Here is a 144,179-nt window from a genome sequence, read left to right as displayed (position 1 = left end):
ACCCGAAGTGTATGGGGAACGTTTGGCACATTGGTAGCCATAATTGTCCTATTGCCTCTTTAGGCTGGATTTCAGAGCGCCCCCCCAAAAGCAGCATGTGGCTGAAGTCCAGGGACGATGCCACAAGGCCAAGGGGATGGCCCTACTACCCAGTAGCCACCCCCCCAATAGCAGCAGGAGCCCAAACCCCGAAGGGAAAGGACCCCAGGCCGAAGGAGCAGGTCTCCAGGCAGCAAATCTTTTAACCAAGACCAAGCACAGAAAACTGCACTTGATCCCAGCCAAAGGCCCGAGAAGCGACCTCAGACGTATGTTTCGGCCTATTGTGGGCCTCGTCAGTGAGGTGCAGCCATATCCCTCTAGGCACACTGAGCAACGGATCCATGTCTGGATTCCCGCATCACACTTAGGGAGACTTCCCTAAGTGTCATAATTTGCATAAATAAAAAGAGAGAAACGATCAACCTTTTTTGCATAACCAACACAGTTATATTAATATTTGTTTTACCTCTGTGATTACCTTGTATCTAAGCCTCTGCAGACTGCCTCCTTATGTCAGTGCTTTTGACAGACATGCAGTTTAGCCAATCAGTTCAGACTCATAAATAACTCCACATGAGTGAGCACAATTTTATCTATATGACACACATGAACTTGCACTGTCTAACTGTGAAAACTTTCAAAATGCTCTGAGCTAAGAGGCGGTTTTCAATGGTTTAGAAATCAGTTTGAGCCTACCTAGGTTTAGCCTTTCAAAAATACCAAGAAGGGAACAAAGCAAATTTGATGATAAAAATAAATTGGAAAATGTCATGCCCTGATCGGAACAGCCAATAGAATGCGAGCTCAATCTGATTGGCTGATCGGATCAGCCAATCGGATTGAACTTGATTCTGATTGGCTGATTCCACCAGCCAATCAGAATTTTCCTACCTTAATTCCGATTGGCTGATAGAATCCTATCAGCCAATCGGAATTTGAGGGACGCCATCTTGGATGACGTCATTTAAAGGAACCGTCATTCAGCTAGTAGGCGTCACTTGAAGAGGTTGGATCCGCATCGGCTGGGAAGAAGATGGCTCCGCTCCGCTCCGGAACAAAGAAGATTGAAGATGCGGCTTGATAGAAGACTTCATCCCAATGATGGACTTCCGACTTCAGCCCGATGATGGATTTCTTCAGCCGCCGCTTGGATCCAGACTTCAGCCCGAGGATGGACGTCACTCTTCAGCCCCCCGCTTGGGCTTGGATCAAGACTTCGGACCCTCTTCTGGACAGATCGGGACCCGGTGAGGTGAAGACAAGGTAGGGAGATCTTCAGGGGCTTAGTGTTAGGTTTATTTAAGGGGGGTTTGGGTTAGATTAGGGGTATGTGGGTGGTGGGTTGAAATGTTGGGGGGGGGGTATTGTATGGTTTTTTTACAGGCAAAAGAGCTGAATTCTTTAGGTCATGCCCCACAAATGGCCCTTTTCAGGGCTGGTAAGGTAAAAGAGCTTTGAACTTTTTTAATTTAGAATAGGGTAGGGCATTTTTTTATTTTGGGGGGCTTTGTTATTTTATTAGGGGGCTTAGAGTAGGTGTAATTAGTTTAAAATTGTTGTAATATTTTTCTAAAGTTTGTAAATATTTTTTTATTTTTTGTAAGTTAGTTCTTTTTTATTTTTTGTACTTTAGTTAGTTTATTTAATTGTATTTATTTGTAGGTATTTTATTTAATTAATTTATTGATAGTGTAGTGTTAGGTTTAATTGTAGATAATTGTAGGGATTTTATTTAATTAATTTATTGATAGTGAAGTGTTAGGTTTAATTGTAGATAATCGTAGGTATTGTATTTAATTAATTTATTGATAGCGTAGTGTTAGGTTTAATTGTAATTTAGGTTAGGATTTATTTTACAGGTAATTTTGTAATTATTTTAACTATTTTAGCTATTAAATAGTTCTTAACTATTTAATAGCTATTGTACCTGGTTAAAATAAATACAAAGTTGCCTGTAAAATAAATATTAATCCTAAAATAGCTATAATATAATTATAATTTATATTGTGGCTAAATTAGGGTTTATTTTACAGATAAGTATTTAGCTTTAAATAGGAATAATTTATTTAATAAGATTTATTTTATTTTGTTAGATTTAAATTATATTTAATTTAGGGGGGGTGTTAGGGTTAGGGTTAGACTTAGCTTTAGGGGTTAAAGTCGTGCATGAGCATGTCAAGTCAGGACTTTTTGTAACTGGTAATGGTAGCTCTATGGAAAGTGCGGTAGTGCAAAATTGTTAGCGTTATTTATGCATCGGGTTTAGCGCACAACTTGTAATCTAGGTCAATGTGTTCTACTGTGTATTTACTGTAAATGTTTTACACACTATATTTTTCACATAGTAGAAAATATTCTTGGTATATTTAAATATATATTTCTATATATAGCTGTATATATATGTATCTGTAAATATCAATATAGATATATAGGTATAGATATATATATAAAAAATAATTGAATATATATAGAGATTTATATTTAAAGGGACAGTCAAGTCCAAAAAAACTTTCATGATTCAAATAGGTCATGTCATTTTAATCAACTTTTCAATTTACTTTTATCACCAACTTTGCTTTGTTCTCTTAGGGGTTTGCTTGACAGAGAACCCCTAAGGTTTGAATCCAAGTCCAGTAGTGATGATTATCTAAAACAGTCAAGCGCACAAAAGCACTTCTCATAGTGCAATACATTTTAATACAATTAAAAGTTCACAAAAGATAAATATCCCATACAAATGGGTACTCACAAAGAGCCCTCAATCAAATGAGGTAAGATGCAGGCACAGGTGTATAAGTTAAAGATGCAACTCCTTCTGGCTTGTTATAATCCAAAACTCCTGTCCCTCAGGCTTGCAACAAATATTGTTGTCACTACTGAATAGCTAAACCTAGGAGGTTCATATGCTAATTTCTTAGACCTTGAAGACCGCCTCTAATCTAAATGCATTTTAACAGTTTTTCAACACTAGAGGGCTTAGTTCATGTGTTTCATATAGATAACATTGAGCTCATGCACGTGAATCTACCAAGGAGTGAGCACTGATTGGCTAAAATGCAAGTCTGTCAAAAGAACTGAAATAAGGGGGCAGTCTGCAGAGGTAAAATGTGTATTAGTATAACTGTGTTGGTTATGCAAAACTAGGGAATGGGTAATTAAGGGATTATCTATCTTTTAAAACAACAAAAATTCTGGTGTTGACTGTCCCTTTAAAAATAAAATTTATTTCTATGTGAAGAACATTGGAATGTAACATATTCATAACTACATTCTGGTTTAGCACTGAAGTTCTGGGTTAGCAAGCAAGCAATACGTTTTAGTTTTTTTTAATGTTGCACTCCATTAAAGTCTATGGAGAGAAGGAGTTAGCGAGGTCACAATTTACGAAGTCCTGATGTTAGGGCACATCGGGTTTCACATGCGCACAAACATTTCACTTTCAACTTGTAATAGTCGCGCCAACCCGTCTGCATTAAAAGTTTACTTCCAGGGCTGTTTGAGCGCAAACAAAAGCGCTAAATAGCATGCACCTGTAATCTCACCCAACTGGGAGACGATATTGGAAAGATTGTGATACATAAATATTACATACTGGTTTATTAATTTTTACCACAAATGAAAGTAATTGTAGAGTTCATTTTAACGACAGGAGCATGACAAATATGATGGTGAGGCATTTTCTTTGTTCTCTTGGTATCTTTATTTGAAAAAAGCAGGCTTGTTAAAGTGATGGTAAATTTCAGACTATAAAAATGTTGCAATAAAACATATATTAGTTTGCAAGTAACACCACATCATTTTTTTAAAAAAATTGTATATATATTTTATAATAAACGGTTTATAATCCTAATTGGTATTGTCTGTTCCTCTGCCCCCTTCATTTCCTCTTTTGGCTGGGCTGTGAAGTATAGAGCAGTCACATCCACTCTCTACATAGGCTTTTTATAGGCTTTAAAGGGGCAGGACTTCAAGATTGTCAACTGACACTCATGTTGATTGGACATTCACTGGAATTGTCATAAAAAAAAAAAAGAGTTCATCCATGTGGGCCGGCATAACATTGCAATAGAAGCATTACTATATGCACTAATTTAACCCTTTCACAGATGGATTTAAAAAAAAAAGGTGCACATATACTTTTTTAATGGCAAAGATTACATTTCTGGACTTTGATTATTTAAAGTTTACCATCACTTTAATATCATAGGGATTTATAAGAAACTAAGTTGTTTTTTAAATCTTTGTGATCATTTGTGCATTTTTAGTGCAGACCTTATATATCATATATTAGTTGAGGTTACTTCAGGAGTTAATAAGTCTCAGCTCCATTTTTGTTTTCCTGAAAGGTTGTGGATGGCTGTGCTAACACCAAGCAGTGTAGCTCATAGACAATGGATTGAAGAGTATTGAACGGTGTGCAATACACAGATGTATATTATAACTACTACAAAGTGTTTAAAGTCCCTTTAAAGGGTTTAATATAGCTGTGCACTTCTCTTGAGAGTGACAATTAAATGAGATTAAACGAACAAGGATAACCACCCAGCAGATGTTTTAGAAATCATAATGGCAATCAAGATTATATAGGAAAATACACAAACATTGTGGGACATTCAAATATTATGTCACACCATATGCTTAAAGTCATTCTGTGTCAATACAAAGATAAATCTTTGTTTTAAGACATAAAAAACATGACCATATGATTCTCAGCTAGACAGTGTTTCCTTAATTCTAGAAAATAAAAATAAATCTCCCTCTACTAATCTAGATAAAACTTGTTTAGATTTTATTGCTTAACAAAGCTGTGCTTAATTGATTAATTGTCACAAGATAGATTTGGATGGATTCCTGCAAACTCACATACTTTATTCACTTATATGAAATGAAGTAAAGATTGAATAAGCATATTACTTAATACACGCTGATTCACCAAAACACATCTCAATCAATTCCTTCTACCTCTCACCTGCGCAGACACAGGTTTTCCATTACTGAGGTTGTGCTCTTTCAGCAGCTGCCAGCAAAAAATATTGACTTGTAGCTTTTCCTGCCAAACTGTTTCTACAATACAAACTCCTGCACGCATATACATATACATCAGAGCAGTTTATAGAGAATCTTGCTCCCAGGGCAAAAATCCAAAATGTACCCCCCTCCCAAGTTCGAAAGTGCAACCTTTACCATCCTGGGCCGTCGCAAAGGGAGGAGGTTGAAAAATTGAATGTTTAAAGTTGCAATTAAAGGGACATTAAACACTTTGAGATGGTAATATAAAATGAAAAATTGTATATATAAAACAACTCTGCAATATACTTTCATTATTTATTTTGTCCTCTTTGCCTGTAAATTGTGAGCTTTTCAGTTCCTGTTAGAAATGGACAGAACACTGTTAAATCCAGCACAACTATTGGCTGCACACTCTAATGACCTATGTATAACTGTCCCTAATTGGCCACAGCAGAGAAGGTAACACAAGTTACAACATGGCAGCTCCCAGTGTTTTATAGACACTAAAACTTTACACTTATTGTGTCACTTTTTAAACAACTAATGAAACTTTAAAAAAATACATCTACATGTTACTCATGGGCTAATCTTTTCTTTGAATGCATCATTCTATCTAGCATTTATTTAGTGTTTAATGTCCCTTTAACTCATTTTAAAATGATTAAAACTAATTGCAAACAGTTTTTGGCTTGTAGCTGCACATCATGCACAAGGGACTCTATAAGTAGTGAGGTCCAACACCAATAATCAGCAGGGAGTATTATTCCATGGGTTCCCATGAAGCCTCTGGTTCCCTCAAAAGTGCCCCACTGTTAACACACATAATTATAGTATATCCACATGTACACATAGTCACTCTCACATACATAGATAAACAGTCCAATGTGATCCAGCACCAGGGTATCATCTGTAAGCTGTGCAAGCTATCAGGGACCAGCACCACAGTTCCAAAGTCTAATAGTATCAAAAAGCAAATAGCTTTTTAAGGATATGAATCCGAAATGTTGTCTTTCTGTGTTGGCTCAATAAATTCTTTGCTTTTTTTACTGGTGGTGCTGCTATCTGCTTTTTGACACATACATAGATAAACAGTCACACATAGATACACAGGCACTCACACATAGACAAACTTGCACACACACACACACACACACACATATATATATATATATATATATATATATATATCCTGTATATCTATATGTTGTGGGTAAAGTCAAATATTGGGTAATCCTAGGATTACCTGGGTAAAACGGACATTTACCCAAGCAGCTGTGGGTAAGCCCGATGTATGATCATAAATCCCCTCAGAGTGCGAAGTCATCACATCAAACATATATATGATGCACTGTAATTCCCCCCGTCTTCATTATCTTTTTTGTCTCCGCCTGGAAGGTTCAAGGAGGCAAAAGAAATAATGTAGATGGGGGAATTACAGTACATCAGGCTTTACCCAACGCCACTTAATTAATGTCCGTTTTACCTGGGTAATCCTAAAATTACCGGATTTCTTACTTTACCTGTAACATATATCTATGTAATATGTATTTGTGTATAGACAGACAGACCAAACATGTTTGTATCGAAATATGAAATTCTATAAGGAAGGAAGCTAACATGAATAGATATTTAGTGCAGGATAGTGCAGAAGGGGTAGATCACAATCTATCGGCTATTAGCTACCAAAATTAGTTTAGCTTTATAGCCAAATTGGGAGCCAGGTTTTTCTCGAGTGATCACAAGGGTATACTGTAAATTATGTTAAAAACACGCTGCCGTGAACACATATGAACAGAAAAGTTCCCCAACAGGACTTTTTATGTATTAAGTACCTATTTTTAAAATAGAAACTGGGTCGTCTCCCTAAATTGGCACATGCAATTGCCCATTCACACCTCTAAAGTTTACAGGATAGTTGTTTTCATGTAACCCCGCTGTTTCCTCTACAAGTAAAATAATCATTTGCATGTATGACGTTAACCTATTGTCATCGCAATAAATCCTCAAAACTTGTTATCTATATCAATACGTATCTTGGCAGGATGGACAGACTTCTATAGTCACTAAAGGACAATAACATCTACAAACGGCGAGGTATCATATTTCATTTTTAATAATTGTTTGTAAATCACACTCGTTCTGTCGTGTTTGTTACTCACAGTACTGGCGTTTTGGAAGGAAATTGCTTAGTCACAACTTTCATATTTTACTATTACTATCTGTTTACATCCACACCACTGCTTACCCATCTAAATGCATCTTTTATTTTGTTAGGATAGACAGACTGTTTTCTAACTCTAGATTGCGTAAAACAAGATTTATTTATATTCGGCTAGATTATGAGTTGTGCGTTAGGGTAAAAAAGCAGCGTTAAGGGGTCCTAACGCTGCTTTTTTACGTCCGCTGGTATTACGAGTCTTGAAGGTTTAGGGTCACCACACACTTCTTTGGCCTTACCGAAAAACGACTTACATAAAATTCGTAAAGTCTTTTTTCTATGGGACTTCCATAGCGCTGATATTACGAGTCTGTCCTGGGAGGCCAGAAAGTGAGCGGTACACCCTACAACGTCAAGAGTCCTAACACATTTAAAAGTCAGTAGTTAAGAGTTTTATGGTACAACGCCGAAACATAAAACTCATAACTAAAGTGCTAAAAAGTACACTAACACCCATAAACTACCTATTAACCCCTAAACCGAGGCCCTCCCGCATCGCAAATACTAACATCGCCGCCACTATAATAAACATATTAACCCCTAAACCGCCACACTCCCGCCTCGCAAACATTAGTTAAATAGAATTAACCCCTAATCTGCTGCCACCTACCTACATTTATTAACCCCTAAATCTGCCTCCCCCAACGTCGCTGCCACTATATTAAAGTTATTAACCCCTAAACCTAAGTCTAACCCTAAACCTAACACCCCCTAACTTAAATATAATTTAAATAAATCTAAATAAATATTCCTATAATTAACCCCTTAAGGACCAAGGCCATTTTTCATTTTCTTTTCCTTTAGAAACAGGGCTATTTTTACATTTCTGCAGTGTTTGTGTTTAGCTGTAATTTTCCTCTTACTCATTTACTGAAACCACACATATTATATACAGTTTTCTCGCCACTAAATGGACTTTCTAAAGATACCATTATTTTCATCATATATTATAATTTATTATTAAAAATATTATAAAATATGAGGAAAAAATGGAAAAAAACACACTTTTTCTAACTTTGACCCCCAAAATTTGTTACACATCTACAACCACCAAAAAAAACCCATGCTAAATAGTTTCTAAATTTTGTCCTGAGTTTAGAAATATCCAATGTTAACATGTTCTTTGCTTTTTTTTGCAAGTTATAGGGAAATAAATACAAGAAGCACTTTGCTATTTCAAAACCACTTTTTTTTCAAAATGAGCGCTAGTTACATTGGAACCCTGATATCTGTCAGGAATACCTGAATATCCCTTGACATGTATATTTTTTTTTAGAAGATATCCCAAAGTATTGATCTAGGCCCATTTTGGTATATTTCATGCCACCATTTCACCGCCAAATGTGATCAAATAAAAAAAATTGTTCACTTTTTCACAAACTTTAGGTTTCTCACGGAAATTATTTACAAACAACTTATGCAATTATGGCATAAATGGTTGTAAATGCTTCTCTGGGATCCCCTTTGTTCAGAATAACAGACTTATTTGGCTTTGGCGTTGCTTTTTGGTAATTAGAAGGCTGCTAAATGCTGCTGCGCATCACACGTGTATTATGGCTAGCAGTGAAGGGGTTAATTAGGTAGTTTGTAGGGAGCTTGCAGGGTTAATTTTAGCTTTAGCCTCCCACCTGACACATCAGACCCCCTGATCCCTCCCAAACAGCTCCCTTCCCTCCACCATCCCCAAAATTGTCCCCGCCATCTTAAGTACTGGCAGATCTTTTTTTTTTTTTTTAATTTTTATTCCTTTTTTTTTTTTTTAATTTGTACACCAACTTTTTCTGTAGTGTAGCGGTTCCCACCCACTCCCTCCCCGTGCACGTGCCTGCCCCCCGTGCACACGCGTGCGTTCGTGCGTGCCCCCGGACATCCCCGCCCACGATCCCGCCCCCCTCCACATCACCGATCTTCATCGATTGCCGCCACCCGCCTCCCACACAGGCTCCCACCCACCAACGATACCGGCCATCGATGTCCAGTGCAGAGAGGGCCACAGAGTGGCTCTCTCTGCATCGGATGGCCAAGGGGTGTTATTGCAGGATGCCTCGATATCGAGGCATCACTGCAATAACCGGAAAGCGGCTGGAAGCGAGCAGGATCGCTTCCAGCCGCTTTAAACCCCTAATGTCGTACAGGGTACGTCGCTGGTCTTTTAAGACCAGGTTGTGTGCGACGTACCCTGTACGACATGCGTCGTTAAGGGGTTAACTAAATTATTCCTATTTAAAGCTAAATACTTACCTGTAAAATAAACCCTAAGGCCTAGATTTGGAGTTTGGCGTTAGCCGTGAAAACCAGCGTTAGAGGCTCCTAACGCTGGTTTTAGGCTAACTCCGGTATTTGGAGTCACTCAAAAAAGGGTCTAACGCTCACTTTTCAGTCGCGACTTTTCCATACCGCAGATCCCCTTACGTCATTTGCGTATCCTATCTTTTCAATGGGATCTTTCTAACTCCGGGGTATTTAGAGTCGTGTCTGAAGTGAGCGTTAGAAATCTAACGACAAAACTCCAGCCGCAGAAAAAAGTCAGTAGTTAAGAGCTTTCTGGGCTAACGCCGGTTCATAAAGCTCTTAACTACTGTACTCTAAAGTACACTAACACCCATAAACTACCTATGTACCCCTAAACCGAGGTCCCCCCACATCGCTGCCACTCGATTAATTTTTTTTAACCCCTAATCTGCCGACCGCCACCTACGTTATACTTATGTACCCCTAATCTGCTGCCCCTAACACCACCGACCCCTGTATTATATTTATTAACCCCTAATCTGCCCCCCACAACGTCGCCACCAACTACCTACAATAATTAACCCCTAATCTGCCGACCGCAAAGCGCCGCCACCTACATTATAGCTATGTACCCCTAATCTGCTGCCCCTAACACCGCCAACCCCTATATTATATTTATTAACCCCTAATCTGCCCCCCACAACGTCGCCTCCACCTGCCTACACTTATTAACCCCAAATCTGCCGACCGGACCGCACCGCTACTATAATAAAGTTATTAACCCCTAATCCGCATCACTAACCCTATAATAAATAGTATTAACCCCTAATCTGCCCTCCCTAACATCGCCGACACCTAACTTCAAACATTAACCCCTAATCTGCCGACCGGAGCACACCGCTATTCTAATAAATGTATTAACCCCTAAAGCTAAGTCTAACCCTAACACTAACACCCCCCTAAATTAAATATAATTTTAATCTAACGAAATTAATTAACTCTTATTAAATAAATTATTCCTATTTAAAACTAAATACTTACCTGTAAAATAAATCCTAATATAGCTACAATATAAATTATAATTACATTGTAGCTATTTTAGGATTAATATTTATTTTACAGGCAACTTTGTAATTATTTTAACCATGTACAATAGCTATTAAATAGATAAGAACTATTTAATAGTTACCTAGTTAAAATAATTACAAAATTACCTGTAAAATAAATCCTAACCTAAGTTACAATTAAATCTAACACTATACTATCATTAAATTAATTAAATAAAATACCTACAATTACCTACAATTAAACCTAACACTACACTATCAATAAATTAATTAAATACAATATGTACAAATAACTACAATGAAATAAACTAACTAAAGTACAAAAAATAAAAAAGAACTAAGTTACAAAAAATAAAAAAATATTTACAAACATATGAAAAATATTACAAAAATGTTAAACTAATTACACCTACTTTAAGCCCCCTAATAAAATAACAAAGACCCCCAAAATAAAAAATGCCCTACCCTATTCTAAATTACTAAAGTTCAAAGCTCTTTTACCTTACCAGCCCTGAACAGGGCACTTTGCGGGGCATGCCCCAAGAAGTTCAGCTCTTTTTCCTGTAAAAAAACCATACAATACCCCCCCCCAACATTACAACCCACCACCCACATACCCCTAATCTAACCCAACCCCCCCTTAAATAAACCTAACACTAAGCCCCTGAAGATCATCCTACCTTGTCTTCACCTCACCAGGTATCACCGATCCGTCCTGGCTCCAAAATCTTCATCCAACCCAAGCGGGGGCTGGCGATCCATCATCCGGTGGCTGAAGAGGTCCAGAAGAGGCTCCAAAGTCTTCATCCTATCCAGGAAGAAGAGTAGATCCGGACCGGCAACCATCATCTTCCAAGCGGCATCTTCTATCTTCATCCGATGAGGACCGGCTCCATCCTGAAGACCTCCGACGCGGACCCATCTTCATCCGGCGACGTCCAACTGAAGAATGACGGTTCCTTTAAGGGACGTCATCCAAGATGGCGTCCCTCGAATTCCGAAACGCTGATAGGATCTTATCAGCCAATCGGAATTAAGGTAGGAAAATTCTGAATGGCTGATGGAATCAGCCAATCAGAATCAAGTTCAATCCGATTGGCTGATCCGATCAGCCAATCAGATTGAGCTCGCATTCTATTGGCTGTTCCGATCAGCCAATAGAATGCGAGCTCAATCTGATTGGCTGATCGGATCAGCCAGTCGGATTGAATTTGATTCTGCTTGGCTGATTCCATCAGCATATCAGAATTTTCCTACCTTAATTCCGATTGGCTGATAGAATCCTATCAGCCAATCGGAATTTGAGGGACGCCATCTTGGATGACGTCCCTTAAAGGAACCTTCATTCAGCTAGTAGTCGTCGGGAGAAGAGGATGTTCCGCATCGGATGGAAGATGATGGCTCCCGAAGAAAGAAGATTGAAGATGCCGTTGATAGAAGACTTCATCCGGATCATGGACCTCTTCAGCTCCCGCTTGGATGAAGACTTCATCTGGATCATGGACCTCTTCAGCTCCCGCTTGGATGAAGACTTCAGCCGGATCATGTACCTCTTCAGCCCCCCGCTTGGGCTTGGATCAGGACATCAGAGGAGCTCTTCAGGACGGATCGGTGAACCTGGTATGGTGAAGATAAGGTAGGAAGATCTTCAGGGGCTTAGTGTTAGGTTTATTTAAGGGGGGTTTGGGTTAGATTAGGGGGTGGTGGGTTGTAATGTTGGGGGGGTATTGTATGTTTTTTTTACAGGCAAAAGAGCTGAACTTCTTGGGGCATGCCCCGCAAAGGGCCCTGTTCAGGGCTGGTAAGGTAAAAGAGCTTTGAACTTTAGTAATTTAGAATAGGGTAGGGCATTTTGTTATTTTGGGGGTCTTTGTTATTTTATTAGGGGGCTTAGAGTAGGTGTAATTAGTTTAAAATTGTTGTAATATTTTTCTTATGTTTGTAGATATTTTTGTATTTTTTGTAACTTAGTTCTTTTTTATTTTTTGTACTTTAGTTTATTTCATTGTAGTTATTTGTAGATATTGTATTTAATTAATTTATTGATAGTGTAGTGTTAGGTTTAATTGTAGGTAATTGTAGGTATTTTATTTAATTAATTTAATGATAGTATAGTGTTAGGTTTAATTGTAACTTAGGTTAGGATTTATTTTACAGGTAATATTGTAATTATTTTAACTAGGTAACTATTAAATAGTTCTTAACTATTTAATAGCTATTGTACCTGGTTAAAATAAATACAAAGTTACCTGTAAAATAAATATTAATCCTAAAATAGCTATAATATAATTATAATTTATCTTGTAGCTATATTAGGATTTATTTTACAGGTAAGTATTTAGCTTTAAATAGGAATAATTTATTTAATAAGAGTTAATTAATTTTGTTAGATTAAAATTATATTTAATTTAGGGGGGTGTTAGTGTTAGGGTTAGACTTAGCTTTAGGGGTTAATACATTTATTAGAATAGCGGTGAGCTCCGGTCGGCAGATTAGGGGTTAATAATTGAAGTTAGGTGTCGGCGATGTTAGGGAGGGCAGATTAGGGGTTAATACTATTTATTATAGGGTTAGTGAGGCGGATTAGGGGTTAATAACTTTATTATAGTAGCGCTCAGGTCCGGTCGGCAGATTAGGGGTTAATAAGTGTAGGCAGGTGGAGGCGACGTTGTGGGGAGCAGATTAGGGGTTAATAAATATAATATAGGGGTCGGCGGTGTTAGGCGCAGCAGATTAGGGGTACATAGGGATAATGTAAGTAGCGGCGGTTTACGGAGCGGCAGATTAGGGGTTAAAAAATATGCAGGGGTCAGCGATAGCGAGGGCGGCAGAATAGGGGTTAATAAGTGTAAGGTTAGGGGTGTTTAGACTCGGGGTACATGTTAGGGTGTTAGGTGCAGACGTAGGAAGTGTTTACGCATAGCAAACAATGGGGCTGCGTTAAGAGCTGAACGCGGCTTTTTTGCAGGTGTTAGGTTTTTTTTAAGCTCAAACAGCCCCATTGTTTCCTATGGGGGAATCGTGCACGAGCACGTTTTTGAGGCTGGCCGCGTCCGTAAGCAACTCTGGTATCGAGAGTTGAAGTTGCGTTAAAAATGCTCTACACTCCTTTTTTGGAGCCTAACGCAGCCTTTATGTGGACTCTCAATACCAGAGTTATTTTTATGGTGCGGGCCAGAAAAAAGCCGGCGTTAGCTACGCGGGTCTTTACCGACAAAACTCTAAATCTAGCCGTAAGATAGCTACAATATAACTAATAGTTACATTGTAGCTAGCTTAGGATTTATTTTTATTTTACAGGCAAATTTGTATTTATTTTAACTAGGTAGAATAGTTATTAAATAGTTATTAACTGGTGGGTTTTACTGTTGGGGGGGTTGTTTGTATTTTCTTTTACAGGTAAAAGAGCTGATTACTTTGGGCAATGCCCTGCAAAAGGCCCTTTTAAGGGCTATTGGTAGTTTAGTTTAGGCTAGGGTTTTTTTTTTTAATTTTGGGGGGGGGTTATTTTAATAGGGCTATTAGATTAGGTGTAATTAGTTTAAATTTCTGTAATTTGTTTATTATTTTCTGTAATTTAGTGTTTCTTTTTTTTGTACTTTAGCTAATTTAATTTAATTTAGGTAATTGTATTTAATTTAGTTAATTTATTTAATTATAGTGTAGTGTTAGGTGTTAGTTTAACTTAGGTTAGGTTTTATTTTACAGGTAAATTTGTATTTATTTTAGCTAGGAAGTTATTAAATAGTTAATAACTATTTAACAACTATTCTACCTAGTTAAAATAAATACAAACTTGCCTGTAAAATAAAAATAAATCCTAAGCTAGCTACAATGTAACTATTAGTTATATTGTAGTTATTTTAGGGTGTATTTAGTATTAAATAGGAATAATTTAGTTAATGATAGGAATATTTATTTAAATTATATTTAAGTTAGGGGGTGTTAGGTTTAGGGTTAGACTTAGGTTTAGGGGTTAATAACTTTAATATAGTGGCAGCGACGTTGGGGGAGGCAGATTTAGGGGTTAATAAATGTAGGTAGGTGGCGGCGATGTTAGAGACGGCAGATTAGGGGTTAATACTATTTAGGGGTTAATATGTTTATTATAGTGGTGGCAACGTTGGGGGCGGCAGATTAGGGGTTAATAAGTGTAGGTAGGTGGTGGCGACATTGGGGGTGGCAGATTAGGGGTTAGTAGGTGGCGGCGATGTTGGGGGCAGCAGATTAGGGGTTCATAAGTATAATGTAGGTGGCGGCGGTGTCCGGAGCGGCAGATTAGGGGTTAATAATATAATGTAGGTGTCGGCGATGTCGGGGGTGGCAGATTAGGGGTTAATAAGTGTAAGATTAGGGGTGTTTAGACTCATGGCTCAGGGTTCATGTTAGGATGTTAGGTGTAGACATAACTTTTATTTCCCCATAGGAATCAATGGGGCTGCATTAGGGAGTTTTACGCTGCTTTTTTGCAGGTGTTAGACTTTTTTTCAGCGGCTCTCCCCGTTGATTCCTATGGGTTAATCGCGCACGAGCACGTTACACCAGCTCACTGCTGACTTAAGCAGCGCTGGTATTGGAGAGCAGTAAGGAGCAACATTTTGCTCAACGCTCACTTCTTGTATTTTAACAACGAGTTTCTGAAAAATATAATAAGCACTGTAGGTAAGTGAGCGGTGAGAGAAAACTGCTCGTTAGCACCGCATAGCCTCTAACGCAAAATTCGTAATCTAGCCGATTGTTTGTTAAAGGCCCGTTTCCATGAAATATAAACAAAATGGCAACTACAAGTTAATGAGTTTGGACTTGCATGGAGGAGCGTCCCCTCTAGAAAGATGTTTACAAATGTGCAATCTCATTTAAATTGTCTTTTAAGAAGATACAAAGGGGTAGATTTATTATGGTGCGAGTGGACATGATACGATGTAGCGTATCATGTCCACTTCACATCGATAAATGCCGACAGCATACGCTGTGTATGCTGTCGGCATTTATCAATGCACCAGCAGTTCTTGTGAACTGCTGGTGCAATGCCGCCCCCTGCACATTCGCGGCAAATTGTCCGTAAGCAGGGGATGTCAATCAGCCTGATCATATTCCATCGGGTTGATTTCTGTCTGTGGCCTCAGAGCAGGCGGACAAGTTATGGAGCAGCGGTCTTAATTCCGCTGCTTCATAACTACTGTTTCCAGTGAGCCTGAAAGCTCGCGCAGAAACAGGGGCATCAAGCTTCATACGGAGCTTGATAAATTGGCCCCAAAGGGGCAAGTTAAAATATTGTAAAATATATTTTAAGTGTTTTGCATAGAAACTCGTATGCACCATTTTATTTACAGATCACACCAAAATGGAAGCATTGTTTGTAACACTCCTCATGAAATTTGTGAAGTGGCCATAAAGCGATAGAAAAAGAGTGGACAGTCTGCCATCTTAACAATCTAACAAATGGAATGTTACAAGTTGTGGTCTGGAATCTTTATAAACTCCTCTTTGGAGTATCTCTAGGGCTCTCGTGCCCAAAAATATATCTGTGCAAAGCCTAATTAGAAACATTTCCTTGCTGGAAGAGGTCATTTTTCCTCTACAATCAATAACAGAGCTTTCTTTGTAGGATGACCTGCAGGATCATCACTACGCTGTGAATCTATTACAGGGTTTTGAGAGAAAAAAAGTATCCCTTTCTCTTTAAAGGGAGATTCCAGCCAAAATTGGAATCCACATGGATGCATTTCAGTTTTTTAACAGAAGCATTTTTGTAATATACATGTTTTAGAAAAATGCTTCTAATAAAAAGTATAGTTGTTTCAAAAGTGTATTTAAGTATTCAGCGTGCACCAGCATTTTAAACACAGTACTTGCTTAGAGAGCCTAAGTTGATTGTGTCATCTGGTAATAACTCAAATTGTTAATTGCTGACATAATACAAACCCCACTAGTGTGCTGAGCAGCTGCAGTATTTAAAATGCTGAGGCAGTGACAATATCTAGCTATGCTTCATATGCACGTGCAGAGAAAAATACTAACGCTAAAACAGTGAATACTTTTACTAGAAGCATTTTTGCCAATACATGTATTTTGTAAATATGTTTCTAATCAAATATGTAATTTATCTATGTGCATGGTTTTCTGACACAATTCAACGTTTCCTTGTTTTCTACATCATGTGAAAGCCATCAGCCAGTCACATGCTCAGATAAATGTTTACTATCCTGCAAACTCTTGTGCATGCTTAGTAGGAACTGGGCCTCAAAAAGTGCGAGCATAAGAAGAATATGATAATGGATGTAGATTTAGAGCATGCAATTTTATACAAATTTCTAATATACTTCCATTATATCTTTTTCTTCTTTCTCTTGGTATCTTTTGTTGAAAAGTAGATATGCTTGCTTTGGAGCCGGCCCATTTCTGGAGCACTATATGGCAGCATTTTTGCAAGAATGTTATCCTTTTGCAAGAGCACTTCCTGCCATTTAGTTCTCCAGATGCCTACCTAGGTATCTCTTAAACAGAGGGGCCCATTTATCAAGCTCCGGATGAAGCTTGAGGGCCCGTGTTTCTGGCGAGCATGCAGGCTCGCCAGAAACACCAATTATGAAGCAGCGGTCTAAAGACCGTTGCTCCATAACCTGTCCGCCTGCTCTGAGGAGGCGGACAGACATTGCCGCAATTCAACCCGATCGAGTACAATCGGGTTGATTGACATCCCGCTGCTAACGGCCAATTGGCTGCAAATCTGCAGGCGGCAGCGTTGCACCAGCAGTTCACAAGAGAGAGGGGATGTGGACAGGGCCGGGCATGGCGTGGGTGGGGCCGGATGTGCCGTGAGAGATAGAGCGCTCTAAAGAGGGGGGATAGAGAGAGCAGAAGAAGGGGGATAAAGAGAGGGGAGAGACAGCAAAAGAGAGGGGGAGAGACAGCAAAAGAGAGGGGGGAGAGACAGCAAAAGAGGGGCATAGAGAGAGCAAAAGAGAGAGAGCAAAAGAGAGGTTGGAGACAGAGCAAAAAGAGGGGGAACAAGAGAGAGTAAAAGAGAGGAAGAGAGACAGCAAAAGAGAGAGGGGAGAGAGAGCAGAAGAGGGGGAGAGAGAGAACACAAAAGAGGGAGAGAGAGAGCACAAAAGAGGGGGAGAGAGAGCTCAAAAGAGAGGGGGGAGAGAGAGCATCAAAGAGGGGGGGAGAGAGAGCTCAAAAGAAAGGGGGGAGAGAGAGCTCAAAAGAGAGGGGGGAGAGAGAGCACAAAAGAGAAGGGGGAGAGAGAGAGTGCAAAAGAGAAGGGGGAGAGAGCGCAAAAGAGAAGGGTGAGGGAGCACAAAAGAGAGGGGGAGAGAGCGCTAAAGAAGGGGGTAGAGAGAGCAAAAGGGAGGTTGGAGAGCGCAAAAGAAGGGGGAGAGAGTGCAAAAGAGGGTGGAGAGAGAGCAAAAGAGGGGGATTGAGAGCAAAAGAGAGGGGGAGAGAGCGCAAAAGAGGGGGGAGAGAGCGCAAAAGAGAGGGGAAAGAGCGCAAAAGAGAAGGGGGAGAGAGCACAAAAGAGAGGGGGAGAGAGCACAAAAGAGAGGGGGAGAGAGCGCAAAAGAGAGGGGAGAGAGAGCAAAAGAGGGGGGAGAGAGCAAAAGAGGGGAGAGAGAGCAAAAGAGGGGGAGAGAGAGCAAAAGAGGGGGAGAGAGAGAGATCAAAAGAGGGGGGAGAGAGCAGAAGAGGGGCGGGGAAGAGAGAGAGCAAAAGAGAAGGGGGAGAGAGCACAAAAGAGAGGGGGAGAGAGAGAGCAAAAGAGAGGGGGAGAGAGCACAAAAGAGGGGGAGAGAGTGCAAAAGAGGGGGGAGAGAGTGCAAAAGAGGGGGGAGACTAGTCTGATATATATTTAAATATTTCTTTAAGAATAAATACAACATATTCAGCTATGTGCAGAACACTGGATTATGAAATATATAATATTATCTTCTTATGTTACGCTTTTAAATAACCACAATCATATTTGCACAACTTGTGGGTGTTTTTTGGTCAACTAACTTTTTCAGCTCCATTGAATATGGGGAACACGATTTTACGTTTGCGACTTCTCAAAGTCTATTTGTTACCGCAACTTTGCAAATGCAAGCGCAAACTACTGCTCCACTTGTAATTTAGTCCTAAATTCGAATTGTGTATAGTTTTCAAATTGAACAAAGAATTAAACAAAGTCCAAAAGTATGCAAAGTAACAACTAGTTTGTATTTATCTACTCATTTTCAATTGCTAATTTTTACTTAAAAGCATATAATAATAATATGTTTTTGTATTTTTAATGTTTAGGAAGGTGAATTAATTGTAAATGTAGAACCAAAGTTCAAAAAATAATTGCTCATTCACAAGGTGTGGGATAAAAAATAACTTTTGTCTTGTCTTGTTGATAGTTGATCACTTCAGCAAAACAAAGATAAAAAACTGGATTAGCATAGACTAGAGAAATAGCCTAGTGCTGAAATTGTTAATTATATATACAGTATCTCACAAAAGTGAGTACACCCCTCACATTTTTGTAAATATTTTATTATATCTTTTCATGTGACAACACTGAAAAAATGACACTTTGCTACAATGTAAACTAGTGAGTGTACAGCCTGTATAACAGTGTAAATTTGCTGTGCCCTCAACATAACTCAACACACAGCCATTAATGTCTAAAATGTTGGCAACAAAAGTGAGTACACCCCTAAGTAAAAATGTCAAAATTGGTCCCAATTAGCCATTTTCCCTCTGGGGTGTCATGTGACTCGTTAGTGTTTCAAGGTCTCAGGTGTGAATGGGGAGCTGGTGTGTTAAATTTGGTGTTATCACTCTCACACTCTCTCATACTGGTCACTGGAAGTTCAACATGGCACCTCATGGCAAAGAACTCTCTGAGGATCTTAAAAAAAAGAACTGTTGCTCTACATAAAGATGGCCTAGGCTATAAGAAGATTGCCAAGACCCTGAAACTAAGCTGCAGGACGGTGGGCAAGACCATAAAGCGGTTTCACAGGACAGGTTCCACTCAGAACAGGCCTCTGGGAAATAGAAATATGAGTGCTGCCAGCATTGCTGCAGAGGTTGAAGAGGTGGGGGTCAGCCTGTCAGTGCTCAGACCATACCATCAAATTGGTCTGCATGGCTGTCATCCCAGAAGGAAGCCTCTTCTAAAGATTATGCACAAGAAAGCCTGAATACAGTTTGCTGAAGACAAGCATACTAAGGACATGAATTAGTGGAACCATGTCTTGTGGTCCGATGAGACCAAGATAAACTTATTTGGTTCAGATGGTGTCAAGCCTGTGTGGCAGCAACCAGGTGAGGAGTACAAAGACAAGTTTGCCTTGCCTACAGTCAAGCATGGGGGTGGGAATGTCATGGTCTGGGCCTGCATGAGTGCTGCCGGCTCTGGGGAGATACAGTTCATTGAGGGAACCATGAATGCCAACATGTACTGTGACATACTGAAGCAGAGCATGATCCCCTCGCTTCGGAGACTGGGCCGCAGGGCAGTATTCCAACATGATAACGACCCCAAACACACCTCCAAGATGACCACAGCCTTGCTAAAGAAGCTGAGAGTAAAGGTGATAGATTGATCAAGCATGTCTCCAGACCTAAACCCTATCAAGTATCTGTGGGGCATCCTCAAACGGAAGGTGGCGGAGCGCAAGGTCTGCTCTGTGAATGTCATCATGGAGGAGTGGAAGAGGCTCAAGTGGCAACCTGTGAAGCTCTGGTGAGGGTTAAGGCAGTGCTGGAAAATAATGGTGGCCACACAAAATATTGACACTTTGGGCCTAACTTGGACATTTCCACTTAAGGGTGTACTCACTTTTGTTACCAACGGTTTAGACATTAATGGCTGTGTGTTGAGTTATTTTGAGGGGACAGCAAATTTACACTGTTATACATGCTGTACACTCACTACTTTACATTGTAGCAAAGTGTCATTTCTTCAGTGTTGTCACATGAAAAGATATAATAAAATATTTACAAAAATGTGAGGGGTGTACTCACTTTTGTGAGATACTGTATATAGGTGTGTGTCTATGTATTGAGCATAAATGTATTTTATCTTCTGCACATTGGTTTTAAGGTCTGCAGCAGCAGATTTCTGATGGCAACAGTGAACAATTAATGTAGATACAATGCAAATGTCACTGCCACAAAACGTCATTTGTGGCTCATATATGAAGTAACAGCTGTCACTATTAAAGGGACAGTCAACTCAAAAAATGTTATTGTTTAAAAAGATAGATAATCCCTTTATTATACATTCCCCAGTTTTGCACAATCAACACAGTTATATTAATATACGTTTAACCTCTGTGATTACCTTGTATCTAAGCCTCTTTTGACAGCACCCTGATCACATGACTTTTTATTATCTATTGACTTGCATTTAAGCTGTGTTGTGCAGAACACACGTGTGTGAGCACAATGTTATTAATATGGCCCACATGAACTAGCAGTCTCTTGTTGTGAAAAGCAAATAAAAAAACATGTGATTAAGAGGCTGTCTATAGTGGCTTAGAAACAGGCAGAAATTTAGAGGTGTGAAGGTTATAAATTAATATAACAATGTTGGTTGTGCAAAGCTGTGGAATGGGTAGTAAAGGCGTTATCTAACTTTTTAAACAATAACAATTTTAGCGGTATATTTATCAATGTGCGAGCAGACATAATACGATGTAGGGTATCATGTCCGCTGCACATCGATAAATGCCGACAGCATACGTTGTCGGAATTTATCATTGTACAAGCAGTTCTTGTGTACTGCTGGTGCAATGCTGGCCCCTGTAGATTTGCGGCCAATCGGCTGCTAGCAGGGGGTGTCAATCAACCCGATCGTATTTAATAAGGTTGATTTCTGTTCGCTGCCTCAGAGCAGGCGGGCAAGTTATGGAGCAGTGGTCTTTAGAAACAAAGGGCATCAAGCTTAATATGGAGATTGATAAATATACCCCTTAGTGTTGACTGTCCCTTTAAAGTGAATGTCAACTTTCATGAATTAATGTCCGTTTTTTTTTAAAAAATATTAAAAACAGGGGTACTTTTCTTCATGAAAGTTTACATTGCACCGGATTTTACAAATACCTTCTTCCCCTGAAACACTGGATCGCCGATCCCACGCCTGCAGCCCCTCTGTACTTCGTCAGCAATGATGAAATTGTCTCTCTCCAATCACGGCTTCCACCCCAGGAGCGTTCATCTGGTGAGGCTACGCCATGATTGGAGGAAGCCGGTTTCGTCATTGTTGTGTTAGTACAGCAGGAAGAAGCAGGTGGGGCGATTCGGCATTTCAGGAGAAGAAGGTAAGTATTTGTAAAATCCGGTGCAATGTAAGCTTTCATGAATGAAAGTGCTCCTGTTTTTAATAGTTTTTTTAAAAACCAGGCACTGTTTCATGAAAGTTGACATTCACTTTAACTGTACGTTATCAGCCATTTACAAAGGTAATATAATTATTTACAAGTCCCTGCCACAGACTGTAATCTAACCCTGTATCAGCAAAAAAGGGCAACAATTAGATTAGGCAATAAAGAGATTATATAATTTTATCAAATAAACAACTGCTGATTTAGGAAATATCCTCTACTATATATAAAATAAAGTCACGTTCGCATTGCACCTCACTTGTAATACCAGAGCACATTTGCATGCACTCGTATTACTAATTTGAGCACAAATATCTCTTTTGCAGAAGCGATATTTTGCGTTCAATTTTTAATCTGGCCCATAATAGCCACCTATTGCACATACATATAATGTCCATTGCCCAAGGTTCATAACACACCCCACAATTCTCCTTAAGAACCAACCATCTGGAGAAAACATTCAAAGTGTCATACATCTAACTGAAAGTGGAGTCCACACTCAGCTAGTGCCAGCTCTAGTGTAGGTACTTATGTTAAGCAGCTAACACGGTATGAGAACTAGCTCAGCAAAGCGGGTAAGTCACGCAGTGATGGGCAGCAGATTTTAAATATATATGTATATGACTATATATATATATATATATATATATATATATAAATATATATATATATAAAAAATATATATATATATATATATAATATATATATATATATATATATATATATATATATATATATACTGTACAGGTAGCCCACAGTTTACGCCGGGGTTAAGTTCCAGAAGGAATGGTTGTAAATCGAAACCATTGTAAATTAAAACCCAGTTTATAATATAAGTCAATGGGAAGTGAGGGAGTTATGTCAATTTTGAGAGGGGCCTGGAACCTTAGTAACCTATAATACATTATTTTTAAAGCTTTGAAATGAAGACTATAAATGCTAAACAACATTATAAACAGTATCAAATATTCACACAACACAGAATATACTTGCATTTTTCTGCAAACAAAGCAGTAAGGTCTCTGCATTGAAACAGTAGCATACACTCAGCTAGATTATGAGTTTTGCGTTATGGTGAAAAAGCAGCGTTATGGCTCTTTTTCACTATCGCTGGTATTACAGGTGTTGTAGGTATAGCTGTACCGCAAACACCTTTTCGGCCGTAACGCAACATAACTACCGCACCTTTCAAAAAGTCCTTTTTCAATGGGACTTCCGCAGCGCCGGGAATTACGAGTTTGCCTGTCCGCCCAAAAAGTGAGCGGTACAGCCCATAACTACAAGATCTGTACCGACACCTGAAAGTCAGTAGTTATGGGTTTCACGTTACAAAGCTGTACCATAAAACTCATAACTAAAGTGTTACAAAGTACACTAACACCCATAAACTACCTATTAACCCCTAAACCGAGGCCCTCCCACATCGCAAACACTAAAATAAAATGATTAACCCCTAATCTGCCACTCTGGATATCGCTGCCACTATAATAAACATATTAACCCCTAAACCGCCATACTCCCACATCGCAAACACTAGTTAAATATTATTAACCCCTAATCTGCTGTACCCAATGTCGTTGCCACCTACATACACTTATTAACCCCTAATCTGCTGTCCCTAACATCGCCGCAACCTACATTACTGTTATTAACCCCTAATCTGTTGCCCCCAAAATCGCCGCCAGCTAACTACTGTCATGTTAATTGTCCTAATTGTGATTTAGTACTGTTGCTTTAAGGCCTCACAGCTCAACCCTTTATAAGCTTACACTTCTTCTTAGCACATTGCTTGTTATTGATCCATTCACTACGGACTGCCTGTGAATCCTCCTACTATCAAGCCTTCCCACCTGATACTGAAGCGTCAGCACTCTTACGTGTCTCACTCACTTGTCAGCCACCCGGGTTCAGGAACGCCCACACATCTGATCTCGGAGTCGCGGTCAAACACGCTGGAGCGTGTAACAATCAGGTCAGACTACCGCTGCTGGATAAAACATAGTAAGTACTTACAGCGTTTACTTGTAGTTAAGATCTTTCCTTGCCTAGTCATATGTACATGCTGGCTACTGCAAACTTATATCGAATAACCAAATGTTCAGTCAGCTTTTGTCTGCTTGTGCACTTAGTCTCTGAAACGATAGCTGAAAGTAATTGCCTACAGATTGCTATACTTGAGATTTCATGACTGATGTGTTAAAACACTTTCCACTCTGCATAAGTGTTCTCCTATCAATTCTACCTTACTTTATCTGTATGTCAGATTTCTTATTTAAGCTGTGCTTGAATATTATTCTAACCTTGCCTGAAGTCAGAACTTACATATTGTTCTACTATTTCCTCATATCATATATATATATATACGTATATCTAGTGATCACTGATCCACAGCCTGCAGTTGTAGCAGTTCTAAGAACAACTGCTCAACAAGTCAGTGGTATATAAATTGTTACATTGTCACACCTTGCAGAAAGTATTTTGCAAAGTTGAAACTTTGTCATACAACCAATTACCTTGCAGAAAGTATTTTGCAAAGTTGAAACTTTGTCATACAACCAATTACCTTGCAGAAAGTATTTTGCAAAGTTGAAACTTTGTCATACAACCAATTACCTAGCAGAAAGTATTTTGCTAAGTTGATACTTTGTCATACAACCTTACATTACACTCATAGATAACCTGCACCATTGATCCTTTTGTTCATTTGACAGATTTTCATTACAACTACACTTATTATTTCTTTTAATAAATTTTTATTGAGGTTTACACAATAATAAAGGAAAAGAGAAGAAGATCAAGGTCAAAATACAGATAAAAAAATCACATCGCTTAGACATTGCAAAGGTTTATACAATATTAAAGGGACAGTAAACCTTAAAAATAATGTTATATAATTCTGCACATAGTGCAGAATTATATAACATTATTTAAGTGCTATAGGAGCGAGCTGCACTTAGTGCTATGGCGCGGTCGGGCCGGGCTGTGACTATACAGCTGGCCCGATGCGCTGACTAAATATTACAGACCCGCTCAGCAGAGAGCAGAGAGCGGGTCTGTAAAAGCGCCATAATTTTTACATATTTAAAGGTAAAAAAGGCTATTAGAACTATAGCACTTAAATAATGTTATATAATTCTGCACTATGTGCAGAATTATATAACATTATTTTTAAGGTTTACTGTCCCTTTAAGTTCAAGATAAAAACAGCAATGTCCTATTTAACCTCTTAAGGACATATGACGGATTTTTTCCGTCATAAAACAATTGAGCAAACTGAAAGCTGTGTCCTTAAAGGGTTAAATATATAAATATTTATGACCTTTATTTTATGAGATTGAAACCTTCGTTTAATGGAACATATTTATAAGTTTTTCCTTAAATAATCTAGCTTGACCTAAACTTAAAAAATTGGTATATATACCCACAATACCCTTCTAAATCGAACAGTAAAAGAAAAAAAAAAAAGAAAAGAAGAAGAGAAAAGAAAGGGAAAAAGGCATGGGGGAGTGAAGGGAAAGAGAGACGAACAAGAGCAAAAGCGTCTGTTCTCATTATATTATACTGCTGCTCTTCTATCATCTAGGAAAAAAGATACTAACTCTTAGAAAATGCTGTAGAGAGCTAAGTAACTAAGTCAATATTGCATTTTCAATAGGGGACAATAATTGTTTTTGGGTTTCAGTTTCATATATATCCACGAACGATGCCCATTTTATATAGTATCTCTCAATACCTTTTTCTGTAGAGGTATAGGGGCCTATTTATTAAAGGTCTTGTGGACCTGATCCGGCAGTGCGGATCAGGTCCGCAAGACCTCGCTGAATGCAGAGAGCAATACGCTCTCCGTATTCAGCATTGCACCAGCAGCTCACAAGAGCTGCTGGTGCAACACTGCCCCCTGTTGACTCGCGGCCAATGGCCGCCAGCAGGGCGGTGTCATTCAACCCGATCGTACTCGATAGGGTTGATTTCCGGCTATTCCTGTCCGCCTCATCAGAGCAGGCAGAAAAGAAATGTATAATAAGCGCAGGGTGAGGCCACCTAACTCCTGAGAAACATAGGAGTCCCTATCATAGGTATATAGGAGAAAATAATGAAAATAAGCAGGAGCGCTAAAGCTGAAGGTGGATAGATACAAATAGTGATTTACTAAGTGATAGGATCCTAATAATGTAGAAACCTAATATGTGTATACCAAAGTATAAAGTGAACATACAATAGGACTATAATATATATAGGTCACATAAATTGACGTGACTGAAAAAATATAAATAGTTCCAAAACACTAAATAGTGAATATACCATGTATCTGTCATATAAAAAATGTTAACGTGTAAAAATGAATCAATACTAAATAATCAGTTATAAGGCTCTGCCTAAATTTAATCAGCAAATAAAAACAAACTTTCAAAAGATCAAAACAATCTTGAAAAACTTTCAAAAGATCACAAAAAACAGTACCATTTACACAAAAGCGAACAAACAGCTTTACGTATGCTAGCCAACAATAAAAATCTGATAATCAAGGATGCAGATAAGGGCGGTGGTATTGTCCTACAAGATCTAGGAGATTATCTCAAAGAGGCCAATAGAATTTTAACAGACACTGAATATTATAGGGAAATCTCTTTCAATCCAACAAGTATTTTCCTAAAAGGGTACAGTACACTAATACAAAAGGGCATATCCACAGGTATTCTAAATAAAGAAGAGAAAGAATTTCTCAGTCACAAATCCTAGTGTGGCACACTATTACCACCTGCCCAAAATCCACAAAGATCACATACAATTTATCTTTTTATTTAGATCAATTTTTACAAAAATATGTTGTTACTTTACCCTCCTATATCAGAGATAGCACACATTTACTATATCAACTTAAAAACATTTCTACTAACGATGATCTAATTTGGATCACTTGTGATGTTGGCTCCCTTTATTCTAACATTTGCCATAACATGGGTATTAATGCAGTTTCCATCTTTTTGGAAAAGGACCTATATATGCCAGACATCCAAAAAGAATTTATATTGGAAGGAATAGAATACATCCTCAAGCACAATTATTTTATTTTTCAAGATAGATTTTTTCTACAGGTCAAGGGGACGGCCATGGGTACCAGGTTCGCCCCGAGCTTTGCAAATTTGTTTATGGGAATCTTTGAAGACCGATATATTTATTCCTCAAGCTTTTGGGCGAACCTGGTATACTATGGCCGCTATATAGATGACCTGATTTTTATTTTAAGAGGGAGCCACGAGCTAGCTAATACACTAATAGAACATTTAAATCAGAATCAGATGGGTTTAACCTTCACAGCTAATATACAAAAATCTTCAATAGAATTCTTGGATCTATTACTAAGTTGGGATAATCAAGGTAACATCATTTCTCAAACTTTTTTCAAAAAAGTCGATAGCAACAGCTATCTAGACTTCTCTAGTAACCACCATATAGGGTGGAAAAGAAACATCCCATACAGCCAATTTAAGAGAATACGCAGGAATTGCTCCAATTTAGAATCTTTTGACATTCAAAGCAAGGTTCTTTACCAACGCTTTGTAGACAAAGGTTATCCTATAGATCTACTAAATCAATGTCTTAAAAAAGCACGCAATCTAGATAGAGAATTAATCTTTGAAAAAGTCCAAAATAGCACCAACAATCAAACCAAAAAGAAATCCACAAACAACGTTGTTTGTGAACCACTTTTCATTACACAATACAATAACAACCACTACAAAATTCGAAACATACTACATAAACATTGGAACATTATCCAAAAGGATCCTTTCCTTAAAGATATAGTCGGTGAAAAACCCAAAATTGTATATAGACGAGCTCCCACTTTAAGGAATCAATTAGCCCCCAGTAAAAGAGTAAAACATTGCCAATTTCGGTCCAATAAACAAACCAAAACTTTAAACTTTTTAGCTTCCCATGGATCATTTAAATGTGGCAAAAGAGGTTGCAACATGTGCAAATTTACAATTTCACAAAAATCTTTTAAATCCAATATTACTGGTTTAACTTATCAAATCACACATCGTCTCAATTGCGAATCTAAATATATAGTGTATCTCCTTAATTGTATTTGTGGCGTCCAGTATGTAGGGCGCACTATTAGAAATCTCCGTACCCGTTGGGGTGAACATCATCGAAATTGTAAAAATTGTAAAAAAACTAAAACCAACCATAGTGTCCCCAACCATTGTGAAACGATACACGACGGGAGTTCAGATATCTATAAAATTATCCCTATTGATCATGTACCACCTTCCACAGATTATGATCGTCTGATTAAACTCAGGCAATTAGAAACATATTGGATACACAAACTCAAAACTTTGTATCCATTAGGCTTAAACGCCAATGTAGATTTGGCAGCCTTCACATAAATTATCACTTTTATACAGGTTACATTTATATCTAATATGAGATTTAGCTTTTAGGGTCTAGTACATCATATTTTCTTATATTTTTTGATATACATTAACAAACACTACCATATGTTGATACCACTACATTATATCTCTCTTATTTCTTTTTCTCTTCTTTGTCAGTCTTCAATAATATATTGCATTAATGCAATTTAGACACATATAGAATATGTTATGTTTCCATACACTTATATTTATGTGTATATGCCCATGATGAGCATGTCCACATAGTTGTGTATATGTATGCACTTGTCTATCCGGTTCTAAACCTAATAGTCCAAGCACCCATATAGTTTCATATTATATTATATTTTACATACCTGATTTATATTATTTTCTACGATACACTATTTTGCACATTTCATCTTTTTGAATGTTTGATTATTCATCAATACATACACCTACAATTGTTTATATACATTCTGGATACACTTTTTAGTCTATTTGGTTGTTGTATATGATTGGAAACAATTAATAACATAATTCCCAAATATATTTCCGCCCCAATATATAACATAAATTTTCAAGATAGCTTTACCAATTTCTTGTTCGCCTAACATACAAAAGGTCCCAAGTTCGAGTCCAGTGGAGTCCCAAATATATATATACATATTATTAATCACATAATTCCTAACATATTTCTGCTCCAATATAAAACATAAAAATAGCCCTTCAAGATAGCCTTATCAATTTCATGCTCGCTTAACATACAGAAGGTCCCAAGTTCAAGTCCAGTGGAGCCATAAAATAAAATATATATATACATATATATTTTTTACAATTTTTATATGTCACTTATTTATAGTAAGCATTTGTCACGAACATTTCTTTTTTAGTTTTATATTTATAAGAAAATTCCTTTTAGTTTGGTTTTAAAAATTAGAGTCATTTATTAAAAAGACCAAATAAGATGATCTTCTAGACATTGTGAGACATGTAGATCAATTTATATATTTTGTATCAATACTAATCCTTTTTGCAAGAAATTCAAACAAGACATAAAGGTAGCCTTTTGATTTTTCCATTGCCTAGCACACATTAGGTCCTGGGTTCGAATCCAACCAGGAGATGAGATATACATATACACACATGTTAATATATGTCCAGTTTACTATGAGATATTTTATTTTTTTCCAGATATATTTGGTAATTGCGAATAGGGTTTTTTATATACTTTTTATTTAAGTGTTATCTGTGTGGTCACAATTGTTCAAACCAATTTATACAATGTATCAAAAGTTAAATGTTTTTGCAATTGCAACATTGTTAATAGAGTTGACCTTTTGTTTCAATTCCGGGTCACTGTGGGTTTAAATAGATCTCTATTGTTAACTATGATTATGCCTGATGAAACGGTCTGGAATAGACTGAGAAACGCGTTGCAAAATAAATACTGTTTGTTTTATACCACGACCCGGTATTTTTGCTTCTTTCCACGATCCACCTGTTTTTGAAACAGGACTTTTACCACGGAACCTTTCATACACTGACACTGTCGTTTTTGGAGAAAAGTCTCGGTGGCGTGAGTGCAGCAGGAGAACACCTATCAGCTTGCAGCTCACCTGGTCCGGCCATTGGCCCTAAAAAACGTGGGTGCTACTTTCTAGACGCCTATCTGGATTCCACAGGTCCTCTGGGTGAGACCTCCAGCGTACTGACTGCTGGAATTTGAATGTCAGCCTGCTTTATCGCACCTTATTCATTTAAGGTGCCACTTTCCTTGTGAGTAGTTTTTTGCACATCACTTTTATATTTGTTGTTTGAACGATTCACACTATGTTGGCGCCCCTTGTTTATCTTCCATTCTAGACACCCTGACCCATCGCACCGCGGGACACAAGAGGAGCACGCCAAACACCTGAACACATCACCGTTCACATATTAGGATTGGACACTTATTTTTTACATCACAGCAATTTTTGGGACATTGATAAGTACTTTTTTTATATATTTTACTAATCGCCACAAATATCATTGTTTATCTGTGATATCTGATTATTTCAATGTATCACTAATATTATACACAAATTGTCCTGAGCACTTGTTTTACACACAATTTATTTTCGTCATTATTATAAAAAAATTTTACACATACCAAACACTGTGCTGTTTATAAAATTTTTTTTTTTTTTTTTTTTTTTTTTTTTTTTTTTTTTATTTATGCATACGGGTACAAACCCAATCATAAAGTGGTAGGTCCCACTTTGATAACCTGTGTTCCAAGCGCATCCTCTTAAGTTTTTTCCTCCTCAGGAATTTCTTTTTATAATATCAATACATGTATATGTTAAAAACGGACGTCTCCGTATATAAAAGGTTGCCACCACAAAGAAGGGAAAATAGTCACTGAATGTCTTTTCTTAAATTGGAGTAGCTAAAAAATCCGGATAAATAGTCTTTCTGGGAGCAAAGAGCTCAAGCTTACCCCAAACACTTTGGCACTCGATTCCGTTGAGTGAAATTACCGCCGTGCGGAATGACATCACCTATATGGGTGCTGTCCTCAGTGCACAATTTGATTGGTCCTTGTGCGGTCAACTTGAAATGATAGCTACCGTATTCTCCAACACAGAGTATCCGCTCTTTAGTGTCCAAAGGCACGCAGGGTACTCTATAGCAAGAAGGTGTTGGAAATGTAGATAGTGAAGCTAGTGAATGATCCTTGGTCTCGCTTCAGATCAAAATAGGCAGTATATAGTGCACCAATAAGCACAAATATATGGTAGGTTCGTCCTGGATCGTCGGATTGTACTGGTTAATCAGGTGATTGGTCCCAAAGTTTGTGGTGTTGACCAGGAACCCACAACGGCACCACAGTGACAATCGTAAAACACAAGTTGTAGCTTCAACTATGGATAGAGTATGTAATGTCCATACATAGCAACTGACATCAACGCGTTTCTCCCTATACAGGGCTTTTTCAAGATCTTGAACTCCAAAACATATGGACCAGGTCAGCTTCCGAAAAGTGACATCTAGGACAATAGTTTTGGGTATTAGGGTACCAACGATTGAGTTTAGCTGGTGTAATATAAACCTGATTAATAAATTTTACATGGCATTCCCGCCATGCTGCAAAGAGTGTAGCTTTATCCACTTTTTGTATACTGTATTTCACCAAATACTCACCAGATGTATCTAGCATTTGTTGCCAACTTCTATCCAAATTCTGTAAATAAGCTTCACCTAAATTAGAAAGTATTAACTTATACCAAAAATTAATCGAATGAATACCATTTTGGAATAGTGATAATCCCATTTGCAACCCGTTGTATCCAACTGAAATTAAAATTCTTGTTGGACTCATAAAACCAATGACAGATTTGCAAATAGGCATAGAAGTCTGTATTGGGGAGATCATATCTGTTTTTTAGGTCTTCAAAGGTACATATTCGAGAGGTACCCGATTCATTAAGTTGAAATACATGTGTAAGTCCCAAACTACTCCATCTATTAAATAGTTTACTATTAACGCCAGGTAGAAATCGAGGGTTACCCGTTATGGGTAAAAGATTTGACATATGGGAATCCATATTTAATAATGATCTTAGGCGTTGCCATGCGCTAATAATATAGTATATAATGTGCATCCTTTTTATTCTAACCGGTATATGTCGAATAGGACAGTGTAATAAAGCAGTTAAAGAAAATGGAGAGACCAGCTTTTTTCCACCTCTAAGTAAGCAATATAGTTACCATCTGTAAGCCAATCCATTGCGATTTTCGCTAGACATACACTGTTATATATAGATAAAGAAGGGAAGGATAGCCCCCCAAACTGTCTTAGATGTGTTAGTTTTTCCAATGCCATTCGACTTTTACCTGTACCCCACAGAAATCTTCTACAAATTTTATTCATATAGTAATATCTTTTTTTATTTAGTGGAATGGGTACATTTTGTATTAGGTATACGCATTTTGGCAATATAATCATTTTGATTAAATTGATTTTAGCTGTAAGCGAAAGTGGAATATGGGAGCAATTAGTTAAGTTTTGTTTAATTTTCTCAAATAAAATACAGAAGTTCCTTGAATACCAATATTTCGGGCAGTTGACTATTGATCCCTAAGTATGTAAGCTGGTCTTTTACAATTTTAAAAGGTACAAAAGATTTATCAAGTGGGGATTATTGAGCCATAGTATTTCTGATTTGGTAGCATTCACTTGGTAACTAGAGAACGAACCAAACTCCTGAATACATTTTAAGATATATGGAATCTCTAATTGTGTATTATTAAGAAATAATAACAGATCATCTGCATAAAGTAGGAGTTTAAGCTTCTTATCCCCAAGGGAGATACCTTGAAGTTTCATTCTAAATAATATAGCAAGGGGCTCGATTGCTAAGTTGAAAAGTAAAGGAGAGATTGGACACCCCTGCCGTGTGCCTTTTGCCATAGAAAAACTATTAGTTAAGGACCCGTTTAGCAGTATTGAAGAAGAAGCTTCAGAATATATTAATTTAATACAGTTTGAGAATAAACCTTTAAATCTAAATTGACTCATTGAATGGAAGAGATGGTCCCATGCAATTGAGTCAAACGCCTTCTGGGCATCAATTGATAAAATAGCTTGATCGTGTAAGATTTTAGATTATTTTTGTTTATCGAGATTCCACTAGTCACCCAAAAGTTAAAAAAAAATCTGAATATTAGCAGATGGATTTCTATGTGCCATAAAGCCGACCTGGTCCACATGTATTAAAGAGTCTAGGGGCCCTTTCAGTCTATGTGCCATTATACCCATGAACAATTTGTAGTCACTATTCAACAATGAAATTGGACGATATGAGTCTAACGAAGTTGGGTCTTTACCTTACTTCTGAATAAGTGTAATCGTGGTAGCTGAGAAATATGGGGAGGGTTTTATTCCATTTACAAAATAGTAATTTTACTTATTTTAATAGAGTAGGTGTAATTTCTTCTTTTAGCATTTTGTAGAATTCATCTGGTAAAAGATCAGGGCCAGCAGCTTTATTCATTTTCAATTTATCGTTTGCATGTTGTATTTCAGTTTCCGTTATAGGTGAATTCAGTACTTCTAAATGCTCAGGAGACGGACAGGAACTGTTATATTCTGCCAAAATGTAGTTTTATTAGAGGAATTTATCTCTGTTGGGGAATACAGTTCTTTAAAAAAAAAAAATTGTAGAACACCTGGCTAATATCCTCAGATTTATTAAATTTGACATCATCCTTTTTAATAACTTTAATATAATTCTGTTTTTTTTGGTTCTTGACACATCTAGCTAAGTATTTACCAATTTTATACCCGTATCTATATAGCTAACTACACTTATTAACCCCTAATCTGCTGCCCCCAATGTCACTGCCACTATACTAAAGTTATTTACCCCTAAACCTAACCCTAAGTCTAACCCTAACGTAACCCTAACCCTAACACCCACTAACTTTAACATAATTAAAATAATTCTAAATAAAAATTACAATTAATACCTAAATTATTCCTATTTAAAAATAAATAAATACTTACCTGTAAAATAAACCTAAGCTAGCTACAATATAACTAATAGTTACATTGTAGCTATCTTAGGTTTTATTTTTATTTCACAGGTAAGATTGTATTTATTTTAACTAGGTTGATTAGTTAGTAAATAGTTATTAACAATAGGCTAGATTACGAGTTTTGCGGTATGAGGGGTGCGGTATTAACATGCACGTTATTGTCACCGCTCACTTTCCTACAGCACTGGTATTACAGGTGAACAAAAACCCGGCGTTATCAGGCAAGAAGTGAGCGTAAAGAAAAATTGTGCTCCATACCCCACTCCAATACCAGCGCTGCTGAAAGCAACGGTGAGCTGGTTTTACGTTCTCATGCACAATTTCCCCATAGACATCAATTGGGAGAGCCGGCTGAAAAAAAGCCTAAAACCTGCAAAAAAGCAGCATAAAGCCCCGTAACGCAGCCCCATTGATTCCTATGGGGAAACAAATTTTCTGTTTACACCTAACACCCTAACATGAACCCTGAGTCTAAACACCCCTAATCTTACACTTATTAACCCCTAATCTGCCGACCCTGACATCGCCGACACCTACATTATACTTATTAACCCCTAATCTGCCACTCCGAACATCGCCGCCACTATAATAAACATATTAACCCCGAAAACCGCTGCACTCCCGCCTCACAAACACTAGTTAAATATTATTAACCTACCTACATTTATTAACCCCTAATCTGCCACCTTCAACGTCGCCGCCACTATACTACATTTATTAACCCCTAAACCTAAGTCTAACCCTAACACCCCCTAACTTAAATATAATTAAAATAAATCTAAATAAAAATTCCTATCATTACCTAAATAATTCCTATTTAAAACTAAATACTTACCTGTAAAATAAACCCTAAGCTAGCTACAATATAACTAATAGTTACATTGTAGCTAGCTTAGGGTTTATTTTTATTTTACAGACAAGTTTGTATTTATTTTAGCTAGGTAGAATAGTTACTAAATAGTTATTAACTATTTACTAACTACCTAGCTAAAATAAATACAAATTTACCTGTAAAATAAAACCTAACCTGAGTTACACTAACACCTAACACTACAATTAAATAAATTACCTAAATTAAATACAATTACCTAAATTAAATTACAAAAAAAAAACCCACTAAATTGCACAAAATAAAAAAAGAAATGATCAGATATTTAATTAATTACACCTAATCTAATAGCCCTATGAAAATAAAAAAAGACCCCCAAAATAAAAAAAAATCCTAGCCTACAATAAACTACCAATAGCCCTTAAAAGGGCCTTTTGCGGGGCATTGTCCCAAAGAAATCAGCTCTTTTACCTGTAAAAAAAATACAAACACCCCCCCCAACAGTAAAACCCACCACCCACACAACCAACCCCCCAACAGCCAATAGAATGCGAGCTCAATCCTATTGGCTGATTGAATCAGCCAATAGGATTGAAGCTCAATCCTATTGGCTGATTGCATCAGCCAATAGGATTTTTTAGCCTTTAATTCTGATTGGCTAACAGAATTCTATCAGCCAATTGGAATTCAAGGGACACCATCTTGGATGACGTCACTTAAAGGAACATTCATACGGGAAGAAGACTTCGTTTGAAGAGGATGTTCCGCGCTGGATGGATGAAGATAGAAGATGCCGTCTGGATGAAGACTTCTGCTCGTCTGGAGGACCACTTCTGCCGGCTTAGATGAAGACTTCTCCCGGCTTCCTTGAGGACTTCTTGCCGCTTTGCTGAGGACTTCTCCTGGCTTCGTTGAGGATGGATGTCTGGTTTTCAAAACTGTAAGTGGATCTTCGGGGGTTAGTGTTAGGTTTTTTTAAGGGTTTATTGGGTGGGTTTTGTTTTTAGCTTAGGGTTTGGGCAGAAAAAGAGCTAAATGCCCTTTTGAGGGCAATGCCCATACAAATGCCCTTTTCAGGGCAATGGGGAGCTTAGGTTTTTTAGTTAGGATTTTATTTGGGGGGTTGGTTGTGTGGGTAGTGGGTTTTACTGTTGGGGGGGTGTTTGTATTTTTTTTACAGGTAAAAGAGCTGATTTCTTTGGGGCAATGCCCAGCAAAAGGCCCTTTTAAGGGCTATTGGTAGTTTATTGTAGGCTAGGGTTTTTTTATGTTGGGGGGCTTTTTTATTTTGATAGGGCTATTAGATTAGGTGTAATTAGTTTAAATATCTGATCATTTCTTTTTTTATTTTGTGTAATTTAGTGGGGGGGTTGTAATTTAGGTAATTGTATTTAATTTAGGTAATTTATTTAATTGTAGTGTTAGGTGTTAGTGTAACTCAGGTTAGGTTTTATTTTACAGGTAAATTTGTATAACTAGGTAGTTAGTAAATAGTTAACTATATAGTAACTATTCTACCTAGTTAAAATAAATACAAACTTGCCTGTAAAATAAAATTAAACCCTAAGCTAGCTACAATGTAACTATTAGTTATATTGTAGCTAGCTTAGGGTTTATTTTACAGGTAAGTATTTAGTTTTAAATAAGAATAATTTAGGTAATGATAGTAATTTTAATTTAGATTTATTTTAATTATATTTAAGTTAGGGGGTGTTAGGGTTAGACTTAGGTTTAGGGGTTAATAACTTTAGTAGCGGCGACGTTGGGGGCGGCAGATTAGGGGTTAATAACTGTAATGTAGGTTGCTGCAGTGTTAGGAACAGCAGATTAGGGGTTAATAATATTTAACTAGTGTTTGCGAGGCGGGAGTGCGGCGGTTTAGGGGTTAATATGTTTATTATAGTGGTGGCAATGTCGGGAGCAGCAGATTAGGGGTTAATAATTTTATTTTAGTGTTTGCGATGCGGGAGGTCCTCGGTTTAGGGGTTAATAGGTAGTTTATGGTTGTTAGTGTACTTTTTAGCACTTTAGTTATGAGTTTTATGTTACAGCTTTGTAGCGTAAAACTCACAACTACTGACTTTAGAATGCGTTACGAATCTTGCGAGATAGGCTGTACCGCTCACTTTTTGGCCTCCCAGAAAAAGCTTGTAATATTGGCGCTATGGAAGTCTCATTGAAAAAAGACTTTATGGGGGCGGAGCTAGCTATCACTGGGATAAGACGCACATTTCTGGAGCTCCTGACTCATACTATAATTTTAAAGGATTTGGTGCCTACTTTTCCTATTTTTTAATCTGATCTGGAAGTGCACATGGTGTACTATCTTGTCACTGCTTTTGGGAAACATTGCAGTGTTCCAGGCTCTAATTTTGGCAACTTATGATCTCCACCTTTCACTGGCCTACTGTGAACGTGCTATGATATGGCCACAATAATTCTCAGTCAGCTACAAGATCTGCTAGATCACTTTGCCGAAGCTTTCTTGGATGTAGTGGTCGGGGCTTTCAAGTCTCCAGACTTTCACATTACCTCTTCAGCTACCCTACCTGTTTGTTGAAAGAAGTGCGATGGTGCAGAGGATGTGGCAGAGGCCGTGCGGCCACCATCTTTATTATCAAGGCAGACACACACTTTATTGCAATGCAACATAGAGGAGGTTGGGCAGACCAATGTGCAGGAAGCTGGAAAGGATCTTGAGGCCGATGCTGAACCGCATGGCTTACAGTTGGATACGTTTTGTGGGGGCCTGAAAGAGGAGATAAGGATGCACGCGTTGCTGGGTACTAAAGAGTGGTTATGGGCGCGAGGACCGCGCATGACTTCTGACTATCAGATAATATATCGGAGCTCCCTGGAGAGGTATGAACTACCTGGCGGTGATAATATGAAGCTGTATGGACGTGGAACTTGTGAGTTAAAACTGTGCTGGGCCCCTCAGATTTGGGGCATTGTCGCAAGTTGGTGGTCTCTGCTGGGACTTAGGCAATGTGAGCAATATGCTTCCTGTGGCTTCAGAAGAGGCATCGGTTAATTTAGAGACAGCCTTTATACCCACGAAGGGTGAAGCAAATGCGGACACTGAGACTTTTCTATAAATCACTTTAATATTATGCCTTCCTTGTTATTTTTTAATGGAAAGTTTGAATCGTATACCCACTCCTGGTATAATAGACCCACTCTCCTACCTACTAACAGTGATGAGAAGTATAATGTTTTTATTCCTTTTGGAGTTTAGGTGTTTTTTGTTTTCTATAAGATAAAGCTACCAGCCATACAGAGCCCATTGTTTTCTTATAGTCCCTATTTTATCCTGCACAAATTGTCATGTTTGACCCATATGTTCTTGTGCCATGTTTGTAGCTCCCAATTCACGTTATTTGAAGGTATATTATATTATATATACATATCCTAGAGGTCTACTTTATGTTAGCTTGGTTTGGTGGTACTTTGCATAATTGACTTTTGCACAGAGCTTTTATTAGTTAAGGCAGATGAGAGATAACCATTTTGTTATAACAGTTCTTTTGGATCATGCTGCAATTATTATATACTATATAATTGAATTATTCAGTCTCATGTTTAAAGTTGCAGTTCACTGTTTTCATATTTTTTTTATTTTTATTTTTTTTTTAGATTAAGGTAACCCTGCCATTTGCTACATCTCTCTCCCTACTATGTTTGTATTTGTTATGTATGCACCATGTGTTTTAACTGTTTGATATGTGTTCCCTGGGGTATTAATTGAATTTACACAAAATTACATCTTAACTGCTAGATTAGTAGGAATATTTCCAGGAGGATTTTAGGCTTGACACTCCTTAGTAGATTTAAATTTTTGACCTAACTCAGCAAGTGATAGTTAGTCCTGGACTTGGTGACCTATACCCCATTAAGCTATTGTTTATTATTGTATTTAGCCGACTGGGTGCACTATATTGCAGATACATAGCTTTGGCTATTAGGGGGTGGATGAAGTTTATACTGATGTGTAGCCTGCATATTCCTAAAACCATATGGAGCAGTCTAGTTTTATCACATTATACCTATATTTTGGTATTATGTACAGAGGGTGGGGGGCTGTCTGTGGCCGAGATGGCCTACCCATGTTTACCTGTATACTTCAACCCTGTAGTATTAGTATTTTTCTTAATACCTGCGGTAGCTGCACATAGTCCTATGTTTTTGAACTATATATCAATCCTCTCTCCTAATTTGAACAAGGTATCTCTTGGTTTTAAACTATCCTAGGATATCTGGGTGCTAGATTCACTATACTATCTCATTGCCGCATTGTGTATGCTGTTGGGCTCTCATGTCACCCTGGCGCATTTGAAAAGAGCGCGCCAGGTTCGCATATAAGTTTTCAAATTCCCCACCGTGATAGAGTTTCTAGGTCACAGATTTTCCCTATCATGTTGTGCTCCGTTCCCCCCATTATATTGCTTACTTCTTAAGCTTAGGGACACAGATCCCATATGCAACTCCCTATATTATGCTTCAATGTGCTTACCCAAAGAGGAAATTGATATACCCCTTCCTACTACTTTAAATGAGGTATTTTTTGTATAGGATCTTTCTCCTGATTTAAGGCAACTATTTGAGCAAAGTAAACATATTTTTTGGGGGGATATTACAATATATTATAGGTTGTTTGGAAATGGCTTTTGATGTTTTTATCCTACTGACTGTACTAAATATGTGTTGGATTTTTTTTTTTAATTTTTATTATTCTGATATTTATAGTTGTCTCATAGATGCCAAAATTCCTGTATAAGACTACTTGATGTGAAAGACCATATGTTACCTGTAATTTGTTTGCACTAACCTCAATAAAAATCTTTAAAAAAAAAAAAAAAAAAAAAGACTTTATGCAAATTGCGTCAGTTCATTTGCGTTAAGGCCAAAAAAGTGTGCGGTGCCCCTAAACCTGCAAGACTCGTAATAGCAGTGGTAGTGAAAAAGCAGCGTTATGAGCCCTAACGCTTCTTTTTCACTCATAATGCAAAACTCGTAATCTAGCCATATTTACAAAAGGACATTTAGCTCTTTTACGGTGCCCAAAGCCCCTAATCTAAAAATAAAACCCACCCAATAAACCCTTAAAAAAAAACCTAACACTATCCCCCGAAGATCCACTTACAGTTTTTGAAGACCGGACATCCATCCTCATCCAGCCGGGAGAAGTCTTCATCCAAGCGGCAAGAAGTCCTCAACGAAGCCGGGAGAAGTCTTCATCCAAGCGGCAAGAAGTCGTCCTCCAGGAGGGCAGAAGTCTTCATCCAGACGGTATCTTCTATCTTCATCCTTCCGACGCGGAGCAGCTCCATCTTCAAGACATCCGGCGAGGAGCATCCTCTTCATATGGTCTTAGCCGTACACTGAAGGTTCCCTTGAATTCTGATTGGCTGATAGAATTCTATCAGCCAATCAGAATTAAAGGGTAAAAAATCCTATTGGCTGATGCAATCAGCCAATAGGATTGAGCTTCAATCCTATTGGCTGATCCAATCAGCCAATAGGATTGAGCTCGCATTCTATTGGCTGTTCCAATAAGCCAATAGGATTGAGCTCGCATTCTATTGGCTGTTCCAATCAGCCAATAGAATGCAAGCTCAATCCTATTGGCTGATTGGATCAGCCAATAGGATTAAAGCTCAATCCTATTGGCTGATTGCATCAGCCAATAGGATTTTTTACCCTTTAATTCCGATTGGCTGATAGAATTCTATCAGCCAATCGGAATTGAAGGGATGCCATCTTGGATGACGTCCATTTAAGGGAACCTTCAGTTTACGGCTGGGACCATATGAAGAGGATGCTCCGCACCAGATGTCTTGAAGATGGAGACACTCCGCGTCGGAAGGATGAACACAGAAGATGCCGTCTGGATGAAGACTTCTGCCCGCCTGGAGGACGACTTCTTGCCGCTTGGATGAAGACTTCTCCCGGCTTTATTGAGGACTTCTTTCCGCTTGGATGAAGACGTCTCCCGGCTGGATGAGGATGGATGTCCGGTCTTCAAAAACTGTAAGTGGATCTTTGGGGGTTAGTATTAGGTTTTTTAATGGTTTATTGGGTGGGTTTTATTTTTAGATTAGGGACTTTGGGCACCGTAAAGGAGCTAAATGCCTTTTTAAGGGCAATGCCCATCCAAATGCCCTTTTCAGGGCAATGGGGATCTTAGGTTTTTTAGGTAGGTTTTTATTTGGGGGGGTTGGTTGTGTGGGTGGTGGGTTTTACTGTTGGGGGTTGTTTGTATTTTTTTTTTACAGGTAAAAGAGCTGATTTCTTTGGGGCAATGCCCCGCAAAAGGCCCTTTAAAGGGCTATTGGCAGTTTAGTGTAGGCTAGGGGTTTTATTATTGGGGGGGGGGATATTTTTATAGGGCTATTAGATTAGAGTAATTCGTTGTTGTTTTTTATATATTTTTTTGTGTAATTTAGTGTTTATTATTTTTTGTAATTTAGATAAATGCATTTTTTTAATTTAATTAATTTAATTTAGTGTAATGTTAGGTTTAACTGTGAAACAGGTTAGGTTTTATTTTACAGGTAAATTTGTATTTATTTCTACTAGGTAGTTAGTAAATAGTTAATAACTATTTACTAACTAATCAACCTTGTTAAAACAAATACAAACTTACCTGTGAAATAAAAATAAAACCAAAGATAGCTACAATGTAACTATTAGTTATATTGTAGCTAGCTTAGGGTTTATTTTACAGGTAAGTATTTAGTCTTAAATAGGCATTATTTAGGTAATAATTGTAAGTTTTATTTAGATTTATTTTAATTATTATTATTATTATTATTATTATTATTATTAAAGTTAGGGGTGTTATGGTTAGGGTTAGACTTAGGGTTAGGTTTAGGGCTTAATATATTTATTTAGTGCTAGTGATGTGGTAGGCCAGCAGTTTAGGGGTTAATAACTTTAGTATAGTGGCGGCGGCGACGTTGGGGTCGGCAGATTAGGATTCCCCATAGACATCAATAGGGGTGCGTTATGGAGCTTTACGCTCCGTCATTGCAGGTGTTAGGCTTTTTTTTAGCCGGCTCTCCCCATTGATGTCTATGGTGAATCACGCACAAGCACGTCAAAGCAGCTTAAAGCAGCGCTGGTATTTGTGTGCGGTATGGAGCTCAATACTGGCTTTTTGCAAACCTGTAATAGCAGTGCTATTAAAGGTGAGCAGTGGAAATAACTTGCAAGTTAGTAGCGAGCCACTCATAACGCAAAACTCGTAATCTGGCCTACTGTTAGCTAATATCCGGTCTGCAGATATTCTATGCATTCCAAGCTGGACTGATTTTTTAGGCACCCTGACCTTCAAGCAGCTGGGCAGGACGATGTAAAGTTCCCCTCATGGCTGCTAGATCTTATTCCTTTGGAAGCTGCTCCTTTATCCATAGCTCAGGTCTGTGGTCTGTGTACACTGATTCATTTCAGACCTGTTAAGCTTGCATATCTTTGCTGTATGACAAGCGGACAGCTCCACCTACTGGCCTGTCCTTATTTTAATCAATGCACTCTGCTTCTCAGTGCTTTTCAATAGCAGTCACATGACTGAAAAAAGGGAGTTATTCTGAAATGGCGCAAATTGAACCGGCGCAAACCGAGTGCCACCTGTATATATATTTGTTAATACATATATATTTATAGGGAACACATAGTTCCCATAGACGACAATGTAAATGCACTTTTCAGTGCCGTTTGTTTTTCTAACACCCCACACCAGCACACATCACACAGTTTTTTTGGGCCAATTGGGGCACATTTATAAAATTGCTACCACAAGCTCACAGTAGCAATAACCAGCCACTTGTAATTGCTGGTTAGTTATTGTTGGCTCATTTGCGGGTGCGCAATAAATAAGTGCTCCCCTTGTAATCTAGCCTTTAGTGTATTGCTTAGGTATTGTAATCATTTATGTTATTAAACATGTTTTAGCATTAGAAAGGATTCTCCAGATAGAGGGAAAGTAACATTTGATGTATTCGTTTAAAACCTATTTATTTATACATATTTTTTAGTTTCTCTACATTGTGTTTGAAAGGTTAGAAGGTTCTTACGTAAACATTGTGTACAGAAAAATATTTAAAGCAGTGTCAATTATTAATGTCATGTTAAGCTCATGTTCTCAGGCTATTTAGAGATTAATAATACAGTACTATTTCTTATTAAAGATGTCTTTGTAAACTGCAAGAATGTAATCATGTGATAATTTCAATCTAGACAAAAAAAAAAAGGATTTTTTTTCATCTGATACATTCTGTACATAAAAAGTCAGCAGATTTATGGAGAAAAATGGTCCAAAATCTAAACTTGAAATTAGTGCTCCCTCTTGAGGAACAAAAATGTATTGCAAAGCTCATTCATACATTAGATTAGAACACTCTATGCAAGATACATGAACAACACATAAACAAAAGAACATGCCATTGTCCTAATTTACTCGTTCTGAAATAAGACTCACCCCTTATAAAAAAAAAATGATCACTTATTGGGGTTTAGCATTTCACACAAGGCAACAATAGATTTTTTTGAAGTAGTTAAACAAACATATATACAGTTATGTGAACACATTTCAAATGAGCAATTTTTTTAGCAGTATAGCTACTAAAATTTACCCATACCAGACCTGATATATTAGGTCATATGACATAACATTTCATCCATCTAGTGACAGCTATTACTTTCTATATCTACATATATGGACCTAATTAGGACCTCCACCATATCAAATAATCACAACTGTTTTATTCCAATAAAAAGCTTAACCACATCTCCCACCCCCACAGCATTATCACTTGACATTTTAAGAAGCTTTTAAAAAATGTATTTTGTATGCAGATATTTGGCAATATGGTAATTCATTCCTGATCTTGGGTGACCATATTACCGCTTTAAAAAGGGACACATATGAAAAATACATATCTCAGGGTTGTTTTCAGGGCTGTTTAAATAAATGGTTTGAATATATTATTATTAAATTAAATTTATTATTATTAAAGCGTAATATGGTCACCCTATCCTGATCTATATAAAATGTTTTATACCCCTATATCCCTAAATGTGGTTTTTCGCTGAAGCTATTAACTGACTATCCAGATTGCTGGAGACCCTCTTAAACCTGATCATGTAGGAGGGTAATAACAATAGAAAAAATTATGGCTGCAGAGGAGGTTACAATTAAATTTAATTGCGATGGGGTTGGGAGTCAAGACACAGAGAACTCTTGCCTGTACTGAGTAAGTCTACACAGGGAATCAAATATAGAGCAAATCTCTTAGTTAGTGGTATAGTCCAAAACGCTGTACAAAGTAGAGATCCAAAGGCAATCCAAATCAGGCAAGGGGTCAGGGGAGGAGGCAAATGTTCAGAGTCAAATAACAAGACCAAGGGTCAGGAACCAGAAATACAACAAACAAGGAGAAGTATAATGCCAGCTATCACAACAGACACAGCTCTGCAATAACCAGGCACAGTTTCACTGGTCCTGTTTGAATTTATAGTGTTTCATATCCTGGTGGCATTATTTCTGGAGGAAGGGCTTACATTCAATGATCCATCAGTATGGTTTGTTGGAAGCATCATATATGCACGCACTGTACCCTTAAGAGAAGAGCATTTGTGTGCTCCCACTAAACCAGCACAGGAAGCAGGGAGCTGACAGAGTGCAGAAGCACCCCACTGAGGGCGTCAATGGAGACCCATACAAATCTGCCTTCAGGGACCAGCGTGCACAGGTCGACAAGCCACTTCACCACAACACCGGCAAGATACAGGAGCTGTGAAAGGTAAGTTCTGACAGATAGGATCATGGCAGCCATAATAATTAATGAGTGTGTAGGATGTTGTGTTTTAAATGCAGTGGGGAGGGTTTTGGGCCATCCATTACAGATAGTATCACAGTTGGCATTAAATGCAACAAGGAGCAATTGTGACATTATTGTTAATAAATAAATGGAAAGGTCGCAGTTAGGGTTAATTTAGGCTTACAAAACTATTCCAGCACAATAAAACCACTTGTATCTAAAATCTCCACCTTCACCGACTCTATATTCATCAACACTGCACCCACTACAGCACGTCACGTAAGCCACGCCAAAAAACAAACAGGGGGCATAGCTAACCGTCAAGCTAGCAAGACGTGTACTGAGGGAGCTTCTCACCTAACTCCTTAAAATCACCCTAATTTAGCACATAATTAGAGTCAAATTTATTCCTATCTTGTCATACCTCGCCTAGAGCACAGCAGTGTTACTGAAAGAGGAGGTTGCAGAACTGAACAGGATCGCCCTGCGGCGTGGATGCCCCTGGAGAGCTCACGAGCAAGAACCTAAATCTCCAACTTTAACATCCCAGGACACGCTGCACCCATACAGTAGCTCTCCAGAGGGTCAGGGCTCCGCTCCGGAGCAGCAGTATACTACTCTGTGTTAATGGAGACATAACGGAGGTCCCAAGCCCTGCACGAAACTTACCTCTCATCTGACTGTCTCAACCGAATTCCTACCTAAGAAGCTAAGTGGTGATAGACACTTTCGGTCCCCTGTTCCACAGGGCTAGTGTATTCCGGGGAGGTGAAGAGAGAGCCTTGAAGCCAAGTGCGCCACAGAGTTTTTGGCGCAAACATACCCGCCATCTTGGGCAAAGGCCTCCCTGCACGGAACGGACTCCAGACGCCTAGACCCTGAGACATTCCAACAGGCCCCTGGCAGTGGGTAAGAACTTTCATTTAACCCTTACCTCCCTATTGTAAGAGGTCATCTTTGCTGTACCCCCCGGTGTGCATCTGTAGTTAGCCCACGTGGCCGCAGAGGCCTTTACGGCCTAAAAGAAACAATACCCAAATAATAGAAACGGAGGATTCATTATTTATTCAAAAGAGAAAATAGACGGAGCCACTGGGGGAGTAGAGGAGTAAGAGACAGTGTAATCCAGATTACCCCATAACGGCAAATATTCTAGGGGTAGGGAAAAGGCCCTTAGAATAAGTGTGGAAAGGAAAAGTGTCTGTAGTTGCAAACAAGTCTGCAGTTGCGAACAGGTGGCCCTTGTGATACTCTGCATTATTATCTTCTCTTTTCAAGTGTTTAACTGTTGTGGACCCCTGCAGCAGTTGCCTTACCCCAACCCTCAAGCTCACAATAAGAAGCCTCTCCCCTTCCATTTCCCTCTCGGTGGGTCATATCCATGCTCCATTTACCCACATCGTCATTAGATGACACTTCCCCAGGGGAATAGGCTATTCTTTCCTCTGGAAAATAAGACTTTCTTCATGCTCAAGGATGTGCTAAAGATGGCCTAGGGGGGTGAATGGGCTCACGGGGGGAGTGAGGCCCACAATCTTACGTATTTATATGTGATGTGAGGTATATTATCCTAACAAAGCGAAGACGAACTCAGGTTTGACTGTATCTACCCTGATATGTCCCAATCTAATAGGAAAAAGTCTAGGCCTGCAGGACCTCCCAGAAGGACTGTGGCTGATGACTTTAAACTTCCCTCCAGCGACGACTACGACTCCTCCCCTGAAGGGGCTCTGTCTATAGAGGATCCAGAGGCTGACAATATTCCTAGACTTAGCACTTAAGATCATCCCTCATTAGACAATATGGCGGCCAGTATAGTGGATACTCATTCCCAACCAATGTCCAACCTCCAAGATTCTCTCAATAAAGCTATTAAGGGATCTGCAGCAGAAATATGCAGAGATATAGCGGCGATTGGTGAAAGAACAGAGGCTCTAGAAAGGAAACAGGAAGATCTTGCTGTTGATCAGGAGCACTTACTATCATACTCGCAAAATTTAGCCGCCCAGATCTCGGACTTGGAATTGAAACAAACTTTCTGACCTGGAGGACAGATCCAGAAGAAACAACCTAAGTTTCAGAGGAGTTTCTGAAGAGATCCATACGACAGAACTAGACAAGTTCATAAGTGACTTTTGTACGCAATTCCTCACAGACTTAGATTCACCAAGTTTCCTTTTAGACAGGGTCCATCGCACCCCAAGACCTTGGAACATATCAGCAGACAAACCCAGAGATGTCCTAGTCAGGATCCATTTCTTCACGCATAAGGAAAAAATCCTAAGAGAACTAGCTAATAAACCAACTTTGCCTGAAAAATTCCAATTCATCTCAGTGTTCCCAGACCTGTCTCAGTTTACTCTGCAGAGGAGAAGATCCTTCACTCCTTTTACACAGGTCCTACAACAACATAATGTGAAGTATCATTGGGGATACCCTACCAAGCTCATTGTCAATAGAAATGGGATGCTACCTACCATCTCTAACGTTAATGATGGCATGGACCTTCTCAAAAAATGGGACCTGAGGAGGTTTCCAACCACTCAGACTGAAACAACCCGGTCAACTCAAAGTTTCGGCTCCTGAATGGGCTCTCCTTCCGCAAAGATCATCAGTAGGGCAGGTCACTTAATCTTTGAAGTGGACATAAGTAATCCCTAGAATATAAACAAAGAAGAGATCCAGTTGGAGTCCCAAAATTGGAGTTTAAAAGGCAAGGCTTTATTTGGTAAAGTAAAAGTTCATAACTGGAAAAATAAGACCGGTTGACTGGTCTTACGCGTTTCGGCATAGTGCCGTATTCATAGACCTACATTGCAGTGAGTCAACCAACTTTAAAAAGGGGCTGCTAGGCAGCCATTGGATAGACAATTAGTGGTGTGTTAATTTTCTTAAAGTGTCAACACCCTATTAAAAGATCAAAACCCAATGAAAGATGACATCCTTAGAAAACATTTTAAATAAAGGAGACAGGGCACATTAATATTTTAAACAAACAGTTCCTTAGCAATACATTTTAACACGCATTAAAATTTGACACCATTAAAAATTATTATTGCATTTTGATCTTGAAGGTATGGGGTACTATTCCCCCTAATTGGAATGTGCAGTTATTTTCATATAGTCACTAAATAGACATTAAATAACAATGCTGGAGTAAGTATATTGAATGTGTCAGAGTTGGCAGCTATGCCTTTAAGGATAGGTTACTTAAGTCTGCTCCTCCCCCTTCCACCTGCCGATTAATGTTTAGTATACTGAGTTCTCAACTAGAGAAGACACCAAACTAAACCTCCAGGCTACAATCTAACTAAACTATAGTTACCAAAACTGAAAGCACATCTTACTGCAGGAGCTATTATAGAAATCAACTTTTTCGCAACTACCTGCTGAGCCAACCAAGGCTAACTAACATCCTCCGGTTCCCAACTGGCATCTATTACAGCCAGGCCTTCATTTTTGCAAACAGCAACAGGACTTACTTTGTGCAGCCTTTCCTCTCAGTACTCCGGAGCTTCTGCGGTTGTCCGCATTTGTTACAAACACAGCCGAAGTCTCTCCAGCATTCACACGCTGCCTGTCAGGTATTCCAGCTCGCTGATTGGCGCTTCGCACCACACCCTCTCTCTGTGTCTACAGACGCTGCAGCGGCACCATCTCTCCCCTCTCAAATCAATCACACGCTGGCTCCGGATTAATCAACTCACACTTATTCACTGTGAGCTCATAGGCTGCAACGTTAATCTCTCCTGACTCAGCACAACTACACGCTGTATCTGTTTTTCTCAATACCCTATCCTTGTTAATGGGCAACTATTACTACTAAGGACTGTGTCTATTACAATATAGTTCCTATACTGAACTACATCACACCTACAGCCTTTAAAAATACAAGGACAGTATTCATAACGAACTTTATACTATAGGCTTCCTTGCCTGCCTCCTGTAACAAGGATTACAAGAGCACCTCATAGGTTGTTACTACTGGGTAACGGATAACAACCCCAATCTGCAGTTGTGATCTACTAATATTACATTGGGTAACCTTGTACACCCTAACATATTAATCGGCCTTATACATGGATCCAGCGGATTTGCCCACTGTAGTCTACAACCTCACCCAAACGGTTGAACAACTGTCACAAGGTATGAGAGAATTACAAGTTCAAAATGACAACCTCAGAGCAGCTGTAAGGGACAGCATACCGGAACCTCATGTGTGCTTACCTGAGAGATTCACTGGGGACAGGAAACTTTTCAGGCAATTCAGGAATGCCTGCTACTTATTGTTTCAAATGAAACCTAGAACTTACCATACTGAGAGGCTCAAGGTGATGACTGTCATATCCTTCCTCACTGGGGAGCCTAGAATTTGGGCAGACACCTTCCTAGAGAACGATGACCCAATACTGGGGTCACTTACAGATTTCTTCACTGAGATGAGTGCCTTGTATGAAGATACGCAAAAACAACTTATGGCTGAAGCAAAGATGCGCTCCCTCAGACAGGGCAGACGCCCTGTGGAAGAATACCTCTCAGAGTTCAAGCTCTACACCAAAGATTCGGAGTGGAGTCAGGTAGCCCTACGCAATCAATACCGCCTAGGTCTATCTGATGCTCTCAAAGACGAACTTGCCCGTATTGAGATACCAGCAACACTAGAGAGCTTGATGGCCCTTACAATCCAGATAGACAGGAGACTCCGAGAGAGGAAATCCGAGCGCCAACATTCTGAGGGTGCTCAAAAGTATTACACTATATCTCCACCTTCCAAGGAGACTGCCACCCCCATGGAAATTGGTTTCACCAAGGGACCATTAACCTTAGAGGAAAGACACCGCAGACAGCAGAAGGATTTATGCATGTACTGCGCATCCCCAGCACACAAAGTGAAGGAATGCCCACTACTACAACGCCAAAAGAGAAGTAAGCTAAGAAATATTAACCATTGCTTAACTAATAAGATTGTGAACGCAGCTTACTGTACTATGTCTCTCTTTTTACAGTGGGATCATCGAGCTCTACAAACTGAAGCCATCATAGATTCGGGAGCTTACTCCAATTTCCTTGATCTATCACTTGCAAAAAGAAATAAAATACCACTAGTTGTGAAAGCAAATCCAGTCTCTATCCGTGTCATTGATGGTACTCTAGTCAATTCCGGTCCAGTAACACATCACACTATTCCACTCAAGGTAACATTAGGTAAGGGCCATACTGAATACATCACGTTCGATATACTTCCATCTCCTCTTTTCTCAGTCGTATTAGGTCTCTCATGGCTCCAGAAACATCAACCCAATATCTCCTGGCACACTCTTAAAGTTGAATTGGATTCCCCATACTGTATGGAAACCTGTTATCCTCATCAACAACAGGTACTCCTTTCTCAAGATACTATACCATCGGAATATCATGATTATCTAGATGTATTCAGTAAGAAACAAGCAGAACACCTACCGCCACATCGTATATATGACTGCCCGATAGAGCTCCTACCTGGTTCTACCATACCCTATGGACATATTTATCCACTTTCACAACCCGAATTGGAGCACCTCAAGGATTACCTTGACGAAAACCTTAAAAAAGGTTTCATCAGACCTTCCACTTCCCCTGCAGGAGCAGGGATGTTCTTTGTAAGAAATAAGGACAAGTCCTTACGACCCATCATAGATTACAGGGAGCTGAACAAGAGGACAAGGAAGAACAGATACCCTCTCCCTCTTATTCCAGAGTTAGTGGAAAGACTAAGCAAGGCAACCATCTACACAAAGCTCGATCTCAGGGGTGCCTACAACCTGGTCAGAATCAGGGAAGGCGATGAGTCGCTCACTGCCTTCAGGACTCGGTATGGGCTCTATGAATATATGGTAATGCCATTCGGGCTCTGCAATGCCCCTGCCACGTTCCTATTTCATTAATGACATCTTCAGAGATCTATTGGACGTTTGCCTCGTTATCTATTTGGATGATATCCTGATCTATTCAGACAATATACAGGACCACCAGAAGCATGTGCGCTGGGTTTTGGATCGACTAAGAACCCATCAGCTGTACGCTAAGCCTGAAAAATGTTCTTTCCACACTCATGAAATTACATTCCTTGGTTATAATATATCCTCCTCAGGAATACGTATGGAAGATGGAAAAATAGAAGCCATTCAAAAGTGGCCTATTCCTACCAACAAAAAAGATGTACAACGTTTCCTTGGCTTTGCAAATTTCTACAGAAAATTTATTAAAGGTTTTTCCAACATAGTCAAACCCTTAACGAGTCTTACTGGTTCTCTGACACCTTTCCGATGGAATCCGCAGGCTCAACAAGCTTTTGATCTCCTCAAGTGATCCTTCACAACCGCTCCCATACTTCAGTTCCCAGATACCAAACTCCAATTCATCCTAGAGGTAGATGCTTCCGACTATGCGTTAGGGGCTATACTGTCACAACGGAAATCCCCAAATGATCCTATACATCCAGTTGCCTTTTATTCTCGACTCATGACTCCTCCTGAACGGAACTATCCCGTGGGCGAAAAGGAACTACTAGTTATCAAGGCCTCATTGGAGCATTGGAGGCATCTACTGGAAGGGACCTCCTACCCTATTCTGATTTACACGGATCATCGGAATTTGGAATACCTCCAATCAAGCAAGACTCTATCCGCCCGCCAGCTACGTTGGAGTCTGTTCTTTACCAGATTTCAGTTTCATATCACCTATTGTCCTGGCAAAAAGAACGGTAAGGCAGATTCTCTCTCTAGACATCTCCGACCTCCAGATCAAGTCATACCAGACCAACCCATCCTTCCTCCTGACCGGTTCTTAGGTGTTCTGAAGGATTCCTATCACTCTCTACACTCTTGCCAACATAACGATACCACCTACCCAAAAGATCTCCAAGAAGTGGATTCAAATGGTATTGGTCATGTACATGGTAAAATATATATACCTCCTACTTACAGGAATGACATACTTCGTCACCATCATGAATCACCACTTGCAGGACATCCAGGTGTTGAGAGAACCATCAAACTCATCAAGAGAAATTATTGGTGGCCGAACTTACACCAAACTGTCCACCATTTCATCAAAACCTGTCAGGTTTGTGCCGTTTCAAAATCTGACAGAGCTAAACCTTATGGGTCCTTGTTATCTCTTCCTATACCAGACCATCCTTGGCATACCATTGGTATGGACTTCATAGTCGATCTCCCTCCTTCTAACCATTCCACCACCATAATGGTAGTAGTGGATATTTTTACGAAAATGGCTCACTTTATTCCGTACAAAAAGCTACCCACAGCATCTGAAACAGCAGCACTGTTCTTAACTCACGTCGTTCGTCTCCATGGGTTACCTTCCATAATCATTTCTGATAGAGGTACCCAATTTACCTGCAGGATCTGGAAACAGCTATGCTCCGTGCTCAAGATAGAACATCGCTATAGCACTGCTTACCATCCCCAAACCAATGGGCAAACAGAACGGGTAAACCAGTGGATTGAACAATACATCAGATGCTATTGTGCACATCAGCAAGATGAATGGGTCTCTAATTTGCCGATGGCTGAATATTCCTACAACAACACGTTAAACAGTTCGACCAGAAGAACCCCATTCTTCGCAAACTATGGATACCATCCAACCTTCCACTTATTCCCTAGCCTCAATACCACATCACCTGTGATAGACGACACAGCCAATTCTATGTTAGAAGTCTTCTCCTTCCTAAAAGACAACATCAAAAATGCTCAAGAAACACAACAACGTTATTACAATCAAAAGAAACGGAAGCCCCCTGAGTACCAGATTGGCGACCTTGTTTGGCTCTCTACCCGACACTTAAAACTTAAGACCCCCAGTAGGAAATTCTCTCAGCTATTCATCGGACCCTATGAAGTGACCAAGGTTGTGAATATCAATGCTGTGACACTGAAATTGCCCCCAGAAATCCCTGTTCATCCAACTTTCCATGTTTCCTTGTTGAAACCTTACGTCCCGACTAGACTACAGATGACTGCTTCCACGGCTCCTTCTATTGTAGTGGATGACACGGTTTATGAAGTATCTTCTGTCCTAGACTCTAGACGTTACCATGGCGAACTGCAGTACTTGATCCACTGGAAGGGATTTTCCAGGGATGAGGATTCTTGGGAGCCTTCCTCTAACATCAATGCATCTCGTTTGATTGCTCGATTCCACAGACTTCATCCGCATAAGCCGGCTCCTTCTGCTGCTGGGCAGCAGTTTTGATGGGGGGATCTGTCAGAGTTGGCAGCTATGCCTTTAAGGATAGGTTACTTAAGTCTGCTCCTCCCCCTTCCACCTGCCGATTAATGTTTAGTATACTGAGTTCTCAACTAGAGAAGACACCAAACTAAACCTCCAGGCTACAATCTAGCTAAACTATAGTTACCAAAACTGAAAGCACATCTTACTGCAGGAGCTATTACAGAAATCAACTTTTTCCGCAACTACCTGCTGAGCCAACCAAGGCTAACTAACATCCTCCGGTTCCCAACTGGCATCTATTACAGCCAGGCCTTCATTGTTGCAAACAGCAACAGGACTTACTTTGTGCAGCCTTTCCTCTCAGTACTCCGGAGCTTCCGCGGTTGTCCGCATTTGTTACAAACACAGCCGAAGTCTCTCCAGCGTTCACACGCTGCCTGTCAGGTATTCCAGCTCGCTGATTGGCGCTTCGCACCACACCCTCTCTCTGTGTCTACAGACGCTGCAGCGGCACCATCTCTCCCCTCTCAAATCAATCACACGCTGGCTCCGGATTAATCAACTCACACTTATTCACTGTGAGCTCATAGGCTGCAACGTTAATCTCTCCTGACTCAGCACAACTACACGCTGTATCTGTTTTTCTCAATACCCTATCCTTGTTAATTGGCAACTATTACTACTAAGGACTGTGTCTATTACAATATAGTTCCTATACTGAACTACATCACACCTACAGCCTTTAAAAATACAAGGACAGTATTCATAACGAACTTTATACTATAGGCTTCCTTGCCTGCCTCCTGTAACAAGGATTACAAGAGCACCTCATAGGTTGTTACTACTGGGTAACGGATAACAACCCCAATCTGCAGTTGTGATCTACTAATATTACATTGGGTAACCTTGTACACCCTAACAGAATGTGACCATTTCCTAAGAGAAAAATGGATCCACAAATACTAATCCTGACCTAACATCAAATAAGGATAAAAATGGTGCATCTGGGTGAACAGCTAAATTACTTGAAACTAGTTTATTAATAATCATGTGAAAAGTAACCCACTACAATTTAAAAGACTCCACTGGAATATATGGGTGGAAATTAGGTATCTTTAACAGGTATCTTTAGATATAAAAACAAGAAAATGGGGGATATACTAAAATGATGGAATATTGTAGTATATGATTATTCCCAAAAATTGATAATATCGTACTCAGAGTTAAATCCTTTGGGTACTATCTAGTTTAAAAATCCAATAAATTTCTTGTTTGGAGAGTAAACTATCCCTGTTGCCATCTCTACTTGGATTTCTAACATGTTCTATGGCCCTCCATCTAAAGGTCTAGATAGAGCTGAACACCTTTTGTCATTAGTAATGTAACCCAAGTGCTCTCTGATACGCGTTCTCACGTCTCGACTGGTCATTCCTATATATTGTAGTTTATATTTAATGCATTTTATTAGATAAATTACATAGGAAGTGGAACAAATGATACAACCCTTTGTTTGAAATGTTTGACCTGTGACACAGCAATAAAATTATTTTCCTGCTGTGAGATAATCACAGGACTTGCAGCGTGGATGACCACACTGATATGTACCATTGACCGTTAACCATGAACTGTCTCTGTTCGGAGACTTCAGATTACTGGGAGAAAGAATATTTCCCATAGTGAGATTCCTTGAGAACACACATTTGTAGCCGTTTTCTACTACTGCTTTCAAATTTTTATCCCCATACAACAGTGGGAAATACTTCTTGATAATGGTACAAACCTCTGGAAATTCAGAGGAATATTTAGTAATAAAAAGTGGCTGCTTAGTCTGCATCTTCTTTTCCTTGTTAGAAAACGTGTCTTGTCTGTTTAGGATACCTATCTCACTAGAGATTTTGTTAACTTGGTTAGTGCGATAACCTCGGTTCTTGAACCTCCTTTTAAGTTCAGTGCTTTGTATACAATAGTCAGTACTGTCAGAACATATTCGCTTTGCTCTGATGAACTGGCTCTTGATAATCCCCTTAAACACGTGCTTGGGATGCGCACTTTTAGCGTGAAGAAGGGAATTTCCTGCAATCTTTTTGCGGTAAAGATTAGTTTTTACTTTCCCTGTCAAAATAGACTCCGAAAGTTCAATGTCTAAAAAGAAGGTTTTTTCTTTATTCCATTCGTATGTAAACATGACTCCTGTGTTCTGTTCATTAAGATATTGAACAAATAGTTCAGCTTCTTCTTTCCCTGATCTCCAGATGATCAAGAGATCATCTATAAAGCGCTTATAAAATATAATGCTTTCTCTCATCCGGTTAGTGTCTGAATACACAAAGTTAGACTCAAGCCAGCCCATAAAGATATTTGCGTACGAGGGGGAAAACTTTGCCCCCATCGCTGTGCCACTTAATTGCAAATAATACACGCCCTCGAACACAAAGAAGCGGGAATCATGTCAAAGAAGAACTCAATGGCTAGAAGCCCCTTGTCGTGGGGTATGCTTGAATACAGGGACACAAAATCAATTGTGAGCCAACTGTAATCTTCCAGCCATTGAAAATCCTTGAGAAGGGACAAAACATGAGTGGTGTCCCTCATATAACTGTGGATTCTCTGTACTGTTCTCTGTAGAATGGCATCAAGCCATTCAGACAAGGGGCTGAGCAGAGACCCAATACCTGAGACAATGGGGCGTCCCTTCATGTTTTCAAGACTTTTATGGACTTTTGGCAGATGGTGGAATATGGGGACAACAGGGTGCTCCACTACCAAAAATTTGGAAGTCTCCCTGTCAATAATCCCAATGCTTACTCCCTCATCTACCAAAGACCTAAGTTTCATTTGATAATGGGAACTGGGATTTCTCTGGAGAATTTTATACGTGGTGGGATCCCTCAATTGGCGGTGGGCTTCCATTATGTAGTCATTACAGTTCATCACCACTATGCTCTCTCCCTTATCGGATTGGCGAATTACAAGATGTTCTTTATTGCTGAGTGATTTGACTGCCAGGTTCTCTTTTAACGTTAGATTACTCTTATGTTGTGTAGTTTTAAAGTGTAAGTTAGTCAAATCTTCCACAACTCTCTTGTGATATAATTCAAGGGCACTTCCTCTACTCTGTAAGGGGTGAAAGTTTGAGTCTGGCTTAAATTTGGGATATACTCTATCTTGACATTGTTCAACAGTGTTAAGGGATTCTCTTTCTAGCTCTTCAAGCATAACCACATCACAAGCATCTTGAAAGGTATGTTCAGGATGTCTTAGGGCAGGATAATGCTGTTCTGACTCACTACTCTTCCTGAGTGTAAGTTTCCTGATGACTTTATTAACATCAAGTATGGTGTTAAAAAGGTTAATGCCTCGGGTTGGACAAAAGCCCAAGTCGTAGCTTAAAATGTTTTCCTCAATATCAGTCAGTGTATATGTGGAAAGGTTGATGACATTTGTGGTAATGCCTAATTCTCTGTCTTGTCTCTCAGTGCATATCTGTGATTCACTCGTGTCTTTGGAGGAAAATCTCCTCCTTCTGATTGTTTCAGGACAGGCCGAAAAACCTGTGTCTTTGTTGTAGATTGTTGGCTAGTGTTAGTGTGAGGTAAAGGCACTATCTTTGACAATTCTGTTTTATTCAATGCTTTATTCTTATCTTTAGGTCTTGCCCCTTGGTCAATGGGCACAGTGGACATAGCATTGTCTAGTAGAATACAAGGAGGGGGTGGGGGTTCAGGTAGATTCTCTGATTCAAAATCTGTAACTGATGCTTCTTCAACAGAAGTAGAAAAATTCCTCATCAGTTACTTCTGGGTCAGAGAAGGATACCCTTTTTTGATAATAACCCCTTCTACGTCTATGTTTCCTATGTGGTTTACCTACACCACTAGTTTCCACTGCATCGTCAGTTGTGTTTGTTCATCTATGTTAACATTTTTAGATTTATTCTTGTTGGCATTATTTTGGTTCCGTGACCAGTTTTTTTGTGATTTTGGTTTCTGCCACAAGAAAACCTTGTCTGTGCTGTAATCTTTCTGATCACGTAAAAATTGAACATGTTTAGTTTGAATAATCTGTTGTTTTGATGATTCAACTATCCCCTGCAACATTTTATCAAAATCACTGTATTCTGTAGCATCTTTGCATTTGTTAAGCTCAATCTGTAAAGTTACAATTTCATTCCTAACCCCTAACAATTGGTCAGACTTGTATTTAATAAGCATAGAGATTAATCATAGAGAACATTCCGAGAGAATCTGATTCCACTAGTTAATAAAGGTAGAGTCTGTGACCACAAACATTGGAATTTTTCTGACCCTTAAACCCCTAGGTATCATACTCAAGTCCAAGTATTTCTTTAGTATCCAAGTGTCCAGTTTCAATCTAATTTCCTTTTAATCTTAACAGCCAAGTTTCCTTTTAGACAGGGTCCATCGCACCCCAAGACCTTGGAACATATCAGCAGACAAACCCAGAGATGTCCTAGTCAGGATCCATTTCTTCACGCATAAGGAAAAAATCCTAAGAGAACTAGCTAATAAACCAACTTTGCCTGAAAAATTCCAATTCATCTCAGTGTTCCCAGACCTGTCTCAGTTTACTCTGCAGAGGAGAAGATCCTTCACTCCTTTTACACAGGTCCTACAACAACATAATGTGAAGTATCATTGGGGATACCCTACCAAGCTCATTGTCAATAGAAATGGGATGCTACCTACCATCTCTAACGTTAATGATGGCATGGACCTTCTCAAAAAATGGGACCTGAGGAGGTTTCCAACCACTCAGACTGAAACAACCCGGTCAACTCAAAGTTTCGGCTCCTGAATGGGCTCTCCTTCCACAAAGATCATCAGTAGGGCAGGTCACTTAATCTTTGAAGTGGACATAAGTAATCCCTAGAATATAAACAAAGAAGAGATCCAGTTGGAGTCCCAAAATTGGAGTTTAAAAGGCAAGGCTTTATTTGGTAAAGTAAAAGTTCATAACTGGAAAAATAGGACCGGTTGACTGGTCTTACGCGTTTCGGCATAGTGCCGTATTCATAGACCTACATTGCAGTGAGTCAACCAACTTTAAAAAAGGGGCTGCTAGGCAGCCATTGGATAGACAATTAGTGGTGTGTTAATTTTCTTAAAGTGTCAACACCCTATTAAAAGATCAAAACCCAATGAAAGATGACATCCTTAGAAAACATTTTAAATAAAGGAGACAGGGCACATTAATATTTTAAACAAACAGTTCCTTAGCAATACATTTTAACACGCATTAAAATTTGACACCATTAAAAATTATTATTGCATTTTGATCTTGAAGGTATGGGGTACTATTCCCCCTAATTGGAATGTGCAGTTATTTTCATATAGTCACTAAATAGACATTAAATAACAATGCTGGAGTAAGTATATTGAATGTGACCATTTCCTAAGAGAAAAATGGATCCACAAATACTAATCCTGACCTAACATCAAATAAGGATAAAAATGGTGCATCTGGGTGAACAGCTAAATTACTTGAAACTAGTTTATTAATAATCATGTGAAAAGTAACCCACTACAATTTAAAAGACTCCACTGGAATATATGGGTGGAAATTAGGTATCTTTAACAGGTATCTTTAGATATAAAAACAAGAAAATGGGGGATATACTAAAATGATGGAATATTGTAGTATATGATTATTCCCAAAAATTTATAATATCGTACTCAGAGTTAAATCCTTTGGGTACTTGTGTAACTAGTTTAAAAATCCAATAAATTTCTTGTTTGGAGAGTAAACTATCCCTGTTGCCATCTCTACTTGGATTTCTAACATGTTCTATGGCCCTCCATCTAAAGGTACCAGTGTTTTGTTGATGAACATCAAGGAAATGTCTAGATAGAGCTGAACACCTTTTGTCATTAGTAATGTAACTCAAGTGCTCTCTGATACGTGTTCTCACGTCTCGACTGGTCATTCCTATATATTGTAGTTTATATTCAATGCATTCTATTAGATAAATTACATAGGAAGTGGAACAAATGATACAACCATTTGTTTGAAATGTTTGACCTGTGACACAGCAATAAAATTATTTTCCTGCTGTGAGATAATCACAGGACTTGCAGCGTGGATGACCACACTGATATGTACCATTGACCATTAACCATGAACTGTCTCTGTTCGGAGACTTCAGATTACTGGGAGAAAGAATATTTCCCATAGTGAGATTCCTTGAGAACACACATTTGTAGCCGTTTTCTACTACTGCTTTCAAATTTTTATCCCCATACAACAGTGGGAAATACTTCTTGATAATGGTACAAACCTCTGGAAATTCAGAGGAATATTTAGTAATAAAAAGTGACTGCTTAGTCTGCATCTTCTTTTCCTTGTTAGAAAACGTGTCTTGTCTGTTTAGGATACCTATCTCACTAGAGATTTTGTTAACTTGGTTAGTGCGATAACCTCGGTTCTTGAACCTCCTTTTAAGTTCAGTGCTTTGTATACAATAGTCAGTACTGTCAGAACATATTCGCTTTGCTCTGATGAACTGGCTCTTGATAATCCCCTTAAACACGTGCTTGGGATGTGCACTTTTAGCGTGAAGAAGGGAATTTCCTGCAATCTTTTTGCGGTAAAGATTAGTTTTTACTTTCCCTGTCAAAATAGACTCCGAAAGTTCAATGTTTAAAAAGAAGGTTTTTTCTTTATTCCATTCGTATATAAACATGACTCCTGTGTTCTGTTCATTAAGATATTGAACAAATAGTTCAGCTTCTTCTTTCCCTGATCTCCAGATGATCAAGAGATCATCTATAAAGCGCTTATAAAATATAATGCTTTCTCTCATCCGGTTAGTGTCTGAATACACAAAGTTAGACTCAAGCCAGCCCATAAAGATATTTGCGTACGAGGGGGAAAACTTTGCCCCCATCGCTGTGCCACTTAATTGCAAATAATACACGCCCTCGAACACAAAGAAGCGGGAATCATGTCAAAGAAGAACTCAATGGCTAGAAGCCCCTTGTCGTGGGGTATGCTTGAATACAGGGACACAACATCAATTGTGAGCCAACTGTAATCTTCCAGCCATTGAAAATCCTTGAGAAGGGACAAAACATGAGTGGTGTCCCTCATATAACTGTGGATTCTCTGTACTGTTCTCTGTAGAATGGCATCAAGCCTTTCAGACAAGGGGCTGAGCAGAGACCCAATACCTGAGACAATGGGGCATCCCTTCATGTTTTCAAGACTTTTATGGACTTTTGGCAGATGGTGGAATATGGGGACAACAGGGTGCTCCACTACCAAAAATTTGGAAGTCTCCCTGTCAATAATCCCAATGCTTACTCCCTCATCTACCAAAGACCTAAGTTTCACTTGATAATGGGAACTGGGATTTCTCTGGAGAATTTTATACGTGGTGGGATCCCTCAATTGGCGGTGGGCTTCCATTATGTAGTCATTACAGTTCATCACCACTATGCTCCCTCCCTTATCGGATTGGCGAATTACAAGATGTTCATTATTGCTGAGTGATTTGACTGCCAGGTTCTCTTTTAACGTTAGATTACTCTTATGTTGTGTAGTTTTAAAGTGTAAGTTAGTCAAATCTTCCACAACTCTCTTGTGATATAATTCAAGGGCACTTCCTCTACTCTGTAAGGGGTAAAAGTTTGAGTCTGGCTTAAATTTGGGATATACTCTATCTTGACATTGTTCAACAGTGTTAAGGGATTCTCTTTCTAGCTCTTCAAGCATAACCACATCACAAGCATCTTGAAAGGTATGTTCAGGATGTCTTAGGGCAGGATAATGCTGTTCTGACTCACTACTCTTCCTGAGTGTAAGTTTCCTGATGACTTTATTAACATCAAGTATGGTGTTAAAAAGGTTAATGCCTCGGGTTGGACAAAAGCCCAAGTCGTAGCTTAAAATGTTTTCCTCAATATCAGTCAGTGTATATGTGGAAAGGTTGATGACATTTGTGGCAATGCTTAATTCTCTGTCTTGTCTCTCAGTGCATATCTGTGATTCACTCGTGTCTTTGGAGGAAAATCTCCTCCTTCTGATTGTTTCAGGACAGGCCGAAAAACCTGTGTCTTTGTTGTAGATTGTTGGCTAGTGTTAGTGTGAGGTAAAGGCACTATCTTTGACAATTCTGTTTTATTCAATGCTTTATTCTTATCTTTAGGTCTTGCCCCTTGGTCAATGGGCACAGTGGACATAGCATTGTCTAGTAGAATACAAGGAGGGGGTGGGGGTTCAGGTAGATTCTCTGATTCAAAATCTGTAACTGATGCTTCTTCAACAGAAGTAGAAAAATTCCTCATCAGTTACTTCTGGGTCAGAGAAGGATACCCTTTTTTGATAATAACCCCTTCTACGTCTATGTTTCCTATGTGGTTTACCTACACCACTAGTTTCCACTGCATCGTCAGTTGTGTTTGTTCATCTATGTTAACATTTTTAGATTTATTCTTGTTGGCATTATTTTGGTTCCGTGACCAGTTTTTTTGTGATTTTGGTTTCTGCCACAAGAAAACCTTGTCTGTGCTGTAATCTTTCTGATCACGTAAAAATTGAACATGTTTAGTTTGAATAATCTGTTGTTTTGATGATTCAACTATCCCCTGCAACATTTTATCAAAATCACTGTATTCTGTAGCATCTTTGCATTTGTTAAGCTCAATCTGTAAAGTTACAATTTCATTCCTAACCCCTAACAATTGGTCAGACTTGTATTTAATAAGCATAGAGATTAATCATAGAGAACATTCCGAGAGAATCTGATTCCACTAGTTAATAAAGGTAGAGTCTGTGACCACAAACATTGGAATTTTTCTGACCCTTAAACCCCTAGGTATCATACTCAAGTCCAAGTATTTCTTTAGTATCCAAGTGTCCAGTTTCAATCTAATTTCCTTTTAATCTTAACAGCTCCATGTTGTTGAACATGTCCCCAAGTTTAATCCCCAGGGATTCAGTAGTGAAGAAATCATCCAAATTAATTCCCTCCAAGTCATCATCATCCAAAGTGAGCAGTGAATAAAATGGGGTGTTATCCTGTATTTCTTCCATCTCATCAAAGGAGATAAAGTGAAGCTATGTGAACTTAATAATAATGTTACCGTTAAATAATATCAATTTATAATGTTCAAAACAGTTCCTTATGTAAAGGTAAACAGGACAGTCGCCAGAATATGAGAACATATTGCCAAGCAATCAAAGAAAAGGAAGAGTATTTCCTGGCAGCTGAGATGTCACTTAACATATACCATTTTAAGAAACACACATTTGAAATGACCCTTTTTATGTATGCAGAGATCGGCAACTTGGATAGCGGGCAAGACCCTAAATCTTCAGACCAGTGCCATGTTATTCCATTTCTAAATTTCCAGAAACACACTGTAGTTAGCGTGCTCGAGCAGCTTCTAAGACCCTCCGTCCTCTCTAAATGATCCGGAAGTATATAACTATAACCATTTAGGGGATCCTGTCTCTATTTGTAATTGTTGTTAAGTGTGAAGTTTTTTGTTTTTATACTCCAAGAGAGGTAGGTTAACCTTTCTTACTGTTACAGTTTTCACTTCCAAGGAGTTCTCCTGCTTCAATGTTTATGTATCAGTTTCTCTTGGTTCTACGGCCCTATGATGCTATCAGACGGGCCCCCTCAGCCAACACTGCATATTAACAACATTGGTACCAGTTATAAGATATGTTAATTGTAATGTTTTATTTTAAGTTCTCCTAATAGGGTGCAATATCCTATTGGTTATAAATGTTATCAGTAATCTCAATGTATTAATATTTTCATGGTCTAAGTTTGAATGTTGTTCGTTTAGTCCAGAGGTCCTTTGCCATTTAGAGACAAAAACCCTCTAGGCCCAGTAAGGACATTTAGATCAAAATATTTGAGACCTACCTTGTAGAGATAGTAGATCCTATTCATCTGTGTCAGTCCTTAGCCGGTAGATTCCTTCTTAATTAGCCAGATTCTCTTGTTAGAGAAACCGAGTGTGTTTTCAGTCCAGGGCTTAACCTTACTAAAAATTTAGCAAGGGCGATACATACAACCCCTAATAAAAGACTCTAAAAATATTCAAATAGCTCCTCATAACCCTAATTAGAAGTTATTCATACCTATGTCAGGTAGGCAAGTTTATTGATAGCCTAATCTGACTCATGATTAGCCCCCTGATATCTGCCTAAGCGATTGATGCGGCCAATTCCAACAGATTATGTTATTCTACAACGTAGTTAGGTTCCCCCTGTAAGGGTCTAGGACTTAAATACCAGAATATAATCTCCCAACACAGCTATTGCTCCTATTTTAGTTAGGTTTGTTTCATATGTTTATTTGGAGCTAATAGACTCCACAATGCCTCCCCACCTCACCCCCCCGGGGGGTCCCCAATTACCCCCTTATGTAAGGTCACCCTGTAGTCTAAATTGTAGAGTCTCCCTCTGTACTCTCCCCCCCAATTTTGTATTTCTCATTTTGATGAGATCAAGGAACTAGATTGTTTGCCTCACGTAAATCTAGTAGTTGCTTATTAGGCGGTGAATAGAGCCGCCCCGTTCTTCAAATATTGAGTTGATTTAACTTGTGTTGTCTTTTGTCTCTCAGTTACACAGTCACTTGTTTGTCTAATTGCCCTGTCAGGGGCTCACATTCCTACAGAGATACGTCAATGACTAGTTTACCACTACTTCCAGTTCCGATTCCACAACATCGACCTCAGGTAGGTGGAGAGGTCTCTATTCTTCTCTCTCCTTTTATCATCTATTTGCTTTTCTTATCTATTGCCCTCCTCCCATTCTCCTCCCCCATTGCCTTTATTCCTCCCCTGACATGGATCACAGACCGAACACTCTTTCCTTTGAGTCCCTCAATTGTAAGGGCCTGAATTCCTCTACCAAGCATAGCCTTTTGAACAACTATATGCATACCAATAGGGTCAAAATTGTATTTGCACAAGAAACTCATTGGTTATCTACCACACCACCGATTTATAAGTCCTCACATTACACTCACTTTGTCGCAGCGTCACACACTGATAAGTTGAGAGGAGTTGCCATTTTCATCCATAAACAAGTCAGTTTTGAGAACATATGTCTGGAGTCAAACCCAGAAGGCAGGTACCTTGTTTTAATTTTTAAATTGGATGGCCAACTTTTTACGCTTGTCAACATGTATGCCCCGAACCAAAATCAACCCAGGTTCCTGAAAGCTCTACTTCAGAATATTGATAGAATTAAGTCTGGGACTCTACTAGTTGGGGGGGATTTTAACATGATATGGGACCCCTCCCTAGACAAAAAAGTAAGTGCCGACAAAAAAATTGATTGATACCACAGCAAAAAAATTTAGAGACATTATCTCACAATACAACTTATATAATACTTGGAGAGCATGTCATCCCACCTCTAGGGACTACAAATTTGTCTCTAAGCCACATAGATCCTACTCCAGACTGGACTACTTTTTCACAGATACATGGACCCTTAACAAAATCCGGGAGATCACAATTAAGTCTTGCTCCTGGACTGACCATGACGCCCTGATACTTTCCCTAGACTGTACTCTGAGCATGTCAACTCTCCTGGGCTGGAGGCTGCCGGACTATCTCTGGTCGGACCCAGACTTCCTGCCCCTTATCTAAAACTCTATTCAAGAATATTTGACCCATAACTCTGACTCTTCAACCTCCTAGCAGACGATCTGGGCAGCGTTGAAGGCCTATATTAGAGGCGTCTGTATTCACAAACAGGCTTCCATTAAACAGTTAAGGGGTGCCCAGTTAGGCCTTCTTGTGGCTAACCTTCGAGTTAAAGAAAGGCTTAACAAAGTTAGCCCTACCCCGGAGACATCCACAGAGGTTGAGGCCCTCCGTAGTCAGATTAAAGAGATAGAAATCAAAAGGATTCAAGGGGCGATTCAAAGGTTCAAGCAGCTCCTCTATTATCAGGGGAATGAAGCGTCTACTCTCCTGGCCCGTAAACTTTGGGGTAGATGCGCAAGCTCTTGTATTCTTTTTATAGAGCGGGAAGGCCGGCGGGTCACAGCTCCTAAAGATATAGGCAAAGCTTTTGCGGCCTATTCTTCAGAATTGTATAATCTCCATAAAACCGAACCCGAGGACCCTCTTGTCCGAAAAAAATTTGGGACTTCCCACTCTAACAGTAGCCAATGTAGATTCGCTTCTCGCTCCACTATCCGCCATAGAGTTAAAGGAGGCTATTAGTCAACTCCAAAACGGTAAAACCCCGGGACCAGATGGTTTTCTGGCCATATTTTATAAGACCTTCCGGACCACCCTTTCGCCACTTTTGCTGAGGGCCTTCTCAGAGGCTAAAGACAGTGGGGTTTTTTGATCTGGATTATTGGAGGCTACGATTCTCACCATACCAAAGCCCAATAAAGATCCTTCTCAATGTGCCAGTTATCATCCCATCTCACTCATCAACATTGACATCAAACTTTATTCTAAAATATGAGCCAACAGCTATGTCTTCTCACACCCACTTTGCTTGACCCAGACTAAGTGGGGTTCACGTGGGGCAGAGAAGGTCCGGATAACACTAGGAGGATTCTAAACATCTTCACAGAAGTGAACAGACTAGAGGTCCCCATGCTGGCCCTGTTGCTAGATGCTGAGAAGGCGTTCAACAGGGTCAGATGGGAGTACCTGTGGGAGACGTTACTACAGTTCGGGTTTCCAAATGATACTGTCACAGCTATCCAAGCTCTATACAGTTCCCCATCCGCTAGAGATAAAGGCCTCAGATTTTGCTCATCAAACTTCCCTATCACTAACGGGTGAGGAGGGCTGCCCTCTCTCACCCATCATATTTGCGCTTGCGATTGAACCCCTGGCCCAAGCTATCAGACGTTCCCCTCTGATAAAATGTGTTCCCTTAAGTCAAGGAGGAGAGAAAATAGCACTATTCGCGGACGATATTACCCTTTTTATAACTTATACTTTAGGCTCACTACCAGCACTATTTGGCCTTATCTCTCATTTTGGTTCTCTGAGCTTCTATAGGATTAACTTCTCTAAAACAGAAGCCTTGCCCATACATATCCCACAATTTGAACTAGAAATCCTTCGAGATACTTATCAATTTAGGTGGACATCAGAGACTTTTAATCACCTGGGGGTTCAACTAGGTCCAGATGTCAACATAGTCAGGGAAAAGAATGATGAAAAACTCTTACAAGAGGTTAGAGGTTTACTCGGCTCTTGCACCTTCCGAGAGGTTTCCTAGTTGGGACGCATTGCATCGGTTAAAATGTCAATTTTACCTAAGATACTTTACTACTTCAGATGCCTTCTGATAAATTTACCCAGGGAACTCTTAGATAGTGTAACATACTCTGTTCCTTTAACAGCCGTTCCTCCTAGCCTCCTTTTCACTCACCTTCCCCCTTATAAGGCACACCCACATAACCTTCATTGCTTGGTATTGAAGGTAATACTGCTCTGTCAAGCCTCTCTGAATCTAAGCAGAATCTTGTCTAAGCATATCCAGTATCTTCACGAAGACGCTGCTCCGCTCTCACTTCCAGCTGATCGGCGGTGACGTCACCTCAGCTGCTGCCTGACACTTCCGTGTACGCCAGATACACGCTACCTGCCCCAGATCTATCAGCTGCTTTGTCAAGGTACCATCCAAACTTGCCTTATTAATCTTACCTGTCATGAACACTTGCACTCATATCCTTTGCCAACGCTTGGTAAGGTTTATAATTCAAAATTCAGACAATCTTATAATTTTTCATTTTTTATGCGCAATGTATTTTTTCTCTTGCTAGCAATCTTGAGAGTCATATTCATTCTTACTGTTCTAATATGTTCATGTGTGGACAACATTAGCAACAAGACAATGTTAATGTGTTTGCATAGAACTATAATATATTTTCCCAACATTCAAGCAGTATAGAGTTAAGTCTGCCTCTAGACTGCTAGAAATTGGAAACACACCTATTTTTAATTGCTAGCAACCTAGTTGCTAATCAATGAGCAGAAAAGTAACATCTTTATTTTTGTGGAATTATTACAGAATACCAAGCCTGAAAAAATTTAAGGGGTATAATGGATCCTGTGGAACTCTCTAATTATGTTGCCACACTTGGACAAAAGGTGGATAAGCTGAATCTGGGCTTAAGAGAACTACAGGTGGAAAACCAAACTTTAAGGAACATAATTAAAGAAGGGATTAGTTCCAATCCACCTCACAGTGACTCACACCCAGAACCACCTGTATGCCCCCCAGATAAGTTTAGCGGTGATAGGAAACATTTTAGGCAGTTTATTAATGCTTGTACTTTATTTATCACCCTAAAACCAAAAACCTTCCCCACAGATAAAATTAAAGTTTTAACTATAATATCCTATTTGAGGGGAGAACCCAGAGCATGGGCAGATTCACTATATGAACAAAACAATCCTATATTAAATTCATTAGATAACTTCATCACTGCCCTGTCATCTCTTTATGAAGACCCCCACAGACAACACACAGCAGAAAATAAACTCAGAAATTTAAAACAAAACAAAAAACCTGTTGAGGATTACATATCTGAGTTCAAGATCTGGCAAATGGATTCAGGTTGGAATCAAGTCTCACTTAGGAGCCAATTTAGGCTAGGCTTATCAGAAGCCATTAAAGATGAATTTGCCAGACTTGACCTGCCAGATGAACTAGATGCTCTAATGCAGCTTAGTATCAAAAAAGAGAAAGAAAACAGGAGAAGTATTCCCATGACACAAATACCAGATACTCAGATATGAAAACAACATCACAGCACGTAAAAGTCACAGATGAACCCATGGATATAGCAACTATCAGGGGACCATTGACCTCCGAAGAAAAAAACAGACGTAAAGCAAATCACCTTTGCATGTACTGTGCCTCCAATGAACATGAGGTTTCCGCTTGTCCACTACTTAAAAGAACAAAGAGGGGTAAGATAAAAAACATTGAGGTTACCATATCGCTATCTAACTCACAAGTAACCAACTGTTTAATTCCCATTTCTCTGGAGTGGGACCACCACCGCCACCGCTGTGAAGCTGTGATCGATTCTGGGGCATACTCCTCTTATATTGATTTAGCACTTGTAAAATTAAATAAAATTCCACTGATTAAAAAAATTAAACCTGTCATGGTGCGTCTTATTGATGGACAACAATTGGTCTCCGGTCCCATCACACACCAAACAGTACCACTGTTAATGACAACACACAATCAACATCATGAATACATCACATTTGATGTGCTTCCTTCACCCATTTTCTCTATTGTCTTGGGTTTGCAATGGTTAAGGGTACATCAACCAACTATTTGTTGGGTAGAAAACAAGGTAAACTTTACATCTACCTATTGTAAAACCACCTGTTTTCCACATACTCCACTCTTAGCAGTAACAGAATCTAAGATACCCCCAGAATACTTAGATTTTGAACAGGTTTTTAGTAAAAAGGAGGCAGAAAGCCTACCTCCGCACAGACCTTACGATTGTCCCGGGTCTGATATTCCTTACGGCCACATATTCCCACTATCTGAAGCTGAACTAGTAGATCTTAAAAAATACATTAATGAGAACCTTCAAAAAGGGTTTATAAGACCCTCCACCTCACCTGCAGGAGCAGGGATATTTTTTGTAAGAAACAAGGATCAAACCCTACGCCCCATCGTGGATTACAGGGAGTTGAACAAGAGAACCATAAAAAATAGGTATCCCCTCCCCCTCATCCCAGAGCTTATTGAAAGGTTAAAAGGCGCTACCATCTTTACTAAACTGGACTTGAGGGGAGCATACAATCTCATACGCATAAGACCTGGTGATGAATGGCTCACCGCGTTCAGAACCCGCTATGGATTGTATGAATATACGGTCATGTCATTTGGGCTATGTAATGCCCCCGCAACCTTTCAAAGGTTCATAAACGACATATTCAGAGATTTACTAGACACTTCAATGGTTATTTATTTGGATGATATTCTTATTTATTCATCTAATATTCAAGAACACATAAAACAAGTCAGAGCCGTCCTCTCCAGGCTACAGGCTCACCACTTATATGTCAAACTGGAAAAATGTATTTTCCACACACAAGATATCACATTTTTGGGATATCACATAACTCCTAATGGCGTGTCCATGGAAACTGACAAAGTCTTATCCATATTGAATTGGCCCATACCTAAAACAAAAAGAGATGTACAGAAATTCCTTGGTTTTTCAAATTTTTATCGAAAATTTATAAAGAATTTCGCTAATATTGCTAAACCCCTCACAGAATTAACAAAAAGCAAAAAACCATTTCTCTGGACTAATGAGACTAATCTAGTCTTCCAATTTCTTAAGAAATGTTTTACAACAGCTCCTATACTCATTTATCCAAACCCAGAACTTCCATTTGTATTGGAGGTGGATGCCTCTCATTATGCAATAGGTGCAATCCTCTCCCAGCGACCAACACCACAAGAACCATTACACCCTATTGCTTACTACTCTCGTGTTCTAACTGTCTCCGAACTTAACTATCACATAGGAGAAAAAGAGTTATTGGCAATGAAATCTGCTCTAGAACACTGGAGACACCTTCTAGAAAGTACTGAAGTTCCAATACAGATTTATACCGACCACAGGAACCTCCAGTACTTGAAGACCCACCGCACTTTAACTGCCAGACAAGTTAGATGGAGTCTATTTTTCTCGAGATTCCACTATAACATAATCTACAGGCCAGCCTCTAAGAATATCAAAGCTGATATCCTTTCCAGACTCCCAGAAAAAACAAATATTCCAAACCAATACGGAACTATAATCCCAGAAAACTGTTTCCAAGAAAACCTAGGCTTGGCCTTTAACGATGACTCTCGTGTCAAGACGGAACAACTAAAGGATTCATCAGTTCCAAAGACATTGCTAACCAAAGGAACTGATGGACTCTTCTACAAATTCGAAAAACTCTATATACCACCTTCCCTCAGGTTGGAAATTCTTAAAAGTATGCATGACTCACAATTAACAGGACACCCTGGAGTTCAAAGGACCATAGAACTCACTAAAAGATCCTACTGGTGGCCAAACATGATTTCTGAAATTAGAAATTATGTACAGACATGTGAGATTTGTACAACTTGTAAACATGAAAAAACTAAACCAGTTGGTTACCTACTATCCCTTCCAATTCCTGAAAAGCCTTGGACACATATAGCGGCTAACTTTATTGTTGAACTGCCAAAATCCAACAATAACAACACCATATTGGTTGTTGTAGACCTTTTCTCTAAAATGTCTCATTTTATCCCGTTCCAAAAATTGCCCACCTCCATGGAGACTGCAACCCTTTTCATCAACAATGTAATAAAATTACATGGACTCCCTCTTTCCATAACCACTGACAGAGGTAGCCAATTTACTTCCCGGTTATGGAGAGATCTTTGTGCCTCCCTAGGCATTGAAAGGCGTTTGAGCACGGCTTACCATCCTCAAACGAATGGGCAATCTGAGAGGACTAACCAGTGGCTAGAAGAATACCTCAGATGTTTCACAACTCAAAATCAAGACAACTGGGCATCTCTACTACCCTTCGCAGAATTTGCACATAATAATGCTTATCATTCTTCAATTAAAACCACTCCATTCTTCGCAAATTATGGATACCACCCGGTTTTTCACGTCAATCCTCAACAAGAAAGTCTTTGTCCAGTGGTGAACGATACAACCAACAGTATTGCAGAAACTTTTTCCATATTAGCAGGGAATATTAAACATGCCCAAGACAGACAAAAAACTTATTACGACCTCAGAAGGAGACCAGCTCCTAATTATATGATTGGTGACCTAGTCTGGTTATCCACTAGAAACCTTCGCCTCTCAACGCCCTCTAGGAAGTTAAACAAGTTCTATATTAGACCTTTTCCGATCAAGGCTGTTATTAATTCCAATGCTGTTACCCTGGATCTACCGGACTCTTATAAGATTCATCCCACCTTTCATGTCAACTTGTTGAAACCATATAAAGAACTGAGGGAACGTTCAAACTCACTTCCCATTCAACTCCCTGTCTCTCCTGATAATGAGTTTGAAGTGGAAAGTATCCTGGACTCTAGGAAAGTTTCAGGTCGTTTACAGTACCTGGTGCACTGGAAGGGCTACCCTTCGGAAGAAGACTCTTGGGAACCCTCTGTTAATTTGTCAGCTCCTCGACTGGTTTCCCTCTTTCATCGGAGGAATCCACTTCGTCCTCATCCTTGAACCCCGGTGTGGTTCATTTTGAGGGGGCCCTCTGTAACATACTCTGTTCCTTTAACAGCCGTTCCTCCTAGCCTCCTTTTCACTCACCTTCCCCCTTATAAGGCACACCCACATAACCTTCATTGCTTGGTATTGAAGGTAATACTGCTCTGTCAAGCCTCTCTGAATCTAAGGAGAATCTTGTCTAAGCATATCCAGTATCTTCACGAAGACGCTGCTCCGCTCTCACTTCCAGCTGATCGGCGGTGACATCAACTCAGCTGCTGCCTGACACTTCCGTGTACGCCAGATACACGCTACCTGCCACAGATCTATCAGCTGCTTTGTCAAGGTACCATCCAAACTTGCCTTATTAATCTTACCTGTCATGAACACTTGCACTCATATCCTTTGCCAACGCTTGGTAAGGTTTATAATTCAAAATTCAGACAATCTTATAATTTTTCATTTTTTATGCGCAATGTATTTTTTCTCTTGCTAGCAATCTTGAGAGTCATATTCATTCTTACTGTTCTAATATGTTCATGTGTGGACAACATTAGCAACAAGACAATGTTAATGTGTTTGCATAGAACTATAATATATTTTCCCAACATTCAAGCAGTATAGAGTTAAGTCTGCCTCTAGACTGCTAGAAATTGGAAACACACCTATTTTTAATTGCTAGCAACCTAGTTGCTAATCAATGAGCAGAAAAGTAACATCTTTATTTTTGTGGAATTATTACAGATAGGTTCAATGCGTTGATCATGAAATATGTGTGGCAGGGGAGGAGACCTAGAGTTTCCAAGAAAACACTACAAAAGCCTTACCATCTAGGTGGGGTCTCTCTCCCGAACCTTTCCATATACTATGAGGTGGCTTGCCTCACTCATATCTCCTACTGGGGTTCTGCAAACAATCTCCAGAGCTGGAAAAGAGTAGAACAACATTCTCTCCCGATAGGTATTACCCTAGGGGACCTACCTTGGATCCCGGACTATCAAGTTAATAGTTTAAATATCCAAAACTTTATCCTTAGGCAAAACCTGGCCATTTGGAAATCCATCAGACATTATACTGAGATAGCTCCCCACCCGTCCCCAATTCACTCTATTACTGGCCTACTACGCGGTCTACCGAATTCGCATGTGGCACAGTGGAGGAAATGGGATATTTCCCAGGTGTCCGACCTATATCACCAAAACACATTACAACTAGCTGATCCATTACCAGATGAGAGTGATCTCCTACCCCCGTGGTTTCAGTTTGAACATCTCAGACTACACAAGTTCCTTAGTAGCTGGGGTTTTCCAAATGTGAATCTTAGACAGCGATCTGTCTGGGAGGGGAGGTGACAGTCAGGACTGACTCAGATCAGACCCCTCTCTGTTCACTATACCTTAATTATGAAGGATGTGGTGGTTGGAGATGTCTGGCAGTTGAAGGCCTGGGCACAAGACCTAAAATGTACTATCCTAGGCAAGACTTGGTTTCATGCCTTTACACTCACTAAGAACACACTACACTGTGCTAACTCAGTAGAGCTTTACATTAAGATCTTACTTAGATGGCACACCATCCCCTGAGACTGGCACAGATGTCCTCGACTCAGTCACCTTTGTGCTGGAGGAACTGTGGACAGGTAGGAAATGACTTACACACCTGGTGGACATGTCCAAGACTGGAGAAAGTGTGGGAGGAGGTGTACCAGATGTGCAGATCAGCTGGAATTGTTCTCCCAAAGGAACCTAAAGTAGCTCTTCTTCATATCTTTCCAGTGAAAATGCCCAAACCCTCAAAACAATTGGCCATTTTTATATTCGCAGCAGTCAAAATTTTGATTGCCAGATGTTGGAGACAACCTGAACTCCCCCCCCCCCATTACTAGTATTAAGTCAACCCTAGAGACATTTGCTGCTATGGAACGTGGCTTCTTCTGTCATTTAAACAAAATAGACACCTACTGGAAGATCTGGGACCTATGGTTCCACAGACAAGAGCTCGCAGTAAGTAACTAAGAGTCCCATACAACCCTGATCCAGGGAAATCACCCCCAGCCTGATATTGGTATCCTATGGATGCCTGGTGGAGGTCCTACCCTCCCCCCCTCTTCTCCCTTCTCCTTCTTTTCATCACATCCCTCTATTTTTCTCTCTTTTTCCTCACTCACCTCCTCTTCATCTGCCTGATGGTAATGAGGATACTGGAACTACTACAGATGGTCATGGTGTGACCCTTCTTGATTCTCTCGTGCCTACATACCCAACCCTTCCAGAGCAAATATCTTCCACCTTTATAGAGGTCCATTGCACGTCCAGATAAATATAAACTTGTCTATTATCACACAAATCCTTAGTTAATGACACACAACAGAGATTAAGCCCACGGTAGTTAACAAAGCCATAAAATGAGGTAACCAAAGCTCACACCTGTCAGGAAGGTTTTTACTGTCTTGGTGTTAGAGTGATTATAATGACGGTTTTTGTTCATCGTGTTGTTGTTCTTGTTCCTTGTATGCTTTGTCCGTGCCATACCATGCACATGTGAACGAAGTGTTTAACGTCCCTCCCTGTAACCAAAGGGGACCAATGTGTCTTTATGCATGTTGTTCAACAATGTTACCTAAATAAAATATATTTGGAAAATAAAAACCACAAACTGAAAAAAAAAACAAAAAAAAAAACAGAATACCTCCTCTGTTATAAATATGGATGGGCGAATGATTTGCAACATTCGAAAATGAAAGAAATTTTAACACATTTGTTTGTTTAAAATTTTGAATGTTTGTACAACATTCTAACATTCGTTCAATGCAATAATATTTCTAATGCTTTATTTAAATGTAATACTCTATTCAAATTTTTCTAATAATTAGATTCAAATTATGCAATATTTGAATTAGAATTTTTTTATGTTTATATTTGTAATAGTATTTCTAATGCTCTCTTTAAATGTAATATTCGAATTATGCAATATTCAAAAAGGAAACATTCAAATTGATATATTTGTATCTATTTTGTATCAATTTACAAAATCCCTACCACATGAACTACTGAACTTCTGAATAGCATTTTTAAATCAAATGTTACATTCAAAATTTTGAATGTGTATATTTTATCTAATTGTGAACATTTGAAAACCGAAAATAACCCTTCGATTACCGATTTTAATGGATTTTCATTCTTATTAACATTCGATTATCCAAAACAAATGTTCACAGGACTATTCGTTCTACCAAACAAATTGCTCTTTCAGCACATTTGCCCATCCCTAGTTATAAAGCCCCTTGCTTTCCCCTCTAACTGTGGCCCAACTACTTCCTCCTTTACAACAAGTTCATCTTCAGTCCTAGGGGCATATTTATCAAGCTCCGCATGGAGCTTGATGCCGCATGTCTAAAGACTGCTGCTCCATAACCTGTCCGCCTGCTCTGAGGCGGCGGACAGACATCACCAGAAATCAGCCCGATTGAATACGATCAGGTTGATTGACGCCCCCTGCTAGCGGCCGATTGGCTGTGAATCTGCAGGGGGCGACATTGCACCAGCAGTTCACAAGAACTGCTGGTGCAATGATAAATGCCGAAAATGTATGCTGTCGGCATTTATCCATGCGCAACGGACATGATCCACAATATCGGATCATGTGTGCTCGCACAATGATAATTCGGCCCCCTAGTCTTATGTAAAACCTGCTCTGTAAAAAACATTTCCCTTTCAAGAGCAAGAGTATGAATATCATACATTAAGCTGTGCACTGGATGATGTACTTTATTCTCATATATATACTGGGATAGTTATGAATCACTGCTTTAACCCTAGCTAAGCTTATAAGCTGTGTGAACAGCGATGCTTTGGCGTAAAGGGGTCACAATCTAAAGTTAGAGGGTAGCAGATTCAGGGGAAATTTAAGGAAGCATTTTTTTACAGAAAGGGTGGTGGATTCATGGAATAAACTTCCATTTGAGGTGGTAAACACAAAGACTCTAAAGGAATATAAAAATGCCTGGGACATGCATAAGGCTATCCTAAGGAAAAAGTAACATGTAATATGGGTAGACTTGATGGGCCTTTTTGGTTCTTATCTACCGTCAAATTCTATGTTTCTATGTAAAGGGAATCTGCTGAAAAGCAGACATGAAGTAAAAAGGTGTGTCATTGTGAACCTATTTTGCATATCTTACCCATAATTCCTTGCTGCATTGGAAACAGTGTATTCCAGAGGTTTTCTGTAGATTTGTTAATGAACTACACAATGAGTTATTTTTTTTATTTTTATTCTCTCTCTCTCTCTCTCTCTCTCTCTTTCTCTCTCTCTCTCTCTCTTTATATATATATATATATATATATATATATATATATATATATATATATATATATATATATATATGTAATTCCATTCAGTTATTCTTTCTCTCAATCTAAATGTTAGGTTAAACAATAAATTACAACTGCTCCCTGTTTATAATTAAGAAATATTTACACCACACTGATATACTGATGTTGAAGATAAATCCTTATTGAGTCAACAATATTAACTCTCACACAAACCTTTATACCAGCAGCTAATGCCCCTCCCTTTGCACAGGTGTAAACACAGAAGCAATTACCAAGCAAGTTTACTAATTGAAATGTATTGTATTCCTCCATGATCATAAACTTAGAACTGCGGAATAAGGAAGAACCTTTTCTTCTATGTGAAGAACATAGGAATGTAAAGTATGTGGTGGTGCTAGGAAATGGCTTCATACGAGTTTGAGGAGATTTATCGTCTGTTCTTTTTTATTTTGATTTTTCTGTATGACTTTATATCCATTCTGAGAATGTTTGAAAGAAATGATGTGTCGTAAGATCACTTTCACTGAAGTGTATTCAGAACTTCGTAGCCTAATTTTTCTATGGACTAGATTCAATAAAACCCATTTGCAATTTAAGCTCCAATATAATCAAAGGTGCTGCATCTATCTTGTAGGCCCTCAATTTTCAGCGCATTGAACAAATTCCACTGTGAAGGATACCAGCATTACAAAAACTAAAATAAAATAAATAACTCCCTCTATAGAACAAACCACTTAAAGTAATGCACAAAAGAAAACTTAAAATAGATAAAGAGAAAAAAATGAAAAATATAAATGAGACAGCCTTATTAGCTTTATAATAGTGAGACTGCAAGACTGAGATACTTCACAGAGACAAAAGGGATGTTATGAATTCTACAACCTGGGCCAAGGTGTAGCTGAAAACTCCCAATCATGCCTCTAGAGGCCCCAGAACACACATTGCAGGCCCTCTGGGACACTTTTTGTCTTTTGTTCTATTCTATGACACCTTTACTTATAATAACAGCAATGCAAGTGTCACATTCATTAACATTAAATAACAGAAAGTAATGAACTAGCAGCCTCCCAGCAAGCTGTGCTCTTGGTATTACTGGCCTTGTTATAATGTAAGTGCACTTACTGTAAGTGCAATCTGTATTGGTTAAGTTTTTTTCTGCAGGTGTTTCAGTTCAGTTACATTATAAGCGGCAAGTTATACCAATAGGACAGCTTGCTGGGAGGCCCAGCTTGTGAGACCTGCATGGAAAGTGCTTTACACTTGTGAGTGTGTTTTACGTTTGTTTTAGACGTGTGTGCGCTCGAAAAATTTGTTTTGGTTCGTTTAGATTCGTTGTTTTTTTTCGGTTCGATATGGTCAATTAATTCGGTATGCTTACTTTATTAGTTTCGGTTCCGTTCGTAATTTAGTTAATTCGTTCGTTCGGATTCATTCAAAACCGCAATTCAAATTTCGGACCAATTTGTAATTTCAGACCGATTCGTAATTTCGGGCCGAATAGTAATTTATGACCGTTTTTTCCCATTCAATTATTATTTCGTAAACGATTCGGTTCGATTATTTCGAAAACATTCAATTTCTTTTTTCAAATCGATTAGATATTATTTAATCATATCAATATTATTCATAAATGAAATGTATTGTATTGTATTCCACTTTTAAATGACTCTAATATATTAATAATAAATACATTTAATATGTCATTTAAACACTTATCATTATATTTATAATTATTTAGACTATGCAGTGTGCAGTCAGGCAGCCTGGTTGACAATTATGCTTGCATCACTCCTGCACACTATAGCCACACCCATGTAACTAATATCTGATTCTTTATAATTTTTGTGAGTAGAAGAGAGCAGTTTGATATTGGAGAATGTCTGTTGGGAGTGTTCATGGAGGTGATAGGGACAGTAGAGATAGGGACAGTGTAGTTAGTATTAGGGAGAGTAGAGGTAGTGATATTAGAGAGAGTGGACATAGGGATAGGGACAGTGGAGCTAGGGAGAGTAGTAATAATAATAATAGGGATAGTGATAGAGGTAGGGATAGGCATAGGATTTCGTCATAGGCACCCTGTACATAGAGATAGGGAGAGGGACCTTGGTACTAGGGAGAGGTTAGGTAGGGACAAGGAGAGGCATGGTGGAGTAAAAAAGCACACCAGTGCCAAAAAAACAATTTAAGAGGAGGAGGCCACTTACAACCTCTGAGGAGTCGGACTCTAGTGCTGCTGAACAGCAGCGTGCCACTTCACCAAGGCATAGAGGGCCAATGTTTACGCCAGAGGAAAATTTGTCCCTTGTGTCTGCTGTGCTGAAAGTCCGGCACATCTTGTTTTCCTCCAGTGTTTCGTCCTCGGCAAAGCAAGCAGCATAGAACACTGTTCGTGATGCTGTCTTTGCAGTTGGAGCAGTGGACTGGACAGCCGCCTGTGTCAAGCACTGGTAAGTTTCAAAAACAATTTTCTTTTATAGTAAAAAACTAACTCTAGTGTGTGTTAGCCTGTGTGTACATACTACACAGGCCAAAATGTGTAAACTAAAGAAATAAATTCAATTAATATTATTATTCATTGTCATGGCATCTTTATTTGAAAAAGCAGGAATGTAAGTCAAGCTTAAAGGGATAGTAAACTCTGAAAATTTATTTCATGATTCTGCTAGAGCATTTATTTTTTAATCAACTTTCTAAATTACTCCTATTATTATTAATTTGTCTTTTTTCTCTTGTTATCTTTATTTGAAATTGTAGGTTGATAAGGTAAGGACAGGACAGAGCCTGCCCATTTTTTTGTTTTAGTACCCTGGCGAGCTTTTGAGATTGGTGGCAACATTTAACAAACCAATAAGCAAGTGCAACCCAGGTTCTGAACCCAAAAAATGCTCATTCCTGCTTTCAAATAAAGATTCCATGTGAATGAAGAAATAATGACTTACTATTAAATAATATAATTGTTTACATTTTCATCTCTATCTTGAAATAAAATGTTTGTGTTTACTGTTTATTATCCATTTAAGGCCTTTTTTATAATATTTACAGAATTAAAGATGGAAACTTTGCCCAACCAAGACCAAATATATTCATTTTTTGGATTATATATACAGGGAGTGCAGAATTATTAGGCAAGTTGTATTTTTGAGGATTAATTTTATTATTGAACAACAACCATGTTCTCAATGAACCCAAAAAACTCATTAATATCAAAGCTGAATAGTTTTGGAAGTAGTTTTTAGTTTGTTTTTAGTTATAGCTATTTTAGGGGGATATCTGTGTGTGCAGGTGACTATTACTGTGCATAATTATTAGGCAACTTAACAAAAAACTAATATATACCCATTTCAATTATTTATTTTTACCAGTGAAACCAATATAACATCTCAACATTCACAAATATACATTTCTGACATTCAAAAACAAAACAAAAACAAATCAGTGACCAATATAGCCACCTTTCTTTGCAAGGACACTCAAAAGCCTGCCATCCATGGATTCTGTTAGTGTTTTGATCTGTTCACCATCAACATTGCGTGCAGCAGCAACCACAGCCTCCCAGACACTGTTCAGAGAGGTGTACTGTTTTCCCTCCTTGTAAATCTCACATTTGATGATGGACCACAGGTTCTCAATGGGGTTCAGATCAGGTGAACAAGGAGGCCATGTCATTAGATTTTCTTCTTTTATACCCTTTCTTGCCAGCCACGCTGTGGAGTAATTGGACGCGTGTGATGGAGCATTGTCCTGCATGAAAATCATGTTTTTCTTGAAGGATGCAGACTTCTTCCTGTACCACTGCTTGAAGAAGGTGTCTTCCAGAAACTGGCAGTAGGACTGGGAGTTGAGCTTGACTCCATCCTCAACCTGAAAAGGCCCCACAAGCTCATCTTTGATGATACCAGCCCAAACCAGTACTCCACCTCCACCTTGCTGGCGTCTGAGTCGGACTGGAGCTCTCTGCCCTTTACCAATCCAGCCACGGGCCCATCCATCTGGCCCATCAAGACTCACTCTCATTTCATCAGTCCATAAAACCTTAGAAAAATCAGTCTTGAGATATTTCTTGGCCCAGTCTTGACGTTTCAGCTTGTGTGTCTTGTTCAGTGGTGGTCGTCTTTCAGCCTTTCTTACCTTGGCCATGTCTCTGAGTATTGCACACCTTGTGCTTTTGGGCACTCCAGTGATGTTGCAGCTCTGAAATATGGCCAAACTGGTGGCAAGTGGCATCTTGGCAGCTGCACGCTTGACTTTTCTCAGTTCATGGGCAGTTATTTTGCGCCTTCTTGCGACCCTGTTGACTATTTTGAATGAAACGCTTGATTGTTCGATGATCACGCTTCAGAAGCTTTGCAATTTTAAGAGTGCTGCATCCCTCTGCAAGATATCTCACTATTTTTGACTTTTCTGAGCCTGTCAAGTCCTTCTTTTGACCCATTTTGCCAAAGGAAAGGAAGTTTCCTAATAATTATGCACACCTGATATAGGGTGTTGATGTCATTAGACCACACCCCTTCTCATTACAGAGATGCACATCACCTAATATGCTTAATTGGTAGTAGGCTTTCGAGCCTATAGAGCTTGGAGTAAGACAACATGCATAAAGAGGATGATGTGGTCAAAATACTCATTTGCCTAATAATTCTGCACTCCCTGTATATTGTCTTCTCATGATTTATAAATAAAGGGATAAACTTTAATCAACTTTATGGGGCACAAAGTCAGATTCAAACGTAAAGGGACACTGAACCCAAATTATTTCTTTCATGATTCCGATAGAGCATCAATGTTTTTTTTATCAACTTTCTAATTTACTCCTATTATCAAATTTTCTGTGTTCTCTTGGGGTCAATGTATTAATGTGCGAGGGGACATGATACGATGTAGCGTATCATGTCCGCCGCACATCGATAAATGCCGACAGCTGCTTCATAACTTTTCCGGCGAGCCTCAGGGGCATGAAGCCCCGTATGGAGTTTGATAAATTATCCCCTTGGTAACTATCTTGTGAGCTGCTGGTGCAATGCTGAATACGGCGAGCGTATTGCTCACCGTATTCAGCAAGGTTTGTCGGACCTGATCCGCACTGTCGGATCAGGTCCGCCAAACCTTGATAAATATGCCCCTATATGTATACCCTGTGAGCTTCTGCACATGCTCAGGAAGTTATTACATAAAAAGACTGTAAATTTATATAAATGAAGTAAATTATTAAATGTATATACTTAAAAGGACATGAACCAATATGTTTCTTCCACGATTCATATAGATAATTCAATTTTAATTAAATAACTTTCAAAATAACTTATATTATTTCATTATCTTCCTTCTCTTGTTATCATTTGTTGAAATGTTTTTCTAGGCAAGCTTTGGAGCAGCAGAGAAGCTATTTTCTCACTGTTGATTGGTGGCTGCATATACATATATTTCAATTTTGATTGGCACCCAGGTGTTTTGTTAGAAACCATTTGTGCATTGCTGCTCCTAAATGATACCAAGAGAATGAAATAAATTATAAAATAGAAGTAAATTCGAAATTTTTTGAAAATGATATCCTGTTTCTGAATCATGAAAAATATTTGGTTTTCTTTTCATGTCCCTTTACATTTCCAATTATCTGATCTATCTGATTCAGAATCATAAAACTTTATTTTGACTTTATAGTCCATTTCAATGTATACCAGTTAAGCAAACACTGTACTAACTTTTAAAAAAAACATATTTATTTGTTACATACCTACATTTTACATGCATATAAAACAACAATTATAACCTGTGAATTTATATATATATATATTTCTATTAATCTATCCATCTCTATAATATAACTTTTGAAAACTCTAAAAATCTGGGGTAAAGGTCAGGCACTGTCAGTCATTTCCAATAGCTCTGCTGGTATTCTTTTGATGTATCAGATGCAAAATGTAAGAAATCCTTATTTTCAATAAAGTCATTATAGTTTTTTAAAAATTTTTTTTTATTATTTTCTAACCAAAAATAAGTTTTTATTTGATTTATAGGTATTATGATTGCAGGGCGATGGTCAAAAGGAAATTGTCAATGATGCGCTCCACATCAAAGAGTGTGCGTTTCAACAGTTGGGAGAAGGAGTCGCGGGACAAACTTCTTCAAGAGTCTGTTTTCACTGGTGTCCGTAGCTCAAGTAGGAGAGACGAATCTGTCAGGCAAAAGAGAGCTGGTGAGTAAAATTAAATATACGATTACTTTGATTACTTTGCATGGGTGTGGAAAAAATAAATAAATAAAAGGGAATAAAGTGGAAGACAAGAGAATCGATTTATCCTTTAGGTATTACAATTTACTATTCTAGATTTTTTTTTTTTAAACAAATAAAGAAAGACCCATATCTGTAAAGCAAAAATCATGTATGACGGGAGTTGCATTCTAGGCAGCATACATAGTTACATACACATATGTCATAACTCAACTTCCATCATCCACATACCATCATCTTGTGCATGTGAATTGTGTATGTGAAAGATGGAACATTAATGCATCTGGCATAGTTGTATATGACAGAATCAAAATCACACTTTATATAAGGCTGGTGAGGTAGCTCAATTGGCAACATGCCCTGACTACAAAAGCCTGTTCAAAGATACAAAAAATCCCAGCAGGGCCAACTCAGTCCTTAATCCTTCTGATGTCGCTCAAATGAGTACCATTACATTTATTAATAATAACAACTATAACTATTCACCTGCCGATTTGGTTAATTTTGAGAGCGAGCGCTGAAAATGCGCTTCACGAGTTTGAGTCCCACTGTGAGAAAGGCGCTATATAAATACTAGTTATTATATATATATATATATCACCCTTCTACCTCACCATGGCCCTTCTTTTGTGTTCCCCTCACTCCCCTATGCCCCTTCATTTGTTGTTCCCCTATATCCTTTTTCCTCATGTCACCTTTCTTCTCTTTCCCTCCCAAGGCCCTTTTTTTTTGTCTTTCCCTACCTCACCAATACCTGAATTTCAGATGCTGTGGCCTTTGCATCCTTTTTTCTGTAAAATATAAAAAATCGACCATCACATTTAAATGCCTATTATGGGCTGTTGACAAGATTTTATATATATATTTCACTACCTGGCCTGTATATGTTTTTTTGAAATTAGGAATCATTCATCACTAATAACTATTGTTCACTAATACACGTGTTAGACTTACCTGTCTCTTATCCTTAATGTTCTCCAGATCACCAAAAATACTCTGCAGGGCGATCAGCCCCAAGCACGTCTCAGCCTAGTTCTGGTAAGTACCTAAATAAGGAATACAAACATAGGTTTTAGAGAAAAAAAAATGGATTGAAGATTAGATTTTTACTCCCAGAGTATTACATTCAAATAGTACCCTGTCCCAGTTCCCTAGCCCTGTTTCCTTTTTCTTGGCAAGTTTCCATGATCAAGTGTTGTGCTTAAAGATATAATGAACCAAAAATTTTTCTTTAATGATTTCATACTAGAATCTGCTAGAACAGCAAATAAAATCTACTCGGTTATTTGACACTCAATTTTTCTTTGTTCTATTATTATCTTTATTTTACAAACCAATAATGTAAGCCTGGTCCCCGGGTATTTTTTTTCTTTCAAAACCATGCATAGCGGCATAGTGCTTGCTTACATTCTTGATTTATAAAATAACAATAAGAAGACAACAAAACAAATGTTATGATAGGACTATCAATTTATAAAGCTGCTTTATATTTCTTGCTCTTTCAAAATATTGAAAGTCAAATATTTGTTTTATTATCCATTGTATCACGATTTTCATATAATGACTTTCATCAGCCTGATAAGGATTCTGCCGGCCATCCACTTGTTGCGACTATCAGCTGACCATTCTCAGCCAAATGTATGGCACACTATTCACCTTTTCATTAAATTATTTTTTTTTTGCTATGCTTTACCATTTAAAAAAAAAAAAAATTTTAGCATTCAAAATAAATATTGATGCCTTCACACAAACTTATTATCTATAATTTAGTATACCTTGGCTTGTGCTGATTTTATTCTATCTTTAAGAGTAACTCGGATCCCACCAGTAGCAGTCTCTGGAAGTAGAGAAGAGAGATGTCCACTACTCCTCCACGTAAGTTATAACAAACTGAAAATATAAACAAACAGGACAGGCAATAATTTTCTGGACATTTTATTTAATAAAACCTTTACTATAGCAAAAAACATCAGCTACAAATTATTTATTACGCAATATTTCTAAAAAAATGTAGTTAATTGAATATAACTTTTAATTAGATTTGACAGAGAAATAAAATATGTCCATCCTGGATATTAAAATATATTTGAGCGAATAATGTATAATAAAAGTTTGTGGATAGTCTGTTGCTGTGTTTTTCTTAGATATTATGAAAGAAAACTTTTAGCGAGAGTCTTTCTATGTCTGTACAACATGTCCACAAATACATTGGTTTGCATACAACAAAATAATAACATTTGATTACTGTTTCATCTATTTCAGAACTACGAGGCATGTCTGCAGGTGGAAGCCATACCAGTCAACTGCATTCACCAGTCATTACTGTAGAGGAAAGTGATGGAGTAAATATTGAACAAACATGATTCTCACCATCATCATCTGTGAGCGTTGTCCAACCACTAATAAAAAAATTTGTGGCTTAACTCGAACTGTAACTATTGTGTGACAATGCTTACAACAGAAACTTTGTGTGTAACGTGTAAATTTATGATTAAGGTGCACTTTTTAATTATAAATGATTGAAAAAAAATTGTATACACTAATACAAATGCTTGAGCAAGCTTGTTTAGGCTAAATCAAGATATAAATAAAAAAATAATAACAAAAATTATAAAGAAAGTCATTACAAAGTGGAAATTGTAATAAAATCAACCATCACACCCTTGGGAAGTAAAATAGCTGTGAAATAGAAAGGACTTTTTGGTGGCCATTCAATGACAAATCATCACATAACATTTCAATGATTATTATGAAATATTTAAGGTTTAAGGTCACATGACGTTACCTTCAAATTACTAATATAAATCAAAATATTGGTATTTTTTGCCCTTAGCTTTTAAGTTTAAATTATTTGGAATTTGTTTAACATTTTTGGATGGATACCCTGCTGTAGTGGGAATAATATATTATGTCTCAAAGAGGGGTAGAAAATATTGAATTTGGGAAGTTACTTGATTGATGACCTCTAGCTAACTACAAAATATCATCAAAATAAGAGATCTTTTGGTTTAGGAGCCATGATGATTTGTCATGTAATGACAACCAGCAAAGCCGGATTAGCCTAACGGGATACCAGGAAATTTCATGGTGGGCGGCAGCAGCTATGGCTAGAAAAGCTACAATTTAAAGTGGTGATTAATGGATGTAATTGGGCTTTACAGTGCATATAACAAGAATATGGGGAAAAAAATTTATTAAAAAATAATATACTATAATTCTGAAACTAAATATTGGGGGGAAGGAGTATCCCAGTAATATCACCTTTGAGAAAAATTGAATGTGTGCATTATACTGAGTGAATGGAAAATAGGGCTGTTCTCCAAATTTTCCAGGGATGATTTTAATTCCCAGTCCAGTACTGACTGGCACACTGCACAAGTGGGTCAGCAGGGGATTATATCAAATTTTTAATCAGAATCAAAGCTGAGAGATGGGTAACCCAGCTTTGGTAGATTTATTTTTAAAAATGTCATCTGCTCCAGGAGCTGGGGGGACAACTGTGAACGATGAGGTGAAAGTGTATTTCCTGTGATTGAAAATACACGTTCACTGTGGACGGTGGTTGGGGGACAGGAAACTAGCTCTTGGGCTACCACAGACAGGACAGGCCACAAAAAAACTATTTTCATCCCAAAATGTCAAGGGATCTGTACTGGGGGGCAGGGGAGATTGAGATAGGTAAAGCTTAACCATGTCGGCAGCATTGCTCTCTTTCATCGGGGGCTCTCTAATGTCTCCAACCAATGTGCCCAGTGTATCAGCCCAAAAAGTAGCTGCTGTGGTGGGACGAGGACAAGCAGCAGTGCTAGGGCTTTTGGTTTTAGGTGACAGAGTATCACTATCAGACTCTGTCATCTCTTCATCTGCCTCTACAGGTGACATTTCTTTTTGTCTATCACGCACCCTCTGTATCAATTTGTCCCTCCATGAGGTCAAGCTATTTGTACGGAGTGCTATCTTTCCCTTTACTCTAGGATCACAAAGTGTGGCTAGCATGTAGTGAGGGCTAATGTCGATGCACTCTTTTATGCGCCGAGTCAGTTGCTCCTTCAATCTCCTTATAAGGGCAGCAACATCATCATGAAGATTACCACCAGGCAATACTTCCCTATTAGTTAGGAAATTATCTAATAGGTTCGAGAGGTAAGTGAAGAGGGGAATGACTTGTGACAGGCTAGCGTCCTCTTGGCTTAAATGTTCTGTCACTGCCCGAAAAGGTGTGAGGACTGCCACTACCTGTTCAATCATGGCCCAGTCATCCCTGCCCAGTGGTCGGTCAATGCCAATGGAATGTTTGTATGCCATTGCATGGATTGCCTTTTGCTGTTCTAATATACGCTCCAGCATATCTAATGTGGAGTTCCATCTAGTACTCACATCTTGTTTGAGCCGGTGCTCTGCAAGGCCAAAATTTCTCTGTTCCTGACTAAGGAGATGGCTATCATTGACACTATGATGGAAGTGGCCAGCTATTTTTTGGCAACACTCAAAATGTGTTGCCAACCTTCCGGTGTCGTGATCAAGGGCAGCCTTAACAACCAGATGCAGTACATGCGCCGAACAATGTATACCCACAAACCCGCCATCCCGTAGCGCCTTTAGCATATTGGCTGCCCCATCAGTGACAACAAAACCCATTTGTGCCTTTGTCCCTGCCTGCTCTCCTAGCCACTGAGCCACCATATTATTCAGTGCATGTAGGATGTTCTGTGAGGTGTGCTGATGATCCATCACCTCAGCATGCAGGAGAAAGGAGCGGTACCCCTTGGCTACTGCATCAGTCATTGAGTCTGAAGTTTTTGAGCCTGAACTTTTGGGTGATATAACTAGTGGTGACACATTTGGCAACCACCAATGTGCCGTCAAACGACAGGAAGGCATGTTGGCCACTAGGAGCACTCCATAGGTCAGTGGTGAAGTGCACTGACTGTCCAGCAGCCTTTCCCAGCTCCTCCTTCAAAACATGAATAATGGATATGCCCAGGTGCCTACCAAACGGAGGCAGGTACTAAATGTGCAAGTGGATATGATATTAAAATTCAATTTAATACATATAAATTAATATATAACAGTATATTACAGATAAGACAGTTGTATAAAAACTCTTAAATTCATGGATCCATGATATAAATGGTGGATAAAACTAATACAGGGATTGAATAAAAATATTAAAAACAATGTATATAAACAAATGGTAAGTACAAACAATACAGATGAGTGAATGTATAATCCTTGGCGAGGGTAGCGATAGTCCTATGTGTCCTTTAGATAAATGAACTGTGATTCTGAGGTGATCCAAAGGAAAAATGCATAAAAAACGAATAGTAATATAACCGTGATTCAAAACATGTGGATACAGATCAAATGTATGTGAAAAAATGAACAAATGATAAAAATAAAAATAGTCAAAAGTCCGTGTATCAAAAAATATATTGTGGAAGAAAAAAATCCAGAAAAAATATATATATTGAAAAAGTATCCAATTTAAAATGAGTGATGAAAAAGTCTGGTGAATGACAAAAAATAAACTTGTGTGAAAAAGTCCTAAAGGTGCTTGGCAAACTTGATAGAAGCAAATATCACAAGAATAGATAGGGTGGGACTGGGGGACAAATTACGATCTCCTCCTAGGACACATAGGACTATCGCTACCCCCGCCAAGGATTATACATTCACTCATCTGTATTGTTTGTTCTTACCATTTGTTTATATACATTGTTTTTAATATTTTTATTCAATCCCTGTATTAGTTTTATCCACCATTTATATCAAGGATCCATGAATTTAAGAGTTTTTATACAACTGTCTTATCTGTAATATACTGTTATATATTAATTTATATGTATTAAATTGAATTTTAATATCATATCCACTTGCACGTTTAGTACCTGCCTCCGTTTGGTAGGTGCCTGGGCATATCCATTATCCATCACTATCCCCTTGGTGTTTGCTAGGTTGCACCCCTCCTAGGCTATAGGTACAAGTAGGCGCTTAGCCCACTCTTCTTCCATAATATCCTCCTTCAAAACAACAACGCATGACCGGTAAAGTGAGGGAATTACAGATCTACTAAATGTGGTACGAGCAGGAACTTTATAATGGGGTGCAACTGCCTCCATAAGTTGTTTAAAGGGGTCCCCTTCCACCATATTAAAAGGAGCCCCTCCAACCGCTATGAGCTGGGCAATGAGGCGTGTAATTTTTTGCACCTGTTGTCTTGACATCCGACTGGAATGAAATACACCAAATTGCTCCATTGTGGACTGGGTGGATTTCATGTGATGTTGGCTGACACTGATTACAGCTGCACCAGAAGAGGCATGATCACCCTGCCCCTTGTGATTCCTACTGGTGGTGTTATGATCTCCTTTCTCTTTAAATCCTTCTGACACCTCCCTTTCCACAACCCTTAAAAGGACCATCTGATCCCTATTTGCTTGCTTGATTATTTTAGTGTAACAGGGAAAGTTAGTTGTTAGGACTCTCCACTGTTATCCTGTTATCCAGCCTTTAGTGATTAAATAAGTCACTTCAACTGTCTCAACATTTATCCTCATTGAGACTTTGTTTCAATTAACATTGCTTCGCATATTCTAAGGACTTTAACATATCAAGAAGATCTGTATTCTGAACTCTCACCTCTCAGCTTACAAACTGCTCTCCGCTCCTGAATAGCAACTCTGTGACGTCATTCAAGCCGACACCAGCTCAGCATATGCAGACAGCGTTCAGACGCCAACCTGTTTACACAAGCTACTGCATCTACAGCCTTTAACCCTGCTTCCTACACAGCTTCAAGGAATACTAACAGCAAACAGTTGGTTTCAACGGAGAAACTTAAAGGATTTATCACCTCTCTAAAACTAAGAACCGGAGGAGTTATCTACAAACCGCAAGTATCAAAAGCCTTGATTAATACTCTATTGCATGTTTGCTTAACTCCACATAAAGACTTTGCTTATACAAATACCGGAACAACTCTGTTCGCATAATCAGACTTCATCTCTGCTTAAATTTGAGATTTATTAACTTTGCATACTAACTACAATTTAACCACTTACTGCCTTCTCTGCAGCACCATTTAAAGCTTGTATTTATTTAAGAAGAGCTATTTTACAACTACAGTGAAAGTTAACTGTGAGTTGTGCTTTTATTATTTTGCCTGTTAATTTGGATTAAATACGCTATTTAATCCCTTTCCTTGCTCTTCTGACAATAAGAGTTTTGGATTATTTAAATAGCTACAAATACAACATTTAGTTCATATCATTGTCTGAACTTTATTCATAAATTGCAAAAGACCTGACAGAAAACATAACAGAATAATCAAGCCTGTAAAATAGTCTCAACTGTAACTAAATATGGATCCAGTTGAGATGAGTAATCAAATAACCTCTCTAAATCAAAAGGTTGACTTATTAGCTCAGGGAATGACTGCACTGCAAAATGAGAACAACACTCTCAGGAGGATTATTAATGACTTTCTCACTCAAAAGACAACAGAGTTTCCTGAACCACAAGTTAACCCCCCAGCCACTTTCTCTGGTGACCGCTCTAAATTCAGAGAATTTAAAAATGCTTGTATGCTAATGTTTTCTTTGAAGCCACGTACATACCGAAATGATAAAGTTAAGGTATGTACCGCTATCTCATTTCTATCTGGAGAGCCTAGAGCTTGGGCGGATAGATTTTTTGAATCTGACGATCCTATGTTAAACTCCCTGGATACTTTTTTCCAAAACATGGCAGTATTGTATGAAGACATACACAAACAACAGACAGCCGAGAACACTTTACGCTCCCTAAAACAAGGTAAACGGGCTGTAGAAGATTACATTGCTGAATTTCAACTTTGGGCAACGGATTCTGAATGGAATTCAGTCAGTCTAAAAAATCAGTTCCGTTTGGGACTCTCTGAGCATCTAAAGGATGATCTCTCAAAGGTGGATTTCCCTGATACTTTAGAAGGTTTATTTAAATTATGCATAACAATGGATCGCCGTTACAGAGAGAGAAAACAAGAGAGAGTACATAGTGATTCAAGTTTGAGAAAACATTATCCCTCAACCCCTGAAAGGTCTACCAGTTCATCTGTTCCTATGGAGATAGGAGTTATTAGGGGACCTCTGACCAGTGAAGAAAAACTGAGAAGACGTATAGGAAGATTATGCATGTACTGTGCAAATAAAGACCACGATGTATCAACCTGTCCTCAACTTAATCGTCCAAAGAAGGGTAAGATATTACTTATGACTATTAAACCTCCCATCAAAGAGTATACTCATCTCTCATTAAATTTGTCGTTACAGTGGGATCAACATCAGTTCCAGGAAGTGGCCATAATTGATTCCGGGGCTTATGGAACATTTATTGATCAAGAATTGGTGTCACTTAATAAAATTCCTTGTGTGCAAAAAACCACTCCGTTGTTTGTGCGTGTTGTTGATGGGTCACATTTCCTCAAAGGTCCAATTACACACCAGACCATACCCTTACTCACTATCACCAACACTGGACACAAGGAATACATTACATATGACATCATCCCTAGTTCAGTTCACCCAGTTATACTCGGGTATCCCTGGCTTAAAAAACATAATCCCACCATAAACTGGTCTACCAATCAGATCATTTTTAATTCTAAATTCTGTACTGATACTTGTCACCCATATATAACCATTAATCATTTAGACCTCCTTCTTCCAAATGAGTATAAGGATTTCTCAGACGTTTTTAACCTCAAAAAAGCTGAAGTATTACCTCCACACAGAGAGTTTGATTGTCCGATTGACACGAAACCCGGGGCGGTATTACCTACAAACCGTATTTTTCCACTTTCACAAAAGGAATTACAACACCTTCGAGAATACCTCGATGAAAATTTACGCAAAGGTTTTATATCACCCTCATCATCTCCAACAGCTTCAGCCATATTTTTTGTAACAAATAAGGACGGGACTTTACGTCCTATTATTGATTATCGAGCATTAAATGCAGTCACTATCAAAAATCGTTACCCATTACCACTGATACCAGAATTACTTGAAAGATTGAATGGTGCCAATATCTTTACCAAACTCGACCTTAAGGGTGCTTATAATCTCATCCGCATAAAATCAGGTCATGAATGGAAAACTGCTTTCAAGACAAGGTATGGCTTATACCAATATAATGTTATGCCATTTGGTTTAACTAACGCACCCGCAACGTTTCAATATTTCATTAACGAAATATTCAAAGACCTCATGGACGTCTGTGTGGTAGTGTATCTCGATGATATTCTCATCTATTCACGGGATATCAAGGAACATGTGAGGCATGTTCGATGGGTCCTTTCAACCTTACGTGAACATCACCTATATGCAAAAATGGAAAAATGTGAATTCCATAAACACACCATAAAATTTCTTGGCTATATAATCACACCATCTGGGATATCAATGGATCCGGAAAAAGTCAATGCAATCCTTCATTGGCCAACTCCTCATACTACTAAATCTCTACAGAGATTTTTAGGATTCTCTAACTTTTATAGGAAATTTATATCAGATTACTCAGCTATAGTACAACCTCTAACTAGACTAACAGGTAAACAAAAGTTCAAATGGGATGAAGACGCAGAAAATGCTCTTCAACTCCTAAAGGAGAAGTTCATCAATGCTCCTATTTTAAGATTACCTGACCCTACTCGGTCTTTTACATTGGAGGTGGATGCTTCTAATGTAGCAATAGGGGCTATACTATCTCAACAAGATGAAGAATCAAAAGAGTTACATCCTGTGGCATTCCATTCCAGGCTATTAAATTCAGCTGAAAAGAATTACTCAATAGGCGATAAGGAGCTATTGGCAATTAAATCATCATTGGAGCATTGGCGTCATCTTTTAGAAGGCACCTCAACTCCATTTACAATTTACACAGACCATCGTAATCTTCAATATCTAAAAAGAAATAAGACATTATCATCTCGTCAAGTACGATGGGCTCTCTTTTTGGACCGTTTTAATTTTCTCTTACAATACAGACCCGGAAAAAACAATACAAAAGCAGATGCTCTCTCCAGATCTCTTCAAGCTCCAACAGAAGAAGAAGAGAAACTTAGTATTATTCCTCCACATAAGGAATAAATAAAACTTATGATCTAATAAAACGATACTTTTGGTGGCCTAGATTAAAAGAAGATCTTCTATTATACATATCTCATTGTCGGATTTGTTCCATGAAAAAGAAGGTTCACTATAAACCATTCGGGTTACTTAGCCCACTACCCATACCCGATAGGCCATGGTCAATCGTCGGTATGGATTTCATAGTGGAACTTCCTCCATCAAATGGTTACACAGCCATTTTGGTGGTCGTAGACCACTTGACCAAATTGGCTCACTTTATACCCCTAAAACAAACACCATCTGCTCCAACTACTGCTAAGTTATTCCTCTCTCATATCGTAAAACTTCATGGACTACCTACTTCCATAGTAAGTGATCGAGGATCACAATTTACTTCAAAATTCTGGAGAAATTTATGCATTCAATTAAAGATCTCTCCTAAATATTCCACGGCATTTCATCCCCAGACAAATGGGTTGACTGAGAGACTTAATCAAACTCTCGAACAATATCTCCGGTGTTACATCTCTACACAACAAGATGATTGGGCAGATTGGCTCTCGATGGCAGAATTTGCCTACAATAACTCAGTCAACAGTTCAACTGGTTTCTCCCCCTTTTATGCCACCTATGGGTATCATCCATCTAGTTTCCCGAAGATGGGTTTCAGTTCGAATTCTCCTTCAGCTCTGGACTACTCAATTAAATTGAGAGACAACTTTGTTACCATACAAAAACATCTACAGAATGCAAAGGAGACCCAAAAGATCTACTATAACAGGAAGCATGCTTTGCCACCCTCGTATAAAGTGGGGGATTTGGTTTGGTTGTCAACCAAAAATATCAAATTGAAGGTCCCCTGCAAGAAACTAGCATCCCAGTTCCTTGGTCCCTTCCCTATCACAAGGGTCATAAATGAGAATGCTGTTGTTTTGAAGTTACCTACCTCTCTAGCCATCCACCCATCTTTCCACGTCTCTCTTTTGAAACCATTTAAGGGGGATGCAGGTTCTCTGGACGCTGATGTTCCTGACAGTACTTCATTAATAGAAGCAGAGGATGAGTATGAAATTGGTCGTATTCTGGATTCTAGAGTTCGTAATCGAATCCTTGAATATCTGGTACACTGGAAGGGTTACGCTTCATCTGAGGATTCGTGGGTTCCTGTGTCTGATGTGAATGCTCCACGTCTATTGGCTGCGTTTCATTCTCGACATCCCCTGAAGCCTGGTCCAGGACTCCCTGTGATGCGATCTTGAACGGGGGGATCTGTTATGATCTCCTTTCTCTTTAAATCCTTCTGACACCTCCCTTTCCACAACCCTTAAAAGGACCATCTGATCCCTATTTGCTTGCTTGATTATTTTAGTGTAACAGGGAAAGTTAGTTGTTAGGACTCTCCACTGTTATCCTGTTATCCAGCCTTTAGTGATTAAATAAGTCACTTCAACTGTCTCAACATTTATCCTCATTGAGACTTTGTTTCAATTAACATTGCTTCGCATATTCTAAGGACTTTAACATATCAAGAAGATCTGTATTCTGAACTCTCACCTCTCAGCTTACAAACTGCTCTCCGCTCCTGAATAGCAACTCTGTGACGTCATTCAAGCCGACACCAGCTCAGCATATGCAGACAGCGTTCAGACGCCAACCTGTTTACACAAGCTACTGCATCTACAGCCTTTAACCCTGCTTCCTACACAGCTTCAAGGAATACTAACAGCAAACAGTTGGTTTCAACGGAGAAACTTAAAGGATTTATCACCTCTCTAAAACTAAGAACCGGAGGAGTTATCTACAAACCGCAAGTATCAAAAGCCTTGATTAATACTCTATTGCATGTTTGCTTAACTCCACATAAAGACTTTGCTTATACAAATACCGGAACAACTCTGTTCGCATAATCAGACTTCATCTCTGCTTAAATTTGAGATTTATTAACTTTGCATACTAACTACAATTTAACCACTTACTGCCTTCTCTGCAGCACCATTTAAAGCTTGTATTTATTTAAGAAGAGCTATTTTACAACTACAGTGAAAGTTAACTGTGAGTTGTGCTTTTATTATTTTGCCTGTTAATTTGGATTAAATACGCTATTTAATCCCTTTCCTTGCTCTTCTGACAATAAGAGTTTTGGATTATTTAAATAGCTACAAATACAACATTTAGTTCATATCATTGTCTGAACTTTATTCATAAATTGCAAAAGACCTGACAGAAAACATAACAGGTGGTGACTGTGACACTGCTAGTAGTAGTTCCCCTAGTAGTGTTGGCTGGAGCAGAGACACCACTTTCTTCCCTTAACACCAATGGCTTGTGATGGGTGTGAATGTGTTGGTTTATTCCTGAATTGGTCAGATGCCCCAACACTCTACCCCGGCTGACTTCCCTACCACACAATTTGCATTTGGCTTGGCGACCATCACCAATAGCCTCAAAATGCTCCCACACTTTTGCACGACGGATACCTTTGCCTCTGTGCAGTGAAGAATCTTTTGTGACAGTTTCTTGGGACGTACAAGCTGTAGCAACTTCTTTTATATTTGTTATATCATGGCCTTCTCTCTGTGACGTAACAGGAGGAGGCCTAAACATTAAAGGGATGGTGGGAATGGAGGAGCTTAGTGGCCTACCAGTAGTGGCGGGTGCACTAACTACAATCTGGCTGGGAGACTCAACACGAGCCATTGAAGAGCTCAGTGACACTGGTGGTGACGATGTTGGAGACGGAGAGGAATAGTGAGTATGATCATCTGGTTCTAAATTATAAGATGACACTGATTCGTCCATGTCAGTAAACATGGATTTATCACTAGTGACATATGTTGGGGAGCCCTCTTCTCCATGGTGACTACTGGTGCCCTCTTCACTTATATCAATAGCAGATGGACTATCAGTAATGTTGGCACTGGAAGTAGCGGTGGTGGTGGCGGTAGTATGAGCATGAGAAATTTTTTCTTCCTCATACTCAAATACTTCACGTTTGGGATGCTTAAATGAATGTTCACTGGAAAAAGCCTGCGTTGGTACTGTTTAACTTCTACTGTAAAACATTTTAGTTGGCAACACGGTACTAGAACTGGACATAGCGGAGGTGGTGACACAACTGGCACTAGTGATTGTACATGTTGTTTTGGGGGTAAGATCCGGAAAATTAAGACGCCGCCGAAATGCGGACTGCTTCCTGGTCTCAGATGAGGACCTATCAACCCTGCTAGAGGATTGTGAACTTAAATTTTTACTTACAGACCTTTGAAATTTAGAGGGTGGGCTCAGATGACTACTAGTACTACTGCTAGTGAATCTACAAGTGCTTTGACTACTGCTGCTAGCTCTGCTTGAACCCATAAACTTTACCTGAGGCACAGAAACAGGACAGGGCAGCAGTTCCTGCTGCTTCATTTGCCTCTCCTTTGTAGTATCAGGTCTCTTGTGATACCTAAATGATGTTTCATGTGTGGAGGGTGGATGACAAATGTCTGTGCCTGGCAATGAGGATGTGGATTCTGTGGACGGATTTGACACAGACAGTAGCGTTACACATGTGGTGGCACTGGTGGTTACTGTGTCACTGCTGCTGGTTGTTTGAGGAACATGAGGTGGGGATGACTATCCATTACAAATAATTAGTTGTCTACTAATTATATATATTTAAAAAATAAAAATTGAAAAATTAAATAATGGTAATTATTACTATAGAATTATATAATTATTATCAATTATAAACAAAAATAATTGTTTTTTAATTAATAATAATTTTTGGGTATAGATACTATCACACACAATCAATAAAAAAAATATAGATTTAGCCAATAATAGAGATTGGATAATGTGTCTTCTGAGGATGCTGATGTGTTAAAAAAAAATCCTATGCTAAAGGACAAGTGTGCCTGTAATGTAATATAGGTTTAAGACAGCATAGCAAGTAACTCTCTTAAACAAACCAAAAAAAATTAATTAAATTTTGTGTGGATATCTATCTACAATGATGAATAGTATACATACACACACACAACAAATAATAATTATATTTATCCAGAAAGAGTAAATAATAATATAGGGTGATGTCTGTGTCTTTTGCTGATGTGTTAAAAAATCAAAAAAATCCTATCATCATTCACCAACCTGTGTGCCTGTTATCTAAGTTTAAGGCAGCACAGCAGTAACTAACTCTCTTCAACAAAAAAAAAAAAAATTGGAGTGACAATCAATACAATAGTACACAATTATAATATTTTTTTTAACTAACTACTAACTAGTGCTCTAGTGAGAAGTTCAAAATAATAACAATTATTAATCCAAGAACTGAAAGATAAAGAAATATATATTTGACTGTTGTAAAACTTTCTCCTCTCCCTTGAGTCACAATTTCAGCCAAAAATAATAATATAATAAGCAAAAATATGCAGAGAAGTAAATCTCTAGGACACTATGCCTTCTTCTCTTCTTATGTAGCTGTTCAACTTCACAAGTTCAGGGATTGTCTCTTCTACTGCAATGCTGACAACCTGCAAGTCTGAATAAATGTCTGCCTTCTGCTTAACACAACAGCACAGATAAGCACAGCCCTTGAGGAAAAGCTATAGCACATTGCACTGCGTGTGACAGTAATCCAACCCACAAAATTAAAATAATATAATTATTGGACCAGAAAACTATCACTGTGACAAAAACCTAACTAAATATTTTATCTGTTCATTTGTTCAATAAATAATTACATAATCATTCAAATCTCATTTTCTTCTAACTATTTTGTGGTTCTTTGGATTTAATAATAAGATTTATTTGAAGAAATAATTTTAAAACTGCGCCACGAGCACGTCAGAATCAAAATGAATATATCCGAACGATTAGAATATTTCGGAACAAATGCATTCGGATTAGTAGTCACGTCACGTGTAACTAACTATTATTAAAATAAAATTGAACTGCGCCACACACATCCGAATACGTCCGAACGATTCGAATATTTCGTAACAAATGCATTCGGATTAGTATTCTTTCAGAAAGCATTTCATTCGGATATTCAAAACGGTTCGAAGCTCCGAATTCGACCAAATTTGTACGAATTCGAATTCGGAACGAAACTAATCGCACATGTCTAGTTTGTTTACTATATCTGATTGTTGTCCAGTTAATGCATCATTGGAGCACCCTTTATCTTTTGCATGCCACTTCAGATGATTGATGGTTACCCCTATACCGATTAGAGAGGAGCTGCACCTATCTATCTTCTTTTTTGTGTGTCATTGAATGTTATTATATACCTTATATGGCCCCTCTAGCCTTGTTGTATAATTTGCATTCCAGGTCAGGAATAGTTCTCCTCCAATCAGACGCCACCATGCTCAGACGTACACGAGACATCAATCAAAAACCAAAGCAGTCTTTGCCACAAAAGAAGTTGCAAATGCATGAAAACAACTTTTATGAACAACTGGAATTTCATAGAACACCTGGTTAAACAATTTCCTGCCCAGCATGGAGTTCTGACCACTCTACCCATAGAATAAGAGACTAGTTCAGGTGATGACTTTTAAGCATTTTGGGGGAGAAGTTTGCCCATCATCTGAGGGCTAACTAGTTCATGGTGAGTATTGCTCTTAATGTTTTAAACGATTTAAAACCCATAATATACCCCGTGAAAACCTTAAAGTATTGTTTAACTTACTTCCTGTTCTGAATCCAATTAGGAACAGGTATAAACAAACTGATTTACATTATAACCAATCACTGTGCAGCATGTAGCATTGTCAGCTCTAGCTTCTCTAGGGGTAGTGGAAACACTACAGTTTTCAAAGTTAAAATACAGCAAAATAAATAATGAAAGAGCATTAGAAAGTTTTTGTTTAATAATCCACAATAAAATATTTCATTTAATGTACCTGTAAATTAATGTTGAAAACTAACTGTGAATGCTTATATGTGTGTGTACAGTTATTACTTAGGTATCAGTTACTCAATTCACACAATTCTACATATGGAAACACCCTCATGCATATTTTATCAGTACACAATTTTTTTTTTACAAAACAATAAACTCTTTAAAAAACCTTCTTTAGCTGCAAAAAAAGATTTGTATGTCCTTGTAAAATAGAACATGCCAAAGACATTCACAGATGATTACGCTATACAAAGCTGTGCAGCCCTTAAAAATCAAAGAGCAGAGAACCTTTTAAAAATAAAGGAAGAATAAAAGGCAAAATATACTGTCAACAGCTCTAATAATAAAGCATTTTTTCAATTAACCATTACCTAGATTACGAGTTGTGCGTTATGAGTCAAATAGCAGCATTGTGGCCCATAATGCATCATTTTCCCTAATGCAGCCATTACAAGTCTTGTCGGTATAGCTGTACCGCAAGACTTTTAGCTTGTAATGCAACGTCAGTACCGCACTTGTAAAAATTACTTTTTTTAATGGGATTTCCATAGCGCTGGTATTACGAGTTTTGTGGTACGACTAAAAAGCGAGCGTTACAGCCTAAACCGACAAGATCTGTAACGCCATCTAAAGTCAGTAGTTATGAGTTTAACGCTACAAAGCTGTAACATAAAACTCATAACTAAAGTGTTACAAAGTACACTAACACCCATAAACTACCTATTAACCCCTAAACCAAGGCCCTCCCGCATCGCAAACACTGGCGCAGAGCATCCTCTTCATATAGTCGCCGCCGTACACTGAATCTTCAATGCAAGGGACATGATTCAAGATAACGTCCCTTGCATTCCTATTGGCTGAAAAATTTGAATCAGCCTATAGGAATTAGTGCTGCTAAAATCCTATTGGCTGTTCAAATCAGCCAATTGGATTTAAGCAGCTCTCATTCAATTGGCTAATTCGAATTCGGCGGAATAGGGGTTAATAACTTTAATATAGTGGAGGCAATGTTGGGGTGCGGTGGAATAGGGGTTAATAAATGTAGTATAGTGGTGGCGATATAGGGAGCAGCAGATTAGGGGTTAATAACTGTAGGCAGGCATCAGCGATATTGAGGGCAGCAGATTAGGGGTTAGACTCTGGGTTTATGTTAGGGTGTTAGGTTTAAATATTAGGGTTTTTTTCCCCATAGACATCAGTAGGGCTGCGTTATGGAGCTTTTGTTTCCGCAATCGCAGGTGTTAGTTTTTTTTTTAGCCGGCTCTTTCCTTTATGTCTATGGTGAATGTGTGCATGAGCATGTCAAACACAGTGCTTGTTTTATGTGCGGTATGGAGCTCAACGCAGCCATATCGCCTGCACAAACTGGGTTTTTTAAAACTTGTAATGGCAGCGTTATAGGGGGTTAAACAATACAACTTTTGTTGTGTTCTTTACTTTCCCTATAGCGCTCAAAACTCGTAATCTAGGTGCATATGAATAAATTATAAAAACAAATTTCGTAAATAACATCAAAACTAGAAAAAGCGAACAATTTCAAGGACACCATAAAAAGGTGCACTGAAGTATTTGAATAAGATAGGTGAAGCAATTCAACTAAATAGCACTTATCAGCTACTAAGTAGGCCTCGTGTTTACAGTAGATATTACAGTACAATATGAAAAAAGCTTTATTGGCATGACATGAAAATATAAGCACTGCCAAAGCTGTAACTACACATATATGATTTTTTTAAATAGATTACAGTTGGTGCTCAAAATTGTCATAAATGAGTGAGTGGACGAGTATGGGTCATTCTTTCAACATAATATACATTGTAGATTTAGCTACAGACAAAAACAATCAGTAGGTACATACACATTGCATTAGGGACTACACTGCATATACACACTCACACTCCATAACCCCTTCCCTTTAACACTTTATCCTCTCCCTAATATCCTTACCTTATCCTTACCTTTTTTTCCCACAAACCTTTCTTTACATTTGCCCCATATATTTTATGTGGGCAGTTCTGTTAATTTGTTAGCTCATCCTACACATTACCCTCTGTTAGTTCGTCTTGTTTGCCAAGTTTGTCTCTCTTTGTTTTTTACCTTTACCCACAGGCCATACCCTATAAACCCTTTCACACTTTGAGCACTTAGTTCTATATTTTTACAACCTTTCATTTTAACACAAACACTTTGTTATATGTTGAGTATGGGGGGAGGAGAGGCAGACACGGGAGCAGATGAAAGGACATAGGAGCGGGACAGTAGAGAGGAGAGGGACAGGAGAGAGGAGAGGAGACAGGGGAGGGACAGGAGAGGGACAGCAGGGGGTGGTGAGGGGCAGCAGAGGGGACAGGGAGAGAAGGGGCCCAAGCCACAGTCAGGAGGAGGAGGCAGTGGCTATGTCTAGTAGGCAAGGGCAGGAGCCTAGACAGGGAGAAGAGAGCAACCCTCTACACCAGCATCACAAAGTGGAGGCAAAACGTGGGAGTAGAGGTACTCCATGGAGGAGAAAGATACGCTGATGATAAGGGTGAGTATGCCGGGGGCCAATAGTTTGGAGAGCACAACTTTTAGTGGCAGAGAAAGGCAGAGACTCTGGTTTGAGATACAGGATGCCATTAATGCAGTGGGGAATATCAGGAGGAGCATGAAATCAGTCAAGCACCGCTACCAGGACTGCAAACAGGAGCTCAAAAGAAAAATGATAAAAGAGCGGGAAGAGGACAACAGGACTGCTGTTGGTGATGCTAAGCCCATATAAATGTGCAAACAGAAAACTGAAATACTCACCTTTTACAATGTAAAAATACTAAAAAAAACATAAGCAATAAAAGAAAACAATAGTAATTTACAACAATGTGCACTTGTTATTAAAGTATATAGTCTTTTAGACTGGTTTCTGTTGTTAAGTTTATCTTGGTAAAATATCTCTTTAAGGAAATGTTCCTTTAAAACCTTCACCTTTTCCACACCAGAATCCTCAAAATTAAGGGAGAGAGGTTCAAACAATAGTGAAGTTCTGCTAGGCGCCTAGCATACTCTATTTGGGAGCTGCATCTGACAGAGCGAATTGCCGAGGTGAACGTGGTGGGTCTCTAAGAACGGCGTGAGGTTGGGGGCATGCGCCACATCACTTGGTAAGGACAAATCTATACATACAATTTGGAGAAAACAAACAATGACATCATTACATAGTTTAGAAAACAAATGACGATTGCACTTTTAGCATTTGTTTTTTATAAAAAACTACGGCACTAAGGAATTTTTAGGTGTTAAAAGTGGCGAGCGTGAGGTGTTAGAAAAAAAAACGGCACTGAAAAGTGCCTTTACATTGTGGTGTATGAGAACTGTGTGTTCCCTGTAAATACTGTATATATGTACAGTATATGCTTATATACATATATATGTGTTAATATGTGTGTATACACATAGCAACATAAATATATATTTATATATTCATATATATTTACATTTGCTGCGCAACTCACCCCCTTCACTGCGCCTACGTTCTGTGCTGTGCATCAGAACGAGGCTTCCATTGGACCCTATGGAAGCGCACTCTTGTGAGCACAATACTTCCGTGCAATGCGATCGTATTGCACTTAAACTTGTAATACCAGCACTGGTATTACTCAGTTGAGAGCAAACATAAATTTTGCGGAAGCAATATTTTGTGCACAAAAGACGTCCAACACCAACCCGTCAATACTCAAGTCACAGCTCTGAGATTGACTCCCATTATGATGGCCATTCACGTGGCACCCAAAGAACTTCACCTCCGCGCCCATCACTGGAAGTAACCCCTTCATTGGTGGAAGAAGAGTCATGCCACTCATCCTCACAGCACACCTCCACTGCTGCACAGAGAGAAGCAAGCTCAGCCTCACGTTGTCTATCCCCTCATGCTGTTTCTTGCGCTGCCTCCCCTGTTGATGCTATCCTGGAGCCTCAGTTGCCTCAACTAATACCTGAAGTTGACATAGTAAGGCACCTGTTAGTCACACTCTCTGCAGCCCCTGCTGCGCCTCAAATTCAGTCTCACAATTGTCATCTCTCTGCCATTCATATCCCAGAGGTGGACAACTGGGAAGCGGATTATCTGAGCAGGCAGACCTTTCATCCAGGGGAATGGGCTCTCCATCCAGAAGTTTTCCTGATGTTAACCCTCTAGTGGGGATTTCTGGAGCTGGATCTGATGGCATTTCATCTAAACTCCAAGCTTCCAAGATACTCAAGCAGCTCTGGTAGACGCCCTGGCAGTGCCATGGAATTTTGCTCTAATTTATCTGTTTCCTCCGGTTGCCCTCCTTCCTCTGGTGATAGCTTGTATCAAACAGGAGCAGGTTTCAGTAGAAGTAAATTGGAAAGTTGATTAAAATTGTATGTTCTATCTTAATCATGAAAGCATAATTTTGGGTTTCATGGCCCTTTAAGAGACTTTCCAACTTACTTCCAATATCAAATTTTGCTAACTTTTATGCACACTTTCTGATGCACCAGCTTCTACTCGGTATGTGCACAAGATCACAATGTATACATATACCAGTCTGTAAATGGCTGATGGCTGTCACATGATATGGGGAGGGCAGAAGGAGAAAAAAATAAATTTGTCAGAAAAAATCTACTGCTTATTTGAAATTCAGAGTAAAAGCATTATCTTTTTTTATCATGCACTTGTTAATTATGCAATCCTACTGGAGTTAATGGGCTGGAGTCTGCTCTTCTGCTTTTAATAGGAAGTGGAGTGCCCCCAATTATCAGAATTAAATTACAGGAAAAGGGGGCAAAATAAATAATTATGTATATTACAAAGTGCTTAATGACCCTTGAAAAGGACATGAAACACAAACATTTTCTTTTTAGATTCAGAACGAACATACATTTTTTAAAAAAAATTGTGGGTTTCATGTTCCTTGAAACTGCTCTAAGCTATGCAACTTTATGTATATGCATATATCAGTTAATTTTGTATCCTGAATCATTAAATATAGATCAATAAAAATCAACATATTTTTACAATCACACCCCCATTTTTTAAACAAATTATATTTATCCAAAGAACACAAGATCTTTAATAGCTAACACAACCCACAAAAAAAATAGAAGAAGTTATATGTTGCTGTCAGGAGGTTGATATTAAGATCTTGCATCTGAAACCTCTTATTTTAATGTTTTTTTCAAATCAGGGATTTTAGATAATTTAGGGATAGAGAGTGTTTAGGTTCCCCGACCCCCACCCAAAAATTAGACAAATGGCCTGATTTATTTGACATTACTATTACCATCAATTGACAGTTGAAGCTAAAGGGATTTAGGATTAGATATTTTAGATGTTTTGTTCCTATCATAAAAACTCCAAACTGTAAAAGCAAAAAAGGCTTTTTTCACAGGTGGGAAAAGCTTCCAATGTACACTATTCAGTAACAATCAAGCAATGTCCCTGTAATTGATTCTTGTATCAGCCAATTATTTTGTAGGCTTCACTTTTGTTCTTGGTGTTCATGACATGATTACAAATTAAGTAAATAATATTTTGTAATAATAATCTTTTTTTTAAAAAGTGCTGCTGCTGACTTTTTTACTTTTTGGGCAAGATTACAAGTTGCGCTGTATGTCTTTTCCGCAAGCGATACGGTCTTTTCACAAGCAATGTGCTATTGCACTTATTACAAGTCTTGAAAAATAATGATTGCGTGTGCGATTTTCCGCAACAAAAAAAGTTTCACGAAAAAGTTCAAAAATACATTACATAGTACACTCATATTAACACTATCTAATACTAAAGATATATTTGTATATATATATATATACTGTATATTATATATATATATATATATATATATATACAGTATATATATATATTAATGTTTTTATATGTATATATATGTATTCACAGACATATACTGTAAAACACATATAAAAACATAAATATATATACAGTATGTACCCATATATATATATATATAAGTGCATTATATCCATTTGCCATTAAGTAGATAAAAACATGATAAAACATATTTATGCAATTTTCATATTTATTAAGGATTTAACTATATGTTTACTGTAAATATTTCACATTTGCTAATGCGAATATGCTATGTTGTATGCACAATGGGTGTTTTTTGTCAACAATTTTATTTCTCCTCCATTGATTTTTATGGGGAATGCAAAATTGCTATAGTGATTGCGCAATCTTGGGTGTTAGGTTTTTTCCCCACTTTTTTTCTCCATTGATCTCTTTGGGGGAATACATGCATGCGCACACGAAATCGCAACTTAGTTTATGCGCGGTATTTGGGTAAAATCGTGTGAAAAAAAAGTTGTTGTAATACCAAATGCGCAAAAAACTGTAATTTTGCCCTTTGAGTTTAAGCTGCTGTCCCGCTCCCTTTGATGCCTTAAAGGGACATTAAACCCAAAAATTTTCTTTCATGATTCAGATAGAGAATATAATTTTAAACCACTTTCTAATTTACTTCTATTATCTAATTTACTTACTTCTCTTGATACTCTTTCCTGAAAACCATATCTAGATAGGCTCAGTAGCTGCTGATTGGTGGCTGAACATAGATGCCTCGTGTGATTGGTTGACCCATGTGCATTGCTATTTCTTCAACAAAGGATATCTAAAGAATGAAGCAACTAAGATAATATAATTAAATTGGAATGTTGTTTAAAATTGTATTCGCTATCTGAATGATGAAATCATTTTTTTTTTGGTTTAATGTCCCTTTAAAGACATTCCCCATAGAAAATAGCAGGTTAGCAGATTTTTTTTTTCTAAGAAGTTTTTTTTGTGACTAGTGATTTGTCTGAAACCCATATTTTGTTGTGCACATTTCTAGGGCCAGTCATTCAAAAACTGAGTGCTAGCTTTGTTCTTTCAGAAGGAGATCTCTCTTTGCTTGGGGATATGTAATAATCCACCTCCATTATAATGGTTGATGTAGGTTTTATAAAGTTATTGATGTTGCCAGTTGATAGCTGTCTGGGTATTTGACCTGTGTCTCAGGCTTGGACTGGCAATCAAGCATACCGTGCAAATTTTCAATGGCCCGCTGGTTTCCTTAGCCCCACCCACCTAATAATTACCCACACTCTGCTGCGCTGCATACACCAACTGCTGTGAGACTGTAGCTCGTTCCCCAAAATGGTAACTGGACCTGCATGCCCTACATATCCGTCTATGGTGTCAGCGCTCAAATCTTTCCCACAGCTGTAGCCTCAGGTCAGTGACGTCACATGTAGCATGCGCAAGCACCGCCTCCGCGCTGTCATCGTAGCACTGGGGAAGGAGGCAGTAATTGCAAACTGCAAACCTGAGTGAGACGTGGTCGAGCACAAAGGTGAATTTCATTAAATATTAAACATCATTTGCTTAAAGGCAGGTTAAATAAAAAAAACTTATTTTGTGTAAAGCTATTCATACTGAAATTCTAACTATTTGGAATATGTGTGAATGAGTTTATGGGGTAGATTTAATAAGCAACGGATGCTTCTATCTACGCCCATAAGACGGCTGCTCCTTTTAGGTGGTGTACTACAATCATCCCGATCAGATACGATTGGGATGATTGACACCCCCTGCTAGCAGCCGATTTGGCTGCGAATGTGCAGGGGGCAGCATCTCACAAGAAATGCTTGTGCAATTTTAAATGCTGACAGCCTATGCAGTCAGCCTTTAGCGATGCCGGGCGGACATGATTTGCTACAGCGAATCATGTCCGCCCGGCATTTAATAAATTGACCTCTTGTGTCCAATGATGATACAAGTAATTTGTTTGGTAATTGTTCAGTAAATAAAATTAATTCACATACGGCTAGATTACAAGTGTTGCGGTACAGCTTTTAACACTGAAAAAAATCGCCATTCAAGCGTAATGGCCAGGAATGCATATTAAGAGTCATCTCGGTATAGCTATACCGCAAGAATTTTAGCCTGTAACTCAACGTCCATTCCCACTCCAAAAAATTACATTACAAATTACAGGTTGTGCGTTTAGGCTAAAATGCTTGCATTACAGCCTAAACCGACATGATCCATACCGCCATTTGAGAGCAGTAGTTATGGATTTTGCAAAACAAAAATGTTTCACAAAACTCATGACTAAAATCTTACAAAGTACACTAACACCCATAAACTATCTATTAACCCATAAACCGCCGACATCCCGCATTGCAAACACTATTTAAAACCTATTAACCCCTAATCTGCCGCCCACCCACATCGCGACTATTAAATAAACTTATTAACCCCAATCCGCTGCCCCCCAACATCGCCAACACTAAATAAACCTATTAACCCCTAAACTGCCGCCCCCCCCACACCGCCAACACTATAATAAAGTTATTAACCCCTAAACCTCCGGCCTCCCACATCGCAGCCACTAAATAAACCTATTAACCCCTAAACCTCCTGCCTCCCACATCGCCGGCACTAAATAAACCTATTAACCCCTAAACCGCTGGCCTACCAAATCGCAAAACACTAAATAAACCTATTAACCATTAAACCTCTGGCCTCCCACATCGCAACTACTAAATAAACCTATTAACCCCTAAACCGCCAGACCCCCACATCGCAAAACACAAATTAAACTATTAACCCCTAAACCTAACACCCCCCAAGTTTAAATAACTATATTTAAATAAATAAAAACTTACCTGTGAAATAAAAATAAACCTAACATTAAACTATAAATTAACCTAACATAACTATTCTAATAAAATAAAAAAATAAAAAAATCTAAAATTACAAAAAATAATAAACACTAAGATTACAAAAAATAATAAGCAAAATGATCAAAAATAAAAACAATATCACCTAATCTAATAGCCCTATAAAAATAACCCCCCCCCCAAAAAAATAAAAACACCCCCTAGCCTACAATAAACTACTAATAGCCCTTAAAACTCCCTTTTGTAGGACATTGCCCTACGTTAAACAGCTATTTTGCCTGTAAAAAATACAAAGTCCCCCAACAGTAAAACCCACCATTCAACCAACCCCCCAAAATAAAAAACCTAGCTCTAAAAAAAACCTAAGCTACCCATTGCGCCTAAAGGGTCATTTGTATGGGCATTGCCCTTAAAAGGGCATTCAGCTCTTTTACAAAAGCCCAAAGCCCTAATCTAACACCCCCCCCCCCCCCCCCAAAAAAGTGAAAAAAATACTCTAACAATAACCAGGGCCGTTTTTAGGGGCAGGCAGGAGCCCGGGGAGCAAGGAAAATTAAGGGGCGCAATAAAAACTCCCAGATCTTGCTTTATAATAATACTTAAATAAACAACTTTTAAATAAGCCTGTTTTGATTGTGTGCTTGATATCGCCCCCTGACACATTAAAACAAAAAAAACCTCTGCATTTTTAATCATTATGGCAAGTAAAAGTAGTGCACCCGACAGAGCGCTAGTCTGATTCCTTTACATGAGAGGATGATTAGCTCACGTGACAGGCACTAGAGTTCCTAAGTATACGTCCTGGGGCCCGATCCGATATGCAGCGTCGCCCGCAAAAGCCGGTGACGCCGAAATTTGCGCTGGTTTGGTATAACATATACGACGTAACCTAGAAGTTACGCTCGTATATTTCTGCCTTCGCCCGTAGTTTTTTGGGCCATAGGCAGGTATACCAAACCAGCGCAGTTTGGTATCCAATATGCAGCGTAAGGACTTAAGTGGCGAAAATGGAGAAATCTTACTCCATTTTCACCTCGCCACAAAATGCAGCCGTAGTAAGCCTTACGCTGTCTATTGGAGCCCCGTAACTCCCTAAACTACCTGCCAAATAAAACCTAACACCTAAGGAATGCGCAATGTCTATCTACCTGTCAACCGCGATCCCCCGCTGCATTCCCTAATAAAGTATTTAACCCCTAAACCGCTGCTCCCGGACCCCGCCTCCACCTACAATAAAAGTATAACCCCCTAATGTGATCCCCCTACACCGTCGCCAGCTACCTTACCTACCCCCTAAAGTCAGCCCCTACCCCGCCGCCATCTACCTTACCTACCCCCTAAAGTGAGCCCCTACCCCGCCGCCATCTACATTACCTACCCCCTAAAGTGAGCCCCTACCCCGCCGCCATCTACCTTACCTACCCCCTAAAGTGAGCCCCTACCCCGCCGCCATCTACCTTACCTACCCCCTAAAGTGAGCCCCTACCCCGCCGCCATCTATCTTACCTACCCCCTAAAGTGAGCTCCTACCCCGCCGCCATCTACCTTACCTACCCACTAAAGTGAGCTGCTACCCCGCCGCCATCTACCTTACCTTCCCCCTAAAGTGAGCCCCTTACACCGCCGCCATCGATTTTATAAATATTAACCCTAATTTAATCCCCCTACACTGCCGCCAGCAATATTAACTATATTAACACTAATTATATTAGGGTTAATATAGTTAATATAGTTATTATATTATATATATTAACTATATTAACCCTAATTATATTAGGGTTAATATAGTTAATATCGTTATTATATTATATATATATTAAGTATAATAACCCTATCTAACTCTAACATCCCTAACTAAAAATTCTTATTAAAATAGATCTAATTAATATTAATATTATTAATTAAAATATTCCTATTTAAATCTAAATACTTACCTATAAAATAAACCCTAAGATAGCTACAATGTAATTAATAATTACATTGTAGCTATTTTAGGGTTTATATTTATTTTACAGGTAACTTGGTATTTATTTTAACTAGGTACAATAGTGATGGGAAGTGAGGGAGATAGGTTCCAGGCCTCTCTCAAAATTGTCATAAGTAACACCTAATACATTATTTTTAAAGCTTTGAAATGAAGACTTTAAATGCTAAACAGCATTATAAACCTAATAAAATAATCACACAACACAGAATATATAATTAAACTAAGTTAAATGAACAAAAACATTTGCTAAACAGCATTATAAACCTAATAACATAATCACACAACACAGACTTCCCTTGCATTTTTCTGCAAACAGTTCTTTCTATGCATTCAAATCTGGACTGATTTATAGACAGGAAGATCTTGTTCCTTTGAAATCTACTCAATAGCTCAGGTCTGATTAAACTGATTAATTTCAGCTTGCTTGGCTTTGCTGCAACACAAGCGGACAGCTCCACCTACTGGCTATTTTAATAAATGCACTGCTTCTCAATGCTTTTCAATAGCAGTCACATGACTGGAAAAAAAGGTTGTTATTCTGAAACGGTGTAAATTGAACCGTTGTAAAACGAGGGCCACCTGTACAATAAAATAATCTAAACTAAATTACAAAAAAAACAAAACACCAAATTACAAAAAATAAAAAAAAGATTACAAGATTTTTAAGCTAATTACACCTATTCTAAGCCCCCTAATAAAATAATAAAGCCCCCCAAAATAAAAAAAATTCCCTACCCGATTCTAAATTAAAAAAGTTCACAGCTCTTTTACCTTACCAGCCTTTAAAAGGGCCTTTTGCGGGACATGCCCCAAAGAAAACAGCTCTTTTGCCTGTAAAAAAAAACACAATACCACCCCCAACATTACAACCCACCACCCAAATACCCCTATTCTAAACCCACCCAAACCCCCCTTAAAAAAACCTAACACTACCCCCCTGTAGATCTCCCTACCTTGTCTTCACCCAGCCGGGCAGAACTCATTATTCGATCCGGGCGATGTCCAATCAAGCGGCAGAGAAGTCTTCTTCCATCCGGGCGATGTCTTCAATCAGGCGGCAGTGAAGTCTTCTTCCATTCGGTGATGTCTTCAATCAAGCGGCAGTGAAGTCTTCTTCCATCCGGGCGATGTCTTCAAGCAAAGCGGCATCTTCAATCTTCTTTCTTCGCTCCTCCGCCGCGGAGCATCCATCCTGCACTAAGACTGAATGACGTCATTTAAAGGAACCTCATTCCTAGTTCAGTCTTCATGCAGGATGGATGCTCCACGGCGGAAGAAAGAAGATTGAAGATGCCGCTTTGCTTGAAGACATCGCCAGATGGAAGAAGACTTCTCTGCCACTTGATTGGACATCGCCCGGATCGGATGAAGAGTTCTGCCTGGCTGGGTGAAGACAAGGTAGGGAGATCTACAGGGGGCTAGTGTTAGGTTTTTTTATGGGGGGTTTGGGTGGGTTTAGAATAGGGGTATGTGGGTGGTGGGTTGTAATGTTGGGGGGTGGTATTGTGTTTTTTTTTTTACAGGCAAAAGAGCTGTTTTCTTTGGGGCATGTCCTGCAAAAAGCCCTTTTAAAGGCTGGTAAGGTAAAAGAGCTGTGAACTTTTTTTATTTAGAATAGGGTAGGGACATTTTTTTATTTTGGGGGGCTTTATTATTTTATTAGGGGGCTTAGAATAGGTGTAATTATCTTAAAAATCTTGTAATCTTTTTTTTATTTTTTGTAATTTAGTGTTTGTTTTTTTTGTAATTTAGTTTAGATTATTTTATTGTATTTTAGTTTAGATATTTGTAGTTTATTTAATTTATTGATAGTGTAGGTGTATTTGTAACTTAGGTTAGGATTTATTTTACAGGTAAATTGGTAATTATTTTAACTAGGTAGCTATTAAATAGTTATTAACTATTTAATAGCTATTGTACCTAGTTAAAATAAATGCCAAGTTACCTGTAAAATAAATATAAACCCTAAAATAGCTACAATGTAATTATTAATTACATTGTAGCTATCTTAGGGTTTATTTTATAGGTAAGTATTTAGATTTAAATAGGAATATTTTAATTAATAATATTAATATTAATTAGATCTATTTTAATAAGAATTTAGTTAGGGATGTTAGAGTTAGATAGGGTTATTATACTTAATATATATATAATATAATAATGATATTAACTATATTAACCCTAAAATAATTACGGTTAATATAGTTAATATATATAATATAATAACTATATTAGCTATATTAAACCTAATATAATTAGGGTTAATATAGTTAATATAGCTGGCGGCGGTGTAGGGGGATTAATCTAGGGGTTAATATTTTTAAAATAGATGGCAGCGGTGTAAGGGGCTCAATTTAGGGGGTAGGTAAGATAGATGGCGGCGGGGTAGGAGCTCACTTTAGGGGGTAGGTAAGGTAGATGGCGGCGGGGTAGGGGCTCACTTTAGGGGTAGGTAAGGTAGATGGTGCGGGGTAGGGGCTCACTTTAGGGGGTAGGTAAGGTAGATGGCGGTGGGGTAGGGGCTCACAGTAGGGGGTTATACATTTAATATAGCTGGCGGCGGGGTCCGGGAGTGGCGGTTTAGGGGTTAATACATTTTTTATTGTTAGGATAGTGAGGGAGGATAGCGGATAGAGGGTTAGACGTGTCGGGCTATGTTTGGGAGGCGTGTTAGACAGTACGGGTGATTTTATAACTTTAGTCAGGTTTTGTAGGCACCGGCAGTTTTTAAAGTGCCATAAGTCACTGGCGACTCCAGAAATTTGTACTTACGCAGATTTCTGGACATCGCTGGTTTGTCAGACTTACGGCACTTTAGCCTCTGACGGCGCCGTATATAGGATAGCTTGAGTTGCGAGCTGAAACTGCGGGCGGCGGGGGTTCCCTCGCTTGCGCCGCAAACTACGATCTTTATCAGATCGCGCCCCTGAAGTTAAGTAAGGTGAAAGGTTAGGTATGGCTGGGAAGAAGTGCAACCAGGATCACAGCTACGCTTCTCCCAGTAAATCCTGTAAGTGACAGCGCTAGAGAGAGCCTCCACAGAGCAGGCAAACTCCCCTGCACAGAATTCAGAAGGAGGGGTGTTGGGCTTCAGCATGGAGGAGACAGCCGACTAGTATGTAAAGTTTACTACTTTGAAAAATGCTAATTTTTTTTTTGCTGATGTTTTTATTGCCTTCTTTCTCCGCTGTATCATGATCAGATATCACAACAGAAACAGTTTATGCTGTGTCTCCTCTCCATCAAGCTTTTCCTGCGTTTGTTTGAGTGGGGAAGGGGGAGAAGTGGACTTAGGGCTAGATTTATCAAAGCCTTTCTCCTTTAATCCCGTCCAAAAGAGTGCATACGACCTGATCGTCATATTCATCACAGCACACTGCGCCTATAATTGCGAAAATCTAAAAGAAACTTCTTCGCATTCCGCTTGCATTCGCCTAGGTGCACAGGCGCGCTCCTGAGTGCAACAATATACATTAGTAATAGGCGTAATTTAACAGCCCGACCTACAAATACGCCCGGTTTCTTATTTATCATTGCTTTGCGCCGATAGGGAACTGCAATTTCAGCTTCAATTGCGTGTTGTATATGTCGCCATACAGATTGAGGCGAACACCATTATAATACATGCTTTTACATCTTGTGATGCAGTACTTTCTTCTTTTAACTAATTTTTCAAAGGCTCAGCACCAAGAAGAGATTGTTATTGCCAGAAATTTGCGCTTCCACTGGCGCATATGGGTACCAACAGTTTTATATATATATTGATATATTTATTTTTGCGATCTTAAATTATCAACATATGGAAAAAACAGCACAGAAACATTATATAATATAAATATAAGCTAAATATTAACTTAAAAAACGTTTTTTTTTAATAACTAAAACATGGTGGCATAAATATTTATAGGGATGTACTGTGATAAATAGGGAGTAAATGCTGTTTCCGACAGGCGAAATTTATCATTATTATACCCCAGCTCGCCTGCGCAAAGTTACGTCTTTTTTTTTATAAATTCAGGTGCACATGTGCGCTTCTTCGGAGGCAAACTGGGGCGCAGTTACAGGCGAGGCACATACAGAGTTCGCCTAGCCTTTGATAAATCTAGCCCTTAGTAGAGGGACTTAGTAGTGGTAAGTTTAATTGAAACAGGTCAGATAAATAATTGATGCATTTATAAAAAAAAAAGCTAAAAGGTCAGATTAAAAAAAGAATAGAAATTGTGTATTGTGTGTTTATTATGTATATGTGTGTATGTGTGTAGTGTGTGTGTATTATGTGTATGTGTGTATTATGTATGTGTGTGTTTATTATGTATGTGTGTGTATTGTGTTTATTATGTGTCTGTGTGTGTGTGTATATGTGTGTGTATTGTGTGTTTATTATGTATGTTTGTGTTTATTGTGTGTTTATTATGTATGGGTGTGTGTATTGTGTTTATTATGTGTATGTGTGTGTGTGTATTATGTGTGTATTATGTATGTATGTATGTGTGTGTGTGTGTGTAGTGTGTGTTTATTATGTGTATGTGTGTGTGTATTTATTGTGTGTTTATGTGTGTGCTTATTGTGTGTTTATTATGTATGTGTGTAGTATGTATGTGTGTGTTTATTGTGTGTTTATTATGTATGTGTGTGTATTGTATGTGTGTGTGTGTTTATTATGTATGTGTGTGTATTGTGTGTTATGTGTATGTGTGTATGTATTGTGTGTTATGTATGTGCGTATAGTGTATTTATTATGTGTATGTGTGTGTATTGTGTGTTTATTATGTGTATGTGTGTGTATTGTGTGTGTGTATTGTGTGTGAATTGTGTGTTTATTATGTATGTGTGTGTATTGTGTGTTTATTATGTGTATATTGTGTGTTTATTGTGTGTGTATTGTGTATTGTGTGTGTGTATGTGTGTATTGTGTGTTTATGTGTGTGTGTATTGTTTGTGTGTGTATTGTGTGTTTATTATGTAGGTGTGTGTGTGTGTATTGTTTGTTTAATATGTGTGTGTGTATTGTGTGTGTGTGTGTATTGTGTGTTTATTATGTGTATGTGTGTATTGTGTGTTTATTATGTGTGTGTATTGTGTATGTGTGTGTATATATATATTTATATATATATATATATATATATATGTGTGTGTGTGTGTGTATATATATATATAGATGTGTGTATATGTGTGTGTGTGTGTGTGTGTGTATACTGTATATGTGTGTGTGTATATATATATATATATATATATATATATATATATATATATATATATATATATATACACAGTATATACAGTACATATATATATTTGTGTGGCATGTTTCTGCCTTTGACAGTGTGTGTGTCAGTGTCTGAGTAGCTGTACGGGCTGTGTATACAGTCTTTTTCGTTGTTGCTGCTGTTTTATCTAACTTTCTAGAAAAGTGTTCTGTTAAAGGCAGTTATGTGCTAGTGCACATGACTCTTGTAAATTCTATAAAATTATGCATGAATTTACATGAATTCTGCACCAAGTAAAACACTTGATTGTTTGTTTTGTTCTTTCTTATGGTAATGTTAAAAGTATGTTTATTAAAGTTGACATGATTTGGGTTTTTTAAAACGAACATATGTATGTGTATGTTTTATATGTTTGTTTTCAACTCCATATTATAAAATGTGTGTGTCTCTCTATACTGTATATATCTTTGACACATCTGTCAAAGATATATACTGAATGTATCTGTACTGTATATGTACTTTATGTAAGTGGGTGTAGTGAGTATGTAAATCTGTGTCTCTGAATAAAGGTCTGTTAGTTCTCTATCTGTGTGATCAGTGCCTTTGATTTGGGAGGTGTATGAATATGTGATGTGTGGCTTTGTGTATATATATTTATATGTGTGTGTGTGTGTGTGTGTGTATATATATATATATATATATATATATATATATATATATATATATATATATATATATATATATATATATATATATAATTACTGGTATAACTCTGAGTATGTTTACCCCTGTGATTGATGGCCTTGTGTGTGTATGGATGTCAGGGTGCTTGCATGTAAAGGTCTATTAGTGCCTCATTTAAAACTAAATGATAATGAGCTATGAAATCTCAGAAGGGAGAATGGGAGGGGGCGCATTTTGATATTTGCCCTGGGAGCCAGATTCTCTACAAACGGCCCTGACAATAATCCCAGAATATCTACTCACGGTTTCTGAAGTCCGGACATCCATCTTCATCCAGGTGGCAAGAAGTCTTCATCCAGGCGGCGACACCTTCATCCATCTCGGGGATGTCTTCTATCTTCATCCCGGCGGCAGGGAGCGGAGCTATCCTGGAAACTGATCCCATCCTGCGCGGAGCATCCTCTTCATAAAGTCAGCGCCGTACACTGAAGTTCAATGCAAGGTAGCAGTTTAAAAATGGCGTACCTTGCATTCCTATAGGCTGATTTGATACTTCAAATTCAAATCAGCCAATAGGATGAGAGCTTCTGAAATCTTATTGGCTGTTCTAAACATCCTATATATCCAATTAGGTAATAGAACATTGACATTCAGCATTTTACATATTTTTAATTTCATGTGGATTTCTAATTTGATGTATTTAAAGGACCAGTAAACACAGTAGATTTGCAAAATCAACAAATACAAGATAACAAGTCAATGCAATAGCACTAAGTCTGAGCTTCAAATGAGTAGTAGATTTTATTCTGACAAATTTCAAAGTTATGTCTATTTCCACTCCCCCTGTATCATGTGATAGCCATCAGCCAATCACAAATGCATATACGTATATTCTGTGAATTCTTGCACATGCTCAGTAGGAAATGGTGACTCAAAATGTGAAAGTATTAAAAGACTGTGCACATTTTGTTAATGGAAGTAAATTAGAAAGTTGTTTAAAATTGCATGTTCTATCTGAATCATGAAAGTTTAATTTTGACTTGAGTGTCCCTTTAACAGAATATAATTAACCTTGCTTGTTAAGTAGTTGCAGCATGTGTGTAGTTCTAAGTGTGTAGTTTGTAAGTGTAGTGAGTTGTACAAGGAGTTAGGCAAATGGGGTGGACAACTTATAAACAGGTAGATATTTATAATCTCAATAACTTTCCCCTGTAAACATGCTAAAATTCTAACATTCCTGCTGCCTCTGAACTTCTATCTCTTACCACCTCTTTTAGCCTGTTCCAGTGGACAAGATCTCCCACCCACTATGAAGGCAACTCACTTGACCTGGTCTTCACCAATCTTATTCCAACTTCTCTAGCGTCCCCTTTCCTCTATCTGACCACATCTACTAACTTTCTCTCTTACTTCAACTGCTGCATCTTACATGAATTTATATGATTTGGATCTCACAGACTTTTCTACTTAGCTTAATTTCTACTCTCCAACATTTCATCCCTCTTTTGTAAAGAAACTGTAGCCTTACAGTATAATTCTGCACTAAAATCAACACTAGACAACACTGCAACATCTGCTGTTTGCTGTGCATCATGCACCCACTGACAACCGTGGCATAGATATGGACTGCTGAACCTCAGTGGAGAAAATCACACACCCATGCTGACTTCCTGCATTATCAATTCATCTTCAGGTCATACAACTTTGCCCTTAGCCTGGCCAAACAATTCTATTTCTCCCCTCTTGTGTTCACTCACACATCCAACACCAGAAGGCTGTTCTCAACCTTTAACTCCTTTTTACGTCCGCCTGCACCTCTGGCCACTACCAAACTCACTACTCAGATTATTGCTGATCACTTAAAAAATTAAATAAACACAATTAGAAAAGACTCCTCTCCCTCACACCCCTCAAACCCAGCCCTCCTACCCACCCCTTCTATTAAACAAACTCTCTGCTATTTTACTCCTGTAACAGAGGAAGAAGTCTTCACCCTGCTATATTTAGCTCATCTCACAACCTGCAAACTTGACCCTTATCCATCACAACTTCTTCCTTCTCTCTCTCTCTGCTTCTCTAATCCCTGCCCTAACTCATCTCTTTAACCAGTCTCTCACCAGTGGTGCATTTCCTGACGTGTAAATCACACCAATCCTAAAAAAATGCCTTGGCTGGACCCCTCTACCCCTTCTAGCTATTGGCCAGTCTCCTTACTTCCCTTTGCCTCCAAATTATTGGAACAACTGGAGTACAATTACCTAACTCAATTTCTATCAAATAACTCCTTACTTGATCCACTACAATCTGGTCTCCACCCTAATACTCAACAGAAAATGCTCTCACTAAAGTGACTAATGATCTGTTATCAGCAAAGGGACAAAACTGCTTATTAATTCTTCTGGTATTATCTGCTGATTTTGACACAGTTGACCATCCTCTCCTCTTACAAATCCTATATTCATTTGGTCCCCAAGACTTATCCCTCCTGACTTGCTTCATATCTCTCAAACTGCTCATTTTCAGTTTCCTTTAACAGCATATTCTCTGATCCCTTGCCTCTTTCAGTCAAAGTACTGCAAGACTGTGTCTTGAGTCCCTTGCTTTTCTCTCTCTATACATCCTCCTTTGGAAAACATATCCTCCTTTAGGTTCAATTATCACTTATATGCGGCTGATACCAAAATCTATCTTTCCTCTCCTGATATCTCTCCCTCATTATATAACAACATTACCCTCTGTTCTGTCTATAATTTCCTCTTGGATGTACTTGAATTATCTTCAACTCAATCTGTCTAGAACTGAGCTGTTTCATATTCCCTCCCTCTTCAAGACTTCTAACACAACATTTTTCTTACAGTTTGAGACTCTATTCTCAACACCTTACCTCATGTCTGCTGTCTTGGTGTCACGCTTCACTCTGAACCCAAATTCACTCCACGTATACAATCGCTCGCCAAATCCTGCCGTGCCCACCTATGCAACATTTCCAAAATTCATCTTTTTCTTACTCGAGAAACTACAAAAATAATAATTCCCTCATTTTTTCACACATTGACTTCTGCAATCTACTTCTTAATGGCATTCCCAAATACTGCCTCTCCCCCCTTCCAATCTATTATGAATGCTTTAGCTAGACTCATCCACCTATGTCGCTGATATACATCAGCTGCTCCTCTCTGCCAATCTCTACACTGGCTCCCCATGCACTCCAGAATCCCATTCAACTGGGAATATTTATCAAGCTCCATATGGAGCTAGATGTCCTTAAAGACCGCAGCTCCATAACTTGTCCGCCTGATCTGAGGTGGAGGAAAGAAATCAACCTGATCGAATACGATTGGGTTGATTAACACCCCCTGCTAGCGGCCAATCTGCATGGGGCGGCATTGCACCAGCAGCTCACAAGAACTGCTGGTGCAATGATAAATATCTACAGTGTATGCTGTCGGCATTTATCAATGTTATCAATGTGCGGCGGACATGATACGCTACTTCATATCATGTCCGCTCGCACGTTGATAAATATACCCCAACATATTAACTCTAACCTGTAAAGCACTCGACAGCCTCACTCCCAACTATATTTCCTCACTCATCTCCAAATACTCCCTGACCAGTCCTCTTCGACCAACCTCTGACCTACACATCTCTACTCCTATTATTTCTACATCCCTCTCCTGCCTCCAAGACTTCGCATGTGCTGCTCCTGTCCTCTAGAGCAATGGTTCTCATTACCTTAAGGCCTGGAAAATTTTAGCCGGATGTTTCCAATGCCCGGTAGTCATATATAGTGGGGGAAGAAAACATATACTGTTCCAATCAGCCAATAGAATGTGAGCTCAATCCTATTGACTGATTGGATCAGTCAATAGGATTGAAGCTCAATCCTATTGACTGATTGCATCAGCCAATAGGAATTTTTCACCTTTAATTCTGATTGGCTGATAGAATTCTATCAGCCAATCGGAATTCAAGGGACACAATCTTGGATGATGTCATTTAAAGGAACCTTCATTCGTCATTAGTCGTCGGAAAGAAGAGGATGCTCCACGTCGGATGTCTTGAAGATGGAGCCGCTCCGCGCCGGATGGATGAAGATAGAAGATGCCGTCTGGATGAAGACTTCTGCCCATCTGGAGGACCACTTCTGCCGGCTTGGATGAAGACTTCTCCCGGCTTAGGACTTCTTGCCGCTTCGCTGAGGACTTCTCCCGGCTTCGTTGAGGATGGATGTCTGCTCTTCAAAACTGTAAATGGATCTTCAGTGGATAGTGTTAGGATTTTTTAAGGGTTTATTGGGTGGGTTTTATTTTTAGGTTAGGGTTTGGGCAACAATAGAGCTAAATGCCCTTTTAAGGGCAATGCCCATCCAAATGTCCTTTTCAGGGCAATGGGGAGCTTAGGTTTTTAAGTTAGGATTTTTCGGCTGTGTGGGTCGTGGGTTTTACTGTTGGGGGGGTTGTTTGTATTTTTTTTACAGGTAAAAGAGCTGATTTCTTTGGGGCAATGACCAGCAAAAGGCCCTTTTAAGGGCTATTGGTAGTTTAGTTTAGGCTAGGGTTTTTTTTATTTTGGGGGGCTTTTTTATTTTGATAGGGCTATTAGATTAGGTGTAGTTAGTTTAAATATCTGATAATTTGTTTTTTATTTTGTGTAATTTAGTGGGGTTTTTTTGTAATTTAGGTAATTGTATTTAATTTAGGTAATTGATTTAATTGTAGTGTAAGGTTAGGTTTTAGTGTAACTCAGGTTAGGTTTTATTTTACAGGTAAATTTGTATTTATTTTAGCTAGGTAGTTAGTAAATAGTTAATAACTATTTAGTAACTATTCTACCTAGTTAAAATAAATACAAACTTGCCTGTAAAATAAAAAAAACCCTAAGCTAGCAACAATGTAAATATAAGTTATATTGTAGCTAACTTAGGGTTTATTTTATAGGTAAGTATTTAGTTTTAAATAGGAATTATTTAGGTAATGATATTTATTTTTATTTAGATTTCTTTTAATTATATTTAAGTTAGGGGGTGTTAGGGTTAGACTTAGGTTTAGGGGTTAATAAATTTAGTATAGTGGCGGCGACGTTGGGGGCGGCAGATTAGGGGTTAATAAGTGTAGGTAGGTGGTGGCGATGTTAGGGGCAGCAGATTAAGGGTTAATAATATTTAACTAGTGTTTGCGATGCGGGAGTGCGGCAGTTTAGGGGTTAATATGTTTATTATAGTGGTGGCGACATTGGTGACGGTAGATTAGGGGTTAATTAGGGTAGGTAGGTTGCAACGACATTGGGGGCGGGAGATTAGGGGTTAATAAATATAATGTAGGTGTCTGCGATGTTGGGGGCAGCAGATTAGGGGCTAAAAAGTATAATATAGGTGTCAGCGATGTCCAGAGCGGCAGACTAGGGGTTAATAAATATAATGTAGGTGTCTGTCGGCGATGTTGGGGGTGGCAGATTTGGGGTTAATAAGTGTAAGATTAGGGTTGTTTAGACTCAGGGTTCATGTTAGGGTGTTAGGTGTAAACATAAATTTAGTTTCCCCATAGGACTCAATGGGGCTGCGTTACGGAGCTTTACGCTGCTTTATTGCAGGTGTTAGGCTTTTTTTTAGCCGGCTCTCCCCATTGATATCTATGGGAAAATCGTGCACGAGCACGTAAAACCAGCTCACCGCTGACTTAAGCAGCGCTGGTATTGTAGTGTGCGGTATGGAGCACAATTTTGCTCTATGCTCACTTCTTGTCTTTTAACGCCGGGTTTATGAAAATCTGTATTACCAGCACTGTAGGTAAGTGAGCGGTGACAATAACGTGCAAGTTAGCACCGCACCCCTCTTACCGCAAAACTCGTAATCTAGCCGATAGTTTGGTGTGGTTTTAATAACACAGATGTTAACGTGTCACACTGATATGTATATCTTGTATCAAAGATTCATACTGTTAATATGTTTAGTTATGTGGAAACCAAACTGAACCACAAAGCAACTGAGCTGCCTTAGCTGGTGAACATAGCATTGCACTGTATAATCAATACCCCAGGTGTATACTTAGTACCTCAGGTGTGTATTTATATATATAGCCCCTGACTAAGTACACATAGCATTTGCCTCGCCCAGTCACCAGCATTATTATCTGTGTATGATGCAGTGCCAGCCCTGCCTCTCACTACCTTGTTGTGTCTGTGGGTCAGGCCTTTTAATTTAGGTAAATGTGACTACACAGGCTAATGATTAATAAGCGGTTATTCTTGAATTAAATGTGAACTTCATTAGCTTTTTTCCTTTTTTTTAATTGCATTTACCTTTTACTATTTAATTATAACTCATTTGCAAAACCCAGTGACAGAAGAATTTTAAGGACTTTTTATTTCTTGTAAATCAAACTTGTACATAATACTCAGTTTTGGGGTATGGTTAAATAACAATAGAGGTGGGAGTGGGCTGCTCATCTTTAAAATGACCCCGGGCCTATTTTTGGTCCCAGTCAGGCCCTGCTCTATCTTGAAAAGTAACTGCATTAACTGACGGCTCACTTCATTTAGTTTGGAACTTATATAAGGGTGGTAGCTCAGTTCATCCTAAAAGTTGTATAATATACAGTCAATGGCTTTTTTGTAGCTACTTAGAGACCCCATTTAAAAAGGCAATGGGGACAGACTTTTGTAGCACTCACTTAAAGGGATAGTAAACACTAAAAATGTTATTGTTTAAAAAGATAGATAATCCCTTTATTTACCATTCCCCAGTTTTGCATAATCAACACTGTTATAGAAATATACTTTTTTACCTTGTATCTAAGCTGCTACTGACTGCCCCCCCTATCTCAGATCTTTTGATTTGACAGACTGGCATTTCAGGAAATTAGTGCTGACTTTTAAATAATACCACGTGCATGTGCACAATGTTATTTATATGAAACACGTGAACTAACGCCCTCTAGCTGTTAAAAACTTTCAAATGCATTCAGATATGAGGCTGCCTTCAATGGCTTAGAAATTAGCATATAAGCCTCCTTGGTTTAGCTTTCAACTAAGAATACCAAGAGAACAAAGCAAATGTTATGATAAAAGCAAATTAGAAAGTTGATTTAAAATTACATGCCCTATCTGAAAGTTTAATTTTGACTTTACTATCCCTTTAACAAAGAAAGGGACATATCCAAATTTGGTGTTTATAAAGAAAGAAATTGGCCCCTATTTTTCAACCCGTCAACTTACTTGCATTCGCCGGCACCAATACGCTCGCCTAAGATCACCTAACATCAATGCAGCAGACCTGAATACGTTCCCCAAAGTTACCAAAAAAGCTGTCAAAAAGCCGCGCACCAAGTACGGGGCGATGAGCAGCGGACTGTTGTTAACTAACAGTCATCGATCTCGCTGCTCTTCGGCTTTTTCCCAGCTTTATTGGTATACTGTCACTAAACACCCAAACTATACTAAATTGATTAACCCCTATCCCACTGCTCCCGGACCCCGCCGCAACTAAATAAACTTATTAACCCCTAAACCACCACTCCTGGAGCCCACCGCCACCTACATTATACTTATTAACCCCTAATCTGCCCCCCCTACACCGCCGCCACCTACATTATACTTATTAACCCCTAATCTGCCGCCCCCTACACCGCCACCTACATTATGTTATTAACCCCTAATCTGCCCCCCCTACACCGCCGCCACCTACATAACACTTATTAACCCCTAATCTGCCATCCCCAACGTCGCCGCCACTATATTACATTTATTAACCCCTAAACCTAAGTATAACCCTAACACCCCTAACTTAAATCTAATTTAAATAAATATAAATAAAATTACTATCATTAACTTCATTATTCCTATTTAAAACTAAATACTTATAAAATTAACCCTAAGCTAGCTACAATATAAGTAATAGTTACATTGTAGCTAGCTTAGGATTTATTTTTATTTTACAGGCAAGTTTGTATTTATTTTAACTAGGTAGAATAGTTACTAAATAGTTATTAACTATTTAATAACTACCTAGCTAAAATAAATACAAAAGTACCTGTAAAATAAAACCTAACCTAAGATACAATAACACCTAACACTACACTACACTACAATTAAATACAATTAAATAAATTACATACAATTAACTAAATTAAATACAATAACCTAAATTAAATTAAATTATCTAAAGTACAAAAAAACAAACACTAAATTACAGAAAATAATAAACAAATTACATAAATTTAAACTAATTAACCTAATCTAATAGCCCATCAAAATAAAAAAGCCCCCCCCAAAATAAAAAAAAACCCTATCCTAAACTAAACTACCAATAGCCCTTAAAAGGGTGTTTTGCGGGGCATTGCCCAAAAGTAATCAGCTCTTTTACCTGAAAAAAAAAAATACAAACAACCCCCCCAACAGTAAAATCCACCACCCACACAACCAACCCCACAAAAAAAATACTAACTAAAAAAAACCTAAGCTCCCCATTGCCCTGAAAAGGGCATTTGGATGGGCATTGCCCTTAAAAGGGCAGTTAGCTCTTTTGCAGCCCAAAGCCCTAACCTAAAAATAAAACCCACCCAATACACCCTTAAAAAAAACTAACACTAACCCCCTGAAGATCGACTTACCGGGAGACGTCTTCATCCAAGCTGGGCAGAACTGGTCCTCCAGACGGGCAGAAGTCTTCATCCAAGCCGGACAGAAGTGGTCCTCCAGACGTCAGAAGTCTTCATCCAGACGGCATCTTCTATCTTCATCCATCCGGCGCGGAGCATTCTCTTCGGCCGACGACTACCCGAAGAATGAAGGTTCCTTTAAGTGACGTCATCCAAGATGGCGTCCCTTCGATTCCGATTGGCTGATAGAATTCTATCAGCCAATCGGAATTAAGGTAGAAAAAATCCTATTGGATTAGAACAGCCAATAGAATGCAAGCTCAATCCTATTGGCTGCTCCAATAGGTTTTTTAAGGGTGTATTGGGTGGGTTTTATTTTTAGGTTAGGGCTTTGGGCTGCAAAAGAGCTAACTGCCCTTTTAAGGGCAACGCCCATCCAAATGCCCTTTTCAGGGCAATGGGGAGCTTAGGTTTTTTTAGTTAGTATTTTTTTGGGGGGTTGTTTGTGTGAGTGGTGGGTTTTACTGTTGGGGGGGTTGTTTGTATTTATTTTTTACAGGTAAAAGAGCTGATTACTTTGGGGCAATGCCCCGCAAAACGCCCTTTTAAGGGCTATTGGTAGTTTAGTTTAGGCTAGGGTTTTTTTTTATTTTGGGGGGGCTTTTTTTATTTTGATAGGGCTATTAGATTAGGTGTAATTAGTTTAAATTTCTGTAATTTGTTTATTATTTTCTGTAATTTAGTGTTTATTTGTTTTTGTACTTTAACTAATTTAATTTAATTTAGGTTATTGTATTTAATTTAGTTAATTGTATTTAATTTAGTTAATTTATTTAATTATAGTGCAGTGTTAGGTGAATTGTAACTTCGGTTAGGTTTTATTTTACAGGTACTTTTGTATTTATTTTAACTAGGTAGTTATTAAATAGTTAATAACTATTTAGTAACTATTCTACCTAGTTAAAATAAATACAAACTTGCCTGTAAAATAAAAATAAACCCTAAGCTAGATACAATGTAACTATTAGTTATATATATATATCTTAGGGTTCATTTTATAGGTAAGTATTGAGTTTTAAATAGGAATAATGTAGCTAATGATAGTAATTTTATTTATATTTATTTAAATTAGATTTAAGTTAAGTGGTGTTAGGGTTAGACTTAGGTTTAGGGGTTAATAAATTTAATATAGTGGCGGCGACGTTGGGGACGGCAGACTAGGAGTTAATAACATAATGTAGGTGGCGGCAGTGTAGGGGGGGGCAGATTAGGGGTTAATAACATAATGTAGGTGGCAGAGGTGTAGGGGGGGCAGATTAGGGGTTAATAAGTATAATGTAGGTGGCGGCAATGTCGGGGTGGGAGATTAGGGGTGTTTAGACTCGGGGTTTATGTTAGTGTGTTAGGTGTAAACAGTAACTTTATTCTCCCATAGGAATCAATGGGATATCGGGCAGCAGCGAACATAAGCTTTCACTGCTTTCCGACTCCCATTGATTCCTATGGCATCCGCCGCCTCCAGGGCGGCGGATTTAAAACCAGGTACGCTGGGCCGGAATAGTGGCGAGGGTACCTGGTAGAAATTTGTTAACTTGCAAAAATAGTCAGATAGTGCCAAATTTGCATTCGGAACATCTGTAATGACGTAAGCATCGATCTGTGTCAGACTTTGACAGGCGGATCGTATGTTACGTCACAAAATTCTACTTTTGCCGGTCTGTAGGGTTTGATAAATAAGGGGAATCAGGCTCGCCACAAGTACGCTGCGGAATTGATAAATAGGTCCCATTGGCTTTAACAGAACTCCCTATCAATAAGTTTTTTAGGCATAATGTTGCAAGTAATTTCTATCCCACATTGTTGCCTTTGATCAAGGATCACATGACCCACAATTTTCTCTTTTACATGAGCAGTCTCCTATACTTCTGCAATACAGTGGGGGAGATAGGAATCCTTGTTTTTTTTTTTACTCTTTTTGAAAATGGAATGTTCTTGAAAATAATCTACTTTGTCCTAGAATCTTTGTAGACATTTGTGGGGTAGAAACATATTTCCTTGAAGTCCTTTAGTATTCATTTCATCATTCTTTGCCATCAGTAGGCTAGTACAGATACAGGGAGTGCAGAATTATTAGGCAAGTTGTATTTTTGAGGATTAATTTTATTATTGAACAACAACCATGTTCTCAATGAACCCAAAAAACTCATTAATATCAAAGCTGAATATTTTTGGAAGTAGTTTTTAGTTTGTTTTTAGTTTTAGCTATTTTAGGGGGATATCTGTGTGTGCAGGTGACTATTACTGTGCATAATTATTAGGCAACTTAACAAAAAACAAATATATACTCATTTCAATTATTTATTTTTACCAGTGAAACCAATATAACATCTCAACATTCACAAATATACATTTCTGACATTCAAAAACAAAACAAAAACAAATCAGTGACCAATATAGCCACCTTTCTTTGCAAGGACACTCAAAAGCCTGCCATCCATGGATTCTGTCAGTGTTTTGATCTGTTCACCATCAACATTGCGTGCAGCAGCAACCACAGCCTCCCAGACACTGTTCAGAGAGGTGTACTGTTTTCCCTCCTTGTAAATCTCACATTTGATGATGGACCACAGGTTCTCAATGGGGTTCAGATCAGGTGAACAAAGAGGCCATGTCATTAGATTTTCTTCTTTTATACCCTTTCTTGCCAGCCACGCTGTGGAGTACTTGGACGCGTGTGATGGAGCATTGTCCTGCATGAAAATCATGTTTTTCTTGAAGGATACAGACTTCTTCCTGTACCACTGCTTGAAGAAGGTGTCTTCCAGAAACTGGCAGTAGGACTGGGAGTTGAGCTTGACTCCATCCTCAACCCGAAAAGGCCCCACAAGCTCATCTTTGATGATACCAGCCTAAACCAGTACTCCACCTCCACCTTGCTGGCGTCTGAGTCGGACTGGAGCTCTCTGCCCTTTACCAATCCAGCTACGGGCCAATCCATCTGGCCCATCAAGACTCACTCTCATTTCATCAGTCCATAAAACCTTAGAAAAATCAGTCTTGAGATATTTCTTGGGCCAGTCTTGACGTTTCAGCTTGTGTGTCTTGTTCAGTGGTGTTGTCTTTCAGCCTTTCTTACCTTGGCCATGTCTCTGAGTATTGCACACTTTGTGCTTTTGGGCACTCCAGTGATGTTGCAGCTCTGAAATATGGCCAAACTGGTAGCAAGTGGCATCTTGGCAGCTGCACGCTTGACTTTTCTCAGTTCATGGGCAGTTATTTTGCGCCTTGGTTTTTCCACACGCTTCTTGTGACCCTGTTGACTATTTTGAATGAAACGCTTGATTGTTCGATGATCACGCTTCAGAAGCTTTGCAATTTTAAGAGTGCTGCATCCCTCTGCAAGATATCTCACTATTTTTGACTTTTCTGAGCCTGTCAAGTCCTTCTTTTGACCCATTTTGCCAAAGGAAAGGAAGTTGCCTAATAATTATGCACACCTGATATAGGGTGTTGATGTCATTAGACCACACCCCTTCTCATTACAGAGATGCACATCACCTAATATACTTAATTGGTAGTAGGCTTTCGAGCCTATACAGCTTGGAGTAAGACAACATGCATAAAGAGGATGATGTGGTCAAAATACTAATTTGCCTAATAATTCTGCACTCCCTGTGCAAATACATTTTTGTAGAAGAGAATATATTATTGTATCAAATAAACATAAGGTAAAAAGGTTTCTTATTTTACTGTGCCTGAAAATATTCTTCCATTGTATTCTGGATCAGGTATATATATATATATATCACTTTGCATTTTGCATTATTTCGATATCATTTTGTTTTGCATAACATATTTATACCTAGGACTGTCACATGAATTCAACTTGCATAAATCAAATGCAGAAATGTCTCTAGAGTAACATGAAATTTGCACAAGCACAATGCCTAGTAACCTATCAACAGCAGTTTGGCCTGTTATAGAGATCTATCAAACCATCTCTACCAACAGATCTCCACCACTTCATCTGTCAGAATATTTTTTTGATTTTTTTTTTTGATAGTTTAGTACATGTAGATACTTTAGCCTTTGGTGCTCCCTCTTACTTTTCAGAATATTTTATTTTACCTGTCACACCTACTTAAGCAAACATATCTTTAGTAAACTGTTTGTTTTAATGAACTGCAGTTTGCAGGTAACTATTATGTCTAATTTCATTATAATGACCTATAAAGTGCACAAAAGATGATAATTAATAGCAACATTAACGCTTTTGGGAGTCATAGGTGACAAATAATAAATAGCATTACATCTTCAGTATTTCAGAATATGCTGTAAAACAGGCATTTTTACAATATGCAGCTAGAAGTAGAAAGTTTTAGACATAGTTATTTTCCTATTACCAAAATCATAGGGGTATATTTAACAAAGTGCGAGCAGACATGATACAATGTATTGTATCATGTCCGCTGCACATCGATAAATGGCGACAGCATACGCTGTCAGCATTTATCATTGCACCAGCAGTTCTTGTGAACTGCTGGTGCAATGCCGCCCCCTGCAAATTTGCAGTCAATTGGCCGCTAGCAGGGGGTGTCAATCAACCCGATCGTATTCGATCAGTTTGATTTCTGTCCACAGTATCAGAGCAGGCGGACAAGTTACGAAGCAGCGGCCCCTTAATCTCTACTATAAACACCTGCCAGTTCCTCTAAAATCAAGAAAATACAATTCCAACTCCATTGAACACCATAAACCCATGAATCCTCCAAAACAAATTATATTTATTTTTGAAAGAACATAAAAGTGTAAAGAGAAAATGCTTAAATGTGTTTGAGTATTGTATGATTGCACTTTTGTGTGAGTATGTGGTTGATCAGAAACTTGCACATTTCTGAATGTCAGTATTGTTAGTGTGTGTTACCAGTGCTTTTGCCTTTAATAACCTTCAAGCTCAGAATTGTTACCTCATGAAAAAATACAAATCCTTATTTATCGTTTTAATCTCCAAATTTCTAAATTTTCAAAAAAAACAAATGGTCAGTTTTAATGCCAAAGATGGTAAATTTGTGGGTTTAGCAATTATAACACAAGTTTCAGGACGTATATGTTGACTGATCCCTTTGAATAGTGCATATTGATGCTAATAAGTGAAGTAAATAAGTGACGTGTGCAAATAACCTGTTGTGCCCCAAAACTATAGAAATATGTGGATATGTCTTTTTAAGAGAACATTTTGGGGTACTTACTAATAAGTCAATAAGTGACTGGCATGTTTTAAGTATAACATGTTAAATATAGGGCTATTTTCCCCCGAACTGATAATGAAAAAAGTGCGGCTGACGATAAACAATAAAAATGATTGTGATTAAGTCAGTATAAAAAAAGGTTAATCTACAACTGTTAACATTCATACAGTTGTCAACCCAGCATATTTAAAGTCAGTTTCACAGTAGCAACTGCTGGGATCTAAACATATCTAGTGAGCCAATGACTAGTGAGCCTCCAATCACCAGCTATCTCCTAGAAGCACATTCAGCTCCTGAGCCTACTCAAGTGTGCTTTTCACCAAGAGAATTAAGTAAATTTGATAGAAGTAATCAAAAAGCCTTGCCTGTTGTATCCACTGGTATCACAAAAGGGGGCAGTGCTCCCAATACTGTGAATGCACCTCCATGATCCTGCTCACTGAATCTTAACGAGCCTGTGCTGTGTTGAGAGCTCTGACAGTTCTGTCATATAAAAATGATAAAATAGGCTCAGAGAAGAAACTGAGAGAACATCAAAAGGAAGCTAATATCAGCAATAAACCAGAGACTCAAAATCTCCCTTCACCAGCATATGACAACCAACAGCCTATCTCAGAGTTATGTAGCCTGCCTTACCCTGCCAACTCCTTAATCATCTCTCATGGCCTTGACAACCGATTCTGTAGTTGCCTACATAATAGAAGTCTGCTCTGCTGTATGGTATATACATTCTATATACAGTGGGTATTTGTCAGGGTGCCAGGAATCAGACTCAGACGAGAAGTGCAAAAATAATCACACCTTTATTAATAGCAAAAAATAATAAAAAGTCCACAAGTCAAATAACAATACAGGAATCAAAACCAGAGCTGGTAGTCAGACGAGCCGAGTCAGGAGCCAAAGCGAGAAGTCAGACGAGCCGTAATCAGGAACAAGGAGAACAGCAGAGTCAGGAACAAGCCAGGGATCAGGAACCAGGAAGGATGTCAGACAGCCAGGTAATACACAGGAGCTCTCACAAACAGGTCTGAGACAACACAAGGGCAAAGCATACTGGACAGAGGCCCTTTAAATAATAAGTGATGACATCACAATTCTGAGAATGCATCCTGTCTCACACGGATGATGTACCTAGTCTGGCCATAAAAGGAAGTGCAGGAAATGAGCAGCATCACACAGTATGTACCAGACAGCAAGAGAGGTGAGTAAAATGGCTGCCAGCACATGGCAAACAAAACAGGGAAAAAACCTTGACAGTACCCTCCCCTCAATGACCCCTCCCCGCGGGAGGACAAAAGGCTTATTGGGGAAACGGGCATGGAAGGCAAGGAGGAGGGCAGAAGCATGAACATCAGAGGAGGGAACCCATGAACGCTCCTCCAGACCATAGCCCCTCCAGTGAACCAAATACTGTACGCGGCCCCTGGACATACGAGAGTCAATAATGCTGCTGACCTCATACTCCTCATGGTTGTCAACAAAGATAGGATGGGGATGAGGCAACACAGTGGTAAACTGATTACAAACCAATGGTTTCAAGAGGGAGACATGAAAAACATTGGAGATGCGCATTGCAGGAGGAAGGTCAAGAGCGTAGGCCACAGGATTGACCCATCTGAGTATTTGAAAAGGACCAACATAACGGGGAGCTAGTTTATTGGAAGGCACACGAAGATTTAAGTTGCGAGAGGACAGCCACACTCTCTCACCAACCTGGTAGGAAGGCGCTGGCAGACGCCTACGATCAGCCTGGAACTTTTGGCGCTGCATAGAACGATGAAGGCAATCCTGAATCTGCACCCACATGGAATGGAGTTGCCAGAGATACTCCTCCAAAGCCGGAATACCCTGAGACATGAATAAATCGGGCAACAAGGATGGTTGAAACCCATAATTCACCATGAACGGGGATAACTTGGAGGAAGCATTAATAGCACTATTACGAGCAAACTCTGCCCAAGGTAACAATTCAGACCAATTATTGTGGTGATCTGAGACATAGCAACGGAGGAACTGTTCCAGAGCTTGATTAGACCATTCCGCGGCCCCATTGGATTGAGTGTGATATGCCGAGGAGAAGGAAAGCTGGATCCCCATTTGATCACAAAAGGAACACCAAATTCTGGAGACAAACTGGTTACCCGGGTCCAACACTATCTCCTTGGGTAACCCATGAAAAATTGAAGCAAGCTCCTGAGCGGTAGGCAACTTCTTCAAGGGAACGCAATGTGACATTTTAGAAAAACGGTCAACCACCATAAGGATAACAGTATTGCCATTGGAAACAGGGAGCTCGACAATGAAGTCCATGGAAAGATGTGTCCAAGGACGCTCACCATTAGCAATAGGTTGAAGAAGACCCACAGGAAGACGTCGAGGATGCAAGGAACCGTCAGGCGTAGGACGTTGAGACAAGAGGGCACCTACACCAGTCTCAGATGCATCGACCTCAAGAATGAAAGACGTCGAGAAGTCTTATTCTGTGCACAAACTGAGCATTAGGCAACATACACAGCAACATCAGAACGTAGACCTGGCCATCAGAATTGTCGAGTGACAGACCAAATCATTTGGTTCTTGCCTGGGTGACCTGCGGCTTTAGGATAGTGGTAAGTATGCAAAAGTTTAGTTCGAAGATTCTCAGGAATAAAACACTTACCACTAGGTTTCTCAGGAGGTGCATTGGTTTGTGCAGCCATTATCTCCTCCCCCAAGGGAGAAGTCAAATTAGTACGTATGGTAGCCAAAATATGGTCAGGAGGTATAACTGGAGTAGGTACAGACTCCTCCTTGAACAGAGGGGAAAATTGTCGAGAGAGGGCATCAGCCCTAACATTCTTACTACCAGGCAGGCAGGAGACCACATAATTAAACAGAGACAAAAATAGCGCTCATCTGGCCTGTCGGGCGACAAACGTTTTGCTTCAGATAGATAAGTTAAATTCTTGTGGTCAGTAAGAATGAGCACTGGCACGCTAGTAACCTCGAGAAGATGCCTCCATTCCTTGAGTGCCAAAATTATAGCCAGTAATTCCCTGTCGCCAATTTCATAATTGTACTCTGCTGGAGACAATTTCTTAGAGAAGAAACCACACGGATGCAAGGAACCGTCAGGCGTAGGACGTTGAGACAAGAGGGCACCTACACCAGTCTCAGATGCATCGACCTCAAGAATGAAAGGCAGGACAGGGTTAGGATGAGCCAGAACTGGAGCGGCAGCAAAGGCAGTCTTAAGACTATCAAAGGCCTTAATGGCAGTAGGGGACCAATGGAGTGGATCATTCTCTTTACGGGTCATGTCTGTGATAGGTTTGACCAAGGAAGAAAAGTTTTTAATAAACTTTCTATCGTAATTGGCGAACCCCAAAAAACATTGAATAGACTGAAGACCAACTGGGCAAGGCCACTGCAGAACTGCAGATAACTTGTCAGGATCCATGGAGAACCCTGCAATGGAGATAACATAACCTAGGAAGGTTACTTGAGTCTGATGGAACTCACATTTCTCGAATTTACAAAACAGGCCGTTCTCACGTAGTCTCTGAAGAACCCATGTAACATCAGAATGATGAGCCTCAAGTGTGGGTGAGTGTATGAGGATGTCATCTAAGTACACCACAACACACTGTTGCAACATATCTCGTAGGACATCATTAATAAATTCCTGGAAAACAGCAGGAGCATTACATAGGCCAAAGGGCATTACAAGATACTCATAATGCCCGCTCCTGGTGTTAAATGCTGTTTTTCATTCGTGGCCCTCCTTGATCCTAATGAGATTGTACGCTCCTCTCAAATCAAGTTTAGTAAAGACCGTAGCTCCCTTGAGGCGGTCAAAGAGTTCCGTAATGAGTGGAATAGGGAAAGCATTCTTAATGGTAAGATGATTAAGACCCCTATAATCGATGCATGGTCTTAACTCTCCACCCTTTTTCTTCACAAAGAAGAAGCCAGTCCTTGCAGGAGAGCAGGATTTGCGGATGATCCCCCGCAACAGAGCAACAGCAACATACTCCTCCATAGCACAATTCTCCGCAACAGACAGAGGGTAAACCCGGCCCAGAGGAGGAATGACTCCGGGTTGCAGGTCTATGGCACAATCGTAAGACCGGTGAGGAGGCAACGTACCAGCACGCACCTTGTCAAAAATGTCTAGGAACTCTCGGTACTCCTCTGGCAATTGAGATACCGAAGAAGTGCACAAGACTTTAACTGGTTTCCGAAGACAAGTGGAAATACATTGCAGAGACCACGACAAAATTTCGGACCTGCGCCAGTCGAGACTGGGATTTTGCTTTTGGAGCCAGGGATAACCCAGAACAACCCAGAAAATGCAGAGAGTTTATCACCTGGAACTAGAGGGTTTCAAAATGGAGAGCCCCAACAGCCATGGATAACAGAGCAGTTTCGTGAGTAACGAGTGCGGGCTGAAGGGGCCTGCCATCAATAGCCTTAATAGCAAGCGGAACGGACTGAGGCAAAACAGGAATGGAGTGCTTTGACACAAAAGCACTGTCAATTAAATAGCCCGCAGCCCCGGAGTCAACAAGAGCCTGGGTGACTATAGAGGAGTCCACCCAGGAAAGGACAACCGTGACCAAAGGTTTCTCCTTTAGCGGTTCCGTGGACAAGGATTAACCACCCAAGGTCTGCCCCCAACAGGACCTTAGGTGTGAGCGTTTCCCGGCCGTGTAGGACAAGACTTCAAAAGGTGGCCCTGTAACCCACAATAGAGGCAGAGTCCCTCCCTCCTCCTAAAGGCCCTCTCCACCGCAGAGAGACGCGTGAATCCCAACTGCATCAGGTCAGCAGTACATGGTGACTCGGGACCAGGAGGCATGGGAGGAGAGGAAGGCATGGGTGGGAACGAACACGTAGGAGACAACGGAACAGGAGGCTTTCGCAAGCGCTCCTTAAAAGAGGGCCTCTCACTTAGTCTGATGTCAATTAGAATCAAAAAAGACACCAATGCCTCGAGATCTTCTGGTAAATCTCTGCAGCAACTTTGTCTTTAATCGCATCAGAGAGCCCATGAAAGAAGGTGGCAACAAGGGCTTCTCTGTTCCAACCTACCTCTGCGGCAAGCGTACGGAACTCAATGGCATACTGAGCAAAAGATCTTGTACCTTGCTGAATGGACATGAGTCGTTTAGCAGCAGAGGAGGAGCGAGCTGGAACATCTAATACCCTTCAAAAGGAGGCCAAAAATTCAGGGTAATTTGAAATCACAGGTTTATTAGTCTGCCATAAGGGATTAGCCCAGGCAAGAGCTGTGTCAGAGAGTAACAAGATGAGAAATCCCACCTTAGCTCTGTCAGAGGGAAACGCCTGAGGTAACATCTCAAAGTAAATGCCCACCTGGTTCAAAAACCCTCTGCACTGATTAGGATCGCCTCCATAACGCTGAGGTAGAGGTGCAGAACCGGACATGCTCCTGGTAGGACTAGGTACAGCAGCAGAAACAGGAGCAGCCATAACTTGCGGGACGCTTTGGTCCAAATGAGCAGTGCGAGCCAGCAGGGCTTGCAGGGCTTGCAGGGCTAGTTCAAATTGATCAAAGCGGTGATCCTGTTCATCCATCCTGGAAATTATGGCAGGTAAAGGTGGACGAGAAGTGCAAAAATAATCACACCTTTATTAATAGCAAAAAATAATAAAAAGTCCACAAGTCAAATAACAAGCCAGGAATCAAAACCAGAGCTGGTAGTCAGACGAACCGAGTCAGGAGCCAAAGCGAGTAGTCAGACGAGCCGGAATCAGGAACAAGGAGAACAGCAGAGTCAGGAACAAGCCAGGGATCAGCAACCAGGAAGGACGTCAGACAGCCAGGTAATACACAGGAGCTCTCACAAACAGGTCTGAGACAACGCAAGGGCAAAGCATACTGAACAGAGGCCCTTTAAATAATAAGTGATGACATCACAATTCTGAGACTGCATCCTGTCTCACACGGATGATGTACACCAGTCTGGCCATAAAAGGAAGTGCAGGAAATGAGCAACATCACACAGTATGAACCAGACAGCAAGAGAGGTGAATAAAATGGCTGCCAGCAGCACATGGCAAACAAAACAGGGAAAAAAAACTGACAGTATTGAAAAGAATCACCCCCCTTGAAAATAATCACATTGTGTTGCTTTGCAGCCTGAAATAAAGTTAGACACAGTTTTTGTTTATCCAGTTGTAATTACTCAGTGCAACTTACAACATCCAAGTGAAAGATATAACACCAACATGTCAGGCAAAAATAAAGACAATTCACAGAATCACTGAGTTGGAAAAAGGATCACCCCCTCCTAAAATTGCTTGTAAACTCAATCAGGTGTAGCTAATCACGTTTTCAACGGCACACACAAAGCCTTTTGACCTTCAACCGTGATCAGCTGTGGGCATATTAATTAGCTCAGCATGAAAAGAGCTTTTCTGGAGCAGCTCAGTCCCTGGTAGTGCAACTGAAGCAAACAATCAACTATGGGTGGCAAGGCAATGTCAAAAGATTTCAAGGATAATGTTGTGAACAGGCACAAGTCAGGAGATGAATACAAAAAAATATCAAAGGATTTATCAATGCCTAGAAGCACAGTGAAGTATATTATTAGGAAGTGAAAGGTATTTGGTACAACACAAACCCTCTCTAAATCAGGATGTCGCTCCAAACTGGATGAAAGAGCCAGGAGGAAACTGGTCAATGAGGCTACCAAGATGCCCACAGCAACTCTGAAGCATTTGCAGGAATTTATTACAAAGAGTGGTCATTGTGTGCATATAACAACAATACCATGAATTCTCCATAAATGTGGCATTTATGGGAGGGTTGCAAGAAAAAAAACACTCCTCAAAAGGGCACATGCACTCACGACTGAGCTTTGCCATAACACACCTAGGAGATTCTGAGGCCACATGGAAAAAGGTGTTATGGTCATATGAGACTAAAATTGAATTATTTGACCTCAACACCAAACGTCTGGAGGAAATCCAATACAGCTCACCATCCAAATAACACCATACCTATAGTAAAGCATGGAGGTGGTAATATCCTGTTTTGGGGGTGTTTCTCTGCAGCAGGCACAGGAGCACTTGTCAGGATAGAAGGAATAATGGATGGGGCAAAATACCGTCAAATTCTTGAGGAAAATCTGCTGCCCTTTGCCAGGATATTGTCAATGGGAAGAAGGTTTACCTTCCAACATGACAATGACCCAAAGCCAACAGCAAAAATGACCACACAGTGGTTGAAGGAGAAAAAGGTGAATGTCCTTGCATGGCCTAGTCAGAGCCCAGACTTAAACCCCATTGAATATCTGTGGCATGACTTGAAGACTGCAGTCCACAAACAGTCACCATCAAATGTAACAGAATTGGAGCAGTTCTGCAAAGAAGAGTGGGCAAATATTGCACAGTCTAGATGTGCAAAGTAAGTAGAGACATATCCCAACAGACTAAAGGCTGTAATTAAAGCAAAAGGTGGTTCAACAAAATACTGACACAAGGGAATGATCCTTTTTTCAAATCAGTTATTTTGTTTTTGAATTGTCTTTACTTTTGCCTGACATGTTGGTGTTATATCTTTTACTTGGATGTTATAAACTGCACTGAGTAATTACAACTGGATAAACAAAAAATGTGTCTGTCTTTATTTCAGTTTGCAAGACAACACAACATGATTATTTTCAAGGGGGGGGGGTGATTCTTTTTAATACTCAATGTACATGTTACCTGCTCCGCCAAAAAGTTTTGCTAAATGGTAAAAGAGTTACACTGAACTCATATCAAGTAACATATTTGCAAACCCAAACATGGGGAGTGATCCTGGGTGTGCGCAGCTGGCCAGACCATGGGCATGACTCAGATCATGGTCCCTTAGAACTGGCAATCAGATCAGACCTCCCAACTGACAATCTCGAATGATAAATTTGCTCAGATTGTATTTATTTAGTATGTTCAGGAGCCTCCTACTTCATATTTAGAGCAAATATATTTATTTTATGGATAAATAGGCTTACTGTAAACTGAACTGAGAAGTAAAATAATGTAATAAAACCAATAGGAAATGCAACATTACAACAAATAAAAAAAAATATTGAGTAGAAAATACATTAGCCATCTTATTTTTTTTTTTTAAACAAGTTTTTATTGAGAAAGTTAGAATCAAAGTCAAACAAAAGCAACGTATCGATCCACGCAGGGATCTATATATCTATAGACTTAGGTATGTAACATGTAGCGTGTAACTTAGGACAGCTGTTATCATTTAAACAAAATTAAACAAATATGCATTACGCTTTTCAGAGCAAGTGATATCATATCCAGCCCAACATGAATGATAAATATAGAATGATAATGATGCAGACTCCAAAAGTCCTTGATATTCATGTGGACCCAGGGGCCCCAAGCTACACTAGTGGTTTCTCTTTCTTTTTTTTTCCTATAATGTGTAGAAAAGACAGGTAAAAGAGAGGAAAAGTTCAGCGGGCAAAAGCCGCTCGAAATACAAGAAAAAAGAAGAAAGGAAATGAGAAAAAAAGGGGGGGGCGGGATAAAGTTAGTGTGCTAAACTTGTAAGCACTTTTGAGCCTTAAACTAAGTGAGTATAGGGTGGGTATCACCCATCAGGTCCATCACTGAGGAAGGGGGGGTTGAAATAGGTTGAAATCGCTCTCATATGAGAGTATGGGCATAGAACGATGGCTGTCCCGGGGCATTGTGGTAGCCTTGTAAAGTAATAGGGCAATTCTGACCTGAAAATCTGTCTTAACTATATATAGAGTATTGTCTGTAGAGACCTTCTAGGTTAGCTGGCAAATGAATAGTTATATCCTCTCTCTGTATTAAGAAATGTCAACTGGTTCACTATAAGTCTCAGGAGGAGGCATAAAGTTCTCATTCAGCTATCCTATGGGGCGTGCTGAGGGTTTAGGTCATACAGGGGGTCCATAAGTATAAAAGTGTGAAAGTGAAGTTTCTCTCCCCACAATCATATATACAGAAATGTTTCATTGCTTAAAGCTTATAAAGACAAAGGCGGCAAATAAATTAACAGTTGCAGGCTAATACTAGGGTTAGGTATATACACATGGATTTTATACCCAGAACTGCAGTGGGATCTAATAGAATCTTCAATCTGGACTAGGGCAAATAATATGTAATTAAGGGGCATAAATAACTACAAAAACAGAATAAATGAAGTAATTTCCAAGCAGAGCAAAAACATGCCCATAAATCTGGCTCTGTTATACCCAAAAGGATAACTCTGCTATCTATTAATACTAGGGGTTGTTGTGAGATACATTTTCATACATGCATTTCAGGTTAACATATAAACCGTCATTTAGTATATCAACAGCAGTTCCATGTACATCTTGTAGAACAAAGAGAGCCTCTCATGTAGAAGAGACACTTAGGGGAATTGTTCCCATAGATATGCAGGCTGCAGGTGGGGAGAAGTCAGTGGTAGTCCTCCAGCATATGTATGCATTCTTAGGTTCTGGGGTTATCATGTAAGTTCTAGGGGCAGTTCAGAGAATAAAAGAAAAAAAAGGTAAATTTACCCTATGCCACAAGCTAGTCGGCTATGGTGATATTCAGGAAGCGCTGATTCTCTCTCATATACCTGATCAATCAGGAGACAAAGGCCCCTATGTAATGTGGGAAAATGAGAGGTCTCCGGGAGCAGCCATGAATCGCTGGGAGCCCAAAGATGCGAGAGTTCTTTTCCCCCGCCATCATCTGACAGTTTCATCCGATATGTGGAGGCCGCTGGATGTGATCTATCTAAGTCTTCCTTTAACTTTATACCTCCGAAGTGCTTAGATTCCTCAGCTACCAGCCGTCGCATTAGAGGCTTAGGGTGTCGGGTCACAATCTGAGGTGAGAGATAGTAGGTATCCTGCAAGGGGAGCGGTTCAGACAGTGTAGCCGTCTGTAGTCTAGCAATAGTGTCTTCCGTCTGGGTTTCTGGCCCCTCTGAGTCACCCGGTGTATTGAGTATACACGCTGCACTCTCTATGCCGGTCGGCAGTGCCATACCTGCAGGCAGGAAATCGGTCTCACTATCAAAGGTGGCACCTCGTAGGAGCTTAGTAAGCGAGTCGAACTGTGCATCCATTTTGCGGATAAGCAGGTGTAGTATGGCGGTAACCGTTGATTCCATCCTCAGTAGCAGTTATGAGCTTGGCCCAACTTACGTTGTATTGGTCTAGAAGTTTAGCTAGAATTGCTTCATATACTGGTCCCGCCAAGTATAGTAACGTAACCCGGCTATCTAGCTAGCCGGGGGGGGGTGAGATGTCAAAAAGAAGATATGATGTTAGGCCTCTGCATATAAGCGTAGTAAGTCCAGTTGGAGATTTCTGCTTAGTATTTCATGCAAATAACAATCTCTTCTTGTACTATTTCAATTTCTCGGCATAGATAAGTAATATTGAGTTAGAAAGCTGGTTTGTGAGTAAAATAAATAGGAGATTAGTCAATAATTTTGCAGAGCTCCAGTATTGTGCGACCTAACATGGCTGCGGTGAAGCCACGCCCCCCTACATTAGCCATCTTTTAATAATAGAGTACACAGATTTTGCTGTAGTTAAAGGACCAGTCAACACATTAGATTTGCATAATCAACAAATGCAAGATAACAAGACAAAGCAATAGCACTTAGTCTGAACTTCAAATGAGTAGTAGAATTTTTTATAACAAATGTCAAAGTTATGTGTATTTCCACTCCCCTTGTACCATGTGATAGCAATCAGCCAATCACAAATGCATATACGTATAGTCTGTGAATTCTTGCACATGCTCAGTAGGATCTGGTGACTCAAAAATTGTAAATATGAAAGACTGTACACATTTTTTTTAATAGAAGTAAATTGGAAAGTTGTTTAAAATTACATGCTTTATCTGAGTCATGAAAATTTAATTTAACCTGAGTGTCCCGTTAAGAATGCATTCTCCTAACTAACTCTTCAGATCCCTTGCCTCTTTTGGGTTCTTCATCCTTTATGAACATGAAAATATTTAAAAGGATGCTCTAATGCAATTATATAATGCTGTAATTAATTATAGTATGTACATTTTGAGAGTAATATTTTGCAACAATATACTTTTCCTGCAATCCAAATCACAGATTAATTGTATAATTTAGCATAAATGTATTTAATCATAATTTGTGCAATAAACATTGAAAAATTTTTTTTTAGCTAATTTAAGCTTAATATTCTTTTACATATTTACAATGCAGTTCTCTTTGGTAGCTATGGGGTTAACTGCATCTACTAAGTATTTTATCTCAGCAAGGCACAATGTTAAATGGGAGGTGCTGCCTCCATGCTTTCTTTTATTTTAACAGTCTAAAATGAAGGAGTTGTAGTTTCCCTTACACTATTTAAATGGCTAATGAAACTTAAAAATACATCTACATGATATTCTCAGACTAATCCTTTCCTTCGAATGCAATATTTTATCCGGCACTTAATTAGTATTTAATGTCTCTTTAATTGTTGCAGGAAGCAAGGGCTGGAAAGTGCATTGCTTTCGGATGCTGCTGCTCGAGCACGCTAGTTTCCCAGGCAGAAGGACCAGGTATGCAAAAAGGCTTGGATTAATTTTACAAAATGCTGTGAGCTTCTTTGGAGAAATTCCACTGGCAAATACTAGCCAGGCGGCCTTTTATGTTGGTGATTCATTATTAAGACTTTGGTATTGACAATTATTTGTGACACCTCAACGTCTGACTGTGGAACCCTGTGTACCCCCATAAATGGTTCCTGGAGACACCTCTGGGTGCATCAAGACCATGAAGATGTAATTTTCTACTTTCATGTCTCAATCTTCTCTGCATGCTAGTGCCGAGAGAATACACAGTTAAGCCTGCTTCTGATTGGCTCTTTAAGCCTACTCTTGATTGGTTCAACAGCTGGACCATCATCCGGAGCTGCACAGGAGCACAACTTTGACTAGGTAATGTATTTGGTACTTTAAAAGGGCTTAACATATAGTACAAGAAAGGGACCTGTTAAAAATAAAGAGCAAAATAGAATATTTTATTTTTACACAACAATTTCCCTTTCTACAACCAAGTCCATATATATGTCTTGTAGTGACTAATAAGGGACACAATATAATTTATTTATTTATTTTAAATAATTTTTATTAAGATTTTTTTGTATTTTTACAAATAAAAAAAAAAGAAAATATGTTCAAAGGTATTCAACGTATGGAAAAGGATTTACAAATTGTCAATTGTACAATTATTGTAGTCAATTATAAGTACATTCTCTCTTAAATTCTTTATAATCCTGTTAAGTTGGTTATCTATCTTTCGTATGTTTAATTAAAGGAAAACAAACAGTCAACATGTGGACAACCATTTTTGATATTTAGATACAACCCTCCCATAGGTTCCCAAAAAAAAAGGTTATTGCCAACTACCAATAGTGTTATTGTGAGATTGAGTTTAAGAGACTTCGGTCAATTGCTAATCTTGCCTTTCTTGTGTTACTATTTACAGCTTCAGAGTACAGTATCCAAGGTTCCCAGACCTGTAAAAAGCTGTCTTTCTGTTCTAGTAAGTCTGCTGATAGACTAGAAAGTTGGAATATGTGTTCAATCTTGCGTATAATGAGTGTGAAGGTCGGGTTATGGCACTTCCAATACAGAGTAATGTTTAGTCTGGTGGCTGTATAAATAATCATGATTAGTTTATTCTCCTTTGGAGACAGGCCAGGTATGGTAAAGTAGGGATTGTGCATGCAGAATTTGTATTTGTTTATCGAATATAGCACTTAATTGGGTTTAAATCTGGGTCCAAATTTGTGAGAAAACTGGACATTCCCACCACATGTGTATATAGGTGCCTCTCTCTTCAGATCCTCTAAAGCAAGTGTTAGTATTATCCCTATCTCCTCTTTGTAATCGTGTCGGATGTAAGTACCATCTATAGGCTGTTTTTATATAATTTTCTAATATTGGGTATAGACTAAGTGCCTAGAGACAATAGCACCTATTCAATGCAAGGGAACCTTTTTAAAACGGTGCCCTTTGCATTCCTATTGGCTAATTTGATTTTTAAAATTCAACTCAGCCAATAGGATGAGAGCTACTTAAATCCTATTGGCTGTTCAAGTCAGCCAAAAGGATGAGAGCTACTGAAATTCTATTGGCTATTCAAATCAGCCAAAAGAATTTCAGTAGCTCACATCCTATTGGCTGATTTGAACAGTCAATAGGATTTTAGTAGCTCTCATACTATTGGCTGATTTGAATTTTCAAAAATGAAATCAGCCAATAGGAATGCAAGGGACACCATTTTGAAAAGACTCTCTTGCATTGAAGATTCAGTGTGCGGCGGCGACCGTATAAAGAGGATGCTCCGCGCCCAATGTCTTGAAGGATGCACCCGCTCCGCGCCACCAGGATGAAGATAGAAGACATTGCAGGAATAAATAGATGATGCCTCCTGGATGAAGATAGAAGACGCCGCCTGGATGGATGAAGACCTCGCCGCCTGGATGAAGACTTCTCGCCGCCTGGATATCCGGACTTCAAAAACTGTAAGTGGATCAACGGGGGTTAGTGGATTTTTTTGGGCTTTCTTAAAATAGCTAAATGCCCTTTTAAGGGCAATGCAAAAGAGCTAAATGGGCGTTTCAGGGCAATGGGTAGCTTAGGTTTTTGCTATAGTTAGGTTTTTTATTTTGGGGGGTTGGTTGGGTGGTGGGTTTTACTGTTGGGGCGTCTTTCTAATTTTTTTTACAGGAAAAAGAACTGATTTCTTTAGGGTAATGCCCCATAAAAGGCCCTTTTAAGGGCTATTGGTAGCTCATTCTAGGCTAGGTTTTTTTTATTTATTTTTTTGGGGGGGTATTTTTAAAGGGCTTTTAGATTAGGTGTAATTGTTATTATTTTTAATACAAGCTCAATCCTATTGGCTGATTGGATCAGCTAATAGGATTTTTTCAAATTCTAGAATTCTATCAGCCAATCGGAATTCAAGGGACGCCATCTTGGATGACGTCCCTTAAAGGAACCTTCATTCTTCAGTAGCCGGATGTCTTGAAGATGGAGCCGCTCCGCGTCGGAAGGATGAAGATAGAAGATGCCTTCTGGATGAAGACTTCTGCCTGCCTGGAGGATCACTTCTTGCTGCTTGGATGAAGACTTCTCCCAGCTTAGTTGAGGACTTCTGCCCGTTTGGATGAAGACTTCTCCCGGCTTGATGAGGATGGATGTCCAGTCTTCAAAAACTGTAAGTGGATCTTCGGGGGTTAGTGTTAGTTTTTTTTAAGGGTTTATTGGGTGGGTTTTATTTTTAGCTTAGGGTTTGGGCAATGGAAAAGAGCTAAATGCCCTTTTAAGGGCAATGCCCATCCAAATGCCCTTTTCAGGGCAATGGGGAGCTTAGGATTTTTAGATAGGATTTTATTTGGGGGGGTTGGTTATGTGGTTGGTGGGTTTTACTGTTGGGGGGTCTTTCTATTTTTTTTTACAGGAAAAATAACTGATTTCTTTAGGGCAATGCCCTACAAAAGGTTTTTTTTATTTATTTTATTTGGGGGGGGGGGTATTTTTATAGGGCTATTAGATTAGGTGTAATTGTTTTTATTTTGTATAATTTCGTTTGGTTTCTTTTGTAATTTAGTATTTTTAATTTTTTTGTAATTTTAGAATTATTATTTTTTTTAGTAGTGTTTGGTTTTTTAATGTGTAATTACATTTTTTTTAATTATAGTTATTTTAATTTTAGTATAATAGTTATGTTAGGTTAATTTATAGTTTAAACATATGGCGAGATTACGAGTTTTGCGTTATGAGCGACCCGGTAATAATTTGCAAGTTATTGTCACCGCTCACCTCCCTATAGAGCTGCTATTACAGGTTTGCAAAAACCCGGCGTTAGCGGGCAATATGGCAGCATTGAAACAGCCAATAGAATGCAAGCTCAATCCTATTGGCTGATTGGATCAGCTAATAGGGGTTTTTCAACTTTAATTCCAATTGGCTGATAGAATTCTATCAGCAAATCAGATTTCAAGGGATGCCATCTTGGATGACGTCCCTTAAAGTAACCTTCATTCTTCAGTAGCCGTCAACAGAAGAGGATGCTCCGTGCCGGATGTCTTGAAGATGGAGCCGCTCCGCGTCGGAAGGATGAAGATAGAAGATGCTGTCTGGATGAAGACTTCTGCCCGCCTGGAGGATCACTTCTTGCCGCTTGGATGAAGACTTCTCCCGGCTTAATTGAGGACTTCTGCTCGTTTGGATGAAGACTTCTCCCGGCTTGATGAGGATGGATGTCCAGTCTTCAAAAACTGTAAGTGGATCTTCGGGGGTTAGTGTTAGGTTTTTTTAAGGATTTATTGGGTGGGTTTTATTTTTAGCTTAGGGTTTGGGCAATGGAAAATAGCTAAATGCCCTTTTAAGGGCAATGCCCATCCAAATGCCCTTTTCAGGGCAATGGGGAGCTTAGGTTTTTTAGATAGGATTTTATTTGGGGGGTTGGTTATGTGGGTGGTGGGTTTTACTGTTGGGGGGTTGTTTGTATTTTTTTTACAGGCAAAAGAGCTGATTTCTTTGGGGCAATGCCCCGCAAAAGGCCTTTTTAAGGGCTATTGGCAGTTTAGTTTAGGCTAGGGTTTTTTTTTATTTCGGGGGGGCTTTTTATTTTGATAGGGCTATTAGATTAGGTGTAATTAGTTTAAATATTTGATCATTTCATTTTTATTTTGTGTTATTTAGTGGTTTTTTTTTGTAATTTAGTTAATTGTATTTAATTAATGTAATTTATTTAATTGTAGTGTAATGTTAGGTGTTAGTGTAAGACAGGTTAGGTATTATTTTACAGGTAAATTTGTATTTATTTTAAGTAGGTAGCTAGAAAATAGTTAATAACTATTTACCAACTAGTCTACCTAGTTAAAATAAATACAAACTTACCTGTGAAATAAAAATAAAGCCTAATATAGCTACAATGTAACTATTAGTTATATTGTAGCTATCTTAGGGTTTATTTTACAGGTAAGTATTTAGTTTTAAATAGGAATTATTTGGTTAATGATAGTAAGGGCCTCAGTTTAGGGGTTAATATGTAGTTTATGGGTGTTAGTGTACTTTGTAACACTTTAGTTATGAGTTTTATGGTACAGATTTGTAACGTAAAACCCATAACTACTGACTTTAGATGGCGGTACGAATCTTGACGGTATAGGGTG

The 144,179-nt window shown here is 38.9% G+C and overlaps 1 long non-coding RNA gene across 1 annotated transcript; it reads left to right on the top strand.

Moving 5' to 3' along the window:
• Positions 1-23,850: 23,850 nt before the first annotated feature.
• On the top strand, positions 23,851-84,013 carry LOC128647688 (uncharacterized). The gene is made up of 5 exons (XR_008400383.1): positions 23,851-23,933; positions 81,364-81,542; positions 82,560-82,616; positions 83,387-83,453; positions 83,841-84,013. It is a non-coding gene; the product is annotated as an uncharacterized LOC128647688 (long non-coding RNA).
• Positions 84,014-144,179: the final 60,166 nt, after the last annotated feature.

This window comes from Bombina bombina, chromosome 1, assembly GCF_027579735.1.
Source record: "Bombina bombina isolate aBomBom1 chromosome 1, aBomBom1.pri, whole genome shotgun sequence".
NCBI lineage: Eukaryota > Metazoa > Chordata > Amphibia > Anura > Bombinatoridae > Bombina > Bombina bombina.
This window is presented reverse-complemented; position numbering and strand designations above follow the sequence as displayed.